This window comes from Sorex fumeus, unplaced genomic scaffold (assembly GCF_029834395.1).
Source record: "Sorex fumeus unplaced genomic scaffold, SorFum_2.1 ptg000006l, whole genome shotgun sequence".
Taxonomy (NCBI): domain Eukaryota; kingdom Metazoa; phylum Chordata; class Mammalia; order Eulipotyphla; family Soricidae; genus Sorex; species Sorex fumeus.
In genome coordinates, this window is record NW_026606063.1 from 63960106 (window position 1) to 64104284 (window position 144179).

The 144179-nt window shown below is 37.3% G+C and overlaps 1 long non-coding RNA gene and 1 pseudogene across 2 annotated transcripts; both read right to left on the bottom strand.

The window, feature by feature from the left end:
• Positions 1-6828: 6828 nt before the first annotated feature.
• LOC130038548 (uncharacterized) lies at positions 6829-6950 on the bottom strand (annotated as a pseudogene).
• Positions 6951-10971: 4021 nt separating this feature from the next.
• On the bottom strand, positions 10972-114829 carry LOC130036913 (uncharacterized). 2 transcript variants are annotated; one of them, XR_008794470.1, is made up of 3 exons: positions 114700-114829; positions 113649-113706; positions 10972-11023 (listed from the first exon to the last, which is right to left on the bottom strand). It is a non-coding gene; the product is annotated as an uncharacterized LOC130036913 (long non-coding RNA). The 2 variants fall into 2 exon arrangements; XR_008794471.1 differs by lacking the exon at positions 10972-11023 and adding an exon at positions 12561-12839.
• Between the last annotated feature and the right edge of the window lie 29350 nt (positions 114830-144179).

A 144179-nucleotide genomic window follows, 5' to 3' on the forward strand; every position in this document is an offset into this window, starting at 1 on the left:
TTCCAAAGTCTCACATACATACTTTGAAAATTCAGAGATTATCTTCTCATGAAAATAATTTAAAACTCTATTCATTGGTGGGGAAACAGCCATGCAACTTTCTTTCTGCTTTTAACCATGAGAGAAAAGATCCCTAACAGAAATGATAAACCAAGGCTTATACAATGAATGTATGTGAAGTGTCCAAATTGATATTATTTTCCTTGTGCTATGGGGGTCCCAAAATCAAAAACCAACAAGAAAATTTGATCTGTAATATTAAATTCCAATTCAGTGATTGATAATCACTGAATTTTTTAAATACTCTTTAGTATATCTTTCCCCCAAATTGGGGAAAATGGCAATATTTGATGAGAGAATTGCATAATTTTAAACAGAAAACTGATGAAAGTTTTGCTTTTATGAATCATTTTATAAGTACATACTTATATCCATATTTGCTAAACACTCAAAATGTGTCAGCATTATTGTAGGCACCTTGCTGCAATATCTAATTTAATATCACCAAACTGTATGGCACAGAAACTGAAATTATACTCCATTTGGGCATGAAATTTTGTGTGGTTGAGGAAAACTTTAGAATATAGAAACCTTGTCTCAAGTAATTTAATTAACAAGTCTTGGTATAGGATTTAAAACTAAATAATTGGTTTACCAGATAGATAATTGAAATGATGATGAAAAGTAGTAGTAGTTATAATAGCAGTGGTACTTCTACAAAGTGCAGTTTATATTTATAAATTGCAATTTTATTTGAGAAATTGTAAAGAACTTTATACATTTACTTATTCACAACATTACAACAATCTCATGAGGCAGTTATTGAACTAAGCAAAACAAAAAATGAGACAAGTTCCCAAAATGTCCAAAACTGAGGCAAAGCTAAAATTCACATAATTTTAATTCACATAACTGATAATGGTGAATTTGGGTTTTGAGCAGGGAGTTAAACTCTAGACCCTACCCTCATCTCTCATCCTCATTGTTGGGAAGGATGAAAGACTAGCAAGCTGTGTACTCTAATTGATCTCATAAAATAGTCAGGTTTGAATATGAAGTGTTAGGAGCAAGGATTGGTACTGAGACACCAATGAGGAAGCCATGTAGTAGTTAGAACATACTTCATGTGAGACCAGAAGAAGAAAAGATTATGAGTCAAGGGGACCACTGCATCATCTCTGTTGGTTTTGGTTTTATAGTGTCTTTGCCCAGAGTAAGACCGGCTGCTGTGATAGCACAGAGGGTAGGGCATTTGCCTTGCATTTGGCCAACCCAGCCGACCCAAGTTCGATTCCTCCGCCCCTCTTGGAGAGCATGGCAAACTACTGAGAGTGTCTCACCTGCACAGCAAAGCCTGGCAAACTACCCGTGACATCTTGGATATGCCAAACACAGTAACAACAAGCCTCACAATGGAGACGTTACTGGCCCTCTCAAGCAAATCGATGAACAATGGGAGGACAGTGCTACACTGCCCAGAGTAAGAATAAAAAGCATGGGGCTGGGGCGATAGCACAGCCGGTAGGGCATTTACCTTGCATGTGGCCAACCCAGATTCCATTTCCAGCATCCCATATGGTCTCCTGAGCACCATCAGGGGTAATTCCTGAGTGCACGAGCCAGGAGTAACCCATGTGCATCACTAGGTGTGATCCAAAATGCAAAAAAATAAAAATAAATAAACATGCATGAGGATGAAAAATGTTATTAACTATTTCAATCAAGGATTTATTAATTTTATAGTTTGGGACACTTGTGGTTGCTCTTTGTAAAAGAAGTTTTCTTCAAATTGAATGCTCACACTTCTATATGTAAATAATTATTTACATTTACTTGGAGAGAAAGGCAATTACTTAAGTGACAGACACCTCACCACTGTTTTGGCTAACATAGTATGTGATCGCATATTTTCCAGAGATGCGGATTTTAGTGACAACTTAACAAGTCATTAATAATATCTACAGACTATCCCACCTTTTGAGTCTTCTTTTAATAAAGGTGAGTTTTCTTGGTGTCCTCTTTAAAAAACGGTGAGTTTCCTCATCAACCCCTAGGAACCCACAGAATGGTTGATTTTTTAGTCGTGATATATATTTGCAACAATCTATCTAAACTCCTTTACATGTCTCCTCCTTCTGACTATAGACATACATTTTCAAGACAGGTGGTCTGTGTTGGGAGTAGTCTGGGGACATGAATGAGACAAAAGCTAAGTGGCCCACATGGGCACTGAACCCCTAACCTTCGCCTCATTAGCACGAAGCTCTGACCATCTGAGCTTACCCTCTGCAAACTAATGATGTGTGCATGGAGGAGCAGCCACATCAATCACAGTTTTCGAAGCAAAACTTACTATCCTGAAAGTAACCAGAATCATCCAAACAGATCAGATCACAGAGGGAACGCAAAACTTTCTAATGGATGGTGTACTCAACTATTAAGTGTTCTGTGCTAGGGTGGTGCTCAGAGGACCATGCATTGCCAAGAATTGAACCCTGACATTCTGCACACAAAATAGATTTATATGCACTTAGCCTATTGAGCTAGTCTCTGGACCTAAGGTATGAATTCTTAATCTGCCTTAGTCTTCAGAGTATCTTTAAGCTGCTGAAGTTGTGTGTTCAAAGTATATATGTGTGTTTGTGTGTGTGTAGGTGTGTGTGTATGCGTGTGCATGCTCATGTAAAAAATTTATGGAAATTTTTTTAGATAATATTTATATATATTTTATATTCCCAGGGGTACCTATGGTTCAAAGTTTATAATCCTAAATTAAAAAAGGAAACACCCTTATTTATTATAAAATCTATGCAAATAAGCTAATATTCAATTTTTTTTCAATTTTTAAGCTAGCAGATTTATTTTATTTTTCCCATTTTATATTCGGGCTGGAGCGATAGCACAGTGGTAGGGCGTTTGCCTTGCACGCAGCCAACATGGCCGACCCGAGTTCGATTCCTCCGCCCCTCTTGGAGAGCCTGGCAAGCTACCGAGAGTATCTTGCCCGCATGGCAGAGCCTGGCAAGCTCCCCGTGTCATATTCGATATGCCAAACACAGTAACAATTTATTTATTTATTTTAGTTTTTATTAGTGAGACACCATGAGGTACAGTTGTAGACTTACAAATTTTGTGCTTGGGTTTCAATTATACAATGATCAAATAAATATCCATCCCTCCACCAGTGCCCATTTCCCACCACCACGGATCACAGTATCCCTCACACCGCCCACCACTCCATCCCACCCTGCCTCTGTGGCAGGGCATTTCCCTTTATGAGGTCAATATTATAGAAAATATAATATGCAATCTGACTGCATGAGATTGAATGTATATATTTTTGCAGAATACCAAACGATATTACCTGTTAAATATATGAGCTATGATATCTATTATGAGCCAGTAGTGGGGAAAATAGGGCTGGAGTGATAGAACAGCTGGTAGGGCGTTTGCCTTGCAAGTGGCTGACCCGGCTAACCCAAGTTCGATTCCTCCACCCCTCTTGGAGAGACCGATAAGCTACCGAGAGTATCTCATCTGCATGGCAACGCCTGGCAAGCTCCCAGTGACATATACGATATGACAAAAACAGTAACAACAGGTCTCACAATGGGGACTTTACTGGTGCCCGCTCAAGCAAATCGATGAACAATGGGAGGACAGTGCAGTGCAGTGCAACTAAAATTCTAGCACCCAGAGTAAGCCATATTGAAGTGTTAGCAGATTTGTTTATTGAATATATTCTAGTTTAGTTACAGATATTTGTAATTTTTACTTAAAACTTTGTTGGGGCTGGACTAGACCAACAGGATGAGCTCTTGTAGACTGAACTGCACCTTGTAGACTGAACTGTAAACGAGCAGGAACACAGGGACCCATGAAAATGGATGAGATTACTCGTATGTCTAGATTGGTTTGGATTGAGGTTGAACATCTCTTTCTTTTTTTTTCTTTCATTTTATTTTTTTTCCTTAAATTTTTATTAGTGAAACATCATGAGGTACAGTTGTAGACTTACAAATTTTTGTGCTTGGGTTTCAGTTATACAATGATCGAATACCCATCCCTCCACCAGTGCCCATTGTTTAAACTACCTTCAGTAAATAGCATAAGTTTCAGTATACTGAAAGAGTCAGTCTTCCTTTTCTCACACAGCCCAGACCCAGCTTGTTTTCGATATACAGACCCCACGTGTTGGCCAGTGTTGTCTTTGATATGCAAACCCCGAGTGCTTATGGCCCCTGAATGCTCTTGGCTGCGCATTTCTTTCTGGGAGGTTGAAACTAACTGGTTTGGGGACATAACAATGTATCCCTCAATTCCTCAATGTTCTTCCTGCAACTTCTTTGTTTCTTTTAGAGGTGTGTATGGTAGGGTGGTAATAAAAGGAGATGTCAGGACGCTCTACCCTAGTCACAGGATCTGAGTGAATCTGTCTTTCGGTGGAAAATAACTTCTCTCCAGTTCCTTGTCTCAGGGCCTCCGACTGAAGGAATATTCGTATAACAAAAATTACAAGAAAAAAAGTAATTCACAGGCTTCAACCTTCCTCTGACAAAGATTATAAAAAAATTTTTAGAAGTGTTAAAGTGTTGGGATATGTAAACAACTGTATATGAATAAGAAAAAAGGTAATACAGGAAGAAAGTAAAGAAGTAAAATCAGAACAGTTACTTCTAGGAGTTTTGTACTTAGATGGTACTAGGTCCTTTCTATACATCCTCCCATTATCTATCTATCTATCTATCTATCTATCTATCTACTTATTTATTTATTGGTTTTGGGGTTACAGCTCGTGATGCTAAGAAGTTCTACTGGCTTTGCACTCAAACATTACTCCTGGGTGTGCTTGAGAGATCATGTGGGATGCCAGAGATTGAACTTGGCTCTGCCATGTGCAAGGCAAACACATTAACCACTGCACTATCTCTCTTGCCCTTTATATCCTCCCATTTAATTTTGAGTAGAGTCTTATGAAATATATTGAGGTTATTATTAGGCTTCAACAAATGACAGTAGGTAAAGTTAAGAGCAGTTTAAGTAAATGACCTAATCATAGGTCCTGAGTTTCTTAGAATACAGAATGCCTATTCTAAATCTAGTGCTTTTATCTAGAAGTGAATAAACTGTGATCCATTGGCTTAAATTCAGTATGTTGCCCTTTGATTTGATCAATAAAGTTTTATTGAAACATACACTCATTTATTTACATATATCTTATTTACATTTCTGTGGCAGACCTGAGTTGGTCTGTCACATCCGTGCTTGACTGAGGTCAGGAAACGAAACAAAAAATGCAGGCTCTCTAGTTCACCAGTGATTAAAGATTTTAAAATGGTGACAGTGGAGCATTAAACCCAGCACAGTGCCCATTTATGTGTGGGTTCTCTGTGCAATTACTCAGGTTTCACGCCCACATGAAGCCATTTCTTGTATCACAAAAGTCACGTTACAAGTTTACAGAGAAATTTCACTGATCTCCAGTGTTTCTTATTTCCAACCCGCACAGTGGGTAGGGCATTTGCCTTCCATGCGACTGACATGGCCGACCCAAGGTTGATTCCTCCACCCCTCTCAGAGAGCCCGGCAAGCTACTGAGAGTGTCTCCCCTGTACAGCAAAGCCTGGCAGGCTCCTGGTGATGTATTCGATATGCCAAACACAGTAACAAGTCTCACAATGTTATTGGGCCCGCTCAAGCAAATCGATGAACAACGGGAGGACAGAGACAGTGACAGTGACAGTGATGAATGTTTCACTTGTTTATAAATAAGAGAAGTGAGTTTCCTGTAAATTTAGTTGATGGAAATATATTAAACATTAAAGCTATCTTTTCATTTGAGAATCTGTCCTTTAGAATCTTTTGATGTGGAAAATACACTCTTCAGAGTCCAGAGAGATAGTACAGGGGTGAAGGTATTTGTCTTGGGACTGTAATGATACTACATATGCATGGCAGTTGCCATAGATGTAGCCAATCTGGGTTCGATTCCCAGTACCTCCTATGCTCCTCTGAGTATCACTAGGAATAAACACTGAGTGCAGAGCCAAGAATAAACCCTACACACTGTCAGTTGTGGCCCCCCAAACAAATAAAAAATAAAGTGCTTGTCTTATAGAGGCTGATCCATTTTTGATCTAGGAGTGACCTCTGAAGTCAGAAATTGCCTCCCCTTTCCACCCATTCCACAATATACTCTTTTGAAATAAGTCAGGTAAAAGAAAAATACAGGATGATCTTATTCAGATTGGTAGAGAAGGAAACAAAACAAAATATCCAATGAAAGCAAATCTTTGGACTCTGATTATAGAACTATGTTTATTCAGTGGGGGATTGGAAAGTTGGGAAGTGAGGGGCAGATGAGAAGACACCTTAAGGCTATTTTTAGAGGGATATAGGCACTTTGGTGGCATTTTGATGGCAGGTTGGTACAATGGTAACAGTCTAAACCTACAGAATAAATAGTGATACTATTGTAAATCATGTTATGTAATAGTATTAACAACAGCAGCAACATCAACAATAAAAAATTTTTCTCACAAAATAGTAGGAAAAATATATGTTTGCTCTTTTGTTATGTTCTCCATTGGAAAAATAAAATTTATGAAAGTATCAAAAATGTAATTAAGAATCAGTGAGAGCCACAGTGACAGTATCAGGTTTTAGGCACTTGCCTTGTGTGCAGTATACCCTGGCTCAATCGCCTACGTGTTGGTTCCCCCAACATGACCAGGAGTGACCCCAGAGTACAGAGAAGGGAATGATCCTGAGGTGTGGTCCCACTCCGCCCACAAACAAACAAACAAAAAAAACCCTCCAAATCACAATGCTGGATAAAATACAGAGTGAAAAAATTATATGCACATTCTACTTCAAATATGTATGCATATAAAGAATCTATATAAGTATCCATACCACACTTGATCTTAGCCAAAAGGCCGAGAAGCGATTTCTCCGCCCCTCTCAGAGAGCTCGGCAAGCTACCAAGAGTATCTCACCTGCACAGCAGAGTCTAGCAAGCTCCCTGTGATGTATTCAATATGCCAAACACAGTAACAAGTGTCACAATGGAGACGTTACTGGGCCCACTCGAGCAAATCGATGAACAACGGGAGGACTGTGACCGTGATAAATATCCTATCTATCTATCTATCTATCTATCTATCTATCTATCTATCATCTATCTACCAAGAGTTTTGGATGAGGGTAGTAAGGATGGAATTAAGAATGGAGTAAAAGAAAAAGATATGAGAAGAAAACAACCTGCACATATTGATATTCATCATGTGCTTTAATGGAGAATCCACTTAGCTGAACTCTCAAAATCCAAAATTAAAATTCCTAAATTCCAACTGGCGAAGTACAGCTACTTGTAATGAGTAACCTCTGCTATTTCTTACCACTTTTTGGGACATAAAATCAACAACACAAGAACACTTTGTTGTATGCAGAACAGCACATTCTTTGCTAGCACTCTGAATTTTCACAACACCCTATTGTTGATAATACTATTGTTTACAATTTGAAGCATTAAATTTGAAAATCAAAATGCTCAAGGTATTACCTAGTCAACAAAAACTTGGCAAAATCTAAACTCAGAACTATTGGACTTTCCTCATTATGCCCTTTTCAGTCTCTTCCCCCCAAGTTTTTCTATCCTATGGGATATGGTTCAGCCTACACTGGGTGACAATGAGTGATTTTTAATAAGTAGGACACCAGTTCTGAAGAATATTTGTAGGTTCTTTAGGAAACAAAAGCTAAGATAGTTCATAAATCTTGATCAAACAAAAGTTTAAGGGAATTGAATGACAATTAAAAAATATTTTAGGCATTGAAATTTACAATACTGTTAATGGTAGGGTATCACGCATAAAAATTTCAGTGATAATTTTTATTTATATATTTATTTATTTATTTATTTATTTATTTTTGGGTCATACCCAGCGATGCTCAGGGATTACTCCTGGCTCTGCACTCAGGAATTACTCTTGGCAGTGCTTGGGTGACCATATGGGATGCTGAGAATCGAACGTGGTTCGGCCACATGCAAGGCAAGTGCCCTACCTGCTGTGCTATCGCTCTAGCCCCCAGTGATAATATCTTTTTCTTTTTGGATCACACCTGGGGATGCTCAGGGGTTACTCCTGGCTCTGCACTCAAGAATTGCTCCTGGCGGTGCTCAGGGGACCATATGGGGTGCTGGGAATTGAACCTGTGTCGGTCATGTTGACTGCGTACAAGGCAAACGCCCTACCTGCTGTGCTATCGCTCCAGCCCCTAGTGATAATTTTTAAATTAAAAAATTAAAAAATATTTAATGAGAATGATGTAATATAAAATTTAGCATATATACTTTTAAGCAATATAAATTTAGCATACTTTTAAAATGTGCAGTTATGTTTAATATTCTTATATTGTTGTTCAAGCATCATCACATACCTCTACATCTTTCAAACTTGAAACCTTGTGTCCATTAAAAACTAAGTCTATAGGTTCTCCTACCCATATCCTTGGCTACCACTACTTTTTTTTCTTTGTGTCTATGAATCTGAATACGTTGTGTGTTTCACATAGTGGAATAATATAGTACTTATCTTTCTGTGACAAATTACTTTATTAAGAATAATTCCTCAAGACTAATTCAAGTTATAGTATGTAGCAAAAATCTTCTTTTTAGGATGAATAGTATTCATTTTTGTGTAGCTCATACATTTCATTTATCAATTTCTACAACAATTATCTCTTTATTGTTTTATTTTATAAGTAATTAACACTGATCTAAAAATGGATCTACAAAAAAACTGAACAACTTTTATGAATAGAAGTCTTCTTTGAGACAGAGAAAAGGTTTATACAGAAAATAATGCAGTCATGCTATATTTGAGTTAATTGTAACTAGTTAGCTTATAAAGACAAACGGATACAAAATCGTATGCCTCAGGAGAGATCAGGCATCAAAACAGAAATCTAAAAATTCTGAATAAAGAGGAAGTTTATAAAATTAGAAAGAAAGTGATTTTCATTAGAATAGGAGTGGATGGTTTATTACTGCTGATGTGAGGAGTGTGTATTTAATTTGCTAGATTTATTTTTAAGAAAAATGCCAGAAATTTAAGCTGAATGAAACTTCTTGATGGATAAGTGTATAATAATTTAGAGAGTACATATGCAATGAAGAAATCACCAAGAACTGTGTTTTATAAAGATAATCTATAAAAGAGCTAAGTTATTAGGATGAAGAAGATTGTTCATAAATAGAATGCAATTACTATTAGAGACATTGAAATACTGGAATTGAAATGTATTATTTGGAAGTTGAAGTCAGAAAAACTCTCCAGTAGTAAGAAAGAAAAAAAATCACTCATAAGGTCTTTACATCTTTTACAAATAATGTTTGTGACCCATGATCTTTGTGGCAGATCATGGCTTTTAAGAAAGATTGTGATGCTGTTTTCATACTCAAGCTCTTCTTGAACTTTATCACCTTCCCTCTAGGAAGCCATCTAATTCCTACTCTCTAGGATATGAGTAAGTTTGGGACTCACTTTGTAACAGAGAATGTGCTGGGCATGTTGCTGTGTGGCCCCAAGACTAGTTCCAAAAATTGTTCAGAGGTTCTCCTTTGTGATTGGAAAATTCTGTCCTGAAGTCTTTGTTTTTCACTGATGCAGTCCTCCTGCCACATGTTACTATACAGTAAGAATGCCCAGCAAGCCAGAAGAGATCACATTGAAGAGATCTGAAACTACATGAGGGAAAACGGTATTTAGGACATCTGTAGCTGTTACATCTCCAGTTGTAAGAACTCCTGGGCCCATGAGCCAGGAACCTACCCCTTCAGAGTTTCTTACTCATAACAAATAAGAGATGATAAGATAATTATTGGTCCTTTAAACTACTCCATTTTTGTAGTTCTTGTTACAGAGCCTTAAATAACCAGAGCATTCCTTCTTCTGAGTCACTATTTTATGATCCAATGACCTGAGGTTCAGTAGAACACATAACTAATCTTTGCTTTCATAAAAATTTACAGAATAACTGTCACTGTCTCTGTCACTGTCATCCCATTGTTCATCGATTTGCTCTAGCAGGCACCAGTAATGTCTCCATTCATCCCTGTCGCATGCTAGTGTAGCCCAATGGTGTCTGCTTGCTCCAGGAACACGAAGTGAGACTTGTTGTTACTGTTTTTGGCATATTGAATATGCCACAGGGAGCTTGCCAGTCTCTGCCGTGAGGGCGGGATACTCTCGGTAGCTTTCCGGGCTCTCTGAGAGGGTTGAAGGAATTGAACCCGGTTCCACCGCATGCAAGGCAAATGCCCTACCTGCTGTGCTGTTGCTCCAGCCCAGTGTTGCAGGATAGTGCTACAGAATAACTAGATGTATAAAATTAAAATCAATTGGAAAAAAACCTGCCCAGGAAATAGAATTACATGACTAAACATAATGCTAGAGGAAAAAACCACCAATTATCAGGTGTAACTAGAATTTTCTTGGCTTGCTGGGCAGAGAGGAAGGGCTCTATGCATAAAATAAACATTATTTCTCTTCCACCCTACCCCAGACTACTTACTGAAGAAAAGAAGTTGAGGGGTGATAAGTATCAAAGAGAACAATGTAACAGGAAGAATAAAGTTTAATGCCTCATACTGGACACATTTATGTTAAGTGAAGTAGAAGCATTTTAAACCAGTTACTAGAGATGGGCTAAATGCTGTTACAATAATCCCCTTTTGGGGGCACTCAGGGGTTATGTTTTCTTTTAGGTACTTATTCTTCAGCTGTGGGCAAGAAGCATCCCTAGCTGTGGGTACTTTGTGACTAGAACAAAGGGCATACTCCCTCCTACCCGACATATACTTTATGGTATTTTAATCTTCCTACTTGTCTCTGCTTATGAATTTCATATAGGATTATTTAATGAAGTGAGTTCAATGGGCAATTTAAAAATCTACTTAATTTACCATTTCTTCACTGATGTAGAGAGGTACAGCATACTATACTGCAGACGTAGCAGCCTGGATGTGGTGGAAGAAAAAAGCACTCAACGGCAGACAATTAAGACTTAAGCAGGTTCCAAAACTCTATCCCTGAATCTCAATAACCATGACTAGATGCTAAAGAGCATCACAGATCAAAGACAGAGAGAAACCCTTTAAAGAAACAGCATCAACTGTGTCTTATGCTCACTCAAGGCTTCCGCACAAGAAAGTGCATTAAAAACAAAGGAGGGGATGTAATCTGAAATTTTGTGTCTGGAAAAGGAGATATGAAAATATACCCAGTAGCACTGGAGAAACTTGGGAAAAACTTGTTACACTGGTACGCTTTGGAATTGCACGCACAGATCTTTGACATTAGTGAATATATATTAGTAAATTAGGAAGACTATGAATATTCAGGATTCTTTTGAATGGGTCAACCAGTATGCATGGCAGTAAGTGAGAAAAAAAAATGGATAGGAGGTATTAGGAATTTAAAAAAATGTGACTTTTTCCTATAGTTTTCATAAGAAATCTTTCTACCAAAGCATTGGCGAAGCTGATAGCTAGTAAGGTGAATCTCACCCTCATTGGAGATACTCCCTTTTTTTCCTGGCAAGTTAGAAACCATGTCTTAATCAGAGAATGCTTGTTTATATGGGAAAACCCGTATGCTCACATTACTTACTTATTTATTTATGTTTTGAAACAGTAGAAAAGTTTGTTGGGAAGTAGAAGAGAAAGGATAAAGAGTTCCCAATGTGGGATAGAACTTAGTAAAGGATTAAATTTTGTATGCTCATTTTAAATCTATGTCTGTAATAATTTAAGGACATTAACTTACCTGCAAGAAACTACAGAAGACCCTTGTAGAGGCTTTAAATTTTAGTTCAGTGACTAATAAATAGGCAAACGAACATATCTCCAACAGAAGGAAAAGTTAGTTATGCCAGCACTTACAGTTCTTAACTAGATGTCAATAGCTATGAAGAGAATGTCTCTGAGCAGTGGATAAGGATACAAAAACCTCAGACATCAAACTCATCAACTGAGCCTTACTTCAGCATGGACTTCAAGCAGGGGTCGTTGGGGAGAGAGGAGATTCAAATTAGTAACCAACAAGCCTCTGTTTCCTAATGATCATTCAGACAGAGGTTCAGTGACTGAAAATTATTGAAATGAGGCAGATGTCAAGGGGATGCGGAAATGCAGTTTCTTCCCAGCAGCAGTAATTGCATGTGTACATAGCTTCTCCAAATTTTGAGTAGCCCAGTATCTGATGGGGCAACTTTCCCTTTGTTGCCAACTTGAAAAAAGGTATGGCCTGAACTTAAGGGGCTGGAATTTCCTTGTAGGTGGATTGAAGCACTATTTTCCAATTGTTGGATGTAGAAAGGTCCCTGCTCCCATCATAACAATGCACATCATTTCAGAGTGTGATTCACTTTCTCATTCTGGTCATTGTTTTCACTCTGCTTCTTGTTCCTGGTCTCAAGTGGCTGACAAAGTGACTGGTCTCTATTTACATTGCACAAGAAGAGCAACAGTTTTGAAATATTAGGCTTCCTTTTGGTTCTCCACTGAATACAATTGAGAGTTTTGAATTTTTAAACCTACAGATGTAAAACATCTAAGAGCTGAGGAAATACTCAGGTTTTCCTGGAGATTTTTGTGGTTACATTTGCTTTTTGAAAAGGTGATCCAAGGCATTCTTTGTCTTGAGGGAAATAGTAGTTGGGGGAACATTAAATATAAGATTTAAAAAATCTGTAGCCTCTAAGATGCTTTGCAACCATTTTCTGATGCCAAAAACTACAGAAGAGGCAATAGGCAATCATTCAGAAGTGGCAAACTGAGGTAGAGAATAAAGCAAGAGTTTTCTTTTAATGGAAAAATCGTCTTTTTGTTCAGCAGGAAGAGGGGTGCAGGTGAGCTAAAGTTTAGGAGGAGGCAGCTCTTAGGGTTCTAAAATGCTACTGATAAAATCAAAGTTTGTTCTTCAACCTGAGGGGAACAGGTGCTCTCTGTACCTTGCTTGCTTCCCTGGTCCTCAGAGTCAGGAATAGGGCAGCTGACACTATCCTCTCAGTGAACACTAATGCCCTGTTGAAAAAGAATGCCCAATTCAACATCTGACCTTCGTTTATTTTAGAGCAAAGTTATAAAAGATAGCAGAATGACTCTTGAAAACTTACATTATCTTTTACTACATTGACTATTTGAGAATATTACTGAATATGAATTTTTTGTCTTTTTTTTATTAACACCAAACACCACCAACAAAAACGAAGTAAAATAATCTGCCATATGTTGCATAATATATAATTCAGGAGAACAGGTATTTTTATATGTAAAACATTTCAGTTCAATATGGAAAAAGTAGCTGAAGTTATACGTCTGTGTACATATGTTACACATATGTGCTTTTTATGACATACACACAAAATATACTTTAGAATTTACATACTACCTATTTGTGAGGAAATAACAACTTCACTGCTTTAAAATAATTTGTTTCTTCTTTATAGTTAAATATTCACTAAATATCCATCTGATTATGGATTTTTTCATTGATTTTTTTTAGCATTCTTAGACAGAAGTACACATTCTAAACTCAATGCACAAGCAATTTTATTGCACAATTTGTGGTGATTGGGAAAAGCCATAATTGATGTGTTAAATAACTTCTCAAAGCTAGTGTGGAAATTGGGTTTTGTATTTAAACACTGATGACTGAATACTCATGGATAGTTTACTAGAAACCTTTCATTAAAGTTAGTGAAATCCCTTTCCTTTCTTTAGAAAATTGTACCTAGAACTTTCAAACCATGTAGTCAGTTAAGACCTAGGTCTATGATTTTTTTAAATTATTACTATGTATCCATGTGAGCAAAGCAGTATCCAATGGCAGATAATCCTCAACAATAGAACTGCAACATGCTTTTCCTAAAAACTTTTTTCCACATAATAACGAAGTGCATTAATTGTTCACTTTACAAGTAATTTAAGTCCCATTTATCATTATTGCAGTTATAAACTTTGTCCATTCTCTGATTTGGTTTTATCTTATTTATTTATTTTTTGGTTTGGGAGCCATACCCAGCTATGCTCAAATATTACTCTTAGTTCTGTACTCAGGAATCAATTCTGTCATGCTTAGAGGATCATATAATGCTGGGAACTGAGAAGAGGTTGGCCATGTGCAGAGCCAGAGCCCTACCCACTGTACTATTTCTCTAGTCCCACTGACTTATATATTTCATATATGTAAAATAAGAATAGGTTTAAAATACTTGCTTTTGGAACAGATTGGACCATTTGGGTTTTAGTTATCAATAATGTGATAAACAACACTGGGCATTAATGTAGAAAACAGATTGAGCTTTTTAATGGGACATCAAGTAAGACTTTATTAGCATCTATTAGGTTCAACCCAAAGCTCAGGAAAAAGCATTAATGAGCATCATATATCAGTGAGTCTGTTATTATATAATAGTATCCCCTAAAACTGCAAGCCATATAATACTTTATACATTTTTTTTACCTTTATCTTTAGAATTAGCTGACATCTATCCTGTTACACTGGCCTTACTATTAGTAATAGTGAACCAATTTATAAACCCATTAGTGACACTTTTTCCAGAAGATAAAAACAGTCAAAATTATCTGGCAGCAATTAATCTTAATGGCTGTATGCAGTAAACAGCAATGGGCTAATTCCAGCTCTGTCAGCCCCATCAAACAATCCCGCATTAGGCAGCTTTTCAGTGATCCATTAAGCATATTCAGAACAACAACAAATTCAATGCTGAAGGCATATGCACTAAACATTACAACAGTGATCTTCTGAAGCCATCATTATCTCTTAAATAGTACTTCCCCCATGTATTATCATTATGCTGTACATTAGAAATACTTTGATTAAACTCCCTTAATTCATAACAGACAGCTGCAGACCATTTATGCAGTTAATCTCAACACAACAGCTATTGAGGAAATATAACAAATGAAGGCTGTAAACTGGAAGTCATTACTATGAAAGATACTGGTTTTCTAGCCCTCTTAGAGGAGAGTGAATCATAAAGATGGGCTGTGGGTCTACAGAAATGGGGATGAAACTGTTAATGACCTTTTACTTTCCCTGTAACATCTGTCCCTAATGCAGCTGTGCTGTGGGCAGGGTGTTGGACCAGATTAGGCAGGACCCTTCCACTGAGCATTGACCCATGAAAGTTCTCCAACACAGTGAACCAAAGCTTTTAACTTTTACTTCCAGTTTGAACATTAAAAAGTCAAGATTTTGGTGAAGGACTAACTATCACTTTGATTTCTCTTTATCATTACCACAAAGCACTGAAAAATGCTCTTCTCATTATATGTTTTCATTTAAAGTTTAATTTATAATCATTGTGTTCATATAATTAAAAAAGATTCATATTAATTTTCTATATAAAATTTCTTTTCCATGTGTAGTATTTTCATTAAACAATTCAGAAATCTTTGCATCCAAAAGAGCCTCTCCCTTTACCTCCTCTCTATTCAAGTAACTACTGCCCAAGCTCATATTCCACTCTACAAAATATTCACTGGCTTGATTTGATGAAAAAAAAACCTGTATAAATTCTCCCCAGAATCTTTCTTCACAAAATCTTTCCTTTTCACAGTTAGAGAGACCATAAACATATCTATGAATGGACCTATGTGTCTGGAACCACCCCCTCCCCCCCCACCATAGAGTTTATTTCAAAGCCCTAAACCACAGACACCGTGTCTGTCTTTTAACGAAATGGCCAACTAATTAAAACATAAATTTAGAGACCCTTCTTGCCAACTTGAACAGTACCTATTCCTCCAAGAGGTCCAGGAACACATGAATATTAATGCTGCCTTCTAGTTGCAGAGTAGATTCACTGAGCAGAAGGGCTCCTGTCTCAGTTACATCTGGTATTATAGAGCCTAGTTTCCTGAGTTGTAAGCTGTGACCTCATATGAGATCTAGTAACTGAATGAAGGAGAACACAAAAATTTGGCAAAGTTTCTGAATGTGGGATGACCAAAGATTAATTCAAAGTAAGCACATAATGAATATGAGGTTTCTATAAGTGCTAGCCAATGTTCAATTATCAGGCTAAAAGGAGTGACAAGTGGAAGAAGTTTAAGAAAGTCTGTCATAGACATCCCTTCTCCCTCCCATCCTTTACCACTCAACACTTTCTAGAACATTAGATTTTTATTTATTTTTATTTTTTTAAATTGAAATGTAATTATTTTGTTTGTACAAAGGCATTGTTTTTTACACAGTTATTCATAGTTCAGTTTCAATTCTACAGTGGTCCAACTTAAATACCATAAAAATGTCCTCCAAATGTCCTCAGTTTCCCTCCCAACCTCCACTCCTCCTCCTTGACATTTTAAAGCTCCTTGTACTTTATTTTTTAAGTTAATTTTTTGTTTTGTTTTTATTTTTTTTCCTTAAATTTTTATTAGTGAAATACCATGAGGTACAGTTGTAGACTTACAAATTTTTGTGCTCGGGTTTCAGTTATATAATGATCAAATACCCATCCCTCCCCCAGTGCCCATTCTCCACCTCCAATGCTCCCAGTATCCCTTCCACCCCCTCATCCCCCCCATCCCACCCTACCTCTGTGACAGGGCATTCCCTTTAGATTTTTGGAACATTAGATTTTTAAAGAATGGTAGAAGTGGGGACTTTTCATAATTTTTAATCCTTTATTTTACTGTAAAAAATATGGATAAATCTTGCTATGTCCCTTGTTTCTCAGACTTCCATTTGAGACAAAGTTGTGATGAGTCACTCCTGACACCTGGATATCTGGTCAACCTCAGACCTGAATGAAGCCTGAAGCCACTAGAGTTTTCAGCCAGTTTTAAAAGTCTTTTCACCCTGAGCTTTCCATCCAAAGCTCTACTCCCAATTCTCCCAATGGCTGAGCATAAAGAAGTTTGAGAAACAATGCCCCTCTTAAGAAATTCAAGACGTGTGGCAGCATGGCAATGCCTCTGAAAAGTTCTAGAGAAAAAATATCTTAGAAGAGAAAAGTGATTAACTGAGTATGCACAGACATATCCAAGTAAAAATAAATTTTTTTTGTAGAATAGCTATTAATAATTTATGGGGACCTTGTCTTTTACAAAATGTATTTGGGGCATGGTTTACCAAATTACTGCTTGTAATATTTATGCTTCAAGATTAATCAATGATAAGATAAAATTTTGCAACTTGATTAATTAGTTTTGTCTTAATATTTTTGTTTGTAACATTTCATTTATTTTAAGAACTTCACTGTAAACAAATGGTCATCAACAAATGATGTTTGGAATTCACATGCTTGTTTGACTTTTATAGATCTTGCCAATCTAGGTTCAGTGAACATTGTTCATATAAAAATTTTTGATTGAGATATAAGATTTTCTTCAAATAATGATAAGATTTATGTGAAATATATAGATAGGTCAGAAATTTGCTAACTTACCCTGCTGAGGAATATTATCTATAGCTATAATATGGTTATATCTTGCATCTAAAGTTCAATGTATATATTCTTACATCACGAATCACGAATCACGACCATCCTGTTATTCGTCGATTGCCTAGAGAAGGCCCCAGTAACGTCTCTTTCATCCTAGCCCTGAGATTTTTAGGAAAGTGCTATATTCAAGGCTTTTTAGGAGAATGAGACCCATCATTGTTACTGGTATTTGGCATATTGGGTACGCCACGGGGAGTTTGTCAGACTCTGCCATGTGGGTAGGTTACATTCGGTAGCCTGCCAGTTTGTCCAAAGTAGGAATGAGATAATAGGATGTCATAATAAGATGTCTAACCGGGAGCTGGTTTTTATAGTCTCTGGGTCTTGGCCATTGATGGGACTGCACGGTGCCAGGGGACCAGTTGGTGGGCGTGACCCCTGCCTACTGGAATTCAGAGGATCTGGGTGGAGGATGCTCAGCCCCGAGATGAGTAGGCTCGGAGATCTCGGCCCCTGGACCCGCTTGCCTTTGTTCTTCTGCCGGTACCTTCAGGTGTGCAGAGAGTGGTCTCAGCATGGTGGTGGCTGGGCCTGGAGGTCTTCGGCTGCTGGAGCCCTGGTCAGGACGGGGAGGAAAGCTCAACCCGCTCCCCTCCAAGGCGCCCCTTTAATTAGGAATCTACATTTATGAACAGGTAGCATATGCAAGTTAATTTGAATATGTTGCTTGGAATATCAGGATCCATTTTTTCCAAAAAAAATGTATCACAAAGAGTGATTATGTTCTAGCTCTAACCTATGAAAGTCCATTTAAATGGCTACAACTTCATGACTGAAAAACTACCTATTATAATAAGCCAAACAGTACATTTGTCATGTTGATAAATTAAAACCAAGTTGAATAATGGTAAGGTGATAAAATTTAAAAATAATTTGAAATTTTTGATCTGAAAGGCTAATGCTTAAAGGAACCATAGGTTCTGATATTAGGTTGCAAACAGATGTTGAAATGTATATGTGTGTATATATGTGTGTGTGTGTGTGTGTGAGAGAGAGAGAGAGAGAGAGAGAGAGAGAAAGAGAAAGGAAGGAAAAATGAGGAGGAAGTGGTGATGGAGTAGGAGGAGAAGTTGGAGGAGGAAGAGTAGGAGGAGCAGGAAAAGAAATAGACCAGTTTCAATGGAATTAGGTGAGTTATGCTGTAAAAGAGAGGAACAACACTTGTGCTGCAATTAGCCAGGTGTCCAATTTGTCTTGGATTATGCCTCAAACATATAAACCCATAAATAATTCTAGGTCCTTTAATATAATATCTAGGTAGGCTAGGCTCACGTCCAGATGTGTAGCTCAGTTTTTCTACTTGATTCACTGTCTAGTTCTCCACTGATCATAGAGCTTGGGTATCCCAAATCTAATTAAAAACATTATTTAAAGAACCATGATTTATAAAGTTACTGATAGTTGGGTTTTAATCATGAAATATTTCCACACCAATACCAAAACCAATCTCTTATTTCTTTTTGTCTGAAAGACTGGCTCCTGAACAGGTATCTCACCTGGTACCTTGGTACTGAGGCTGTTGCCCTTTTTTTTAAAAAATTTTTATTAGTGAAACACCATGAGGTACAGTTGTAGACTTACAAATTTTTGTGCTTGGATTTCAATTATACAATGATCAAATACCCATCCCTCCACCAGTGCCCATTTTCGACCACCATGGATCCCAGTATCCCTCCCACACCCATCCCCCCATCCCACCCTGCCTCTGTGGCAGGGCATTCCCTTTTGTTCTCGTTCTCCTTTTGGGTGTCGTGGTCTGCAAAAGAGGCATTGAGTGGCAATCATGTTCAGTCCATAGTCTACTTTCAACATGCATCTCCCCTCCTGGGAGGATCCTCCAAACACCCTTTATTTCGTGCTCCCTTCTCTATCTGAGCTGCCCTGTCCCCTAGAATGCCCGGCTGGCCTCTAAGCCATGGAGTGATCCTCCTGGTACTGATCTAGGCTATTCTTGGGTATTAATATCCTATTTGTTACTTTATGTCCCCCAGATGAATGCAATCTTTTTATGTCTATCCCTCTCTTTCTGACTCATTTTGCTTAGCATGATACTTTCTATGTAGTACCACTTGTATGTGAATTTCATGACTTCATCTTTTCTAACAGCTACATAGTACTCCATTGTATAGATGTACCAAAGTTTCTTTAACCAGTCATCTGTTCTTGGGCACTCAGGTTTTTTCCAGATTCTGGCTATTGTAAAGAGTGCTGCAATGAACAAACAAGTGCAGATGTCACTTTGAATATACATTTTTGCCCCTCTGTGATATATTCCCAGGAGTGGTATTGCTGGGTCAAATGGGAGCTCAATTTCTAATTTTTTGAGAATCGTCCATACTGTTTTCCAAAAGGGCTGAACCAGTTGGCATTCCTACCAACAGTGAAGGAGTGTCCCTTTCTTGCCAGCATTGGTAGCTTTTGTTCTTTTGGATGTGGGCCAGTCTCTGAGGTGTGAGATGGTATCTGATTGTGGTTTTAATCTGCATCTTCCTGATGAGTAATATGAGTAAAGCATATTCTCATGGGCTTTTTTGCCATTCGGATTTCTTCTTTGAGAAAGTGTCTGTTCATTTCTTTATCCCATTTTTTGATGGGGTTGGATGTTTTCTTCTTGTGGAGTTCAACCAGTTCTTTATATATCCTTGATATCAACCCCTTGTCAGATGTGTATACGGCGAATATCCTTTCCCATTCTGTAGACTGTCTTTGCATTTTGGTCACTGTTTCTTTTGAGGTGCAGAAGCTTCTTAGTTTAAGATAGTCCCATTTATCTATCTCTGTTTTCACTTGCTCGGCCAGTGGCGTGACATCTTTGAAGATACCATTAGCTTCAACGTCATGGAGAGTTTTGCCCTTTTTAACCTCTTTCTTTTCTTTGTTTCTTTCTGAGTGATTCCCTCCCTTCTGGTCCTATAGGAGACTCTTAGTTTTGGGGTTTGGTGATGTCCTACACTGTCGACCTTGCTTCCAGGTTCCCCTATCCACACTTTGTACTGCATTTAGTTTAATAAATGCTGATATGGGCTTGTGAGAGAGAAGTCACATGTCTAATCAAGTCTGTACTTTTGCGCATACATAATATTTGCCTCATTTGTTTACCACCTTTTGTGCTCCAGCATTTTTAACCTCCTGGTTGATCCTCAAATGCACGGTTTACTCTCCATGCTCAATCTTTGAAAATGCTCGGCCCCTCCCCCTAATTTCTTTTCTTATTAACTACCTCCTACTCATCAATACTAAGTTTATTTATAATGTTTTTTGAAAATCTCAGCCTCTACCTAAGCAAGATGCTCCTACTCACTGAATTATAATGCACTGAACTCTAATTACTTTTTTCTCACTTTGACCTGCTGGAAGACAAATATGGCGTCCTTTACTTTGTATCACAATCTTATGACACATTTTAAAAATATTGTCAGTACTTAAAAATGTCTATAGAATGACACTCAATGCCTCTTTTGCAGACCACAACACCCAAAAGGAGAGAGAGAACAAAAGGGAATACCCTGCCACAGAGGCAGGGTGGGAGGGGGGATGGGGGGGAATATTATCCATAGTGGTGGAAAATGGACACTGGTGGAGGGATGGGTATTTGATCATTGTATGACCGAAACCCAAGCACAAAGATTTGTAAATCTACAACTGCACCCCATGGTGCTTCACTAATAAAAAAAATGTCTATAGAATGAATAGATCAAGGAAAATAGAAATGCCAAGTGCAGTGATCACTGTTTTTTCTAGCATAACACAGAACAACATTCTTCAGTGCTTAACTATTATTAGTTATTGAAATAACCATTGTATATAGAAAATGCCCTTTAACACCCATTATAATATATTAACAAGTGCTGATTTATATGAAATGATATTGGTTACAAGTGGTTTTATGCCACTTATATGCACATATGTAAATTCCCTAAATTTTATTTTTAGAAATCATGGGTTATTTTTATCCAAATAAAAAGGGAGGAGCTCATTAAAAATAAATCATCAATGTGGGTCACAGCTTAACAACAACAAAAAATGTAAACATAGTCACTTACTATTGACCTGAGGATCTTTTTTGTCAGCATGTCCCAAATTTGTGGTGGAAGGAAAGTGAAGTTATGCAAAAAGGACTCATTTACTCCAGTACTTCTGGAGAAATATTTGTCCTTGAAGGAGAGACTCAGGGTGAGTCACATCATGCCAATTTTCTAAAAGGAGATAGTTTCAGTCAGACAAAAGAAATCCCAGCCAAACTTTCCATGCAAATTCTCCCCAATAGTGAAGTGTGTGATGGACATTCTTTTGGAAGAGTAAGGCAGCACTTCTGTCCACTGTGGGGCTAGGAGCAGAACCCACTTCATAAATGTTACTGATGAGCTAGACCTTCTGAGGTTAATTGAATGAGTCTTCCCCCCCCCCCCCATAAGAGTTAGCAAATGCTTTTAAGTAGAAATGCACTCTAGCACTGTAGCACTGTCCTCCCATTGTTCATAGATTTGCTCGAGCGGGCACCAGTAATGTCTCCATTGTGAGACTTGTTTCTGTTTTGGGCATATTGAATATGTTACTGGGAGCTTGCCAGGCTCTGCTGTGTGGGCGGGGTGCTCTAGGTAGCTTGCTGGGCTCTCCGAGAGGGACGGAGGAATCGAATCTGGGTCAGCTGCGTGCAAGGCAAATGCCCTACCTGTTGTGCTATCACCCCAGCCCCAAGTAGCAATGCAATATATGATAAACAGTGTTTGTTTATATACAAACATATTGAGCAGAATTGTTGATTTAGTCCAATGCTATTAAAGATGCTCAAGAAAAACCATGAAGACAAAACAAGCTAGCCTGTATTCATGACAACATCAGGTGACAAAAGTGTTCTGCTTTAATTAAGAAATGTATTGACATGTGAAAGTTTAATATGGGGTGCTTACCACATCTATGATACCATGCTAGGTGCTTTGAAGAATAAAGTAGAAAATCAGGCCTGTGGCCTTCATGGATTTCTAAAACCTAAATGTAAACTGCAACATGAGTCACTTTCTCTTGGATTGACGTTAATTCAAATAAACATCTTAATTCCATTTGTTGAATGATAGCTTTCTTCTTATCCACTCTCTGAAAATTTCAGTCACTTATAAACTACATTGTCTTTAAGTTTTTTGAAAGTTTTTATTTGTTCATTGATTGTTTCAACTATGTCTTCACTTCACAATTATCTATCTAATGCTTTTATGTTACAGGAATAACTTTAGTTATTTAGATATAGCGGTAAACAGGCATTATTACATACAAATGGGCATACAGACATGTTCTTGGATGTGCACACACTGATACACATGTGTACGCACATACATACATATAGGCATGTGCACATCAAGGCACACAGGGACACAGATAGAAACACACACACACACACACACACACACACACACACACACACACACACATTCCTTCCCAGGAATTAGTAATGACTGGAATGGAAAGTATGTAGAATGAGAAAGTTGAGAGGGTGAGGGACTTTTCTGAGACAGGATATGTTGGGATGCCTCTCTGAGAAGATGGCATATGAATGGCAACTTTCCAAAGTATAAGAAATACAGATTAAAGTATAGGAGGGTAAGGGTTAAAGGATAACAAGTATCATTGTATCACTGTCATCCTGTTGGTCATCGATTGCCTCGAGCATGCCTCAGTAATGTCTCCTTCGTCCTAGCCCTGAGATTTTAAAAAGTACCACATTCTAGGCTCTTTCAGGGTCAGGAGAATGAGACCCATCATTGTTACTGGGTTTTGGCATATTGAATACGCCACAGGGAGTTTGCCAGACTGCCGTGTGGGAAGGATACTTTTGGTAGCCTGCCAGGTTCACCAGAGTTAGAACTAGATAATAAAATGTGCTTCCTCTGGGTCTTGGCTGTTGATGAGATTATACATCGCCTGGGGCAGTTGGTGGGTGTAACGCCTGGAAGGTGGAGGATCTGGGTGGAGGAGGCCCCAGTCCCAATATGAGCAGACTTGGAGATCTACGCCCAGGGTCCGGCACACCTGGATTCCTCTGCTGGTCCCTTCATGCATGAGGCTCATCTGAATACGTGGAGAGTGGTCTTAAGCATGGCTGTGACTGGAACCAGAGGTCTTCAGCTGCCAAGGATCTGCTTGGGGTGGGGAGGGAAACTCAACCCACCCTCCTCCAAGGGGCCCCAGTGAGGTCAGCCAGGCACATTTTAGCACCATGCCTTCACCAAAGAGTCATCTTCTCTTCACCATTGTCCCAATGCTCTCCCTCTGCCTTCTGTAAACTTCCTACTGAAGATCAGTTCTCAAGTTCTGTTGCCTTTGGCATTTGTATTTTCCTACTACGTTTCTTTATAGTCCACATACGAGATAGATTATTCTATGTTTGTCCTCTCCTTCTGGCTGACTTTAATAAGCATGATACTCTCTAAATCCATCCATATGGCAGCAAATTGCATGATTTCATCTTTTCTTTTAGCTGAATAATATTCCACTGTGTATATGTACCATAGTTTTCTTTTATCCAGTCACCTGTTTGGAAGGCATTTGCTTTTTCAAAAATTAAAGTAACATTGGTTTGCAACACAATGTAGTTTCCAGGTATCTCATCTTTATAATTCAATACAATTACATCAATATTAACTACTAAACGCTAAATCCCATCTTTTCCATACAACTGATTTATTTTAGCTGATTTACCATCTTCCCTTATGCCAACCTTCTTACTTAAGAAGAGTTTACTTAGTTTCGTGGAGAAGAGATTATAGAATAATTTAAGGGGAGAAATTGACTCTTCTCCTAGATTTTTATACTGTTGTTCTAGAAGACTGATTTTCATCTAGAAGATTGGACTCAGTATAAGAAAAACCCATGTAACATCTCCCCAACAGTGTGTTCTTATGCCTAGAAATATCCACATGGAAATAGGTGATCCTCTTCTGTACTGAGGACATCCTCATCTTGGTTGTTTCTAGTCATTTTATCCTACTCTGAGAGATATAAATTCTTTAGATTAATTTAATTTACATTTAATATATACAAAGATGGTACTATATTCAAGTAGAAGATTATAAAATTATGGGAATATAATGAATATAATGCTATGTTTATCACTTCCTGCATACAGCCAGCTGGGCATGGTGACAGAAGATAGCCCTTAACTTCCAGTCATCCCTGAAATTCTCAGCTGGAGAGAGCACCCTTGTTCAAGGTTATACTTCTGTCCAGTATAGTCTATATTAGTAACTAGTTGATGCAGTGGTACAGAGATCTGACTTTCTCACTCTACTTTGTGGAAGATTTGGGGCCATTCCCACACTGGAGCTCCACTAGGTCAACTAGAAGGCTGCATGACATTTGATGACACAATGTGACAGTCTGCTTCTCCCCCTGCTTAGCTTCTTTATCCCTTTCAGTTCTAGTTGATTCCCACAAATTTCACCAGTAATTCCCTCACAGCAAAAGCTCCAGTTATGCATCTGTCTCCTGGGAATCCAAATAGAGACTTCAGTTCTATAAGAAAATCAGGTAGCCTTGTTAGAAATGATAAAATCATGCAATTCACAGCAACATGGATGGAGTTGGAAGACATCATGTTAAATGAAGTAATCTGGAAGAAGAAGAATAAACACAGGATGATATTATTCATATGTGGTATTTCAAATAACTGGCTGAGGGAATGCAATGTTTTAAAAGAGGGAGATCCTGATCAACCTTGGCCCTAGAATACAAGGGGGGAAAGGAAAGAAAAAGTGGAGGGGAAGGGGAGAAGAAAGAACTGAGAAGCAACACAAGACAAAAGAAGGGGGTCAGATACAGAGGTGGTGTTAAGGAATAACAGAGCTAGATATCCATACCACAGAGGAAAAAACACTGAAATCAAGAGACTCAACTTAACAAAACTCAAAGAAGGTGCCTGCCAAGTTGCCAGACTGTTGGAGGAGAGCGGTGCAATGTGGGAGGGAACCTGGGAACATTGGCAGAGGGACATTGACACTGGTGGTAGGATTGGTGCTGAAGTATTGTATGCCTAATACTCAACTATGAAGACTTTTGTAAATCACAGTGCTTTGATAAAAATGGTGGGAAAGAAGAAAGAATAAAGAAAATCAGTTAGCCTTAGTACAGTTTAGGGCTTCTGTTAGCTTTATTATTTGTTTTTATCTTTATTGTTGCTGGTATTTTGAGGTCACACCTAGTAGTGCTCAGAGCTTACTCCTGGCTCTGTGTTCAGGAATCACTCCTGGCAGGGCTTGGAGAACCATATGGGGTACAGGAGATTGAACCTGATTTGGCTTTGTGAAAGGCAAGTACCTGTTCTACCTTCTCTCCTACCCTATCCCGTTTGCTTCTGGGGGTGATATAACTTCAAATAAACCTTTGGAAAACTTAAGGTCAACTAGGGTTTATCAATACTTAGAAAGAGACCTTCTCTAATGCTTTTAAAGGAAGCTCCAGGGAGGGACATGGAGGTTCAGTCTTGGGTAACCAGTGCCAGCTTAGTAACTAGCCAGTGAAAGTAAGAGATATCTACTTTTTCCTGGGCATATGGGATAGATTCTACACTTGAGTTAGGAAGGTTCATACTGTCCTGTATTATGTATACAAACATCAAGGGGAAATCTGTACCATTTCCTACACCAAGAAACTATGTGCAAAGGTATTAGAGGAGTATGGCTTCCCTGGAGAAAGGACACAGCCCCATCTACAAACATTAATCGAAGAAATAGCAGTCCTATAATAAAATTTCAGAAACCATTCCAAGATGGAAAAGTCTATATTGTGAAATGTATAAAGCAGAGTTATACTTTATAAGAACATGAAAGAACTTCATGTCTTCTTCTGATAGTTTATGATGCTAAATATCAGTACTTTCATAAATATTTTAGAGAATAAAATGTTTGCAGGTATCTTTCACATAGATTGACCCATTGGCCTCGGAAAACCAGCACAAATTTAGGTACAGTACAGAGACACATGAAATAGGATAAATTGACTTGATAATTCTAACCAAATTTATATTTTATTATATTTCAGTCTGACAGTAGTAATGCTATTGTTATTAATTTGAATTCTATATATAAACATTACAAGAAAAATAAAAGTATGTAAAAATGTCCTACTGAAAGGAACAAATGATGAGGGCTGGAGCTACAGTGGGTAGAGTTCTTGCCTTACATGTTGCCAACCTGAGTTAAATCTCTGGCACTTCATATGGTCCCCTGAGCCCCTTAAGGAGTGATCCCTGAGCACAAAGCCAGAAATAAGCCCTGAGCACCATCAGGTGCAGCCAGAGAACAACAACAACAAAACCCAAATGCTTTAGTTAATTATAGTAATACTTTCATTGTTTATGACCTCTGATACTGTTTATGGCCCTACTGATAGTCAATGCTTTTGCAGAAGACAGGTTGGCTCAGACTTTGGGGAACACCGTGGGATTCAAATCCGGACCCTATTTTCTACAGCAACATGGCTTTTAGCAAACTACTTAATCTTAGAGGCCCAGTTTCCTCATCTATAAAATGAGCATGCAAATAATACTCCCTAACTTGCAGATAGTGTGGCTTTGAAAAATTCAAACACAGCAGCAAACATCTGAAACAGCGCCAGCTACATGGTACTTGCCTCTTATTATTCAGAGTTCTTCCTAAGATAAAATGCATCCAACGTATTTTCAGGCACTTTGTGTTCCATGCCCTTGGTCCCTCCACTCAAGGAAGTCTTTTAAAATGATCATAATTCCCAAACCTAGGACACCTATTTGAGAGCCAAGCATAGGAACGAAGGCATTGTCACAGCAATGGGAGTGTTTGTGAAATTCCTTCCTATTCTAGCCAGCAATCCATCTTTTATTGCCGTGGAGAAATATTTCATTCTTCTGGGGCTGGAGCGATAGCACAGCGGCAGGGCATTTGCCTTGCAAGCTGCAGACCCAAGTTCAATTCCCAGCATCCCATATGGTCCCCTGAGCACCGCCAGGAGTAATTTCTGAGTGCATGAGCCAGGAGCACCCCTGTGCATTGTCGAATGTGATCCAAAAAGAAAAAAAAAGAAATATTTCATTCTTTTAGTCTATAAGATGGACCCAAACTATATAGAACAGTGTGAAATACTTGCTGAATTGGATTATTTAAAGTCCAGTGTGAGCTGCTCACAGTGCCTCCATATGAATAGTTTTTCACCAAATACACAAAGGTGTCAGCAGAACAGAGACACCTGCTGCTGTTTGCCTCGCTGGACTACTTCCTTCTCAGCATGCAGTTCAAGCTCAACTTAGGTATTCACTGGTTTGCCTCACGTGATAGAACTCGCCCATGCTGTAAATAATTCTTGCTTTGGAAATCTCCAACCTGGGCTAGATGCAATCTGAGAATGTGGGAAAGTTGGGCAGCTTTCTGCAGGTCCAATACTCTATGTCCAGAGACAGTGAAAGAGAAGGCACCATCAAATAAGGCTTGGATAGTGGGTCATGGCATCCAGAAACTTATGGTTTCCTTGGTTTCTTCCACTTTCTTTTCATGCTCAACTGTGAGATTTAAAAAAGAAGTGTGGGGGGGTGGACTTGATGTTCGGTGGCCGAGATTCCCCTCCCCAGTCTAGCCCATGGAGACAGATGGACAAAGGACCGAGGAATGGATAAACTGGGGAACTGGGTCCCAGGCTGGTTGGTAGTTTAGTTCTCTCTCCTCCCTAACATAGTCCAATCTCTCCCCTTACTGCATGAGCATAGCTGTAGTTTTGGTTGTAGTGCCTGTCATCATACTTCCATTATTCTAGTCTCGTAGACCTCAAAGTCCTCTACCTCATTTCATTTTCTTCATCTTTTCGTAGACTCATAGTCCTCTACTTCCTGTCATTGACATTCCAGTCATCATCTAGTCTTCTTTCTAGTCCCCTCTTATCCCTTATTACAGCATAGTTATACTGAAATTATGAAGAGTGGGGCACTCATAGGTGGGGTTGAACATTGTCATAACAACAAACAGAGGTAAAGCCACTCCTTCAGCGGAAGTTCTAGGAGATTAACTCAAGGACAAAAATATCATCTGAGGGTTTAGCACTCCAGATTACTAGGAGATCTGCTCAAGGGCAGGATTCTGTCTTGGTGTATTGCTTTATCCTTTCCTCAGCTAGTAATCCATTTATACCATCATAATAAATTTATTTTTTATAATATTTCTAGTCATTTTGTATAAACAAAGTAAGAGATATATTAAGCTTAAAGGTTGGCTCTTTCTGGGGACTACTCGCTATAAATTCTTGACCATAATCCTCAGACCAGGTTAGTCTTTCCTAACCCCAGCAGGGTCATTGTTCAGTTAATTCTTTTTGGGTCATAATGGAGTTTGTTCCATGACTATGCTCTTAACTTATTATACTTGTGGCACTTAGCTTGTCCCTTTTTGATGCCAGGGTAGCTTATAGCTTGCCCTGGGTCCACCCAGTCCCTTCGTCAGGACCCTGATTTTGGAGTGCTAAGAACTAAGGGCAAGTGAGGCTTAAGCCAAGTTAATATGGATGCGCTGGAGTAAATATTATTTGGAGTCAATTAACTCCCACGTTACAAAGCACAGCATCAACTATCTTCCTCTGTCTACACAAAAAGGACATTGTTAAATAAACCATGCAAATGACATAAAGGAAAAAGAAAAACAATATAAGATTATTAGTGTTTGATGGAATTGGGTGTGCCTCAGGGGAACTCTTATTGGAGTAGCTCAATAAACCTTAAACTCTCTGTGAAAGGAGCAAGGACAACCCAGTGTTATCCAACATTCAAAGACAGTGCTATATTTGCAAAACTCTATGCTTGTTCATCACAGGGACTTGATCATTCACGCTTTGAATTTGAGGTGATTATTTCCACACTCTCATCTAGGTACTAACCTATGATATCTTTCAATAAGAGCTAAAGGGAATGGTTTTCCTGTATCAGGTAAATCTCCATTTCAGAAATCTTATCTTATCTAACTATCTTAATTCTGTGAAGGAAATAAGGCAAACTAAACAGAGGAGAGATTTATTTAATTTCCCATAAAATAAGAGTGACAATTCTCTAAAGGTTTCTGGTTGTATTTATTTCATTCCTCCTAATATTTAGGGGCTGGAGTGATAGCACAGTGGTAGGGCATTTGCCTTGCACGCAGACAACATGGCCGACCCAAGTTTGATTCCTCCGCCCCTCTCAGAGAGCCCGGCAAGCTACGGAGAGTATCTCGCCCGCATGGCAGAGCCTGGCAAGCTACCCATGACATATTAGATATGCCAAACACAGTAACAACAAAGTCTCCAATGGAGACGTTACTAGGCCCGCTCAAGCAAATCGACGAACAATGGGAGGGCCTTTACCTTTACCTTTACCTCCTAATATTAATCAATACGATTTAGCATTGATAATTGCATTTTGTACATTGTTTGAATTATATCATTCAAAGTCAAACTGATAAATTTTCACATCAGGAAATAAATGACTGTAAAAATTCAAACTGCATGTCTGTAAAGTGATGGTCTTTTGAGCTACAGGTGCATTATATCCAAAAGGATGGGCGGAAGGGGTACTGGGATCAGTGGTGGTGAAAAATGAGCACTGGTGGAGGGAGGGGTACTTGATCATTGTATAGTTGAAACCCAAGCACAAAAATTTTTAAGTCTACAACTGTACCTCATGGTGTTTCATTAATAAAAATTAAAAAAAAATTAATTAAAAAAATTTATTCTCCTTTTATAATGTTTTCACAGTCTTCCCCTTCTACCTCCACACACACTTTGGGGAACCATTTTACAAAATTCAGCAAAAAAGAAAAGGTTTACATGGTTATATCTAGATTGTTGTCTTTGTTATTAAGTCAAGTACATTTCTTTCTTCCTCTTTTTTAAAGCAGCAGAGCAGTAATTGTTCATTTTCTTGAGAAATATTTAAGCAATTTATAGCCAATTTATCAATGACCACACTGCTGCAGGCACCCCCGCCTAAAAAAATATACCAACTCACTGGTGTTTACACAGTCTCTAAAAGACTCTTGCAGGGGACTGAAAATCATAGGCATTGTTAAAAGGTATACTGGAGAGCCTGCCAGTGATGGTGGAGGGATGTTTGCCTTCTAGCCCAACACATCATTAAGGACACAATTGTTATTTAATGTGGCACAATCATCTTTCTACTCTTCATGAAATCCACTTAAGTAATTACCTTCTTAGCTCATTGGCTCTGTGAGCTGCCTGGTTAGAAAGGGTTATATCTAAAGAAATATTTTTTAAAAGGACTCAACAATTGCCCTCCTTAAGATGTCTTTTACTTATTAACATATTCAAAATGAAGATACCCCCTCCCCCCACCACCACTCTATCTCTGAAAGAGGGAGCAAATTCCAAGCTTAGTAAAAGCTCTGGTACCTTAGCAGGATTTCAAAAGAATAAGAACACATTAGCCAAAGTGTCTTCTTCTGTCAGCCATTCTTAAGAAACGGCTGATCGCTGCAAAATTCCAGGCTCTTTGTATTTTCACTTTGACATCTGTTTTAGCCAATCAATTTTTCATTAAAGTAAAAAAGCTGCTTTAAAATTTGCCCTGGCTTTCTCTTTTTTAAAAAAGAAAATTTATGAAGGAAAACATTCTTTTACCAAACTCAATGTAAGCTTACCAGGCTGTATTTTAGTAAGTGGCATCATTTTTAAATACTCATTTTGAATAATATAGATATTAAGACAGAAGATTTAAAGAAACCAGAGAAGTTACTTTCAGAGCACATTTGCACATCTTTCAAACAGATTTTTTTTTTATTATGACGTGTCCAAGATGAGCTTGCAGGGAGACTTAGCATGCATTAAAAAGAGCATTATTGAAGTGCAGAATCAAAATTACTTGAAAACACACATCTGCGTTTCCAACTTTAAGCTTGCTTTCAAAAGGCACTGTACAATCAATGTTTACTATAAATACAGCGAGGTAAGTCTGAAATACCTCTGTCTTATTTAGTATCTCTGTGTTTGAGCCTCTTTGTTTGAACAGAAGTGTCAGCTGTATTTTACTTTATTATATAAAAAAGTTTCAGAATTTAATTAAGGGTCAAGTACCAGCAGTAGATAAATGCAACAGCTAAAGCATATTTCTGATCACTCTGAAGTCTGCAATCATGAAAATTATTATCATTGAGTAAAACTGGTCTCAATGATGGTTTCTGGTCTCAATGATGGGAGATGGATTCTGTGTTACTCAGCCATTATTTACATAATAATGGGTTCCAGTTTTCATCAGCACCTTTTGTTTGTACAGTGCTTACTGCTACAGTAAATTGTCAAAATGTCATTCCTCTCCAATCAGCTAGAAAATATCAACAGTAAACAAGGCACAGGAAGAAATTCTCTGATTAGAAGTGAGGCAGAGGAAGAGCAGAGCTGACATCTCTGAGCTCACGGGAAACATTTTATTCTGGTTTCTCTAAGAATACAACCATACAATTTAGGAAAATGGGTTCTCTCTCCAGTCCCCTCCACCAGCCCCTTTAATGATCATTTAACCACTTCGCAATAAGGTCCCTCTAAAACCTGAGAGCTGTCACTCCGGATTAACAGATTTCCATACAGATTTTCTATTTCTTCTCACCAGTCTGTTCTCTCTTCCTAGGGATGAGCTTCATCTTTTTCTCTTTTTCTCTTTTTCCTCCCTGGTACAGAGGATTAAACAAGCCCTTCTTGTGCTTCCCGCTCAGTGATAAGTCCGTGACCACATACAAGGCAGAGGCAGAGACAAGTAAAGTGAAGGAAGTAAAAGTTTATTAGTGGGGAGTGGGGGGGGGGGGGGCGCTTCTAGCTGGGGTAGAGCTACACTCTGGGAGAGACTAAGGGGGATTTTTAAGTCATCTTGGGTGGGAAAAGGGAACCAAGAGTAGTGAAACTGCTGTGCTTGGTCTGGCTCCTCTTATCTATAGGGGGTGGGGTGAGTCTATGGTGAGGAAGCATGGAATGCAACCTGGTGACCTACTGGCTATAGATGGACCATGTATTTGGTGCTGGGGGCATGGTGATCTCTGGTTCCAGGAATGTTTCTATCTCATCAGGGGTTTCCATTTTGTCCCAGTCGCCATTTTGTCCAAACAGATCTTACACTCAGTTCTCTGACTACTGGCTACTGAAGTTTCTAAGAATAAAGAAGGCAAGGAGGGGAACTTGGCCTCTGCCCACATGGTCATCTACTCAGGTGGTCATCAGTTGACTTGAGTCGGGAACTACCCTTGTTCCAGATTCTAGAGAGGCAAGTCCAGGAGCACTAACCAGAAGTTAAGGACTGGGGACAATGGACTTTCACTCTAGATCTATACAGCTTGCCTTAGCTTTCTCATTGGTCATTCCTTCAACTTTGAATCCAGGAATGTGGATAGATTCTCTGGAAAAGCTAATAACAGAATCAAGGGCATGGAATCCTAAGTACCCAACTCTAAATTCCCTCCATCTTCTTGATCTGCAACTCTATCCCACACATCCAATTTAAATGTATATAAGATCTGTGAAGTTACTGTTCCTTCTCCTCAATGAAAACTGCCCAGGACCAGAAAAAAGGATGAGGACAAATTAATGTGGTATATACCTTATAACCATTATAGTTACAAAGTGTATTAAAATTAAAGATTTCACATTGTGTTTGAAATAAAAATGAATATAGTGGCATTCTGCCAAGAGTCCCAGAAACCAGTCTTGTGTGGAATTGAAACATTTGGCTCATATAATACTTAATTTATTTTTATGAAATGGCAAGTTATATAAATGTATGTTTAAAACAGAAGGGCACAATGTTTGGGGGGTAACTTACTTTGTATTCTGGCTTATATAGCTACATACAGTCAGGAAATATCTAAATAGAACCCAAACCAATAAACTTTCCCAAAATGATTTTTTTTTCTCTTAAAAGCTATACTTTCTCTGAGTCTTTCAAAGAGTGAACATGTAGCTAGCTTGCTCCCAGAAAGGCTGATTGTACCTTCTTATGGAAATGAATAGGTGTGTGTGTGTGTGTGTGTGTGTGTGTGTGTGTGTGTGTTTAATCAATTGAAATGAAATGTTGACATCACCGAATATTTTATACAGCTTTCAAGTATCTTACTGTTCACCTTATTTTGCTTGACTACTTTAATCCCCCCCCCCCCCAAACACACACTTCTTCTCTTTGAAAATACATTGTCCAAACCCTTTCACTTAAGAAGCGTGGCTGAATACTTGACGCTCTGATACTGAGATGGTGCATCTGTAAACAGAGAAACGAAGACACTGGGCAGCACCAGAAAAATAGGGTTGATCAGCAGTAATTACACGGACACTTCATGCAGTACAGGGAATTAATTCCTAGGACTTTGGACCGAATGAAGAAGTTGATGTTTTAGGTGGTGAATGCATCAGTGCCTGAGCCCATTACCAGTTTAAACGGAGAAGGGAATTTACTGTATATATATTTGGTTGGGAATGTGGAGCAGTGTGCAGAAAATGAGAAAGTAATTCAGGATGCTAAAGTAGCTATGATTCGGATTTTGATGAAGGCTTTATACCTTCCCATTGTAAATCACATCTCTAATCTAGAAATAAAAGCACAGGTTTAGGCAATCACTGGCTTGAAAAGAGGAAGTCTTACTGAGGTCAGTGCACTACTCATGTGGGGGATGGGTTTCCTGGCAAGATGTGGAGGAAGGGAAGTGCAGAGAAACATAGAGCAGGAGATGTTGGGTAGGGGTTGGAGAAACAGCTAAAAAGGCAACTAGTTAGCAGCTGGCACTATGACCTTTAACTGCATCCATGGTAACTGGGCTAAAGATGGAGTTCCATTTTATTATTCTCACACCCACAACGTTAAGCCTGTGAATCCCATTGCAATGTAATAGCTGAAATCAGAAGGCAGATCTGTGTTCATTGGACTAGTGCCGATACCCTCTTAGCTAATGAGCACAATAAACATTTTCAAGCCAGGAAACTATTGCAAGTGGAAATATAATACCATACAGAAATAAATACCCGAACATAAGGGATGGCCAGTAAAGCCAATCTATGTGTATTTTTTATATTTTAACATTCAAAGCAATTGTCTTTTAAGAAAAGAATGCAAAAAAATCCCTACACTATAAAAGTTGCTGCATATATACAAAGCTTATTTGAATGAATGAGAAATATGAAGTTATGGATTCTAGAGGTAATGACTATTACTGCATCCTCTATTATTTTCCTTAATGAATCTTATTTTTTTGTAAATGTGTGATTTATTGGATATGACTCGAATGCACTTTGTGCTTTTCTCCTGACTAGATATGCACTGTTTTTTTCAGCTAAGTCAAAAAAGTGCAAACGCAACCCCCGTTTTTGTGCAAACACAGATGAGATTTTTATTATAACATTGCCTCCACTGCCGTTCAGTCCAAAGTTTCTTAAGAACTGATGAGAAGCAGAGCTGTTGTCACAGACCATACAGTGAGCAAGGAGGCATAGATCACACTTGTTTGTTTTGAAGTTCCAGAAAAGCAACAAGGAAGGGAGTAAGTGCCTTAAATGAACACTGCTTTCTCTGAATGAGCACCCAGAGACTCTGAAGGAAAACATAGAGATTTGACTTTAGATGAAGATAGCAACTGATTCTGAATTCTTCCATGTCAAAAGCAGTTAATTTCCAACTTAAACACATGGTTAAAACATTACATAAATCTTTAACTCTATGTAAGTTTTGGTTCCTGTTCACCCAATGATTCTTTCTATAAATTATTCTTTTCATAAAAGTTTCAACATGTGGAACTTTAGCTGCAAGAATGTGGTTCTGATATGAAAAATCTCCATGAATGATTCTTGAAACTTATATTATTTGTTTCAATAGGCACAAATTTATAAAACTATGGAAGTATTTGAAGTTCCATAGGAATACCTATGATCTCCCTCTACCTCCCAATTTCCATAACATTTTTTCCCTAGGCAATCCAAAAATACTTATTTTGGTTGAATGGCTTTTTGAGCAAAGATGAGTGCTTAATGACTTTCCCTATCAGGAACAATAAATGTTTTTCTAATGGAGCAATGCCAGGTATTCTTTGTAAGAAAAATTCTGAACTATCTTGCTAAAAGAAACTGCTTGTTCTGGGTGTTGTAAAGGTCAGAGAGAAAATAATTTGGGTGCTTCTTATTTTTTAAAACAATGTCACTTTTATCATTATCAGAGAATTTTCGGGGTTTGAAAAAAATGCAAGACAAAGGAAGTAAGAACTCTGAGCCCTGAATAGTCAAACCTGTTTATTTGACTTTTATAAAAGGGCAGGATGTGTCTCTATCTGTTTAATAAAAGATGTTCTATCAATTTAGACAATTATACCAAAGATTAAGAATGTCATGAAGCTGATGAAATCTCCTAGGTAACATTAAAAAATAATATGCTTTTAGATCACATCATATATTAAATGACAACTGCCAATTTTTTTAAAGGAGTACTCAAAATTCTTTCCTGAATGACAATTTGAAGCTAAAATACTTTGTTCTTAACAGTTAACTACATTGACATGACACTTTTACTTCTTACTGAAGAAACTTGAAGATAAGAGCTTTTTGTTTATTCAGAAAAAGGTAGAGAGCAAGATATAGTATTTTATGGTCTCATTACACTTTTGATTAGGTAAAAAGAAAAAGATATATATTTTGTTAGTAAATCAATGGGTTTAAAACACAGAAGGACCAGAGAGATAGTGCAGTGGGTAAGGTGATTGCCTTGCATGCATCTAACCCTAATTAGATTTCCCAGTCTAGCAATGGGTTCCCTGAGCACAAAGCCAGGAATAAGCCCTGCATTATTTGGCTCAAACTGCCCCTCTTTACCTCCCCAAATCTAGATGTGAATTACATTCAAATATTTATATTAAATATTTAAATACTGATGGTAAAGATTTCAACCTTTCTTATATTGGTGCTTGTGATTTTTTCTCATTAGCATAGGAAAATTATATTAATCTTTATTTTTTTAAAAAAAGCAATAACATTCCCATGGCACAGTTAAGAAGATGAGCTTATCATGATTTTTTCTGGACCTAGCTCTGTGCAGGGACAGCTGTAAGACCAAAGATAGATGATTGAATGCAACTCTTTTTCATGAGACTGTTTGCTTAGTGTACATAGCACCATCCATTCCTTCTTGAACACTGCTGTATAGAGGATCAGAGCCAAGAGCAATATGGGAGCTATAGAAATATCTAAAATCAATAAATCACTTTAAATAAACCATCTGTTGTAGTCTGAGTATAGGACAGGTCAGAGGTCCCGTAAGAACCTGACCGCTCATAAGAGTCAATTTCTCTCTCTCTCTCTCTCTCTCTCTCTCCTCTTTTGGCATCAATGGTGATCAGCTCCACTGATCATCAAGTAACCAAGAATTCATGCATGCTAGTAAGTTCCAGAGGACCAGGAAAGAAGAGCCGTGCAACTCTCTCCCTCTCGCCACCCACATTCAGTGGGCTTGGGCTGCTTGCACATAGGGGAAGCCCAGGTCATGGGCGAAGGAAGAAGGAAGCGAGGGCCACCAGGCTGGTTGATGATCAGTTGCCATTTATTCCATTCTCCCCGTGCACCTGTTCCAGTCTCACTAAGCTTCCCATTCTAGTCTCACACTGCTCCTCATTCCCACCTCCTCCTGTCTCTTCCGCTCATCTCTTCGCTCTCCCTTTTGCAGCTGCATCTCTCCTCTCATTATGAGTGTGTTCCTGCATTCTTCTGCTACATTTTTCTCCCTTGGTCACCCTTGCTAGTCTCCTGGTCTCTCTCTCTGTCTCTCTCTGTCTCTCTCTCTCTGTCTGTCTCTCTGTCTGTCTCTCTGTCTCTCTGACTCTGTCTCTCTGTCTCTGTCTCTGTCTCTCTCTCTCTCTCTCTCTCTCTCTCTCTCTCTCCAATTCCCCAGCATTGGGAGTAACACATAAACATATCAAAAGCCTTCCTGATCACCAATAAGGCTCAAGGGTAGAAATAGGGCTGTTCCTCCTCTCTTTAGTCCAAGGAATTAATTAGCATCTTAATTAACATATTAATTCTGCTTCTTTCTTTCTTTCTTTCTTTCTTTCTTTTTTTTCTTTTATTGCGTCACACCTAGCAATGCTCAGGGGTTACTCCTGACTCTGCACTCAGGAATTACTCCTGGCAGTGCTGGGGAAATCATAGGGAATGCCGGAGATCGAACCCTGGTCAGCCATATGCAAGGCAAATGCCCTAACCACTGTACTATCTCTCCAGCCCCTTAATTCTACTTCTTAATATTAGTTATTTTGTATGGGCAAAGTAAGAGATACCTTGAGCTTGTAGGGTGGCTCTCCTCAGGACATCTCACCAAGACTCAGACTACAGTGCTCAGGCCAGATTAATCTTTCCCAACCCTAGCAGGGTCTGAATCTGGTTATTACTTTTTGGATCATGACAGAATTTGTCCATGACCATGCTCTTAACTTATAGTGAAGTATTAGGCACTTTGACTAGGCCCATTTCGATACCAGCGTAACTCACTGCTTTCCCTGGGTCCTTCCAGTCCCTCATCGGGCCGATGCTTTTGAGGTGCTAGGAAGTAAGGACAACTGAGGCTTAGGTAGAGAGAGCAGATGTCCAGGAGTTAATATTATCTGGAGTCAATTAACTCCCAAGTTACACAAGCATAGCATTAACATACTTTGTCCATACAAAAAGGCATTGTTCTGAATTAACTATGCAAAGGACTTAAGGAGAAGGGGAAAAAAACATTCACAAGTCAACAGAGCACAAAGAAAGAGATTAAAAATAAACAAACCTGTTGTTTATCAATTTCCTCGAGCAGGCACCAGTAACATCTCCATTCGTCCTAGCCCTGAGATTTTAGCAGGTGCCATATTGGAGGCTCCTTCATGGTCAAGGGAATGAGACCCATCATTGTTACTGGGTTTTGACATATCGAATATGCCACAGGGAGCTTGCCAGACTCTGCCATGTGGGCAGGATACACTCGGTAGCCTGTTGGGTTTTCCAAGTATGAGAACTAGACAATAAGAGGTTGTGCAGCTGCGAATGTGGCCGCGTGCTTCTGGGAGCTGGGTTTTATAGTCCCTGAGTTTTGGCCATTAATGGGATAACACGGCACCGGGGCCAGTTGGTGGGTGTAACGTCTAGCTACTGGAAGATGGGTGATCTGTTGGAAGAGGCCCAGTCCAGATCCGAGCAGGCTCGGAGATCTCAGTCCCGGGTCCTGCACTCCTGGGTTCCTCTACCGTTTCCTTCATGTGTGAGGCTCTTCCGAATGTGTGGAGAGTGGTCTTAAGCATGGCTGTGTCTTGTTCCGGATGTCTTCAGCTGCCAGGGCTCTGTTTGGGTCGGGGAGGGAAACTCAACAAATACCAAGAGGTTTTTATGTTTGGTCCTTTATCTACTTTCAGCACATGTCCCCCATTCTGATTGATCTCTCAACCATCATTGTCTTAGTGATTCCTTCTCTATTCCAGTTGCCTTCTCCCCCAGCTCTTGAGGCAGGCTTACAGCTATAGAGCAATCTTCCTGGCCCTCATGTCTACTGTCCTTGGGTGTCAGTCTCATCTTATGTTTTTTTTATATTCCACAAATGAGTGCAGTCCTTCTATGTCTGTCCTCTTTTTCTGACTCATTTCACTTAGCATGATACTCTCCATGTCTATCCACTTATAAGCAAATTTCATGACTTCATTTCTCCTAATAGCTGCATAGTATTCCACTGTGTAGATGTACCAAAGTTTCTTTAACCAGTCATCTGTTCTTGGTTACTTGGATTGTTTCCAGATTCTGGCTATTATGAACAGTGCTTCTGCTCTAAGTTTTATTATTTATTTCCTCCTGCCTAGTTTGGGCTCTTTTATTGATCATTTTCTAAGATCTTAAGCTATGACATCAAGTTATTTATGTGGGCCCTTTTTTTCCTTCCTGAGAAATGCTTGCAGCACTGTAAAAATTTCCCTTAGCACTGCTTTAACTGTCTTCACAAGTTCTGATAGCTTGTGTCTTCATTCTCATTTGTTTTCAGGAATCTTTTTATTTCTTCCTTGGTTTTCTCTCTAACTCACTGCTTTTACAGCATTGAGCTATTTAATTTCCAGGTGTTTGATTTGACTCTCCATTTCTGTGTGTGATTAATTTCTATCTTCAGTGCATCGTGGTTTGAAAAGATAGTTGTTACAATTTCTATCTTCCTGATTCTACTGAGGTTTTGTTTGTGGCCCAGCAATGGTCTATCTTGGAAAATGTTCCATGTGCACTGGAAAAGAATGTACATTCAGTTTTTGGGGAATTAAAAGTCCTGTATACATCTATTAGTCCTCTCTCTTCCATTTCTTCCTTCAAAGCCAGTACTTACTTGCTGAGGTTTAGTCTTTTGATCTATCAAGAGGTGATCTATCAAGATCTATAAGGTGGTATTGAAGTTTCCGACTACTCTTGTTACCAATGTCCTCCTTGAAGTCTCCCCGCAGTTGTTTCAAATATTCTCTGTCCCCTCATTGGGGCATGTATGTTTAGGAGTATAATTTCTTCCTAATGTAAATATCCCTTGATTATTAAAAAGTGACCTTTGCTGTTCCTTCTAATTTTTTTCAGCCTAAAATTTGTGTTGTTGGATACTAGTATGGCCATCCCAGCTCTGTTGAGGTAGTTGTTTGCTTGAACGATTTTTTTCCCATACTTTGAGTCTGTGTTTGCCTTGACTGTTCAGATGTGTTTCTCGTAGGCTGCAGAATGTTGGATTTAGTTTTTTAAACCATTTGGCCACTCTGGCTCTTATTTGGTGTATCTAGACCATTGACATTGAGAGAGATTATTGTCATGGGGTTATTTGCCATCTTTCTGTAGAGGTTTCTTGTGTGTGTGTGTTAGGGTTTGTCTTGTCTTACAGTAGCTCCTTCAATCCCTCTTTTAAGGTTGGTTATGAGACCATGAAGTTCCTGACATGTTGTTTATCCATGAAGTAGTATATTTTTCCTTTGGGTCTGACTGAGCGTATAGCCGGATAAAGTATTCTTGGTGAGGTGTTCATTTCATTGAGTTTTATTTTATTTTATTTTTTTAGTGTATCTTCGGACTCAGACAGTTTCCTATGATAGTCAGTCACAGTCACAGTCCTCCCATTGTTCATCAATTTGCTCGAGTGGGCCCAGTAACATCTCCATTGTGAGACTTGTTGTTACTGTGTTTGGCATATCGAATACGTCACGGGGAGCTTGCCAGGCTCTGCCGTGCTGGCGAGATACTCTCAGTAGCTTGCCTGGCTCTCCGAGAGGGGCGGAGGAATCTAACTCGGGTCGGCCATGTTGACGAACGCCCAACTGCTGTGCTATCGCTCCAGCCCTATGATAAGTTCCTATGATAAGTCCAGTTCCTATGAGAAGTCTACTGTAAATCTAAGGGATGCTCCTCTGTATGTGATTTCCTCCTTTAGCCTTGCTGCTTGCAGTATTGTGTCTCTATCTGTGGTATTCGATGCTCTGATTATATGTCTTAAAGATTTTTTATTAGGGTCTCTGTTAGCTGGCACCCTCTGTGCTTCTTGGATCTGGATGCCTGTATTCTCCAGATCTGGGAACTTCTCAGCAATGATATATTTAACTGTTGTTATTTTACTGAGGTTGCCTCCCTGTTCTTCTGGTGCTCATTCTGTAGGTCTTCAACTTGCCCTAGAGCTATTCTGAGGTCTTTTTCCATTGTCTGTTGTTGCCTGTATGGTTTCTGCAGTTCAACTTCAAGCTCACTTGATTCTCTCTTCAGCTCTTGTCATTTTATTGTTGAGGGCACCCACTGAATTTTTAATTTCATCTACCGAATCTTTTATTAGTGACATTTCTGCGTGTAACTTTCTTATTTCTGCTCTCATTTCTTCCTGTATTTTATTGGCTGTCCATTCCACTCTTTCTTTCATATACTCCTCTAATTTACTGGATGTTCGTTCCACCATTTCTTTGAACTCATTGAACATCCTCAACATTTCATCTCTGAATACTTTATCAGAGAGATTGTATATGTGAGTATTCCCTGTTGAGGCTTCAGGGCTCTTTCCTTCATCCTCTCCTCATGGTGGGAATTTGAGCTGTTTCCCCATGTTGCTGTAGTACTATGGAGAATAGTCCTTCCAGTTTACTATCAGTGTCCCCCTCTCACTGGCAGGGAAGATTCTGGATGAACTCAGATGAGGGTGGTCTCCATTTCCCCTTCAAGAATTCTACCTTCCTCTTTGGTGCTCCTGTGTGACTTATGTTGGAGTCTCTAGTGCAACTTCAGGGGATGTGTTTTTTTACACTATGCTTGTTCAGATTCTGGTCTTCACCCTGATTTTGAAAATCTTGCCTCTAAGTAAACTATAATTTTATCTTGTATACATAGTAATAATACTTACTACACAAAAGTTTTATCCTAACTTGCACCCATAAATTGTTATATAATCTATATAAAAGTTTTAATTACTGTCGCTGTCCTCTCGTTGTTCATCAGCTTGCTCAAGTGGGCCCAGTAATGTCTCCATTGTGACACTTGGACATGGGTAGCTTGGCAGGCTTTGTTGTGAGGGTGAGATACTCTAGGTAGCTTGCCAGGCTTTCCAAGAGGGGTGGAGGAATTGAACCTGGGTTGGCCTGGTTGGCCATGTGCAAGGCAAACACCCTACCCACTGTGCTATCCTGCAGTTCATTTGATCATTTTTTGTTGTTGCTTGTCATGCGTTTCATTTCTATGATTACCATTTAGAAAGAGTAGAGCATCGATGCCAACTGATTTTGGGGATGGGGAATGGTCTATTGAAGAACAATTAAATAACTTTTTTAACTTTCTAAAGTCTCTGATATTTTAGTTTTTTATTTACTAAATTATATCAAAATAACTCTATTTATTCTGACAAAATTCGCTGTTGATTTCCTTTTCTTGATATTAGTGTGTCTATGTTATCTGGTATAGGAGGCACCAGTGTCATGTGGCTATTTACTTTTAAAGTTTTTTTTAAGAAGTATAATAAAAAATACATTGTTTTAGTGAATTTGTCACATTTAAAATGATCAATTGCAGTCTGTGGCTAAGGCTATTGTTTTAGAAGATATGGATAAAACATTTCCGTCATTATTGGACTGAACTGCACTAGAATCTTAATTTGAAAAGTGGATGGATACATTTTATATTTTAATTAAGTTATTAACTTATTTTCCCTCTGGAGTTAGAATACTTTATTGCTATTAATTACTAGTTAGGCACTGCATTTCTACCAGTATAGATTAAAATAATAAATGGCATTATTAACTTTCAATAATGCTGATGTCTTGGGGTTTTGTTTTTGCTTTCACTTCATTGATCTCTATAATTTTTTGATCTCAATACTGATGTTTGAGATCTTTAAATATAAGTTAAGCATGGTAGAATTTGAAATTGCAGTTTAATTAAGCAGACACATCCACATGAGATAAATGGTAAAACAGTTTGATATATTAGCAAATCTATGAATAGCAACATAAATGCAGAAAAAAAGAAATCACAAAAAATTTCCAACAATTTTTTTTATTGTGTTTGGGGGTCACACCTGGCTGTGTTCAGAGTTTACTTCTGGCTCTTTGCTCAGGGATCATTCCTAATATGCTCTGGGGACCATATGCAGTGCTGGGGATTAAACTCTGGTCAATTGATGAAAATTTTTAAACTAAAGAATCTCTGAGAATTATTTCCAACAGAAGTGAATTACAAGGAATGGTGCAGAATATTCCCTAGGCTAAAGGAAAATGAAAACAGAATAACCTCAGATCACAATATATACATATTTATTTTCATCTCTTAATTTATTTTAAAAGAGGAACTACTTGAAGCAAATGCAATTAATATGATGAGGTCCTGCTTGTGGTTTTATAATGAGTATTATAACAAAAAAGGAGGCAAACGAATTCATACTTTCACAAGTTTCTCTTTGGGAGAAGGGGCACATCTGAAGGTGCTTAGGGCTTACTTCTGACTCAGTGTTCAGGGGTCATTCTTGGAAGTACTTGGTGGACCCATTGTGGTGCCAGTGATTGAATAAGGGACATCTGCATATAAGAAAGTGCCTCACTCCCTGTACTGTCTCTGCCCCCTTTAATAAGATTTTTGTATTTTATTTAAATAAGCATAATATTAATTTAAGATAAATTGTTAAAAGCACATGGGACACATTGTCATTTCTAAAGCATCTGCTATAAAAAGCAAGGAAACATACATAATATCCTAATGTAAGAACAAAAATGAGATACTAAAACTATTTGATATTTTTAAAATAATGTTACAAAGGAAAAGGAGAGAATCAAAATGAGAGAAGATAAATATAAAACGAATAACATGGCAAAATTATACAACCATATTTATGACTTCAGTAAGTACAAGTGCATAAAACAATATAATAAAATATTCAAGATTGTAGTATTGGATAAAAAGATCAATGTCTAGTTAATATTGTTTATAAGAGATACACTTTAAATGTAAAGACCCAAATAGACTTAAAGTGAAAAAAATGTAACAAAGATGTTCTATACAATCAATAATCATTAAAAAACGCTGCACTTTCTATATTAATATCAAAGAGGCTAAGAAAAGTTGAATTACTTGAGATATAGGAACATTTCACCACCATAAGCGAGGGTTCAATAAATCTAGATGATATAATTATTATGTACCTATTACTAACATATTCATGACTACAATGTATATATTATTAATATACATATAATAATTTTATATACCTAATAGAATTTAAAAATAAAACCTTCAGGAGAGAATTATGTATTCACAATAGAAGATATAGCATTTCTTTCATAATAAACAATAGAACAATGAAAACAATCAGTTGTTTGAAAAACTAGAAATTTTTTCTTTTTTATTGAATCACTGTGAGGTATAATTACAAAGCTTTCATGTTTGAGTTTCAGTATAATAATGATCAAACACCAACCCCTCCTTAAGTGCATATCTTCTACCACCAATATCCCCAGTATGTCCCTTTTCACTTCTTCCCCTGCTTCTATGGCAGACAATTTCCCCCATACTCTCTCTTGGGCATTCTGGTTTGCAATGTAGATACTGAAAGGCTATCACATTTGATTCTTTATGTACTTTCAGCACACATCTCCCAAGCCAAATTATTCCTCTAACCATCATTGATTTAGTGATCCCTTCTCTATTCCAGCTGCCTTCTCCCCCAGCCCATGAGGCAGGCTTCCAACTGTGGAGCAATATTTATGGCTCTGTCTCATATTATGTTATTTTATATTCCACAAATGAGTGCAGTCCTTCTATGTATGTCCCTCTCTTTCTGACTCATTTCACTTAGCGTGATGCATGACCATCTACTTATAAGCAATTTCATGACTTCATCTTTCCTAACAGCTGCATAGTATTCCATTGTGTAGATGTACCAAAGTTTCTTTAACCAGTTGTCTGTTCTCAGGCACTTGGGTTGTTTCCAGATTCTGGCTATTGTGAACAGTCTGCAATGAACATACAGGTGCAGAGGTTACTTCTACTGTGTTTTTTTCTCACCGTTGGGATATATTCCCAGAAGTGGTATTATTGGGTCATATGGAAGCCCAATTTCTAGTTTTTGAAGGATTGTCTATGTTGTTTTCCAAAACGGCTGGATCAGTCGCCATTCCTACCAACAATGAAAGAGAGTCCCTTTCTCCCCACATCCATGCCAGGTTAGAACTAAAAATTTTGGTTATAAAAGATGCTAAATGGACCATCAACAAACTTTACTTAATTGTCTGACCATAAATACTCAAAATTTCAGAATCCATGGTTTGTTTCATATTCAGATAGATTTCACCAAAGTTCCTATCTTGGACCAAAAAGGAATATAAAATCTCAATAATGTGATATCTTACAGATATTTTAACTGAAAAGAAATGAAATGAAATTCATTCTTCTACAAATCACACTTTACAATTTTTATAGGATTTTACATTTAGGATTCACTAAAGCATTTTAACACTTCTATACATAAATTTACAATGACTTGAACTTGGGTCTTCAACATAGAAATATTAGAAGCATAAGATTATGTTATATACACTAACACTGAAATGCAAGGTATCAGTAGACAAAAATGTTTAATGTAGATTCACTGAATAGAAGAGTGCAGTATTGAAATTATGTACACAGGAAACCATAATTAACACTACTGTAAATCACAGAACCTCAATCAATATAAAAGTTAAAATTAACCGAAAAAGAAAATAATGTTTGAAGGTGTTATGATCAAGTTGTGTCAAATTACTCCTGTTTATACTTGTGTGTGTTTAGTTGTGTAGATTCAGTGTGTATCTTTACATGTATAGATATCTATCTATGTGTATGTATATATATGTATATATATATATCTGATACGCCTACATTTGGATAAGAATATAAAGTTTCAAATTTTAAAGATAACTTGCTAGTATGCTTCATAAATCTTGGCATAGATTTTACGATGTTCTTTACAAAAGAATATTGCTTGAAAGTACTGATTTCTACAACAAAAATGTATCCTGCACAGTTTTATTCATAACAGTGACTAAAACTTTGTTAGTCTATTATGTCACTGTCACTGTCCTCCTGTTGTTCATCAATTTGCTTGAGCGGGCCCAGTAACATCTCCATTGCAACACTTGTTACTGTGTTTGGCATATCGAATATGTCACAGGTAGCTTGCCAGGCTTTGTCGGGTGGGCAAGATACTCTAGGTAGCTTGCCTGGCTCTCTGAAGGGGCAGAGGAATCGAACTCAGATTGGCCATGTTGGCTGCTTGCAAGGCAAACACCCTCCCCGCTGTGCTATCACTCCAGCCGGTTAGTCTATTATATAGTATAATTTTTATGAGAATAAGCTCATAATATATGACTTAACAACATATTAAAATTATAAAATAACCTATAGGTTTTTCTCATTTCATAAAAATTATGTGTGTGAGTGCATTTGAAAAAATAAAATATTAATAGCAGAAAATAATTACATTTTCTATACTAATTGTTCTTTTCATTTTTAATAGTTTTTAAAGCCCATAATATGATACTTTCTTTTCAAGACTGTGACCTAATTATTTTTTAAATATGAAAACTAGGACTCAAGGACTATTTTTATGTTTTACTGTTTTCATATAGAGTCTCTCATTTATTTCTTGCAACAGTAAATATTCTCATTGTATAGGTGAGGAAAGAGACCTACTGAGTGATTTGCTCAAGTGAAACTTGATGGCTTGTGTCTTAGTTGGGATTAGATCCTATGAAAAATGGCTCGAAAATGGCTATTTTTTGTCTATATGCCACTTAGTCACCCAAAAACATTTCTATCAGTGAAAGGGAAAATCAAACAAGAAAAAAATTGCTCAGTAAAAAGATCAACCTTTCAGTAGAGCCCCGAAGTAAAGTAAATGCAAAGTACTGAGTCTAGCAGAGATATCTATTGGGTATCAGTTCTTTAAGTTTGTGAGAACTGATAAATGTTTTCTTCTGTGTCTAAGAGACCCAGAGATATTTCAGACAAGTGAAGAGTAGAGACTCCAGATTGGTGAAGTTCTGGAATTCTATGTGAATTTTTGGCTAGAAAGGGGAAAGACAGCACTGTCTTAAGATAAGGCATTCCCTAAATAGTTTTTCTTTGTGTCACTAGCCTCCTAGCTACAATGTCCCTAAAGATATGGAAGGCTAAGAAAGGGTTCTTCTTGAAAGATAAGGACAGAGAGGTAAAGACACAGAGCAAAATCAAGTATTTCAGAGATGAGCCTGCAAGTCAAAATTCGAAGGGCATTGAAGAACTCTAGGATAGAGGCAGGCTAAAGACACATAAGGATAGTGGTAGAGATTTTGCTGCACTCACTAGATATTAATATTATAATTGAAATTTTTCTTATACACATTTCGATGTGGATTCATATTTAGATCTATATGTTTTCTCCTCCTTCCTCAAATTTCCCTCCCAGATCTTTCCAGAAGTACCCTGCAGGAGGTAATGCCTGTAGATTGGAGGATGGTAGCCCACTGGAAGTGAGTGAAACACCTTTATTATTCATGTTGCTATAGGTATCTTTACTTCCCTATGCCCAGTAAAAATATTTCCTTTACTAAGACAACCCTCCGGAGTAAGAAGAAACCAAAGGAGTTTGAATTTCTCAAATTTTGTTTGAAATAGTCTTATATTTCTGCCAACCCACGAAAATGTTTTTGATGGTGTCACTATCAATTATTATATATTTAATAAAGTAAAATGTGTGCTCTTTAAAAAGCCTTGCTACCTCTGGAAAATATTTTGTTAGCTAAAAGTCCTTATAACTTCTAACAATTAGTGGCATGTTTGGCTAATGTAAAAAGATACAGTTTAATGTTTCTTCTCTTTTAAGTAAAATAACTCCATATTATAGATAATTTTTACATACTATTTTTGAGGAATAGGAAGAGGTTTGTTCTCACTTGGAACCAAATGGAGACATTGAAAATACATGCTGTAAAATTAATTAATATGAACAAAAAAACAAATAAAAAATTATCTGAAGGCAGAAAAAAATCCCAAACTGAAAAACCAAAAATTGAAAACAATAAATGACTCGAGCTTTGTCATATATGTACATATAGATAGATAGACAGACAGACAGACAGACAGGTAGAAAGATAGTAGGTAGAGTCTGTGGGGAATATTTTAAGTAGTTAATGAATATTAACTGGAGCGATAGCACAGCGGGTAGGGTGTCTGCCTTGCACGCAGCCAAAATGGCCGACCCGAGTTCGATTCCTCCGCCCCTCTCGGAGAGCCCGGCAAGCTACCGAGAGTATTCAATATGCCAGACACAGTAACAACAAAGTCTCCAATGGAGACGTTACTGGGCCCGCTCGAGCAAATCGATGATCAACGGGAGGGCCTTTACTTACTTACTTACTTTTAATGAATATTTGTACTTTGACCTTGTGTCCAATTCCCCAACCTTACCAGATGTTTTACTGTTACTTTTTTGAGGAAGCCTCCTCAGAATAACCCGTTTTGTACCACTTAATACTCTACAGAATCTATAAATAACTTTTTAACTTAGGAATGAGATAGCCTGATGGTGCCCTACATGATTAATGTTGAATTTTGAATAAAAAGTAGTAAAGTAGCATTTTTGGTTTCAGTTGTAAAATGGAAACCAAGAGACAAATCACAGAAGAGGGACAAGCAGATGTTTCTCTGTTAATCGGATTCCTTAGAAAATTGACTATAAATTCAGGAAGATAATTGTTAACACTGGATTATATAATCAACATGATTTAGCTGATTATCTACAAAGTCATTAAAAAGTGTTAGAAGAATCAAATATATATTGTATACCAAGCAGGAATTGCTGTAGCTCTTCATTGAAATCCCTTCCACATATCTTTTTGTATAACTTAATTAGCAAAGTTAAAATTAAGAAGAGACTCCTGTGTGTTTAGATAAAACAATTTTTTATGAGGATGCTTCAATAAAACATTAATAATGAAGTAAAATCATTGCTATTAAAGGTATTGCTTTAAAATATTTTCCATGAAGAATACATTTAGTCATTCAATGCAAAATATTTCTGCTGTTCAAGAAAAATATTGAATACTGTTTCTGTCATACTTATATATGCTAATCACCTATTGTACACTTATAATCATTGCTTTGTAGTCATGTAATATTATCTTGCTAGAAAAACTAAAGTATATTCTACATACGTTTGTTAACCATCTACCATAGTCGGACATTTTTCTAGGTTTTATGGGAGGAGCAATGAATCTATTTCCATGAAGCTCATATTCTCAGGCATACAGGCAATAAACACAAAAATGACTACATAATTCAGATCTATGATATTAATAGCTATGCAATAATCATTGCAATCAATTTTAGAACATTTTACCCCTCCACCTCCTAAAGCTCTTTGTTCCTAAGCAGACATTCCTCTGTCCTCACCCCAATATCTTCATTTCTACCACTGGCAAACTCTAGTTTAATTTCAGCCTCCATAGATTTACCAGTCCTGAGCATTTCCTAAAAATGGAGTGATAGACTCTGAACTTTTGTGACTGCTTTCTTTCACTTATGGCATTTTAAAAGTATATTTATGTTGTAGTATGCATTGATGCTTTTTTGTTGTTGTTGCTGTTGTTGTTGTTGTTGTTGTTGTTGCTGAAAACATATCCCATTACATAGATTTTATCTATGCACTAACAGACATTTGTATTATTTCCAGTTTGGGACTGTTAGGAATAATTCTCTGAATTCTATGTCCAGTTTTCATGTGGCCAGGGCTTTAATTTTCTTTGCATCTTGGAATGGAATTTCTAAATCATTTAGTACTTGTTTTTTTAATCTTTTGAGGAACTGCCAAACTCTTTCCAAAGTTTCTAGATTGTATTATGTTTTTCACCTTTAATATATGAATGTTTCCATTTCTCCACATTCTCTCCAGCACAATTATCTATCTCTATAGTCATACTCCTTAGCTTGAAGTAGTATTTCACTGTGGTTTCTTTTTGCATTTCTGATGACAATATAGTTGAACATTTTATCATGTACTTATTAAATATTTATATAACTTCTCTGGAGAGACTTTAAATCAGATTCTTTGCCCATTTGTTGGGGCAGAATGGGGACAGTAGTTGAGACTTACCCACGGATGCTCATAGTTTATTCCTAGCTTTGTTCTCTGTGGATCACATGTGGTTCCAGAAATTAAATTGGGTCCGCACCATTATAGACAAGTGTCTTAACCCCTGTAATATCTTTTAGAAAGCTTCTTTTATTTTTTAAATAGAGGACACACTCATTAGTACAAGGGACAGGGAGGGAAAGGGTCACTGGCAGTTTGGGGTTGGGCTGGAGGTGCTTGTGAAGACGAGGTGATGAGGATCAGATTGAAAGGCATCACATCTGTAAAGCATGTACTCTATCAATTGAGTTATCTTCCTGGACGCCTTTTACAGTTTTTCAATTTTTGTTTGTCTTTTGTTACTGAATGATAAGAATTACTTATATTATTTGGATATTAGATGTCTTTTGCTGTAGGATAACACCGTTTTGTCCTTCCTGCATAGCTTCAGGTAGTTTAGGTATATTGGGTTGCTCCCATCACAGTGTTCCCTGTGTTTATTTGTAACTTCTTTCTTTGTGCTCTGTTGACTTGTAAATATTGTTTTTCTCTTCCTAAGTCCTTTGCATAGTTTATTCAGAGCAATGTCCTTTTTGTATGGACACAAGAAGACATGCTTTTGTAATTTGACTCTCAGTGATATTTTCCTCCTGGGCATCTGTTCTCTCACCTAAGCCTCAGCTGCCTTTACTTCCTAGCACCCCCAAAAGCAGGGTCTCGATGAGGGACTGGATGGAACCAGGGCAAGCGGTAAGCTATGTGCTATCCTGGCTTCGAAATGGGCCTGGCAAAAGCGCCATAATGCTTAACTATAAGTTAAGAGCTTGGGCATGGACAAGTACTGTCGTGATCCAAAAAGTAATAATTAGATTTGGACCCTGCTAGGGTTAGGAACGATTAATCCAGCCTGAGCTCTGTAGTTTGAGTCTGTGGCAAGATATTCCCAGGAGAGCTGCCCTTCAATTCTCAATGTTATCTCTTACTGTGTCCATACAAAAATAGCTAGTATTGATATGTTGATAGTTATTGGACTGAGGAAAAGAGAAAAACACCTTAGGAGGTATTTTGCCCTTGGGCAATCAGGATGGACTTTAGAATATCTTTTAGGTGGGCCCTCAGGAAGGGCTTTCTTGTGTTGATTTTGCTACCTGACTGGATGCAGTGTCAGCCCAGAGTGCTGCAGAGTTGGAGGCAAGAGAGCTGGGAAGAGAGAAAAGAGAGCAGGTGTGGCAAGATGGACCTTGGAGAGGCTAGCAAGGGGGAACATGTGCTTGAGAGAACCTGGCCCCTCCATAACATAAATTTCTTCTATGGGGTAAACTTCCTTGTAATAAACTGCTACTAAGACCAACCAGCCTGGCCCTTATCTCTTCCTTCATCTTCCCTTGGTCAACAGCCATCCCAATCCGGGCCACACACAGCGGCTCAAGAGCACCGAATGCATGCAGTGATACAGAGCCATCTAGAGAGCCCGCGAACACACAATCTTCAGCGTGCATTTTTTTTTACATTTTACTATATATATATATATGTATATATATATACATATATATACACACACACATATATATATATAGCTTGCAAATATTTTCTTCCATTTAGTATTTAGTGTGCACTTTTTACTATCTTGATGGTATCCATGAAACAAAGGTCTTTTAAATTCAAGAAGATCAATTTCTCTCTCTCTCTCTTTTTTTTGCCTGTGTTCTCAGTGTCTTATGCTAGAAATCATTGCCAAATCTAATGCCACAAAGATTTACCCTTTATGTTTCTTCTCATTTTGGTATTGACCCACTCTCCCTATTTTTTCAGTGAAGGAAAATAGTTTTTATTAAACAAAATTTACTTTGAATGTCACAAGTGGAGAGAAAAAGAGGAAGTATGCATTCAAAAGGAAACAATAGCTTCTCCAAAGTGAAAAAAGCAAGCGGAGACATAAATACAAGCAAGTAAGATATGTGTTCAAGGGAGAACATGGACTTGAAGAGCAAGCCAGTTTTGACCCATTTTGAATAAATTTATGCACATGGTGTGTGTCAGGGATAACATGTGATTTTAATAGAACATTTGTTACTCAGGAAGAGATAACTTTTTTTGACAAACATGACTTAAGAAAAATAGTTTTAATTTATTAAAACTATTCTTCATTCAGGAGTAATCACAAGCAATGATATTGACCAATCACAAATAAGAATATTGAAAAAATAATTACCCCCCATCGCAAGAAAACAAAGGCCTTGGTCTGGATGGGTTTACCAATGAGTTCAATTAAACTCCAAAGAAACCATAGAAGTTATACCTTTAAAGTTCTTTGAAAACATTGAAGGAGCAGGAATCTTTCTAAATAACTTTGATGAAACAACATTGCCTTAGTTCCAAATGTAGAGTTCTACCCCCAAATAATTAGTCTTATTTCTGGTGAACATGATGCAAAAACCATCTGATTTAGGCAGGTAGACAGGGAAGGCCCCCTCTCAAGGCAATGGCAAAAACCAGCCCTGCAGAAAATAGGAAAAACAGGAACTAAGGTCTGATAAGACACTCACCTATCTACAGCAACAGACCCAGGGAAGCTCCTGCAGAAACAAAAGGCCAGGAAAGGAATTTCAAAGAAGAATTTCACCTTTCCCAACTCTGCTGGTAACCTCCTTAGCAATGGGACCATGGGGCAGGTTGGAGAAACCCTATAAAGGCCACCTTGAATAAAGGAAGGGCATACATATGCTGCCTGAGCCCATGTGCTGCTTGCGCCCACATGGCGGAGCACATGTGGTGCCCAAGCACATGTGTCGCCCGCATCTCTCCTCTTGAGATGTGTACTTTCATGCTTTCGTGTCTAACGTTAGGATGTGTGTAGGGCCTCTCTCCACCCTTGTAGAAGTCCACGTTCTCTCTGAGCGCGTTACTCTGTTTCTCTTACTGTCTATTCCCCCACTTATTCGCTTATCTCTTTCTCTTTCTCTCCAAAAAACCTCCAAATAAAATCTGTTACTTCACTGCTTGTCTACCCCTGAAATTGTTTTTTGCAAGCGAGACAAGAACCCTGGAAACCCTGGGTAAGGCCTGGGACTGGCCTCTCCTTTCCTGCAAAAAGCAAATCCTCGCCCAACTTGAGTTTGTGGCTTCCCGAGCAATCGGGTGGTGGGGATCAACTCCAGTGCTGAGAAGATCAAGCGGACTTCAGGTGTGGCCTGACAGCCACCTTGTTGGGCAGGTGGGGCTCAGGCCCATGCTGAGCAGGTGCTCACTGCAGACTTTACTGGTCCTAGTCTTCCCAGTGACTCCTGGGTGGCAGAAGCAGAGTGAGAGAAGGTGACCATCTTTCTCTCCTCCTGACTTGTGGTAGCCACCTGTGGGGTCCACTGACATCACATCAACAAAATTCTTAACAACCTGAACCCAGTGACATCAAAAGGATTATACGCCATGATCAAGTTGGATTCATTCCAGGAATGCATGGATGCTTCAACAAATAGAAATAAATTAATACGAAATGCCACATAAATAAACAGAAAATATTTTAAAAATCCTGCATTTTCGGAGAGCCCGGCAAGCTACCGAGAGTATTCGATATGCCAGACACAGTAACAACAAAGTCTCCAATGGAGACGTTACTGGGCCCACTCGAGCAAATTGACGATCAACGGGAGGGCCTTTACCTTTACCTTTACACATTAATTTATTCAGAGAAGGCTTTTGGTAAAATTAAACAACAATTCATAGCAAACACCCTCAACAAAATTGAAAAAGATAGAACATTCCTCAAAATAATTTATTTTTATTTTTTTATTGAATCACTGTGAGATATGGTTACAAAGCTTTCATGTTTATTAGTCACACAATGACTGAACTCCTACCCCTCCACCAGTGCACAATCTCCATCACCAATGTGCCCAGTATACTCCCCCCACCCCCGCCCAATTCTCCTTATGCCTCTATGGCAGACAATTTCCCCCATACTCTCCCTCCACTTTGGGCCATTATGGTTTGCAATATAGATACTGGGAGGCTATCATGTTTTGTCCTTTATCTACTTTCAGCACACATCTCCCATCCCAAATGATTCCTTCAACCATCATTGATTTAGTGTTCCCTTCTCTATTCCAGCTGTCTTCTCTCCAAGCTCATAAGACAGGCTTCCAACTATGGAGCAATATTCCCGGCCCTTGTGTCTGCTGTCCTTAGGTATCAGTCTCATATTATGTTATTTTATATTTCACAAATGAGTACAGTTCTTCTATGTCTACCCCTCTCTTTCTGACTCATTTCACTTAGCATGACAATATGCACAACCATCCACTTATAAGCAATTTTCATGACTTAATCTCTCCTAACAGTTGTACAGTATTCCATTGTGTAGATGTACCAAAGTTTCTTTAACCAGTAGACTGTTCTTGGGCATTTGGGTTGTTTCTAGATTCTGGCTATTGTGAATAGTGCTGAAATGAACATGCAAGTGCAGAGGTCACTTCTACTGCGCTTTTTTGCATCCTCGGGATATATTCCAAAAGTGATATTGTGGGGTCATATGGAAGCTCAATTTCTAGTTTTGGAAGGAATGACCATATTGCTTTCCAAAATGCTCAACTGTTCGCCGTTCACACCAACAGTGAAAAAGCACACACAAGCAAAAAAAATCAAATCAAACACCTGGAAATTAAACGGTTCACTACTGAACAATGAGTGGCTTAGAAAGGAAATAAAAGAGGAAATCAAAAAATTTCTGGGAAAAAATGAAAATGAAGATGTGAGTTACTAGAACTTATGGGATATGGCAAAAACTGTGTTAAGCAAAATAGGAGATTAATACCCAAGAATAGCTGAGATCAGCACCAGGAGGTTTACTCCGTAGCTTAGTGGACAATTGGGCATTCTAGAGGAAAGGGCAGCTCAGATAGAGAAGGGAACACCAAATAAAGGGTGTTTGGTGGTCCCTCCCAGGAGGGAGGGGAGATGCATGTCGAAAGTGGACTATGGACTGAACATATTTGCCACTCAATGCCTCTTTTGCAGACCACAACACCCAAAAGGAGAGAGAGAACACAGGGGATTGCCCTGCCACAGAGGCAGGGGGGGATGCGGGGATGGGGGTGGGGGGGACATTATCCATGGTGGTGGAAAATGGGCACTGGTGGAGGGATAGGTATCTGATCATTGTATAATTGAAACCTAAGCACAAAAATTGTAAATCTACAACTGTACCTCATGGTGTTTCACTAATAAAAAAAAAAATTAAAAAAAAATTAAAAAAAAAAACTGTGTTAAGAGGAAAGTTTATAGCTCTACAAGCTTTCCTCAGGAAGGAAGAGCAAGCCCATATAAGTAACCTAACCTCATAACTTAAGAACTTAAAAAAATGACCAAAAAAGGAGCCCAACACAGGCAGGAGGACGAAAATAATAAAACTTAGAGCAGAAACTAACGAGGTGGAAGACCCAAAAATAACCCAAAAGGTCAATAAAATGAAGAGCTGATTCTTTGGGAAAATAAACAAGATTGATAAACCTTTAACAAGACTCACAAACATAGGGAGAGAGAAAACTCTAATAAACCGAATCAGAAATGAAAATGGGGGCATCACAACAGAAACTACAGATATTCAAAAGATCCACAGAGATTACTTTGAGAATCTTTATGCCACAAAACAAAAAAAAACTTAAGAAAATGAATAATTGCCTGGATTACTATAGCCTCCCAGGGCTGAATCAAGAAGACCTGGAGTACCTGAACAGATCTATCACCATCAAAGAAATTGAAATGGTAATAAAAAGTGTCCTCCAAAACAAAAATCCTGGCCCAGATGGAGTCACTAGTGAATTCTTCCAAATATTTAAAGAGGACTTACTCCCAATCCTTTTTAAGCTTTTCCAGGAAATTGAAAAACCAAAAAAAAATTTGACAATTACAGCAAACCAACAGCCCACATATTACACAATGGCAAGAGTGCTGATCATAACCTGGTGTCAGGGAAACACAAATCAAAAACATAAGTGAGATATCACCTCATAACAATGACACATATTACAACAAAAAAAAAAACACACACACAAACACAAGGTGATTTAACTGGTGTTTAACTGGTGTTTTCAGGAGTTTGGTGAAAAATGAATCCTTTTTCACTGTTGGTGGGAATGTTGTCTAGTCCACTCTCTGTAGAAACCAATATGGAGATTTCTCCAAAAAGCAAAACAGAGCATCTTTGTGATCAACTGTAGGCATCTATTCACAAAACACAAAAATTTCTAGTTCAAAACATACAAGCACACCTATGTTCATTATAGCACAAGGGTGAGGATATGAAAACTATTGAAATGTTCAACAACAGATGAGTGAATAAATAAGTTTTTAGATACACATGATGGAAAATTATACAGTCATGAAAAACTACAGTTCTCTGCACCTTGCATGGAACAGAAGGGTTTCATGCTGAGTAAAGTAAGGCAGAAGCAGGGAAAATGTTATGTGATATCACTGTCTGTGGTATATAGAGAAACAAACCAAAATATTTGGATACTATTAATTGATATTAAAAATGGGATCTGGATTATAAAACAGACTTCCACATTGCAGAGTAGGAAACAATAGAAATAATTTAAAGAAATAGGTGGAGGTTTAGGGAATGTTGATGGTGGTAAAGTGAGGTAACAGTATCCACCAAAACTGTCAGCCAATACACAGTTTGGGGTGGGGAAGAAAAAGATATCAGAGGTGATATAAAGACTGGGATGAAGAGTCATGGGCAGTTCAGTGGTGATGGGATACAGTAACTTTATCCATCAGTTAATAATCTTTAACATTATTATAACCATATGCTAAAAATATAATAAAACAATATTAAGCTATTCTTGCAACATTCCATTGCTGTAAATAAAGTAAAAATATCTCTAGCTTTTAAGAAAGCTATATTACAAACTGACTCATATATGGAAATAAATATAGCAAATTTAAACAGGATAAGGATGATGAAATACAATATAAAAAATACAAGGTGATAAATGGAGAGAGAAACTGAGCCTTTTTTTTAATCCTTTTTCTCTTTTTATTTTTTTTTTGGGGGGGGGTGGGTGCACACCTAGACTTATTCTTGACTGCGTTCAGAGATCACTCCTGGCAGACTTGGATGACCATATGAGGTTCTGGGGACTGAACCCCAGTCAGCCACATACAAGGCAAGCACCACAATTGAACTGTACTATCTTTCCAGACCCCAAGGTATTATTTCTATACTGAATCATCAAAAAGTTGGTAGTTTGAGAGAGACCTAAGAAAAGTATGAAAGCAAATCTTTATGTGCCTGTTAGAAGAGCATTCCTAGGGAGAAAATCAAGGGCACACCTAAGCCCTTTGAGGTGAGACTGTGTCAGGTCTATCTGAGGGACAGCAAGGAAAATGCCACTACAGCTGTGAGACAAGGGATGCACTTAGAGAATTGAGAGGCACTGAGGACCTTGGGCACTAGAAAGGGCTTATGGACCAACGCAGAAACTTTGGTTTTAACATTGCTTGAGATGAGAAGACTGTAGAGGATTATGAATAGAGGGATGGGGTAACCAGATTTCTATGTTAGTAGCAGCACCCTGGTGCAGTGTTGGGAATAGTAGAAAATCAATTTAAAAGCAATTTGGTCTAGAGAACATGAAGGCTTGATTCATGGTGGTAGGTAGTGTTGGAGACAGTCTGAGTCATATTTAAAAGATAGAACCATTAGACAATAAATGGATTAAAAATAGAAAAGCTAAATATCTTTCGAGGTATTTGGGTCAGGACAATTGGAAGAACAAATTATCATTGACTATGTATGGTGGAGAATATAAATTTTGTTTATTTTATGGAAAAGGTAGAGTTCAGCCTGGTACATATTGTGATTCAGAAGGTTTTTAGATAGCCATCTGAAAATGGGCCAATGTGGCTCAATTCCAAACCTATGAGGGAACTGACCTAGAGTCAGGGATCAGGCATTTGAGATGCTCAGCACAAAGCTGATATTTTCAATCTTAGATCTAAATGAAGTCACTTACGGAGTGAGGGGAAAAGTGAGAAGGAGCATGATTTCTTATGTTTTTTCACATGAGAAAAAATGTGGTGGGCCCACTTCGAAGAAAAACTAAAGAGAATTGGAGAAGGAGCCAGTTGGAAAAAATGTGACCAGTAAACTAGCAGAATGTATTGAAAGTGAAACTAAATTATTTAGTATCAATAAATAATTTACTGAATAAGGCATCCCCATTTTCCAACAGTTTCTTTAGGGTTAAGTCAGTGAAGAACAGAGAGCTAAGTCTAGATTTGTAAGGACAACTGAAAAATAGCAGAGGCTGATTATAAATGATGGGCATCTATCATTGCTGAGGGCTGGACAGTAATTCCTGCATTGGAAAGTAAGTAACTAAGTAGTGTAATAAAGAGAAGTCCAATTACAGGAGTGATAGCACAGTGGGAAGGGCATTTGCCTTGCATGCAGCCAACATGGCTGACCCGAGTTCGATTCCTCTGCCCCTTTGGAGAGCCCGGTAACTACCAAGAGTATCTCGCCTGCACGGCAAAGCCTGGCAAGCTGCCTGGCAAGCTACCTGTGACGTATTCGATATGCCAAACACAGTTACAAGTCTCACAATGTTACTGGACCTGCTCGAGCAAATCGATGAACAACGGGAGGATAGTGATAGTGATAGTGATGTTTAACCAAACTAAACTGTATACTTTTGATCTCCTTATGAGTTTTGGAGAATATGAGTGATCCAGATTGTGCAGTGTAGGGAGAGGGAGAAGTGGGTTTGGGGGTGCATAGAGTTCACATATTTTTTTTGTTTATTCACTGACTTTAAAAGGCTGATGGAATTAGATTTCAAGGAATTTTCATTTAGTCAAATATACATAGTTCTTACAGTGTACTAAACTCAGTCTCTTTTAAATGTTTTTTAATACTTTTCAAAATGCTAATATTTTTGTTTATTTAATTTAATTTCTTTGTGTGTTTGGGTCACACCGGATGTTTTCAAGACTTATTCTAGGCTGGTCTTCTTCCTCCCCCGGGTCAGTCAGTACTTGAACCCGGGACTAGGCTTTCTCTGCATATGCGCCCCAGGTGTCCTCTAGGACCCTGGGATGCTCGCCATCTCTGAACCTCTTCCTGTTCATCCCCAACACTGTGCCCGGTCTTCTTCCTCCCCCAGGTTGTACCCCCCCACACCAGGTACCTATAGGGGCGTGCCCTCTTCAGAAATGGGAATGACTTCTGTAGAAGTGGGCATGGCCTAATTTTGGGTGACAGGTAATTTACTCATACCCAGCAATCTCATGTAACATCTCAGTCTCCATACCTCCACAACAACATGAAGAAACAATGAAAATCCCCACCACTAAATTATTTAGTATCAATAATACCACAAGGGGAGGACTATGAAAAGAGTCCAGAAGCCTTAGTAGGTGCTACTTACCTAAGGGACCTCTCTGATAAAGAATTCAGATATTAAGTAATGAAGATGTTCAGTGAACTCAATAAAACAGTGAGACAGATATCCAGTCAATTAAAGGAGGACATGAAAGAAACAATCGAGAAAATACAGGAAGAAATGAGAGCAGAAGTTGGAAAGTTTTGCACAGAAATGTCTTGAATAAAAGATTCGGTAGATGAAATAAAAAACTCAGTCTGTGCCCTCAACAGAAGAATGACCACAGCCAAAGACAGAATAAGTGAGCTGCACAAAGCCAGCAGGCAACAACAAACAATGGCAAGAGACTTCAAAATAGCTCAAGAGCAAATTAGGGTCCTAGGAGATGATTCCAAGAGGAACAACATTAGAATCATTGGAGCTCAGGGAAACAATCCCAATGAAAAAGCCACGGTTAAACAAATCATTGCTGAAAAGTTCCCAGAGCTGGACAATGCAACCATTCAGATTCAAGGAGCCCAAAGGGTGCCAGCTAAAAGAGACCCTAACAAAAACACTCCAAGACATATCATAGTTAGAATGATGGATGCGGCAGTAAGAGACACAACACTGCAAGCAGCAAGGTAAAAGAAGGAAATCTCATACAAAGGAGCACCCCTTAGATTCACAGCAGACCTAAAAGAGGAAACCCTCCAAGCCTGAAGGCAATGTTGTGATATAGTGAAAAAAACTCTCTGAAATGAATGCTTCACCAAGAATAATCTATCCGACTAACCTATCACTCAAAATCGAAGGAACGGTACACTATTTCCTAGATAAACAGCAGCTTAGGAACTTCATAGACTCAAAACCAAACCTAAAAGAAGGGTGAAAAGGGGTACTATAGGACAAGACAAACCCTACAAGCACAACAGACCCTTACAGAAATATGACACAAAACCCCATAACAATAATCTCTCTCAATGTCAATGGTCTAAATTCACCAATTAAGAGACACAGAGTGGCAAAATGGATTCAGAGACAGAACCCAACATTCTGCTGCCTACAAAAACTAATCTGGTCAGAGCAAACACAGACTCAAAGTTAAAGGATGGAAAACAATCCTTCAAGAAAACAGCTCCCTAAAAGAGGTGGGGTGGGCATACTAGTATCTGACAGCATAAATTTCAGGTTGAAAAAAGATTAGAAGGGACAGCGAAGACCATTTTCTATTTATCAAGGGATACATATAACAGGAAGAAAACACTCTCTTAAATGTATACGCACCTAATGAGTGAACAGCTAAATATTTAAAACAACTGCTAACAAATTTTATGGAGGACATTGCTAGCAACACAATAGTAGCCAGAGATTTCAACATCGCCTTATTGCCTCTGGATAGATCAACAAGAACAAAACTCAGCAAGGAAACATTGGCTTTGAATGAAGAAATAGAAGAGAGAGGGCTTATAGACCTATTCAGAGCTTTACACCCCCAAAAGGAAGAATACACATTCTTCTCCACTGCACACGGAATATTTTCCAAAATAGACCATGTGCTAGGCCACAAAACATACCTCAATAGAAGCAGGAAGATAGAAATTGTATCAACAATCTTTTTAGACCATGATGCACTGAAGATAGAAGTGAATCACACACAGACATGGAGAACTAAATCAAACACCTGGAAATTAAACAACTCAATGTTGAACAATGAGTGGGTCTGGAAGGAAGTTAAGAACAAAATCAAAAGATACCTGGAAACAAATGAGAATGAAGACATGAGCTACCAGAACCTAAGAGATGCAGTGAAAGCTGTGTTAATGGGAAATTTTATAGCTCTGTAAGCATTTCTCAGGAAGGAAGAAAGGGACCACATAAAGAAATTGACTCACAGCTCAAGAACTTAGAGAAGGACCAACAAAAGGAGCCCAAACCAGGCAGAAGGAAAGTGATCATAAAACTTAGAGCAGATATCTACGACATAGATTCAAAAAAAAAAACAATTCAAAAGATCCAATGAAACCAAGAGCTGGTTCTTCGAGAAAATAAACAAAATATAAACCACTGGCAAGATTCTCAAAGAGAGAGAGAGAGAGAGAGAGAGAGAGAGAGAGAGAGAGAGAGAGAGAACCCTAATAAACCGAATCAGAAATGAGAAGGGAGATATCACAACAGAAACTGAAGAAATTCAAAAGATCATCAGAGAGAAATTTGAGAGTCTGTATGCCACAAAACAAGAGAACCTAGAAGACATGGATAAATTCCTGGATTCCTATAATCTCCCAAGGCTGAATCAAGAAGATCTAAAGTACCTGAATAGTCCTATTAACATCAAGGAAATTGAAATTGTAATCAAAAGTCTTCCCAAAAACAAAAGCTCAGATCCAGATGGATTCATTAACGAATTTTTCCAAACATTTAAAGAGGAATTTTTCCAGTCCTTCTCAAGCTTCTCCAGGAAATTGAAGAAACAGAAACTCTCCCAAACAATTTCTATGGAGCTCATATCTCTCTATTACCAAAAGCAAACAAAGACACCACAAGAAAAACTACAGGCTTATATCCCTGATGAACACGGATGTGAAGATTCTCAACGAAAAGTAGCAAATAGAATTCAACAACTCATCAAAAAGATCAAACACCATGACCAAGTTGGATTCATCCTGGGGATGCAAGGATGGTTTAACATTCAGAAATCAATCAACATAATCCATTTTATCAACAAAAGAAAAGATAAAATCCATACAATCATATCAATAGATGCAGAGTAAGTATTTGACAAGATCCAGCACCCTTTTATGATGAAAACCCTCACCAAAATGGGAATAGAGGGGACTTTCCTCAATATAGTTAAAGTCATCTACCACAAGCCTACAACAAGCATCATCCTTAATAGGAAGAAACTGAGAGCCTTCCCTCTAAGATCAGGGACGAGACAAGGATGCCCACTCTCTCCACTGCAATACAGCACTAGAGGACTTGCAATAGTGGTTAGGCAAGAAAAAGATATTAAGAAAATTCAGGTAGGAAAGAAAGAAATCAAGCTCTCACTATTCGCAGATGATATGATACTATACTTAAGAGAACCATAAAACGTCTATGAAGAAACTCCTAGAAAGAATAGACTTGTTTAGTAAAGTTGAAGGCTATAAAATCAATTCACAAAAGTTCATGGCTTTCCTATATGCAAATAGTGAGAGAACAAAAAGTGACATTGAAAAAACAATCCTGTTCACAATTGTGCCCCAGAAAATTAAGTACCTAGGAATCAACTTAACTAAGGAAGTAAAAGACTTGTACAAAGAAAACTACAAAATGCTACTTCAAAAATAAAAGAGGACACGAGAAAATGGAAAGATATCCCCTGCTCAGATAGTTAAGGGAGCCCCAAATAAAGGGTGTTGGGAGGGTCCTCCCAGGATGGGAGATGCATGCTGAAAGTAGACTATAGACCGCACATGACTGCCACTCAATGCCTCTTTTGGAAACCACAGCACCCTAAAGGAGAGAGAGAACAAAAGGGAAAATCCTGCCACAGAGGTGGGGTTGGATGGGGGGAGTGGGAGGGATACTGGGATCATTGGTGGTGGAAAATGGGCACTGGTGGAGGGATGGGTACTTGATCATTGTATAATTGAAACCCAAGCACAAAAAATTATAAGTCTACAAAGTACATCATGGTGTTTCACTAATAAAAATTTTAAAAAAAGACTTATTCTAGGCTTTGAACTCAGATAGCCTCTGGGGACCAAATGGGATCATGGGGATTCAACCCAGGTAACTGTATTATATCACCCCCAAATCCTAAGATTTTTCATGTTAATGTGGCATTGTTGTAATTCTATGACAAACTATAAAGATTTTCATATTAATGACACACACTTGACATTAGCTGGCCAGTATTTCCTATAAAAGAAGTTGCAGAATATGATCTAATTGCTATGTTTTAGGGGCTCTCAATTTGAATTAGAAATAAACTGGTTTCTATTGTGTATTGGTTACTCATGCTTGTGAATGATTAATGTTCCTAGAAAGCAAATATATTTGGTTGATAAAATAGATTTTATAAATTCTAAAGCTACATTGTTCTATTAAATATAAAATTTGTACAATAGAATTTTTTTCTGTGATGTTTTCTGCATATAACATGATCACTTGATCCCGTTATTCATTGATTTACTTGAGCGGGTGCCAGTAACGTCTCCATTCATCTCTGTTGTGTGCTAGCATAGCCCACTGGCATCTGTTAATTCCAGGAACATGCAGAGCCTCAAACCAATCATTTAGGGTCTTGACGAAGAAGTCTGACCATCTTGTAAGTGGGCGTCCATGCGATCTTTTGATGTCCCGTGGAATCCAGTCAGTAATGGCTCTAGTCCAGCGGTTGTCTGTAAACCTCATTACATGTCCAGCCCATCTGATTTTTGATGCCTTGGCAAATGAGACAGCGTCCCTGATTCTTGAGCATTGATGGAGATCAGAACTCCGGATTCTCTCTCATTTGAGTGAAGCGTGATATTCCAAGCATAGCTCTTTCAATTCCTCTTTGAGAGACCCGAATAGCGTTCTCATCCTGTTTTCGTGGGGCCCAGGTCTCTGAGGCATATGTTAATGCAGGAAGAACAGTGGAATCAAAGAGATGTGCTCGGAGCTGGAGCTTCTTTGTCCTCTTAGTTATTTCTTCAACGCTCTTGAAGGCATTCCAAGCCGCTTTCTTCCTCCTGCGTAACTCAGGTGCCAGGTCATTCATCATGTTGATTTCTCGACCTAGGTATATATAACTGTTGCATTCGGAGATGGTCGTTCCATTGAGAGCAAATGGTGCATCAGGAACGAGGTTGTTTCTCATAAACATTGTCTTCGTAAGTTTCAGCTGTAGTCCGACCTTTCCACACTCTTGGTCGAAGTTGGTCAGCATTTGTGCCGCTTGGCTGATGTTTGGTGTTATTAGAACAATGTCATCAGCAAAGCGGAGGTGGTGTAGTTGCAGACCATCTATCTTCACTCCCATTCTTTCCCATTCCAGTCGTCGCATGATGTTCTCGAGGGTGGCACTGAAGAGTTTTGGTGAAATGGTATCACCCTGCCGAACCCTTCTCTTGACATGGATGATTACTTCTTTGTAGAATGGTGAGACCCTGGTAGTGAATCCATAAAAAAGCTCATGGAGGATCCTGATGTATTGCATTTGTACACCCTGATTGGCTAGGGCTTCTATGACCGCTTCCATCTCAACAGAATCAAAGGCCTTCTTTAAATCAATGAACGTTAGACAAAGCGGCATCTTGAACTCCTGAGAAACCTCAATGAGCTTAGTAATCATGTGGATATGGTCGATGGTACTGAATCCTTTTTGGAACCCGGCTTGTTCACATGGTTGTCCTTCAACTAGTGTTCTGCTAATCCTACTCAGGATGACTCAAGTGAACAGTTTGTAGATGACAGACAGTAGGCACATTGGGTGATAGTTGCCAATGTCGTGGATGTCTCCCTTCTTGTATAGTAGTACAGTCTTGCTGTTTTTCCATTGGCATGGAACCTTGCATTCAGACAGGTAGTGTGTGAAGGGCCATGCCAGTGTATTGATGAGTACTGATTGTAAGTTCTTCAGGTGTTCAGGTCTGATCTTGTCTGGGCCAGGTGCTCTTTGTTTCTTTACCGACGAGATGGCATGTTGGATTTCGGAAGGGAGAACATTGGGAACGACATATCCATCATGTGGTATGTGGTATGTGGGCAAGTGGACGTGGCTATTAAAGAGATCTGAGTAGAAGTCATGAATAATCTTCTCCATTGCCCTTCTGGAAGATGTGATAGATCCATCAGGATGTCTGAGGGCAGTCATCTTGGTCTTGTAGTTGGTGAAGGACAGGCAGGAATTATGAATGCTTTTCCCGGTTTCTGCCGCATCTACCAGCACCACTGTTTCCCTCTCCTTGAGGTCATCCTTGATGGCTTCTCTGCATTGTTTTGCCAGCTCAGACATTTGCTTGCGGTTGCCTGAGTCATGTGCCAAGCCACGTAGGCAAATAAGTTCACGAGTGTTCGAAGAAAGGCGGTTTTTTGTGGTTATCTCTCTCTTGGCATTTCTCATACAATCATGGAGGTGCTGAATCGTTTGATCGTATTCCTCATCAATGTTGTCAATGACAGCATCTTCCCATGTTGCCACAACAGAGCCAAAGAGCTCCCAGTTGGTGGTTGTTCTGGGAGTTCTCTTCTTAACTTTGCATTCTTTTCTCCCCGTTCTGTGAGGTAGAATTTTGCACGAAGGAGATGGTGGTCTGATCCCGTTTGGAATTTTGGGACAACAGCAACATCAGTTAGGCAAAACCGCCGATTGAATATGATGTGGTCTATTTCATTGTGGAACCGTCCACCAGGAGACTCCCATGTTCAACGTTTAGATTCAGCCTTTTGGAACTGTGAGTTACCATGGAAGGTCTTGGTTGACATGATGAACTCAGACGGTCTGTCACCCTGTTTGTTCCATTCTAGGCCATGGGTCCCGATGTGGAGTTCATCAGCTGATCTTCTCGGTCCTATCTTGGGATTAAAATCACCCACAATGATCTTGTAGAAAGTGTGATCTTTTTTATAGAACTTCTCCAGCTCCATGTAGAACTTCTCAATTTTTCTCTCACCATTATTGGATGTTGGTGCATAGACAACAAAGACAGAAACTGTCTGCAGTGAGCCACATCTATTCAAGTGTAATCGTCTGATTCAAGTTGTTAGGCATTCAAATGAATCAATGCTCATGGGTAAGTTTGTGTTGACAAGGATACCAACACCACCGACGCCTCTTTTTCACATGTTCCAAGGAACAGTTCTTCTCCAGTGTCGAAAACGGCATGATGTGATTGATGTCTTCTCCTTTCGGTCAGACCAATGATGTCGTACTTGATCTTTCGTGCTTATACCATCAGGTCCTCGATGGATGCATCAGATGCCAGCATATGTGCATTGAAAGTACAGACAATCATCTTTGTCTTTCTTCGTTTTGGCAGCCTATTTCTGCCTTGGGATTTTATCAGACTCTCCTTCCACATCCTTCTCGACTCTGCTGTATTCAGGGTCAGGGGAATGAGATCCATGTGTTTTACTGGATTTGGCATATTGAATAGACCACAGATAGCTTGCCAGGCTCTGCCGTGTGGGTGGGATATTTAAGGTACCCTGAAAAATTAAATGAATGTAAATAAAAAGTCGTGCTTTAAAATTAAATTAAAATTAAATATAACATGATTGTATGATATATATTGATTATTATATATGCATGCATTTTTCTATGAAAATAAAACCAATTTTCAGTACCTTTCATTTTGAACCAAAGTAAAACTATATGTGAGAAACATTTGGTGTGCAACTCTAGTGAAACATAACCTAATTCCTAAAAGGTTGGGTGCATTCTGAACTATCCCAACATCATAATTGGTATATCTCAGCTATAAGCATCATCACATTTTATTTAAATAAATGTTTACAAGTCTATCCTTTCGTGTTGTTGAACTTCTTCCTAAAGCTGGGTGCCAATAAGTTCCCTTTTCACAGTCCCTAGAGTTTTAATGATTTGGGGGACATGGGAAACATATTCAATAGATACCAACTAAAGACCGTGTGTTACCATACACTTTTAGCATATAGGAATGCTTTAACTGAATGTCCTCTTGAAGAATTAGAACAATTATAATAACAATAAAAAGCCCAGATTCTCTCCTGAACTTCAATAATGAAAAATTTCATACTTCAAGGTCCATCTGGTTCCATCTTCCATTGTCTATATGGGATCCTAAGAAACTTAATAAAGAGACTAGGCTAAGTTACCAGAATCCAGATAAAGAATGAACAAATCTCGAGTTCTTTTTACAAATTTAAAATAATTTTCCTAAAAGAGCCAAATTTTCTTTTCTGATTTTAAGGTGAAAGTGCTAATTTTATAAAGTAATGTGATTCATTTCTAGACACTCTATACAAGTCCATACACTTTATACAAATCTAAACACTCTAACACTCTATAAAAGTCAATACATACAGATGAGTATTTTATTTCCCCAACCATTTTAGGTCCTTCAAACATTCTGGGTGGTGGCCTTAAGTTGTAAAACTCCCTTGTACTATAAAGGACAAATAGGTAGGTCTTCACAGACTATACCTACTACTTATAGACATAGACATAGTTTCCTATGATGCCACTCACATCATCAGCATTTTAGATTGCCCTTTCAGGGTAAGAGAAAATACTTTAGCAAACATTATAAATGAATCACATGGCTAGTAAAATATACCACTGGCCTTGGATTTCTCCATTGCTTTTAGGGAATTAGGGAATTCTCTAGCAGCTAGAGTCAAGGGTGACTTTAGCAATTGGAAACAATGAGCAAGCAGCAAATTGTTGTCAGGGGAAATCTACACAGAAGGTAGCTGAAATTGATGACTTCTGTGAAGGTCATGGGAATTTCAACCCAAAATTGCTTGTGATTTTGCTTGACCATCTACATTTATGGAAGAACTATGATGTCCAAAGAATGTCTATACCCCACATCAGAGTTAGAATGTTGGAATCAAGAAATCCTACAACAATAATTGCTTCAGAGGAATAATAAAAATAAAATAAAAAGTGTGTGTAAGGGGCTTCTGGATTCAGTGATCTATTCTTGGACACTTGGTGAAAAGGTTAAATCATGTAATTTGTCACTATGTGGATTGATCTGGAGAGCATCATGTTGAAAGAAGTCAGTTGGAAGAATAGGAATGGATACAGAATCATCTCTCTTATGTGTGGGATATAAATAAACAAATGGTCAAAGACAACAGCACCTGTCAAGCTCTCTATAAAACTGAGCTTAGTATGGCAGAGAGATGGTGGGATGTTTGAGTTCAGGACCCTGAGACAATTTGGAGGGAAGCTGACACTCTGGGATGGGTGTAGTGTTGTATGCATGAAACATTATATACATGGAATCCTATCACTGATATTGCTATGAATTACTGTGATTAAAATAAAACTTAGAATATAAAAGGCTACTCCAGGGATCCTGCATGCACCTGGAATTTGATCTCTGCCACTGTGTGGCCAACCAGAACTTCTGGGTGTGGCCTTAGTGGTCTCTGAGCTTCAAGCAAGTCCTTGATTCCACAGAGACTGAGCAACACTGAGCCATGAGTGGGACCAAAATTTTAACTTTAAAATGTAAAGTTTTCACTTCAAAATGCTCATTTTCTAGTAGCAACACATTCAATAACTCTGTAGAAAGCATTTAAGCATTTAAGAACAAGACAACTAATTTGGAGCCATCTCAATGGGATTCATTCCACTGAATATTCTTATTTTGAAGTGAAGTAAGAAATTGGTTTAAGAATCCATAAGGTACATTGATGAAAAGCTCAGAAAAACCCTCCACGACATTGAAGCTAAAGGTATCTTCAAGGGTGAAACACCATTAACCAAGCAAGTGGAAGCAGAGATAAACAAAAGGGACTATCTTAAACTAAGAAGTTTCTGCACCTCAAAAGAAACTGACTAGAATACAAAGACAGTCTACAGAATGAGAAAGGATTTCACCCTATACCTCTTTGATAAGGAGTTACTATCAAGGATATACAAGGCACTGGTTGAACTCTATAAGAAGAAAACATTCAACCCAATCAGAAAATGGGGTGATGAAATTAACAGAAACTTTCTCAAAGAAGAAATCTTAATGGTCAAAACGCGCATGAAAAATGCTCTTCATCACTAATCATTAGGGAGATGCAGGTCAAAAAAACAATGAGATCATCTCACAGCACAGAGACTGCCACACATCCAAAAGAACAAAAGCAACTGTTCGGGAGAAAGGGACTCTCCTTCACTGCTGGTAGGAATGCTGACTAGTCCATCTTTTTGGACAACAATATGGACGTTTCTCAAATACCTAGAAATTGAGGTCCCATTTGACCCAGCAATACCACTTCTGGGAATTTATCCTGGAGATGCAAAAAATACAGTAGAAATGACACCTGCACCTCACCTCCACTTGTGTGTTTATTGAAGAACTATTTACAATACAGACAGAATCTGGAAAAAACCCGATTACCCTAGAACAGATGACTGGTTAAAGAAACTTTGGTATATCTACACAATGGAATACGATGCAGTGTTGGAAAAGATGAAACTATGAAATTTGCATATAAGTGGATCAACATGGAGAATATCATGCTAAGTGAAATGAGTCAGAAAGAGAGGACAGACATAGAATGACTGAACTCATTTGTGGAATATAAAGTGACATAATAGGAGAATAACACTTTAGGATAGTAGAGATAAGGACTAGAAGGATCACTCACAGCCTGGAAGCTGATCTCAAGTGCTGGGGGAAAGGGCAGGTGGGATGGAGAAGAGAACACTGCAAGTGGTGGTTGGAGGGATTACTTGGGATGGGAGATGCGTGCTGAAAGTAGACTATGGACCAAACATGATGGCTGCTTCCTACCTAGATTGCAAATACCCAAAAGGAGAGAGAGAGAGTAAGAGGGAGTATGTCTGCCACAGAGTCAGTTGGTGGGAGGGGGTGGAGATGGCAGGAGGGACACTGGGAACATTGGTGGTGGAGAATGGGCACTGGTGGAGGGATGGGTACTTGAACATTGTTTGATTGAAACGTAATCACAAAAGCTTATAAGTCAGTAACTGTGTCTCATGGTGATTCATTAAAATTAAAAAATAATAATAATAAAGAAATTAGTTTCATATGGTCATTACTAAAGCTTTCTTTATGAATTTAAGTACATGAATATCCTCACAAAACAAAACAAAATTTTCATTTACAAAACACATATTGTTCTCAAGGGAGAGACTTTGTTAATATAATCCTATCATAACCTTCTAATCTGTATCTCACTTGTATTTATCCAAAAGCTGATATTGGCTTTTCTTATAATTTTAAAGTGGAATTTGCTAACTACCTGTGAAATAAATATATTCAGATCATACAGAGAAACTCAGTTACGCATTAGGGTGGGTAAACATAAAACATATAGGGAATATCAATTTCTCCCAGCTCTGAAACACACCCAAAGTTTCTCAAAGTTCCTCAAACATGTAAAAATTTACATGTTTGGGGCCGGAGTGATAGTACATCGGTTAGAGTGTTTGCCTTGCTTGTGGCTGATCGGGGTTCGATCTCTGGCATCACATGTGGTCCCCCAAGCGTTTCTAGGAGTAATCCCTGAGTGCAGAGCCAGGAGGAAGGAGGAAGCTCCAAGCATCACTGGGTGTGACCCAAAAAAGAAAAAAATTACATGTTTATCTTCACATCTTTTAGAAAGCAACAGCACAGCAATATATGGATGATTTGATTGCTTTTATTGGCTCCTCAGTTTTTCTGAGATAAAATAAGAGGAATCCAAAATGAAGTAAGTCAACTGGACTCATGTTTCCTGATGATAAAACACTGCATAATATCTCCCCTTTCACTATGAGACTATCAAAGATCAGGTCAGAGATCACAAGGAAAAATCTTTGGGAAGTAAATTTTTCTATGCAGTAGTGAAAAATACCACTCAGTGGAGTCAAAGAGATAGCCCTCTCACCCCAAAGTAAATAGGAATTCAAGTCCTTAACCATCATTATTGGCAAAGTTCCAGGATGATTGACATAATCTGTTCCCTTGGAAGAACTATAAAGAAACGTCATTTCCAAAACTAAATACTCAAATCTCCCTGGTTAAAGAATGGATGGCAGAAGGAATGTGATGAACAGCAAGGGATCCTGATTGAGCACAGCAGCAGGGTGGTTGCCTTGCACGCAGCCAACATGGCCGACCCGAGTTCGATTCCTCTGCCCCTCTCGGAGAGCCTGGCAAGCTACTGAGAGTATCTTGCCTGCACGGCAGAGCCTGGCAAGCTACCTGTGATGTATTCGATATACCAAACACAGTAACAACAAAGTCTCCAATGGAGACGTTATTGGGCCCACTCGAGCAAATCGATGAACAACGGGAGGACAGTGACAGTGACAGTGATTCCCTTGAGATATATTTCATTTAATTTTGCATCGTTGTAACAGATTTTAAGACATTCAGGGCAGTCAGTAAGTCATATGTTAATATAAGGTTTGTCCTGGGCTCTAGCAGTAAAAGCAGTATACAACTGTAGCACTGTAGCACTGTCCTCCCATTATTCATCGATTTGTTCAAGCGGGCACCAGTAAAGTCTCACAACAAATTGTGAGACTTGTTGTTACTGTTTTTGGCATATTGAATACGCCACAGGGAGCTTGCCAGGCTCTGTCATGCAGGCGAAATACTTTTAGTAGTTTGCTGGGCTCTCCAAGAGGGACAGAAGAATCGAACCCAGATTGGCCATGTGCAAAGCAAATGCCCTACCTGCTGTGCTATCGCTCCAGTCCATTAATACAACTGTAGTAGAGAAATTTAGAAATGTAAAGAACTATATTGCTGGAAAAGGCTTACTAGCTATCGAGCAGTTCCAAAGTCCTAATTTCAATACACCTTCTCATTTACATTTACACTCTTCGAAATGTCAGGTGAATTTGCTTGTGATCCACAGATACATAGTAAATTGTTCTAAAACTTAATCTTTAAAATAATTTTATTATACTCATAGTTTTTGTAGTTCAGGAAATGAGACAAGCCTACTTGTCTCTACTTCATGATCGTTAGGTATCAGTTGGAAGGACTTAAAAACGATTTGGTTGTAATTCCTTATATTATATTTTATGTTGTATGAGGAGGGGCCAGGGAGTAAGTGGTGCTCAGGAAGGCCCCAGCAGCCCCAGAAGTGATTCTCAGACAACTGGGCATATGGTCAGAGGGATGAGACCTGTTATTGTTACTGTCTTTGGCATATCGAATATGTGTCACAGGTAGCTTACCAGGCTTTGCCGTGCCGGCAAGATACTCTCGGTAGTTTGCCAGGCTCTACAAGGTCTAGAGTGATAGCACAGTGGTAGGGTGTTTGCCTTGCACGCGGCCGACTTGGCTGACTGGGTTCGATTCCTCCGCCCCTCTCAGAGAGCCCGGCAAGCTACAGAGAGTATCTCACCCACACAGCAAAGCCTGGCAAGCTATCTGTGACGCATATTCGATATGCCAAAAATAGTAGCAACAGGTCTCACAATGGAGACGTTCCTGGACCCACTGGAGCAAAACAATGAACAATGGGAGGACAGTGCTATATACATATATATATATATATATATATATATATATATATATATATGCCTCTTGGAGAACTGGCAAGCTATCAAGAATATCCCACCTGCATGGCAGAGACTGGCAAGCTACCCCTGGCTTTTTTTTTATTCGATATGCCAAAAACAGTAACAATAACGGGTCTCATTCCTCTGACCCTGAAAGAGCCTCCAATATGGCAGCGTTGGGAAAGATGAGTAAGGAGAGACTGCTAAAATCTCAGGCTGGGACGAATGGCTCCCACTCGAGTAAATCAATGAACAATGGGATGACAGTCATACAGTGATACAGTGATTTTACATACAAAAATAGGTAAATATATATATATATATATATATATATATATATATATATATATAGGCCGCATTGTGCTTCTTTCAATGTGAAAGTTAAAGAAAAAACTACTGAAATATGAAAATGAAGTATTATGGGGTTTTATTATTTATGGAGAATTTACCATTATTTCCTGATTTTAAAATGGAGTTGTTAAACACTTAGTTGAATTGCCATTGCTTTGGGGGATGCAAACATGGAGAGGCTGAGGCAGAGTTCTGACTTAGAAGCATGAAACTAGAAAAACCCAATGGCAATTAGGGGCAGGAATGTGCAATCTTCCATCTTTGAACTTTTATATTCTTTCTGTGCAGCTACTAATACCATTGGGGCTTCTAAATTTTTTTTAAGGACTGAAAAAGATATAATTTGAAAAGACTATAGCAATTCCCAGAAAGAAGAGAGGAATGCAGAGAATTTTTAGAGCAATAGAACTATTCTATATGATGCTATGAGAGTTTGTTGCACGTTTAGCAAAACTATTGGATGCATATAAAAAATAAATCCTAATGCAAACTATGAACTTTGGGTAATTATGATGCATCAGACCAGAGTATTACTGATGGCAAAAGAGTAATAATCTGGGTGGGGGACCTTGACGGTGAAGGTGGCTATGCACGTGGAGCAGAGAACCTAAATGTTGTCTCCTTGTCATCTGTTCAAGTACCCTAAAACTTAGGGTTATTTTTCATAAAAGAAAAATCAGGTAAATTTACTTAAAGGTATAATTTAGAAAACAATAGCTTGTACCCAACCCAAAAGATTTCTTTGAAGAAATATATTTCTTATCAGTCTCTTTATATGAGGATCTGTGAATAGTTTCTGCATATATATCCCTGTTAAGAAGAGTCTGAAGATTCAGCCATATGAGCAATGACCATAGTTTTTCTGTCAGGTCAACAGTTTCAGAGAAGGAGTTGGCAGTAGAAATGATTGGCCGTCAAGAAAAGTCAGAGCGGTGTGCAATGTAAAGAGATGCTCATGTTTAAAGGAAACTTGGTCATTCCTCAGTTTGACTTGAGCTGCAAAGTCTCCATGTGGAAGCCTGGTTTGGGGTATCCCATTTTTTGCAGATGGAACAAATTAGGCTAAGTTCTGAAGAGAGCATCAGAAATGATAAAAGGTTTAGAAAATGTGACCCAGGAGGAAAAGTTAAGAGAACTGGACATATTCAATCTAAAAAAAAGAAGACCTGAGGGAGACATAATGACTATTTTACTCCTACATAAAGGGATATTATAAAGAGGACGGGGACCAATTATTCTCATTAGTCGATGGGGACAAAACAGGAAGTAATAGGCTTATACTGCAGTGGGGCAGATTTAGGTTAAATATCAGGATGAGCTTTAATACTATCAAAAGTTAGAGATGATGAGGGAAGGTTTATGTAGGATTGCCTTCCTTAGAGATTGCTGAAATTGAATTTAATGTGTGATTAATTGGGATGGGTTTGGAATTTTTAAATCAAGTGCTCTCAAATGTATGTAGTTTTGCATGTCTTTTAAAATTCTTTTCCCACTTGGAAAAAGGATTTGGGGATCAATTTGAATGGGAATAGATACATATATGTCTAAAGATTTTCTGTTCTACTTCTTTACATCATAGTGTCAAGAGAAGAAACACTATTCTTAAATGAGCGTCAAAATACGTTTATTACATCTGTTATTAGAGAGTGCACAGTGTACTATTTCATAATTCGTGAAATGTACAACTTCCATCAAACTTTGAAATGTTTTACAGAAACATAACATTCAATAATGTCTAAACAAGTATGTGACAAGAACATTGAAACATGCTTTATGTAAGGAATAAAATCATATTACTGGTAGGTTCTCAAAGTCTCCTTCCTCTGTTTCTCTCCCTCTGTCTCTCTCTCACTCTTTTTTTCTCTCTCTCCCTTTCTCTCTCTATCTTTCTCTCTCCCTCTCTCTCCCCACACCTCTCTCTCTCACTCTCTCATTTCCTGGTTTCAATCAGGCTTTAGAAAACCCTTGGCACTGGAACCAAGGAATGCACAACCCCAAATACTCACCCCCTACTGTGGCTTATTGGAATTTTATCTGCCTAAAGATTGGGCAAGTTTACCTCATTATTTCTCCACTCTCTTATTGGTCACAAAGTTTGTAGCCCTTGATACATCTTTTCATGGAACCATTAAGTGAAACAGCCAGTAATGAGAGTCTTCATAATGACTCATTTAGTTCCTTCCACTGGAAGCGATGCATATTACTTCTGCAACACTTCACCTACTCCATTCAAGAATCCAGCAGCCCTGGTTAGCTGCGATTACAAACTTTAACTTCTCTTGAAACCACTAGTGCTACAAAATTTCCTTTATACTTCCCATAATCTTGATTTTTTAAAATAAAATTCAACATATTGTTTTTTTGTGAAAGCAGGGAATGGTTTTAGAAATTTCTATTGGTCTTTATATATTTATACCAAAGTCTTTAAACTGCCAGTCATGACTAAAATAAAACAAATGATCAAAACTTACAAAATTTAAGTACTTGACGATTTCACCATGTTGGTCTTATGAAAATATCTTGGTGATAATATAACATTTCAAAATGATTTAGATTTTCACAACCAATTGTTTAAATAAAGCTTCTGTGCATAATATGATACTACATATTAAGGTTTGTGTGACCCATTTAACAGCATAAATCATCACTCAGGCCTTTTCTTAGGTGACGAATAGCATCGCAGCACCACTAAGAAGAGGTGCCTCATCCAAAGATGTGCTTTTGTAGGAACATAATCCAGGAGACAATCTTTAAATATTTTGTAGTTGTGTAGCATTGTTTATATTTTGCATTGTTTTAATATATATTTGTAAAATTAATTAACTAATAAATAGAATTAAATCCTTAAGCATAAGTTGGGAGCCAGGATTTTTTAGATACTCTTTGAAATTCTTTTTCTCCCAGAGTGATCCAATTTCTTTTATCACCCAGAGTTCATCTTTCTCATTTTAGGCTTCATCACTACCCAGAGCTGCTTCCCTCAACCTCAAAGGCAAACCTCTGGGAGTTGAAGGGAATAAACCCCCCAATCAGAATTCTTGGGGAAAGACAAAGTTGTGTGTCTCCAACAAGAACACAAACTGCAAGCAGTGTGTGCAGTGAGTAGGAAATGGGCTGTGTTTCCAGAAGGACGATTTTAGACATCGATCTTTAGACTTCTTGAGATAGCTCATCATGGAGAAGGAAAACAAAAAACAGTGCAGAAGGCACTTGCCTCTCACTCAGCCAAGCTTTTTTGAGCCTCAGTATTGCATATGGTCACCCCTGGATTCTGCCACCAATGATCCTTGAACACAGAGCCTGGAATAAGTCCCAAGTAGAGCTGAGCATGACCCCCTAAAAGCCAACAAAATAAAACACTGCATCTTAGGTTAGGAAGACAATAGGCTGACTTCAGGTTTATTAGATTATGGGGCCAACCCTATGGCATGAAGGGATCCAGCAGACTGAAGATGGGTAGTGACCATCTGGATTAGTATCCTGATGATCTTGACAAAGCGATGGCTCTATAGCTTTGACCTCATCCTCCATCCTCCACCTCATGAAAGAAAAGCTCCTGAAACACTGAATATAATGCAACAGCACAGTTATCTGACACTGAGGTTCCAACTGAAGTGTCAGAACGCAAGGGTTGCTCTGGCAGCATCTTCTGCCACTGAGTTGTACCTGCTGCTAAGTATAGCTGTTCAGGGTTATTTTTTCCTGAATGGGGTGGACATGCTGAGTGACAGGGGCTTTTTCACTCTTAATTCATGTCTAGCAGACTAGCACCAGCTTTGGGCACTGCCATATTGCTGCTCAGCTCTTCTCAGCTTTACTAAATTAATCATTCAATATTCTGCCTGCAATATACTAGAAAGTTTGAGATGGCCTCCAGAACATTATTTTGGCAACACGGTCACGGTCACGGTCCTCCCGTTATTCATCGATTTGCTCGAGCGGGCCCAGTAACGTCTCCATTTTGAGACTTGTTGTTACTGTGTTTGGCATATTGAATACATCACGGGTAGCTTGCCAAACTCTGCCGTGCGGGCGAGACACTCTCGGTAGCTTGCCAGGCTCTCCGAGAGGGGTGGAGGAATTGAACTTGGGTCGGCCATGTTGGCTGCGTGCAAGGCAAACGCCCTACCGCTGTGCTATCGCTCCAGAACAAGTAAAATTATATGGGGCCAGAGAGACAGTATAGGAGTTAAAGGCACTTACCTTGCCTCTGAAGGTCCCAGTTATATCCCTGACACCACATAAAATTTTCCCAGCATTCCAGGGGTGATCCCTTAGTTCAGAACCAAAAGAAATCCCTTAGCACCACAGGATGTGGTTCCCAAACAGACGAAAACAAACTCCCCCAAAGTAAATTCAATGTTTCTGAATTTCTGCTTCATAAATTTGACCAAATCCCAAATCCAAATGTTACCTAGGAACTAGAACTTTTGTCAGTCCCTTGTTCTTAGGATGTCAAGTTAACTTTCTAAAAAGCAAACTGAAATGGGACCAGAGCAATAGTACAGTGGGTAGGGCATTTGCCTTGCATAGAAACAGGTGTTAGCCCTGAGCATCATTGGGTGTGCCACCAAAGCCCAAAAGATAAAAAAAAAAAAGCAAACTGAAGTTACAAGGTCTCTGTTACTAGAACCTCATAAACTCTAGGGGCTGGAACCGTATAGTATAGAGGGTAGGTTAGAGTGCTTGATTTGAAGGTCACTTCTCCAGCATCCCATAATCTCTGACTCTAAATTATCTATAAAGTCCAAATTCCTTCAGATTTTCCTCTTGATTTTATTTTCACCTTTGAAGACTTAAACCTTTATTTTTTATATACAATCAAAGTTTAACCCACAGCCATTTGTAAAATAAAAGCATACAGATTAAAATAAAAGGCAATCACAATTTCTTAAGAAACATTAAATTTGCCAAATGTGTCTAGGATTTTCAAGCTTGGTGCACTTTATTTGTAACAGTTTCTGCCTGAATTGTATTTTTCCCCCTCAGTCATCTCCAGAGTGACTTAAACATTACAGAGTTAGGTGCCATCTTCTTCATGTTTTCTGTGGTGCTTGATCAGTGGACATAGCATTTCGATATGTTGTGAACATTTGTTTGACATGCTATCACTCTCCACCAGAGAATGTCAAGCTGTTTCAAGTTAAGGACTGACTTACATATGTTATATCCTTGGCACTTAGCTTCGTGCTTTCTCATCAATTGTATTCAAACATTTTTGTTTGTTGACTTGTTTGGGGATATTTGTGGGCCACACTAAGTGCTCAGGATTTATTCCTGGCTCGGTGCTCAGGGATCACTGCTGTCAGTGATCAAGGTATCATATATGGTTCTGGGAATCAAACTGGGGTTAGACACAGGCAAGGCAAGTGACTTAATCTCTATCCATAACACTCATAATTTTTCTGATACATGACTAATGAATCATTTTCTTAGTCACTACAGAGAAAGTTCGACTCACATCCATTCTTTTCCTATGAATTCTTGTGGTACATGGAAAAATTTTTCACTAAATAGTTCTGGGTGAAGAGAAACGATATTTTGGAGGCTGAAACTTTTGCTTCTATTCAGCCCTTCTTTTGGTCTTATTTAAGTTAGTTTTCTTCAACATGGAGTTTTCAGTATATAATACTCAGTTCATTATCACTTTAATTGTAAATTATTTTTCTTTATTTTTTTCTGTCCAGAGTTTAGTTAATCATTATCCAGTGCTGATTTCTTTCCATTATCTCATGTTTTTAACATTTAGAGAAGGGATTGTGCATATGTGTATAATGGGATGGTTGGAGAATGGATTAAAGAGTGCTGCTAAGTTATGGAAGCTTCAGTCTTTTTATGGTCTTTGAATCTCTGAGAACTTTGCAGACAAAATTTTGATCTTCTATGTTGCTCTACATCCAGGTTTATATAATATTTTCATCTTTATTATTGAAGCTCTTTTTTAGCTATCCTTACTCTCAAGATAATTTCACATCTTTCTGTGCATGGGTTTCACGGTCACGATCCTCCCATTGTTCATCGATTTGCTCTAGCGAGCCCAGTAACATTGTGAGACTTGTTACTGTGTCTGGCATATCGAATACATCACGGAGAGCTTGCCAGACCTTGCCGTGCGGGCGAGATACTCTCAGTAGCTTGCCGGGCTCTCCGAGAGGGGCAGAGGAATCGAACTCAGGCCGGCCATGTTGGCTGCGTGCAAGGCAAACGCCCTACCAGCTGTGCTATCACTCTAGCCCTTGCATGGGTTTCAGTATTTGAAAACACTCATTGATGCCTACAACTGTGGCTTAAACATTTGGACCACCTTGGTTTAAGTCATCTTAGCTTGCTAACTAAAGCACATGATTTGATTCCTCAATAAGAAAAGAAAGAGAAAAAGGAGTTCGTGGCTCTTGATGCTCAGATTTTGCCCACAATATTGCTTCCTTCAGGGAAGCACTGCTTCCATGGGCCCTATTTGTTGATTATGAATTGCACAGAGGTTCAAGAGGGCAGGCATAAGGTGCATGAGTTAGTTTTAGGTGCAGAAGTGCGTGTGCCTTCAACACAAATATTCGGAGCCCTTGGATATACAACTTTTGAAAGAGACAAAGACTATTGTGTACTTATGGCTTATTTCCCTCTAAGAGAAAATCTTAGTAAGCATTTTGACACATGGACTAAGTGTCTGTGAAGCAGCTGGAACCACACAATGGACCCTAATAGCTTTTTCAGGTTTTTTCATATTACTTGCACACTGTAATTCCTCTTTTCCCCAAAAGATTTGCTTACAAGTACCCGGGGAAATGCTCAGATATGGACATTTATTAAGAAAAATACAAAAACCAGAAAATTTTAAAGATCTATCCTGTAAAGGAGATATTTTGTTCTTCATACATGTTCTTCCCTCTGAAAATTCAAATGCTACATATATGAGGTTACTTTCAAATTTCAATAATGAAAATACCTATGGCACAAAGTTATCAGCTCAGAAGTCTATTTTCTGCTGTCTGATCTGCTTGTTCTCCCTGTGAGGATTGCAGAGAGTGGCTACATGAATGTGAGTATGTGTGAATTAACACATCAGCATATGAAGCTCAGAGAAAAATACACTCCCCAGATGTGCTTTTGTGGTTTGTAAGTTTGTAAATGTAATAGATAAAAACAATGACTCCCTCAATTCTTCTTGAGATTTTATTGGTTTATTTGACATGTTTTGGGGCCAAGTATATGAGAAACAGGTAAGGAAATGTGCATTAGTGTTTATTGTTTATAAATAGATTGTAAATTGAGCATGCCATTTCTGCATCAGCCATGATACAAATGCTTGATGTTAAAACAAGTGATTGTCTTTGTCGCTTTGTTTGTACCATTTCTTTGCTTTCAGTGCCGGGAGTAGGAGATATGGAGGGTGAGAGGAAAATGCCTCACGTGAAATTAGAGAACTGCAATGTTTGGATGACAACTTTCTTCTCCAGCACATTCTTGTAAGAAGCCAGAGGAACATGACTTTAAATAGATCCATAAAAAAGAATTTTAAAAAATAAGTCTTTTTTTTTGTTCTTCTATGGCAAAAAAACAACTTCAGTTTGTATTTCAAGATGCATATTTGCTATGTTCGTTGTAAAAGACTTAAAAGTGAAGTTGAAATCAATTTCAGATGGATTATCTGTGTGATATAAACATGTGGGCATGAAATGTATAGAGAATACATATGGCAGGCCCCATCTGATATAAACAAGTGGGGCTGAGAAATATACATACATGTCGTGATTGATTTGTTAACTGTGATGGAAATGGAGCTGAAAGCCCGTTTTCAGGCCTGACCTACAATAAGCAAACGCATATAAATACACAATAAAACAAGATAACACAAGAATAACACAAATTAAAACAATTATGACAACTTCTAGTCATCATGAGGTATTGTTTCAGTTCCATCTTAAAACAGGCACGGGGCTCCCAATTGTTCTTAAATTGACTGGTAACTGATTCCACATTTGTGGAGCCTTGACACAAAGGGGTTTTTGTCCCTCCTTTGTATGCATTGAGGACATGTGAATTCCAGAGCCTCAGAAGGGAAGTAATATGTGACTCTTTGTTTGACTAGAGCAGGTTGAAGTGGTGCCTACTAACAAGATGTTCTCTTGATTTTATTATTGAAAATATGCATTTCATACACTTCTTCCAAATTCAAAAGGCAAAAGTCCATCATATACTTGATTATCATTCTAAATTACTGTGTTGAAGTCTTTAGGCCAGTAAACCTCAAACAGTTTTTCCTTTTGAAAGCACTTTCCCTAATTTGGTGGTAGAATTGAATTGAACAGAATGTATACTATCATATCTATATTCTCTAAAACAGAAGATGATCAGAGGTCCATATTCCTGTGACACAAAATTATTTTGCTCAAGTGCATGAGTACCCACTTAGTCTTAAGAAATTTTACTGTCACATAGCGAAGGCGCCAAAACTTTCTACTTAATGTATTTTCGTGTGGGTTTTTGTATGCACATTCCTGCTCTCTGAATTAGTTCCATTTTCACTATTATTTAAGACATGGTTATTTATTAACCTCTGCTCTATAAAGTCCCACAAACACTCCCAGGCATGGAGCATTGTTTTCTCTCCTCTTCTTTCCCCAATAGCACAGTCTTCTACCTTGATCTTCAATTCTTTGACCTTACTACCCCAGTTTACTTAAGGAATTTTTCATGGATTCATTTTCTTCCACCAGACTATGGATTTTGGTAGGAACAGCATCTATGAGTTAAGCTGACAATTTATTTCAGAAGCAGATTGGTATCTGCCAGAAATTTTCTCTACCATATAATGAAAAGTGCATGCTATGTTAGAATCTACACATCTTTGCTTAGATGGAGATCTTGAATTCCAATATTTCTTAGGTGCCAAGAGATCATCATCATAGTAAAGTGAAAATCACCACTCAGCAGCTCTAATTTTATATTATTAAATATCAAATAAACTTGTGTTAGAATTTGCATATTGTTTCTGACTTGGCGTAAACCAGTAAAAACATGATCTCTAGGAGAGCATGTCTGATATAACGTTCAAGTGATATTTTTCTCTTCAAAGTCTTCCTGTCCCTGTGATTTCTTGGTTACCTCCCATTGCTTTCTGGCATCTGTGTACCTCTCTCCCCAAGAGAAAATAAGTCTACACTTTTTTGATCCATTTTTAATTCAAGTTATCTGAGTGGTTGTTTTGGATTTTCCATTTGAGAAACTTTGATTGGATGTTAATGTCAAAGAAGTCTTGAGTGTAACTTCTCTTAATCGTGACTTTAGCTCATTTTTGACTCAAAGAGAATTTGTATTTTAATTTAACTTTAATTTCAGACAAGGCTCAATCATTTCTTTTGAAACTCACAGCATTCCAATATAGCCATACAGGAAAACACTTTTTCTGACTTGTAACTCAAAGTCAGACTGATCAGTCCTTTGATTTATCTCTGCTTATCCATAATGCAGGAATGAGGACTGTATTGGCCTGACTATCAAATAAAGTCCTCAAAATCACATAGCCTAGCCCTGGGACCAGATATACAGCAAAATCATCCTATCAGTTGGCCGTGGCCTATCTATATTGTATGGCCCACAAATGAGGAAATCCAATTAGTCCTTGCCAGAAAAAAAGAGTTCCTACCTTTGCCATAGTATATATTGATCACATGGTCAACTAGTAAGAAAAGTTATGGCAGTCTTTTCTCTACTATGTATGTGTGGGTGTGTGTTTCTCAATGCCTCAATTCAACATATATCATAAAAAAATAACATTTACCTCAAGATTCCCATGTATTCCCTGAAACTGTTTTCCTCTTGTCTAGCCAATCAAGGGATTATACAAGTGATGATTATAAATTTTCCTCTGATACAGGTCTTTATATGCAATTTATATCTAAGCATGGATAATAGCAAAACCCCACAGATTCTGATTGAGTGAATATGATTCTCACATTGAGAATCTCACATTTACTTCCAAGATGGGGGATTATATATTAGTGTAAGAGACCATAGGTGCCAAACTATATATAGGTTAAAGACGGTCAGATTAATAGGCAATATGCACAACAATTGCATTAATTATCTCCCAACTGACTGGCCAATTTTATTAATTTTTATTTTTTAATTGAATTAAAGTAAGATATAGAGTTACAAAGTTGTTAATAATTGGATTTCAGTCATACCATGCTATAACACCCTTCCCTTCACAGTGTACATTTGCCCCAACCAATGTCCCCAACTTCCCTCCCACCTACCCCGCTTCCCACCTTGGTTTCTTCTTTATCCTAACAGTCCTCTGCCCCTGAACACCTGTGGCAGCTTCCAAACATTGACCAGTCTTCCTGCGCCCTGTTTTCCCTAGCCTTGGATATTAGCCTCATACTATTTTTTTGATATCACACAAATAAATGCAGTCATTCTATATCTGTTTCATTTCTTCTTACTCATTTCACTCAGCAATATACTCTCCAGGTCCATTCATTTATAAGAAATTTCATGACTTAATTTTTCCTAACATGGCAATGCTCCCCAAAGCTTTATACAGATTCAATGCAGTCCTTATAAGGATATCCATGAAATTTTTCAAAGAAATAGACAAAACACTCTGGAAATTTGTATGGGACAATAAATCTCACGAATAGATAATGAAATACTTGGGAAAAAGAAGATGGGAGACATTACCTTCTCCAATTTCAAACTGTACTACAAAGCAGTAGTAATTAAAACAGCATGGTATTGGAACACTGACTGGCCAATTTTAAATGGCACATTCTGAAAGCATTTTTTGCCTCCCTAAATTCTACCAGGAGGGAAGATGCATTTAATGTGAAGTTCTGGAAAAATAAATAAATTAATCTCTATGAGGATCAACTGTGCCTAGACCCAACTGGAATTAATTCTCTGACTATAAGCAGATGTACTGACAAGTTGAATCAGGGGAACTGCAGACAAATTTCTCAGAACATATATTTGCCATAAGGCAGGCAATGTAGAAGTGGAAACTAGACATTCAGAGTTAGGACTGAAGACAGCATAATTTATCAAGCTGAGTAAACATGCTCCTCTCCCAGAGGTTGGATTATTTTGAAGGTGTGGTAAGCAGAGAGGATCATGATCAGGTTTCCTAGGGCCGTGAAAGTGGATTGACACACACTGCCACACACCTGGTCAAAACGTTGATTACTTCAGACTACTTCAACACACTAAAGAAAGTTGAAGGATTAAACATTTTACTTTGCAGTAAGGGTAAAATATTAATCATTTCTTTGAAAACTTTTATCATCATGTATTCTAAGGAATACCTTAAAGACAGTATTCTAAGGAAAGTATAATGTCTTCTCAAATTCTTCCTTTACTTTGATATCCAATGGGGGAGCAAGACGCAGGAATTAAAACAAAGGAAATGTGAAATATTTTCCAACAGTATTTACATCTTTAAATAAAAGCATCTTAGATCTTTAGAAGAAGATAGCAAGGGAATCAAATGTAAATGATGGGGGGAAGTTGACACTGGTGGTGGGATCGGTAATGGAACATTGTATCTCTAAAACCCTACTATAAATAGTTTTATAAATCATTGTGCTCTAATAGACAAAATTTGGGGAAAAATCTGTAAATGATGGTCAAGAAAGTGTCTCCAGAAGAAACAGAAGATAATGATGTAAGTCAAGCAGAGGAGGAGGGCAGGTGAGGATGTCATTTTAGAGGGTGAAAGAAAGACTCAGACAGAGCCCAGGAAGAGCTCCAGAGTTTCAAATTAATGTCAGGAGGATTCCTAACTTTAGGCAAAGGAGACATTTGACATTGTTCAGTGATGTCAGAAGCCCAAACTCAGTTTTCTAAAAGGTGTGGGATGCAAGAATGATCATCAAAGCATACAAATGAAAGGTTGGGATTTAGATCAAGCATAACATAAGAGACCAGGGAATCTCACTGAGGCAGGAGAAAAATTTCTCCACAAACTTCTAACCAATGAACATTTGCATGTAACTTAGTGTAAGTTTGGAGTCAGATGTATGCACTTTCCTGACTCTGAATTCTTTACCACTCTATGTAGAAACTTGAGGAAAGGGACTTATAAGTGTTCACATGTTAAAATCTCAATTTTTATATTTGCAAATTGGGAATGTTGGCTATTTCTCTTGTGAGATAGATTTCATATGGAGCATGCATAATGTTCAGCTCAGTATCTGCAAACAATTAGTGATCAATGGATATACACTACTATGACAGTTGAAAATTTTATGCTTAAATAGTAATTATTAGAAAGAATCAATAATACCAATTTAAGAAAAAATACAAATAAAATATAGCAGAAAATTTTATAACATTGAATTTAGAAGAATCGTCAATGATTAAATAACTCTGAACAAACAAATAGAAGTAAAGACAAAAAAAATGGGACTACATTAAAGCAAAAAGTTTAGCATAGCAAAAGGAAATAGTGACCAAAATAAGAAGATGCTTGTAAAGTGGGGAAAAAATATTTACCCACCACTTATATGATGGGGGTTAATATTCTATATAAATATATATATATACATATATGCATATGCATAGCACTGTTCTCCCATTGTTCATCAATTTGCTCGAGCGGGCTCAGTAATGTCTCCATCGTGAGACTTGTTACTGTGTTTGGCATATCGAATACGCCACGGGGAGCTTGCCAGACTTTACTGTGCGGGCAAGATAGTCTCAGTAGCTTGCCAGGCTCTCCTAGAGGAAGGAGGACATGAACCTGGCTCAGCCAAGCCGGGTGCACGCAAGGCAAACACCCTACCACTGTGCTATCACTCCAGCCCATACATATGCATATTACCTGTAAAACTTAAGAAAAAAAATTAACCTCATCAATTATTACACAGATGTGATCATCTTATATATACTCAAAGATATATAGATGATCAATAAGTATAGTAAAAAATGCTCTGCATCACTTGTCATCAGGAAAAAGCATCCTGATACTTGAGAGCAAACAGATAATTTGGCATATTGAATTTAAATACCTCAGACTTTTTAAAATCTTAATGACTCAGGGAACCAATTTAACTTTCTGCCTTAGTCTTGTTTTGTTTGGAAAATACAAATGCTACTAACATTATGATTCTTTCATTTTACAAATCACAGAACTTCTCTGGGCCAAGGTTTCTCATCTATAAATAAGATGCTTTGACAAAACAATCTCTGAGTTTCCTTCCAAAGTTTACTATGCTTCTATTACTTTGCATATGCTATTTTAGAATGAATTAATCATAGAAAAAATAAACTTTGTGTTATACTGATGGCTTCAAACTTCTCACCCTTACAATTCAGAAAAATTAAACTGAAACAATAAATTAAATTTCACTTAGAACTCAGAAGATAGGAACACAAACTAATCTGTTAAGCTTTTTAAAACATACATTTTGATTGCAATGTGTGAGATAAGACAAGAGCTTTCTTTAAAGAGATAAAAAAAGGGGGTAGAGGGAGAAAGAGACAAAAATATTTAACCACCTCTGACGACAATCTGTAGACCAGTACACACACTATTTATGTACATAAATAGTGTATGCTACTTATGCCAGCACTATGGAGAAAACTGGCAGAATGATAAAACTATTTACAACAGATATATTGCAAACACTTAATTATTGAAAGTTTTTGAGATATCAGAGACACTGCTTTTGTAAAAATATATAGGCAAATTACTCAGACCAAGATCCTTTTAAACTAAAAAGCAAACCAGAAAATGATATCTGATCATTTAAAATATTCTAAAAAATTGGTGGGCTGATGATAGCGCAGGGGCTAATGTGTCTGTCTTGCACAAGCTGACTCTTGTTAGATCACCAGAGCTACATAGAGTACCCTGAGCATCACCAGGAGCTATTGCTGATCTCAGAATTAGAAGAAAGCCCTGAGCATCACTAGGTGTGAGTCCCTCCAAAAACATTTTTGAGGAAACATGCTGAATTACATATAACAATTGTTTCTATTATAAAGCTCAGTATTTTAAATGGCAGTTCATTTAAAAATTCTTGAAAGTATATGAAATTAATAATAAATTCTTCAATGCTTTATATCCTAGTCTTAAGAGTATAAAGATTAGGGTCAGAGTACTTTCAGTACTCTGAAGGGCTGGGTTCAATCCTCAGAGCCACATATGGAGCTCCTTAGGAATAATTCTGGAGTGCAGAGCTAGGAATAAACCTCGAGCACTTCCAAGTGTGTCCCAAAAACAATCTATCTACATTAAGAGTAGTAATTACATTTTATAGGTTGTTCTTAATTTTATTGATGACAAGAAATAAATTTTAAATAATAAATTTCTGAACTTGAAATGAACAGGAGCACAAAAATGGAAGGGCATTTTTATATATTCTTTCATAGTTTTCCTTCTACCAAATGAATTTCACAATCTCAAGGACCAGTTATATAGTAAAGGAATCTCTCTGAGCATGAACGTTGGTTTCTACCACATATCTCTTAAAAATGAAAAGAAATACAAAAACAAGAATATTATGGGAAAGAATAAAGCCTTTTGGGACACCTGGCTTCACTCAGAGAACTTTCAAACCTTGAGTTGAAGTTGCGCCCCTAACCATTGTTTATTTCCCTGGCCCTCATAGTAGTATCTTCAACGGAGATCAGACATTGCTTCATTTAGTAACAGAGCAGTAGGTTTGATTGAGTTCCCTTGGTGCTTGATACAGGACCTCTTTCCCCACCACAGGATCAGAAATGTGTCTTAAGGTCATCTGTCGATATAATTGAAATAGAATATCTGGCTTCACAATTTCTAAAATAAACATGATCAAATAAATCATAGTTTACACTGCCATGAAGAGTAGAATGAAAATGAAACAGAAAATATTACAGCAAAAGACACTCAAGTATAGCACTGAAAAATAATTGGCAAAATGAGTTATTAGAGCACTTTTATGGGCAAAAAAAATTGTTAGCACTGTTAGCACTGTTCTCCCGCTGTTCATCAATTTGTTCGAGCAGACCCCAGTAACGTCCCCATTGTGAGACTTGTTACTGTTTTTGGCATATCGAATACATCACAGGGAGCTTGCCAGGCTCTGCCATGCGGGTGGGATATTCTCGGCAGCTTGACCTTCTATCTAGTCTTTTTAAGAAAAAAAAATGTAGGTGCAGGTGAGATCCATCAATGCTACAGTGTGTGATGAGTACACAGAAGACCCTCAGCTCTATCTCTGGCACCTCTCAAACACCATGAAAAAGCTCACTCACTGCAGAGTTGCTCCAGGATCTCTGGACACCACCCACCTAAGCAGTGCTGTATTGTCAGACAGGTATAGAATCATTAGGCCTGGGGCCAGAGAGATAATGTCAGGGATAACCCTAGTTTGATTCCCAGCACCCCTTGGGTCCACCAAATCCCAAAGTGACCTCTGAGGTTTTAATCAGAAGCAAGCCTGAGCACCAGTGGGTGTGCCCCCAGCCCCCACAAAAAATAACCCTCAAACAAACAGAAAAACCGAAACTAGAAACTAATCATTAGGCCTGCACCTCTGAACAGAGAAGTGATTATAGTGGATCTGGAACTTCCCAAACTCTACTGGGAATTGTCCCTATTTAAAAAAAGAAAAAAGAAAAGATAAAGAAAAGAATTTAGGAACATCTTGTAGTTTAGGTTGGAAGTAAACTATAATGATGAAAAATACTGCATGCCAGTTTGCATTGCTTTGCATTTAATTAAATCGTTAATTCTCCTACTGTTTCAGAATAGAACTTTTGTGAAATGCCTCGGTAGATCAGGACTTCTTTCACTATTTTACTATTTCTAAATTTTCTTAGCTATTCTTGTCCATGATTGTTTGTTTGTTTTGAGGACACACCTGGCAGTTTTTATGGCCTACTCTGGTATCTAGATACTCCTGTATCTAGCTCAGGGATTACTCATGGTGAGCTTGGCTAACCCCTGAGGATCATTCCAGGGGTACCAGGAATTGAACCCTTGTTGGCTGTCTGCAAGGTAAGTGCTCTTCCTGCTATACTATTTCTCCAGACTCTTTTTATTGTTCATTTTTAAAAAATTATATAAGGTAAAGGTAAAAGGTAAAGGCCCTCCCGTTGATCGTCGATTTGCTCGAGCGGGCCCAGTAACGTCTCCATTGGAGACTTTGTTGTTACTGTGTTTGGCATATCGAATACTCTCGGTAGCTTGCCGGGCTTTCCGAGAGGGGCGGAGGAATCGAACTTGGGTCGGCCATGTTGGCTGCTTGTAAGGCGAACGCCCTACCCCCTGTGCTATCGCTCCAGCCCGGTATAGTTAAAAACTTCATTATAATTTTAGTAACTGTGATTTGATTTGGGGAGTATTAAGTTAATTGCAAATATTTACTCTGTTAATTAAAATCATAGTATATCCCACCTCCCCCTTGCTCTGTAGTATTTTCAGTACTGGGGATTAAACTCAAGACCACAATATACAATTTTTTTTATTTTTATAGCTTTCTCTTATTAGCTAAAAATTTCAGGAAAGATTTAATATCAATGCTAAAGTATGCAAAGTATGCTGCTTTTTATATTTTGCTGTGATGACTGATTTTAATACCATTTTAAGGGTTTTTTTGACAGAAGAGTGGCATATAATTTGACTTTACTAAGAGATTTAAAAAATTGAGCTCTAATAGAGCAACCACTGAGATACAGAGTGATATATTTACAAATTCTATAAATAAGTCAAGATATATCCTATAAAATGTTCTAGTAGCCCACAGGAAGATATGCAAAGAGAAAAAATGGGGAAGACATACCAGAGAATTTCAGGATTAGGTCTAAGTTCTCAGTAACTATCATACACATAAACTGTCTGCATGTAAAATGCTTGAGTTGATAAAATATATTTATAAAGGTCCCAACTGTAACAGTCTCAACTGGGAAGATAGTTGAGTGGTCCAGAGTATATATACACTTAGCATGTGGAGGGACACACATAGAATCCTAGCACCACAAGGTCTCTGAGCACTAACAAGTATAAACCTGGAGGCTCCTGAGCACTGTTAGGTGGTTGAGCAGTACAGGACTAGAGTAGTTCCATATCCTCTAGCCCCAATATTGAACAAATATCACCATGAATGGTGCCCAGGTACCCTGAGTCTGCTTGCGAGGCATCCCACCAAACAAAAACAGAATGGAAGAAAAGGTTGGTTCACAGCATATTTAAACTGAAAGCAAAGGGAAGAAAAAACATTGCTAAGTCAACAATATTTAAAAACACATGAATGGCATATTAATTAACCATAAAATAGACTTTAGAGCAAAGGTATTTTTCTAGAAATGAAGAGCATAAACTTGTGATGCAAAGACCAATACATAAAAAAAATACTCCCAAAGAAGACAATGTTCCTAAAATGTGTATGTACTAATTATATGAAGGCTCAAAATACATGAAGCTAAACTGACAGAGTTGAACGGGAAAACAGCCAAATCAACAATTACAGTTGCAGACTTCAACACCTTACTCTCATTAACTGAAGAACCTCTAGACAGAAAGCATTAACTTTATTATTTATAGAGAAAATTATTGAGGAAACAGAAACACATAGCCTAGAACTAATACATAATTTTAGAAAGATTTAGGATACAAGATCAATGTAAAATAAATTTTAGTTCTACAAACTAGTGAAAGACAAAGCATAATACAATTTATAATTTTACCACATAAAAAGAAAATAGTTTTAGATCTAACATACTATATATAAAATTTTAATGTGAAATTTATAAAGTGCTAATGAGGTGAATTTAAAAATATCTAGCTAAAATGAAGAGGTAATTAATCAAGCAATTTGACATAGTAAAAATATTAATTCTCCCCCAAATTGATCTTGTGTTTTTTTTCTTATTTTAATGAATCACCGTGAGATACAGTTACAGACTCACAAACTTTCATGATTACATTTCAGTAATACAATGATTGAGTACCCATCTATCCACCAGTGCCCATTATCCACCAACAATGTTCCCAATATCTCTCCCCTAGCTGCTAGGAATATTGCCCCATTGTTGGCAGCCTGTCTCATGAGCTAGGGGAGAAGGCAGCTGGAATGGAGAAGGGATCACTAAGTCAATGATGGTTGGAGGGATAGTTCGGTATGGGAGATGTGTGCTGAAATTAGATGAGGGATCAAACATGATAGCCTCTTAGTATTGGTATTGCAAACCATAATGCCCCAAAGTTAAATATGAGGGAAATTGTCTGCCATAGAGGTAGGGGGAAGGGTGGGATCTGGGGGGATACTGGGTACATTGGTGGTGGAAAATGTACACTGGTGGAGGGACAGATGTTTGATCATTGTATGACTGAAACTCAAACATGAAAACTTTGTAATTGTATCTCATGGTGATTCAATAAAATAAAATCTCTGCAAAATATTTTGTAACATAGAAAAATGCATTAAGATGTAAAAAGCACTGACCTCAAAATGATTAAAAACAATTCTAACAATAAATAAACTGTGATGTGACATGCTGTCTGAGTTTCAGTTTCTCTATATAATATTTCTAGACTTTAGTATTGGTGGTATGGGGTAATAGTATAGAGGGATGTGAGGGGTGGTAGGTTGTATAGTCACGCAAGAGTGGAATAGAACAGAAAACTCAGAACTAGTCTATACAAATAGCTTAATTAATATTTTTCAAAGGTGAAAAAGCAATTCAAAGAGAAAAAATAGTTTTTTCTATAAATGACCTTGAGACAATTGGATATCAAAAAGCAAAAAAGGTGAAGCTTTACCTAACTTTCCACCTTATATGAAAATTAACTTCAAATAAAGAACAAATTTAAACATAGTAAAAGCTTAATGCTTTTTAAAAGCAACTAAAGAGAAAATCTTCTGGGTCAATGACATAACAAAGAGTTCTCTTATAGTATATCAAAAGTACAGATCATAGAAAGGAAAATTGGATAAATTGGACTTTGTCAAAAATGAAACTTTTTCTCTGCATAAACTATTTTAAGATAATGAAAAGACAAGCTACAGACTGATAGAAAATATTTGCAAACAAACAATCCAATTAGAAAATGGGCAAAAGACATGAATAGACATTTCACTGAAGATACACAGATGGCAAATAAGCACATGAAAAGATGTTCAATATCATTAGCCATTAGGGAAATGCAAATTGAAACCACAAGAAGATATAACTATACACCTAAAAGAATGGCTAAAATAAAAAATAGTAATATTGCCAAATGCCAGTGAGGATGCAGAGAAACTGGAAAACATATAATGCTAGTGGAAATGTAAAATGAAAGTGAGCATGACAATTGATTACAAAACTGAACATATGCATACCATATGACCCAATGATCACATTCCTTTTTTCTTTCTTTCTTTTTTTTTCATTTTAGGTTATATTGGTTATATTGTGCCTCTTACCCTGGAGAAATGAAAACTTTGGCTTCAGAAAAACATGTACAAAAATCTTCAGAGCACTTTTATTCATAATAACCCTAACTAACAGCAACCTGTACAGTCTTTAACAAATGAATGGCTAAAACAAAAAAAAACCAAAATAATATAAGATTATAGTTTTTCCAAACCATGGCATACTTCTCAGCAATAAATTAAAACAAATCATACATATAGAATAAGTGACTTGTGTCAATCCTAAGGGAATTACATTAAGATAAAATAAGTCTCAGAACAGTTCCATATTATATGATTCTATTTACTTATAATTTTTTTAAATGAAAGAACAACAACAACACAGGAAAACAAAATGACAAATTCAATGAAAAAGAGAGCAGGTTATAGTACTAAGTGATGGTGTCTGTAACAAGTAGCCAAAGATAGCCTAATGTAGAATAGTTCTATATCTTGAGTGTGGTGAAGTTATATGAATCTATATTCTTGTTAAAATTAAATATACACACATGATTAAATATAAAACTGGTGAAATATGAATTAGGGCAATAGGTTTTCATCAACATAATTTCTTGAATGTGATATTGTAATTTAGTTATGCAGGACATTATGCTGAAAAAATTGGATATATTATTTTGTACTGTGCTTTCATATTTTCTCAAAATAAAAACAGTTTAAAATAGATCTTTGGGGTTATTTCTGGTAATCAAATAGCTTTTTTTCTGTTGATTTAATATTAATAGATTTCCCATAATGAATCATCCATGACATCCTAAAGAAAGTCCAATTGGGTATGACATATTAATTTTTCTCTGTACTTCTAGACTTGACTGATGTGATCTTCTATTAAGATTTATGATTTTATGTCGATATTCACAACTGATGTTAAAGTGAAGTTTTATTTTTGAGTAGTGTATGAGCTTTGCAAATTAAGTCAGACGCTTTCTGTCTTTCTTAATGCTGTATTTTATTTTATGTGTCATGGAACTTTTTTGGATTTTTTGGATAGAATTCACCTATTAACATTATCTGGACCTACAGTATTTCATGGAGCTAATTCTTTGGAAATAATTTTAATATACTCTATGATTTTTGTTTTATTTAGTTTTTTAACTTCTACAATTTTGTCAATTTTGTATATTCTCTTATATTCTCCAATATTTTCAATTTTGTTAATTTTATACTTTGGTTAAATTCGCCATTATTTTCAGATGAATAAGCATTGAACTTGCATTTGATAGTAAATTATAATTTTTATACCTTAATATACTTTCTCACTTTCATCTAATCTTTAACCAACACTTATGTGTCTTGTTTTTGCAGTTTCAGTTTTTGCATGCAGTTTTTAAAACTTACTTGAATCACTTTGATGTAGGTAATAATTTAAGATTTTAATTAGTTAGAAATTTAATACAACTACTGCTACTAGCAATACTACTAATATACGTAAAGTCTCACTGTTTGCTACAACAAATTATGATTGAATTAAAATATGGAATAAAATAAAAGTAATTATGAATAATAAATATAAACCTTTCTGGAGAAAATAAAATTTATTTGATTTCTGACTGAATAAGACACTTTCTAGAGCACAAAGAAAAAGAGAAAACAATAAATACAGATACATTGTGCTAAATAAAAAAATTAAAATTCTCACTATTAAAATTATTTGGTCATTTTAACAAATGGTTCTGTGGCAATTAGATGTCCATACACAAAAATGTGAGTTCATTAAATAATTCCATCATGTGACAAAACTAACTCAAAAAATATCATCGACCTAAAGGTTGAACTTTAAACATTCGGTCTCTAGAAGAAAACACGAGAGAAAAAATATGCAAATTTTCCCTAGTCAAAGATTTTTAGACACATCAAAATCACTACTTAAAATATAAAAGTAGAAAAATAAACCTTGATGAACTGAACGTCATCAAAATTTAAAAACTCTTTTTAAGACACTATTATTAGTAAACAAGACAGTCTACATGGTGGAGAACGAATATCTAGAAATTGTTTTATGACTGAAGTATAATATACATGTCACTAAAACACATACATGAAACATATCATTTTACATATCTGAAGTATATTTCACACATCTGAAATATATATTAAATATATTATTCAACATAAAGGTATTGTTTAAAAATAGTATAAAGAAGACTTAGTCTTTGAAAGTCTCTTTTAAAGACTACAAATGAAAACACTATTCTCATAATGTTCTCTTATCTGATATGGAAACTGGCTGAATTATATTAAGAGGATTCTTTTCTTCTTTGAAAAATATTAAAGTAGATTAGATACCTCTGCTATCAATATCAAAATATGTATAAATTAGTGACTATTTTAAATGAGTAACTGGTCTCTAAAGTGGGAAGTCCTGGTGCTGTAGAGATAGTGCAGGGGCTAAGGTGCTTGTCTTGCATGTGGTATATGTGGATTTGGTCTTCAGGACTGCATGTAGTGTTCTCAAGCACCACCACGAGAGATCCTGGAGCAGAGAGCTAGAAATAAACCTTGAACACCACTGGGTATGGCCTAAACCACCCAATCCCCAAATGATAAAATAAAATTATAAAGTGAAAAGTTCTCAGTTATTAGATATGTAGAAAACAATGAAATACTACCTCAGGTGGACTGAGCAAATATAACTAAATTTTCGACAGAGAATGCTAGATACAAATAAAAAATAATCTGAAATTAGGACCAAATATGGAAAATTTCAAAGATTCAGTAATAATTCATATATGTCATTGAAAAACCTACTTCAGAAATAAAAAAAGTTAAACCCTAATACAAGTAGAAAAACCATGAAGACCAAAGAAATATATTCATAGAATACAGTGAAAATAAAAGAGATATTAAAATTGATTATAAAGCCATAGAGACTAAATTGTGTTTCCTACATCTGGGTAAATAAATCGAACATAAATATAATCAGGAGATCAAGAACAAGTGTGTGTGTGTGTGTGTGTGTGTGTGTGTGTGTGTGTTGGGCACATGGTGGGGGGTTAGTATAGCTCAATATAAAACTAAGATGACAAATAAGGGAAGAAGTGATAGATTTGTCAAACAATGCTTCAGAGACAACAGAGGAAGAAAATTTGTAAAGACAAATTAGACCCTTACCTCATAATATTTTCAAAAATATGTTCCCCACACATAAGTTTCTTTGGAGGGCAGGAGGGACTTCCCTGGTACTCTGGAGGGTTGAGGCTTCTCCTGGCAGTTCTCAATCAAGCAGTGGTCATGTATAGGAGATCATGTAGTGCTGGAGATTGAACTGAAATTGGTCTCATTTAACTCAAGCACTTGACCTCTGGATAAGTTCCTTAAGTATAAAAAATGAAATGCTTTAGGACAAAATATGAGAACATATTTTTTATTTTTGAATCTAAATTTTTAAGTGACACAAAACCCCATAATATGACAATGTTGATTTCTTTATAAAAGTTTCCTTAAAATAAAATTAGATTTAAAAAGTTTTAATCAAATTGTATAATCATTAAGTAATTAACATCCATAACATATAATGAAAACCTTGAATTTTGAAAATCCTTAAAATAATGCCAGTATTCAAAGATAATTTATTTACAAGATAAATTAAGAAAGTGTGGTGATATAATTTAGTAGTTTAGGCTGAAATTAATTGCCATGCTGTCGTCTAGTTGGGATGGAATACATCTAAGGTTCATCTAAGCCTGGATTATGGTCATTGTGTTGAGTACACCAGATTCTTGTAAGTAGAAATATCATCTCAGAGATATTTTATTCATAAACCAACATGTAGGTTTTACCATGAGACAGAGGCAAAGGTTCTGTTTTTTTTTTCTAATTTAAGAGATAACTATACTAAGACACAAGAAAACTAAAAAAATTGTTTAAGAACTTTCAATCTGTATAGAATAAGAATTAGGACTCAAACCCAAACTGTTGCTTTATACTCTAGAATTGTGGCCCTCTCATACTGTCTCCAAACGAAAATATACATATTTAGGCAGATATATATTTATACGTGTTTATAGTATATATATATGCATGCTTATTCATACGTGCATATTTATATATGTATATACAGTGAGTTCATACAGAACTAAATGTACATGTGCATAAATGCACATATCTAGTTCCATGTATATTCTATAAAAAGTAGTTTAAATTTTAAAAATAATTAGGACTCTTTCCAAGTTAAGACACATGCCCTTTGAAAATGCTATGCATTTTTAATTTGTAAAATGACTTAAAGTAACGAAGGGTTTTGTTCCAACAATCTAAAATGAATCTTTCAAAAATATATCTATTATTTCAAAAGTGTTATTATTAAACAGGAATTAATAAGAGTTTTGTTCTTAAAAGTAGATTTTGAATCTCAATAATCAAAAAGATATTCTCTTTGTTAAGTAAGAGATAAAATATTTGAAGGTTTTCTCTCACATATGCATTAGTATACACAAACGATCTTGTATACTACACTGAAAATGTTCATATACACATAAAAGCCATTTCTTATATAGCATCATTCATTTTTTTGCCCTTCTATCTAAAGGTAGCTCAGTGCCCAGTCCTACCTTCCAGATCATGGAAGTCTTGATCTCTGAATTTCTCTTCTTCCCTACCTTCTTCAACTTGAGAAAGGATTGTCAAGTTCATCCTTGTCCAGAATTTAAATGCAGCTTTTACTTTGTTAAAGCTCACATATATTTGAATTCTAATAGTCTTGCCTCTTATTTGTAGGATGAACGTCCTTTCTCCCTTTCTCCAAGACATATAGGCCATTTAGGGACCTGAAATATGGCGTTTCTCTTCAATTCTGAAACAAGATGTGTGTGTGTGTGTGTGTGTGTGTGTGTGTGTGTGTGTGTGTGTGTGCGCGGCTCCTGCATGCGTGCACGCGCGCATGCACACGCGTCTGTCTATCTGTCTGTGAATGATGTCCTTGGAAAATTTAAAAAAAAAATACCTGGGCCAGTATTTCCCTCTGGTAAACCGAAAGTCTGTATTTTTGGTCCAGGAGACTCGAATCTTGAAATCTAGTGAGCATGTCTCCGATGTCACATCCATATGCATTTCTCCATACCCACAGCTCCAAAAATTAGCATCTTTACTTTTGTAGCTTTGGGATAGACTCAACGTAAACTAGAACTACTTCCTGCCACAAGTTCAGAGGAAGAGGTGGGAGGAAGCTCCTGTTGTAAGGCTGGCTAAAGATATTGGGAGCTTTCAAAGTAAAGAAACAAGCCAAACACTCATCCTTTAGCTCTAAGTGTGAAAAGCTTTCTTTCTTTTCAAGCTCTTGGAACACAATCTTGATTACATATTCTGCAGTTCGGGGGCGTTCTATTTGTGTACTCTAGAAAACAAAGCATGGAAAATAGCTAGGTGTCATTTCCATTCTACCCACCCCACCCATGTGTAGAAAAACAGCAAAACATTGTAAGAATCTTGAACAATGGGCGGGCACTTGCCTTGCATGTGGCCAACCCAGATTCAATCCCCAGCACCACATAAATGAGTGGTAAGCCCTGAGATCCACCAGGTTTAGCCCCCAAAATCAAACAAAAAATGAGTGATATAACATGTTATTAAGAAAGGGCTCTACGGTCAGAAAGAGGTAGATGTATATGCCATTTCATTTTTAAATGTTATACACACTGGAAATTTAATCCAACTTTATTTTTCCTGTGAAATTATATGTTATGAGCTACCTCAAAGTATAGTTGGGATAATTCATTGGGTCAGGGTATGTTGAGTGCTTTGTGCATAGTAAATTCTCAATAGTAGTAGATGATGTTAACAAAATCAGAAAAGCTCCCTTTCCATTATAAAAGGAGTAAAAAAATCATTTTATATTTAATTATATCTTCAGAAACCCTAGAAATGGAATATTATTAAACTATAATCTACTTTTAACCATCTTGTGACTAAAAAGAATTGGAAATCTCTAGGGGATTAAAACTGATCTATATATAGGGTCATATAAATATTCTAGATTTATAAAAGTGAATTTTCTCAAACCATTAAAAATACTAAAGATGTTGCTAGCAATGAAGAATAGAATAGATTTTTATTCAAAAACAGCATCTTCTTAAATTAAGTCAATTTTAGCATTATAATCTGTATTAATTTATATTTTATAAGAAATTGATATTTATTGTATCTCCTGTCTTTTCCCCTCCACTTCAAAAAAACTGAGATTTGCAAAATAAGAAATGTTCATTGGGGAGAAAAACAGTATGAAAATGCCAAGGATCTGAATAATTAACCAATTAGTTAAATGAGTTTACTCACATTCCCAGATGAAGTATACCCTGGTTAAAGAAACTGTTATTCATGAGAATGTATTGAACAAAGTTTTGGTCATTCAAATTCCTTTATAACTGACAAGTGTGAACCACTACGCCAATCTCGTCCCTAAAAAAATAATCACATAAAAGGTGTACGGAGAAAAGACAGGTAAAGGTGAAATTGATGTTCAACTAACAATTTTTTTTAAGTGGAACTAAAAGAGATTTCTGTAGCTTGTTTGAAAAGCTACAACTTTCAGCTCTCTCTGCCAACAACCACAGCTGAAACTGACAAGGTCTGACATCTCCCCCTGCTTTCCCTGCTCCCATTTTCTATGAAAATACTGTAGACATTGGATCAGAAAAGACAGTGGAGCCTTAAAATAATCACTCTTTCAATTTGCCCCTTGTTAGTTTCCATAGGAAACAAAAGTGGGAACTGTAGCCGGCAGCAACTGTCTTGTTAGAACCCTCTCTTGTCGATTCAGCTGTGGCTGTTGGCTGAAATCTGAAAGTGGCATTTTTCAAAAGGGCCTTTGGCTTCTGAGTCTGTAGAGTTTTCACTTTGGAAAGCAATAAAAACGAACGGAAAAACGTGAAAATTACTTCCAACACCTAGTTTTCATAAACCTTAGAATACTATTTCTCATGCCAAGAACTTTTCATTTCTCTGCCTAGTAGTTTATGTATGAGAACTGAACCCCATTTTATAAAAGCAAAAAGATACATCAAAGATGAAACCGTGCATCTTTGGAAGGTTAAATCCTTACCCTTGGATGTGTGCTACCTGAACTGTCAACTTTATTATGTCGAATTGCTTACATAAACATTCCATTTAGGTAGGAAGCTAGGTTTCCATCGAAATACCATCCTCAGTTCCTTCATATTTTATAAAGATTTCCCAAGTTGCAAGTGCTGGGCAGATTTCCACAGAAGAAAGGTAGAGAGGAGTTATAGAAAACAGTCCACCACAGAATATATTTTGTTTTTAAATAGGTTTACTTGGTGGAAAATACGATTCAAAACTCTATAATTGAACAGAACTTCAAGTTTTAAAATAAAGAAGCCTCACAATAATCATCAGCATGTGTAGGATGATTTCACTGGGGAGAGACAGCATTTTGCAAACATTCACTTCTATGCATTAGAGTCGAGTAGTTGTAATTCTATCTTAGATAAAAGTTCCATGAAACCGGGTGAGGTTTGATGACTGTCACACAAACAAATGTAACTCTAACACTTTTCTGCTTTGGTCATCAAATCTCTATTATGTTCCTGTATAAGGGGGTGTGGGGTGGAATTTCATTTTATTGAATAAAGGAGAAAGAGTGGAAAATATAAGGGAAATAATTCACTCCACATATTTACACAGTTTAAGTAGAGAGTTGTCCATCAGCTACTCGGCTAAACCAGAGTTTTCCAATGTTGTGAAGCCTGTGCACTTTCGCTTTCTCTTTCATTTTCAACTGCAACGTCAACAGCAAGAACCTCAGCTAATGGATGTGGTTCTGATACATATTTTTACATTTTTGACATAGAAGCACCTTAAAATTCATGTTTTACTTTATTGTTAACTTTTGAATATTTGGATCTAAAAAATCAGGTTCTTTAACTTATTTCCCACTCCCATCACCTGGGGGCATTAGTGCTCACAAATCTTGCCTCTGAAAAAATAGTCAAATAAACCATGTTTTCATATCCTTTCAGATAGTTCTCTGTTAGATTTAAAGTTTTTGAGAAAAGAAAGCACATTCAAAGCTCAGTGTTGGAGCAAAACTACTATTAGGATGGACATTTTAAAAAATCCCATAATAATAATTGTAGATAAAAAAAAACAAGAAAAATTTCTCTTCTAAAAGATGTCAGGAGTCAGGTTCATTTCAAGTAGTTACTAAGTAATTTGTGTAAAAGTCAGATTGTAATAATGAAAACACTGTTCAGTTTGTCTGCTCTTCCTTCAGAGCTCATTATTGCCCTTGCCATAGGTTCTCTATGGTGTATCCATTAGGTGTGTACAATAATAGTAGTTTAATCCCACTACACTCAATTATGTATCTCCCTTTAACAATGTCTGTCTCCTTTCATTTCTTTCCCTCAAAATTATGTCTAATGAAATAGAATTTGCTAGCAGTGAGGATAAAAAGAAAATAAACATCCTCTTTCTCAATATTAAAAATAGCAAATAGTAACTCGAATGCCAAGCGCACGCACACACACACACACACACACACACACACACACACACACAACAGTGAGTGGGCCGAAATGGATAATGATGTACAGAGGGGAGTACTAGCCCTCGGCCCTTCTCCTATCATTAATAACAACACACCTGACAAAGGAAAAGAAACTGACCATTAGAACAAAGCTACATCAACACACAATATTTTATAAACAACCCATTTTAGAACCTGAATCATTAAGCTGCATCTCTGTGGCCTCTTCAGAAAGACTGTCTTAGAAAATAATGGATTGTCTGCAAACTTTTATCTCAACTACTGCCTCTAGAGTTGTGCTACTTAATGATTAAAATTTGCTATTAATGGAACATGTGCTTCTGGAAAGAAAACTACTTTGGACATTGCACATGAAAATCAAGCATTTAATATACTGAATATACTGTATACACATTACAAATGTATTTGCATCCACCTTCCAAATAGCAAGCTCCCCAACCCTCCCCTCCCCTCCTTTCCAGCTGCTCAATCTGCAAGAATGTGCAGAAGTAATTTATCTGAAATGGCCACTATTGTTCTTGATTCTGATTTGATTCCAAAAAAGCCAAATAATAGAAACGATTTTGAACATCTATTTCGTGCACCTGTTGTGCTGCATTATGATACTCTGTGATTTCCATTTACGTCACATCTCTTGACATGCCATTGATACACCATGTTGCTTTGCTCAACAAAAATCCAGGATGCTAGAAACTAATGTCATTCTTATTTTACTATCAAATGGCGATGGAAATGCTCCTGAATGATTGCTTTGGAAGGAAACCGGAGCACATTCACGTAACTACTAGCCAGAGTATATTTAAAAGTTAAATAGATTTCAAGTAGCTGAACAGTCTGGGGTGATGCAATAAAAACACAAGATGTTTATGTTTTCCCATTGCTAAAAACAATAGGATTTAAGGATTTTCGTTTTTTTCTTTGTTACTTTCCCAACATTTACAAAAAGTAATGTTTGCATTGAGAACTCAAATAGATTTCCTGCTCCACTCTATATGTGAACTAGTTTCTTTGTTGATCCACCTAAGAAAGTATAGTGTTTTTCATTTTCAGCTCCTCAAATGTGCAGTATCATTTTTGTTTTCATTTCAATATATTGGCCCGCAAACTTTCCAATGTCTATAATAGCATCTTAGATTCTCATATAAAGACAATACACTTATATAGTTACACAGTAACCAAAAATGAGTCTGTTGTAATGCAGTGAGGTTTAGAGGACGCTATATTTTGTATTGCCCCAATGGGCATATTTGTTTTGAAGTAATGAACTATTCTAAAGTGTAACTGGAGTCAAATGATCATAATGCCATAATTTTATGGCACTGAGATTTCATTGTACCTATTTAAAGTATCAAGGAGTTTGGTTTGCTCCTTAAGTAGTACTAAAGAATTACAAAATGGTTCCTTTAATATATCCGAAGAAGTTGAAAATTGTTTGAGTCACAAAATTGTAGCAAGATTAAAATCATTTAAGGCCCTCTATAGATCAGCACTAAGGCAGGACTCAATCTTTCCCTTAAAATCCTTGATAGACTCCTAAGCTCCGAGTGAACTTTCCATTAAAGAATAAACCTAAACTTAGCAAAGTATTAGCTTTATTTGTAAACAGTCTCACGTTTTTTTTAATATAGTTTGATTTTTAATTGAGTTGAAATTTAGGCTTTGGATGTAGAGCTAGATAGCAGGCAGAGAAGTTAATCCATGATCCTCTTTATGGGTACGGGACCTGGGTAATTGCATTGAGACCCATGAATGACATAATAGTATGATGTCATCTTTGAATTCTGACTCATCTTTGAACAACGGGTCCCACATGTTCATACAGACTTTGAAAATGACACAGTTAGTCTTGAAGCTGTCTCTGATTTAAGATGAGGGCCATATACAAACTCTTACACAGCACTCTTGTTGAGGTGTTCTGTGTTACATCACTTTATCATATACTTACTGCATCAAAAGAAACATATAATAATTATTGGACTTGTTTGAAAGACAAGTTTCTGACTTTTGGATTTTTTTTCCATTTTCATGTGCTTTCTCCCTCACTTCTGCCTTCAACTCTCTAAATTAAAAGGGGTTCCAGAAAAGAGTAGTAATACAGAACTTGACTAAGGGAGTCTCTAGTGTTATTCATCTTTTTGCTCTTCTGGTTTTGAAATAGTAACCCATTCCTATCCTGTCAATCAAAGGAGTACATATTTTGGCTAAGTAAAGCAGGGTGCGTGTTTACAAGTAGCATAAAGTGAGAACAATTCACGATTATAACTGATTTTATGACTTTGAAAATGACACTACCTTGAACGCCTTTCTTTGCTTATCTCACCTGGCTACTCTTCCTTAACCACAGCAAACTGAGTGTAATGGAATTCTGAGGAAATCCCGGGACTTCACTAAACATGAATGCAGTCTTTCTCAAAGCATCTCTGTAATTCTATCCTGTTTCAGAGTCTACAATGACACATCTTGGGATATCCTCTCCCCCTTACCCCTGGAGAAATGAACATGCCAATGGACATTTTGAGAGCCAATCACTGCATCAATCCTTGTATTTAAATCTCTGTTTTCCCAGCTGCTCCTAAGATATCCTGTACCATATTTTGGAAATTCAGAGTTTCAAGGCATGAATAAAAACTGATGGAAGCAAGTGAGACCTGAGTATGTTCAAACATAGACTAGTCATTCAAAACATTTTTTAAAGTTTGGGAATGAGGAGTGTGGGAGAAAGAGTGTGGCAGAGGGCAGAGAGAGAGGGAGAGAGAGACAGAACGACAGAGACAGAAAGAGAGAATAGTTATTTTTCTAACATGGATATGAGGATCACAAATAAAATAACAGAGAAACCAAAACTCCAAGAGATTTACTGGAACATAAATTATGTCTTGAAAATCAGATTCTAAACACTCTTACCAATCTACGAGTGTGGGCAGAAAAAATAGAAAACAATAGGGTATTTCTAACTTCTACTCCCAAAGAGAACTTACAATTCTTATGAGATATCAATAATCTACCCATTTTTGAAAGTATACTTCAGTAAATATGTTGTAAGAACACTTAACTGGTCACAACTTGTGACAATCTATTATTAGGACCACTTACTATAATGTGTGCATTTTTATGCAGTTTCAACTTTTCTTCCACTAGTCATCTAAATAAAACGAATATACAATTAAATTGTTTTAGTAATATAAACAAAAATTTTCTTTAAAACAAAAGGAAATAATGCACATGACATTGCTTTGAAATAATATTTATATAAGGTATTATTTTGTTAAAAGTACAAATTCGGATATTTTAATTTTGTCTATATTAATTTTTAAAGAAAATTTTATTGACTCTAAAGTTTTTTGAAAGTGTTGCTTTTATTTTTACCAAAGGTAAAAACCTCTTGGTATTTCTGACAAATAAGATTGCTCAAATTCCATATTTTTATTGCAAGATGCACTAATTGCTGATTTTGTGTTCAGCTGTTAACATATTTTGTGACATTGATCAAGAATAGAAGGAAGAAATGGTCATGGTGTTTCTAGACTTCCTTTCTCAATTAGTACCTTTCTTTCGAAAATGATGTCAATACTGCATTGCAGGTTCTGGCACACCAGTCAGCGGTCACATCCACAATACTCTCTCTGGTGTTGGGTGTGCCTAGTGGTTAGAACACATTTGTCAGGTGCTCAGAAGCCTGACTTCATGACAGAACCAGTTCTCTGCAAATACTACTCTGATTAGATAAGCATCACACAAATCTGTTTTAAGTCATAAGTTAAAGCTGTAGAATGGAAGTATTTAAACTTTGAACTACATAGTTCCTCCACATAATTACAAGGTTTGGAAGACATTTTTCTCCCATAAGAGAAAAAATATACACATATATACATTTTTTTCCCTTGGGAAATGTTTATATCATGTGTGAAAGCAGTTGGTAGGAGTGAAATGTTTTTATTGACTGATTTTGACTACAGATATTTTGTAATCAGCAAAACATGAAACGCATAAAAACAGAAATAATTCACTATGAGGAAGAAATGGGAAATTAAACAACTCAGAAAATATTTAAGATTCAATTTTGAATTTTTTCTCTTAAAAGTATCACTTTCTGCAATATACTTATTGAAAGATAAATGGAAAACATACAATATATTTGTTTTCTCTCACCCTACATTATCTTCTCTTAAAACCATGAATTATCTTTATAATCATTGGCTACTTGAAGGAAAAAATTAAAAATGAAGGAATAGTGGGTCTTTGAATATTATCTATGGATTAAGAGATCAAGTTAATAGCCCTCTCTATCTTCTATTTCCATTTAGATTTATCTTCTCTTTATCATCACCACAAATGGGAAAATATTAGGTTCAATGGCTGATTTTCATCATTTACATCTCTAACTACCAAAGTTCACTCATTTCATATAATATAATATATACAGTACAATATATACAATATATACATATACATTGTATATAACATTATATATCACACATATACAATATAAAATATATAATTCATATAATTCACATATAATATCATATAAATATTAAATAGAAATATATTTTATAAATTTAAACGTTTATAATATATTTATATGTAATGTACAGAATTTATATATATATATATAAAACTCATGTCTCTCTTCTTCCTGGCATGTGTGAGACAGGGCATGTTTACTTAAACCAGAATAGTGAGTTATTCTAATAAGGAGCTGATTTAATACTACATGGATAAACATTCTTTCTTATCCTATTATGATTTATAAGACACTATATCTAAGAGTGTTAAATAACATTTCATTAGCATTAAAATATGACTGCATTTTTTCTAATGTTAATTTTCAGTAATGTTAACATTTGGAAAAGATCCTTTCTAAAGCTAACCTCAGGTATGAGATAAACCCCCAGTGAAGAAAAAGATATACCCATATTTTTTTCTCATAGGATAACATTCCATTTATAATACTGTAGAGCATGGTGGAATGATTATCAGTTTCTAATCAGATCTGTTTTTCCAATCTCTAGCTATCCTTTTCATTTTCTGTTCCCTCATCTCTTTGTCTTGCAAAAATGAGAGGACATAGTCATGATAGTGTCATTTTATAAATGTCATTTGTCTGATGGCTCCAATTTTTGGTTTGCCTTTTGTTTGTTAGCTTAGTTGGTTGTTTTGGTACTAGGTCCAGTGGGGCTCAGGAATTACTCCCAATAAGGTGCTCAGGAGTGGCTTCTGAAAGTGATTGGGTAATCTTGCAGTACTGCAGATGAAACTGAGCTCTGGCATGCCACATGTATGCCCAATCCCCTGAGCTACCATTTCAGCCCCAGGATCCAATAGTTACTTTATTGAAAAGTAGAGTGCCATACAATACAAAAAACTAGTTTCCAGAACTGCCAGAAAGCTTTCTCAGCTTCTCAGGCAGAAAATGAGTATGTTGGAAATGGCTTTGTTGTCAATGGAAATGACTTTGAGTTTCTATCATAACACTAGGAAGACTGCTCTGTATGAAGAGTAGAGATATTCAAGAGTTATTTCCCAATCACACGGGCAAAGGTAGATCTGTGTGGGACAGATTGGGATAATTTTTCTTCCCCTTTTCCCCCCAGGTCATGTGTAAGTTTGAATCTATAAAGGCAACCAAGGTAAACTCGCATATTCCACACAACAGGGTGGATCATTCACCACAGGGTATTTTTGATAGTGTTCTGTCCACCCTAATTTTAAACATCTAAGCAATGGGAGGCCAACCACTTCCCTTAGAAGATTACCCTACAGTCTAATAGACCTCAACATTAAGAAGATTTTCAATTGGTAATTGGTAATCAACCTAAATTTCCTTTTTCTTAATTTCATTCCATTACTCCAAACTCTCTCCCCTTGTTCCACCTAGCTTTTCACCCTCATTAGAGTTTGCGCTTTCCAAATTTGCAGATAGCTAGTAAAAAACAAAACAAAATTCCCTCAGTCATCATTTAGTTCTTTGAATGATATGTAAATTGCCATATATACTTTTATCCTTAAAATATTCTTTAATGGTAAACGATTCAGGTACCATTTTAATAAGAAAAAAGTCTATAAGTGAAAAGCACAGCAGTATGTAATGTACTGAAGGAGAATAAATACATTCTTAATGTGGGTGGACGGTAATGGTATCACTAAATTCACCTTCCTTTGCCCTTTACACAGACACAGAAGAAGTCATTAAGGCAATTCTACCAAACCTTCCCTTCCAAAGTTATTTATTTTTATTTTTTTAATCTATTCTTGCATGTTGTGAAAATATTTATTAATAGAATGTTTTCTATCAATAATTTTAGAAAACTGACTGTAGTATGAATACTTTGTGTTAGTGTATCTTTTTATAAAATATTACAAGGTAGTAGTTATGTTAAAACCAAGGTTCAATTAGTGAAACTAGTTGCTCTTTTTTATATTTAGACCATATCACTGATTTGATTTACTGGTAAAGTCAAAAAACTTTTTAAGTAGCCAACCTTCAAAATAATACTATTTCTAAACTAAGATTTCTAGTCATTTTCCTCCAATGTTTAAAATTCCCTCTCTGGTCCCTGTTAAAGAAATAATTAGATCCTTATTGTATCTAGAGTCCTACAGTAGTGACTTGGCTTTGCCTCTGTCCTTGAATATTATGATTCTTCTTGGTTCCTTGACTTCTACCTTAAATTTTAATCTAGTTTTCTGCTAACATTCCTGATCCTTAATACATGAATAAACAAGTCAGTAAAGTTTTGCATTACTTCCAAATAACTTGGAAAGTTATTCTATTAACCACATCCTGCTAATCTCACAATATAAATTATTGATGTTTCTGAAGATAATTATATGTATTTATAGAAAAATTCTAGTTGGAATCATAAACATTTGTAGTCGTAAAATTCAGTTAACTTTCAGTTTTAGTGTGTGAATCAAAGTACAAAACAAAATGAAAATTTGCGTCTCTAGAGAAGATTGTTTATACTCCAGAATTGATCCTGGGAGGCCTTATATTGATTTGGGGACAATTGTCACGCCTGTGGTGCTCAGAGCTTTTTCCTGGGTCTGTGCTTAGCAATCATTCCCTCATCCCTGATGTGATACTTAGGGAACTAACTGTATGCAAACCTGGGGCAAAACCAGGGTTTGCCATATGCAAGATAATATTTAACTTCAAGTATTTCTCTGGTCCTTACATGGATATTTTTAAGATTTATTTTTCATATATATATTTTTGATAACAAAAAATTTCAATATTTCTGTGCACGAAATATAAGGAGTCAATCAGTTTTGTAGAGGAAGAAAGGTAACAACCTTTGGGTTACTCTAGAATGAGTTAGAAAATCTGTGTCTTCAACCATGCCTGTGTCAGAGTCACTCTGAGTCTCAACAAATGAGTTTCTCTGCTTTAAGTTTCAAGTTGCCAGGAAAGAAAATCTAGCTTGAGCCCTTGTTGATCTTGGCTTATTGCACTAAATCAGAAAATTGGACTCAAGATATTTACAGTATTGCTGGAAATTACTATGACAAATCTATACATAAGAAATGGCTAATCGTTTGGAGCTAAGTTAAAGGGCTAATTATAGGAGTTGAAGATAAATCTGATGTTATAACCAATACTTGTTACTTCCCTTCATTTTCTGAGATTGGCACATGAACTACTTACCGGTAATTTTGTTTTGTTTGGGGGCAACATCTGGTGATGCTCAGGAGTTACTCCTGGCTCTGCACTCAGGAGTTACTGCTGCAGGTACACAGAGGATCATGTGGGATTCTGGGGATAGAATATGGGTTAGCCTTGTGTAAGGTAAGCACACTACTCACTGCACTATCGTTCAGGTCCCTATCAACTATTTTTTTGAGCATTCATTTGGAGCATCTTGTGAAAATCTAGAATATTTTTTTCCCTTTGATGGAGGTGAGGGAGGAGGGCGCACCTATAAGTGCTGAGGGCTTATTCCTGGCTCTGTGCTTAGGAATCACTTCTGACACTGATTGGGGACCTTATGTTGTGCTAGACATCAAATGGGAGCTGGCTGCATGCAAGGCAAGCTCATTACCTGCTGTATTATTCCTCTGGCAATGAAAATGTAAGATCTTTCAAATGTAGGTAGATGCAAATTTTTAGTTACAGTACAACTTGTGTTTTAAAAAAATATTTATTTAGTTGCAGTTTATGGGTACTTTCTGTATCCTCAGTCAGTAGTAGGTGAGAGTAAGGGAGAGGAAATAATTCAATTCCCAATCAGTTTGAGCTATCAGGACAGAAAGCTTAAGCCATGTTTTTCTCATTGACATTCATTCTTTCATTTGTATAAAATACCTACTCTATGATGTATTTATTTCTTCCAACTTCTTTCTCTAAAATGAGAATCTGGTAAATGAGGAGGGCTTGGTAAAAATCATGATTTCTACTGGAATTAATAATAACGTGGGAATTTTAAAATTTATATAGTACAGTTTATTATTTTATGATTCTCTTTTCTCCTCTCCCAAAAACACTGTTGCTTTGGATTTTAAATGTCTACTTGCATTGCTGGAAGCAGTTTGAAGCTACTGAACCCATGTTCTTCATTTTATTTGGATAGAAATACAGAAAAAATAACATATAGAAACATAGAGTTTCAGTCCAGCTCTCTCATCTGTAGACTAAGAGTACTTGCCATTTTCTTAAGCTGCCTCAGTACCCAGATCATTTCCATTTTTTGTTGTCAGACCTTTTAAATTTTAAGATACAACATCTATCTTCATGAATGATCAAGAACATCCAGCAAAGTCCAACCACAGGGCCCCCTGCAAAATCACATGAAAAGGTGTGGCCATTGTAATGTAGAGAAAGTCTATCTCAATTATTCATTATTGTTGAGGTCAAACACAATAATTGTATGAGCAATAATTGTATGGAGAATACCTAGTGTTGTATTTTAATACTCAAATTTTATTCTGGGTATTAAAATTTGCTGGATACTTTCATGAGATTAAATAATAAAGGTCTATATTCATTGTTATTTAAATGAATGTCACATTTTCATGGTTTCTATGACCATTCTTTTGATTTGAATGAGTAAAGCAATCATTTTCTTTCCAGATATAGTAATTGATATCAAAAGGTGCAAGAACTAAACTTCCCTGAACCTCTATGCAAAATATTGTTCTATAGAGTATTTTCTAAATTTTCTAAATCTTAGCCAAAATTATAAATTTCCACAGTTACTGATGCAATTTCTAGATTTATAATGTCCTTTATTATTATATATCCATCTAATGTAACTTTTATATTCATATTTATATTAATACAGTAACTGGAACTGGCTTTCTATTAAATCAACATAATAAGTTGTTGCGTTTTTATTTTTCCAAATCCAACGTAAGGCAGAAACTCTCTGATGACATTTTTTTAAGTAGTAGCCCACCAGAATCTTGTATATATTTTGAACTAAGTTATAGTTATTATGTTTTTTATTACTATACATTCAGAAAGGTGAAAAAATTTTCCATATAAATGTCATTCGAGTTTTTTTCTTCTTTGAATCTGTGCTTTATATATATATATATATATATATATATAAATGTATATGTTAGTATATGCATATTAATGTAACCAGAAAGTATAAAGAGTAAAATAAATTAGCTCCCTTCTTTTTAATGCCCATGCTGACCTTTTCAAAGATTGTTTTGATTTTCTTTTCTCTGCCTCTTGTGGTTCTTCTCTGCCAAGATTTTCTTAGAAATACTGGATCTTTAACATTGGGGGATTCTATATTGACTTCTTCAACATATCATGGAAGTCACTACTTTTGTATTTTGAATAATGCATGTGATATGGATTCACAAGTCTGGGAAATGTGCACCACAAGTTGAGAACCTGAGGCCTAACTCTCTTTCCTTCCTTCCAGGTGATAACCACAATGGGTACATTCTACATAGGCTTCTCAGGGGAAGAACTTCCAGTTCTTTCCCACTGCACTCAACTAGATCATGTATTTTCCCATTCACTTATCAAGAAATATTTCCTGAATGTTTATTTTCCTATGAATTAAGAATCAGTTAGAGACAGAAATTTCAACTTTGACCACAATATATTTAATGTGTCATTGTTCTGTTTCTCCATTATAGAAGACACTGGATGTGACATATGGAAAGCCAACATTGAGGTTAGCACAAACATTACTAAATAACAATATACATGTAAACTAAATTAATGCCAAGAGCTACCACTGTAGACATTGTCATCAATATGTCCTTCAATTTATTTTCCCAAGTGCTTGCAGGTACATAGACCTATTCTGTTTATGAAGCATATGAACCAAAACATGGAGGACATCAAGAATGGCAACCACAGAGAGGATGTACAGGCCCATGTTAATGTAAAAACTTTATCTTCATTAAAGTCATCTCCCCAAACCAGATAATAGGATGGCTCATGCAACAATAATATTCCTGCAGGTAGTTTCATAAAACTCATAAATTAATAGAATATCATAGGTTTCATATTTGTATTGGCAGTCTTTGGTGCATAGCACATGTATATAGCAAATTAAAACTGTAGAATTTTGTCTGTTAGATACATTAATTGCTTTTTATCATCAATAAAAGGTTTGAGAATATTTTTGATGATATAATAAGTTTATTTTCTCTACATGTACATTCACAGTAATAATATAAACATATATGCCATCATATAATAATTATTTTTGTTTTTTGAGGGGAGCTATACCTGGCAGTACTTAGGACTCTTGACTCTGCACTTAGGGATCACTACGATTATGCTCAGAGGATCAGATGTGGTGTTGGAGATTGAAATGGGGTTGGTTACTTTCAAGGTAAGTGCCTTAACCCCTGTGCTATCTCTGAGGCCCCCATGTCTTCTTATTTAATGCACAAATAAATCCTTTATAGTATAGTGCCTTGTCTTTTAAAAACAGGACATTTGCGTGAAGTTTTTAAAAATTTGTTTCTTCCCTGCTAAATTACTGTATTTTAGAAAAAGAAACATTATTCAGCAGCATAGTAAAGCTTACTTTTTAAAACATTCACGTAGTAATCATAAAGTCTCTATCATGCCAATCAGTGGATCCTACAAGAAATTCTACAAATTACATAAAAACCAAATGTGAGTATTTTATTATTATCAGTTAAGTCATAAAACAACTAAGTGGCTCTCACAGCAAGGGCAGAGCAAAACAACTTACTCTTGGTCAATACTATAAATTATCCATCTGATAATCCAACCCGGCCTGTTCTTTCTAACATTGCCCTTTTCCTCTTTCTTGCATAGGGCTGTTCTTTCATTATCAAATATTTTATGAGGCATTCATGCTACTGTTTTTATATCATCTTCTTTAACTTTTACTTTGTTCTTTAACCTGTTGTCCCTGACCAATACATGGGGGAGGAGAGAGTTAGTAAATGAGTAGAGCTTTTGAGGAAGCTTCCTTCCCATGTCTCTTGGCTAGCAGATGTAAAATAGTGAATAGCTCTCATCTACTGGTGTCTGGGATGGTTCCACCATTTGGGATTTATAAAAATGAATTTCTCACCCTCCACAATGTTATGCTTATATATTTATTGTTTCAACTTCTGGGTGAATGGGTGGGTGGATGGGTGGGTGGGTGGGTGGGATTCCTGTGAAACTGATTCATATTTTTTCCCCTATTCATTTATATCCTAGGTAGACTAACTTATGCTGGACCTAGAGAGAATTCTCTTAAGTGTTCTTTCCATAAGCAATTTATTTTTCATTTATATTATATCCATCTTTAATGGTTTGCTTTGCTGTCATCTAATTTAGATTAATGATATGCTAATATGTAAACCAGGGGAAAAATTCTTTCCCTCATGCTACCATATGAATGGGTCAGTGGCAATGCCAATTGCAAGAATAAATTTGGCTTGAAAACTTAGTCCTCATCACTGTCAGCCTCCCTAGCATTTCCCCATTGTATCTGAGGCTTCTTCTGAGAACATCACAGCAGGTCTTCCTCTGATTGCTAAGACATTCTCCAAAGGTGGAACAAGTGTATGAAGCACAATTGACATAATCTAGTCTTTAATGAGATGACTGCAGAGGAAGGTCAAAATTTAAAATGGAATCTTACTTAGCAGCTCTTCAGAACAACAACACAATACATGTTATAATATATACCAAGGTGGCAAAAACAGTTCAGTCCCAAAGAGAATCTTTATCTTTTCCCCCCTCTCACCTAAAATGGGCAATTGCTTTTCTGCCAAAGAGACTCAAAAGGGCCATGAAAACTAAAGTCCTTCAAAGCTGTTAAATGCATCTTCAAATTTATAATAAAATTCAGCATGACAAATCTTCCAGGAAAATCTCTGGAGCCTCCTAGCAGCACTAACACAATTTTTCTTTAAGTCAGTGTTTAAGTATTCAACACCTTGAGAGACAGGGAGAGCAAATGTGGGCCAGGAAAGCAAAGCCAAACAAAAACCAAAATAGAAAGGAAAAGCAACCACAACAAAGACAGTAGGGGGAAAAATGCAAACAGCCACGCAAGCTATTAAACATATGCCAAAGTAAACAATCGGTATGGGCTTGCCCTGCTTTGCCCTGCAGGTAGACACAGGCAGCATGGGAGCAAATGGAAAGGAGAGAGAAAGCAGAGTGGAGGAGCTGCAAAGCTTGAGAGCGGGACAGGCTGATTGTGAGCCTCAAGATACACCATCAGCCATGCAAAACAGGACATACCTTTCTGGCTTGCTGGTTCTGTCAGTTGAGACAAAGCAGTCCCATTCGCAGCGGGAGGCTAAATCAAAATGAAATTTTATTTAGTCTGCACTGTCCCCAGATTGGGTTTCAGAACGACTGCTTTAGGAGATAGCATGGATGTGGCTGATGCATGCTTTGCATATGAAACTGCAGTAGGAAAAGAAAATCTACATAATCAAAAAAATCTGTGCTCTCTGTGTGTGACAAAAACCCTGGCCTCCAGTGATTTTACTGCAGTGTATGTTTTCAGGCGGGCCTTTTTGGGTGAAATGCATGTTTCAAATGTCTTATCTAGTAGTATCTACAAATAGTTAAAAAAAATAATCCTCTGGTTAATAGAAATATATAGGTTCCTGGTTACAACTCCGAAAATTAATTGTGATTTGTTAAAGGTATTTATAGCACATCAAAAATTGCGTGAGAAAGCAAATTGAATTTTAAAACATAAAGGGTTATTATTTTTCTGGTCAGGGGAAGCTTGTTTTGACCATTATTATACTTTGAAATCTCCATCTAATAAATGGGAGGCTCTATTCTGATGCAATATCTGAGAACTGAGAGTCCCTCACTTTCTTTGCAAGACCCTTAATTCATTCATATTTAGAGGAAATTTGTTTTAAATTAGAAGGGAAAAATTCAAACTACACTTTAAATGTTGACGATATTTTAGAAAAAAATTTTTAAGTCCCAGAAAACTCTAGAAAGGGATTGTAAGAAGCAGAGAAAGCATATGAGGGAATTCTTGAAAAATACATAAAATGTATCTACTGTCACTCTGACCATGTTCTTTTCTTCCCACAGGTTTCTCATTGGCCTAGCCCAGGAAGAAGTGACAGGCAAGGGTTAAGAAAACAAGGGGCAGAATAGAACCTGTTGGTAAATCTATATTATTTCTCAGAGAAATACTTATCCCAGCTTGATTTTGATAGATCAATTCCCTGAGGTCAAATGCTGCCAATCATTTGCTTTAGAGATTAAAAAAAAAGGAAAAAGTTAAGAAATGGGGGTGGAGGGAAATACCCAAACCTACCTGTATAAAATGGTAGCAAAAAAGGCCAGAGAGCCTATCCCTCTGCAGAATGCTCTGCAAAATATAGACAGTCACCATGCTGTTCTGTGAAGTATTCCTAAGGACTGGAGGAACTTGGGATCTGTCCGGTTCAGCTCTGAGTAGGTAGTCTCCACTCCACAACCCAGAGCAGCAGAAAAACTTCTCTCAAGAATAAGCCCCAAAGAGCTCAAACAAACAATGTGCTTGCACACGGTCTCGGCAGCGATTGCCAACTAGGAAACCATGGGCTGATGCCCCTTAGAGAAACAGGCAAGGCTGCTTCTGGGGTTTAGTTGGGGACATAATATTCTTAGAAAAGCTTCCCTCGCCTCTAGTTTGGGTTGGCGACCTGTCAGTCATAATATATACAAATGCAAAGGTCCCCTTAAATTGATCATTTTGCATTCACTATGATGGCATCGTGTTCCACTGTGCACGCCATCAGCATAATTAAAACCTAAAATCCAAAGAGAGCCTGCCTTTATTTCCTTTCCCCTCCAGAGCCTCTGCTTCCAGGTCTCCCTAGAACAAGGGCAGTGCCTTGGCTTCTCTGCTGCTTTCAGCCACCCCCCCCCCGTTTTTTTTTTTTGTTGTTGCCTGGGCTTTCTGTTATATCTTAATTATTCAGCTAGTTATTAAGCAGGCATTTTGATGCATATTATTTTTAGAGACAGGACACCCCTTTTCCAAGGAATGGAAAGATGTGAATTCTTAGCAAATCCTATATCCCCCAAATTCAGTGCACCTGGCATTCACTTTCTACCTAATAAGCATCCGTGAATATGCAAATGTTCAGTGTCTCAGTAACCTCATTAATTTATTCCTCAGGCAATCATAGAATGTGAACCAGTTCTGTGCCTCTAGTGCTAGAAATGGTGCCGATCGGGGCTATGAGAATCTGCTGAAAGCCTCGGCTGCATATTGAAATACTGTTTCATCTTTACTCTGTCCTTTGGCTCGCTAATTCAAACAAAGACCCTTGACAGCAAAAAGCAAAAGTTAAAAAAAAAGAAAAGAAAAGAAATGCTGGGAGATAATAATAAAGTCTGCCCCTTCAAGACCAAAAACAAACCAGAGGTGATTCCTGGTTTGAATAAAATCACGACAAAACACTTTTCACACTGCCCATCTTATCTTATTTTGTTACTATTGCCATGTGTGTATGTGTGTGTCAGAAGGAGGCAGGGGGAGCAGAGAACGACCTCCTTTCCATACTGCTATGTAGTCAAGTCTTCTTTCTCTTTGCCCACATTAAAAGCCCTGAATAATGTTTATAAAATGTTAGGGAATCCCGGTAGGTTTCCTATTTAACAAGCCATGTATGACAAATCACAGTGTAATGTACTACGTTCTTAATCTTTAATTAGAATGTGAATATCTGCTAGAGAACGCAGTTAACTTTGACACGTTAAATCTTCTGGTTAAAGTGCCTTACAGGAAGAGCAAAGATGAAGCACTGGAACAATCTCCTGCTTCTCTCCATTCACCCAGACAGTTGGGGGAAGGATGATAACATCTTGTAATACCTGCTCTGTAGTAATTAATCGCTGTGGTATTTAGGACCATTCAAGTAGACAAATATGACAGAGACAGGGACAATTAGGAACCTTGTTCAAGCTACATTAACTTTTCCAGCTATTACAACACGGCAGCTCAAGTTTGCTTGTAAAAGCTGCAGAGGGATTGCTATGCATTAGCCGTGCGATTATTAATGAAAGAAAGGGAGAATTGTGTTTATTGTAGTTTGAAAATTGCAAATAAATTTCAATTATCTGCTATGTCATTTTGTTAAACATGCATTCTGGAAATGACTTTGTACTCTAAATCATGAACTACTTAGAGCAAACTAATACCAGAAACCTTTAGGGAGATAGGAAGTCAATATTTTTGTTTAACTGAATTTTTTTTTGTAAGTGAAATGGGAGATGGGAGAAATACTTGAATGAATTTTAGGTAGCAAGCTCGGGGCATCCTGGCATTCATTCAGCCCGTCATTTGCCAACAGTTCTTGAGTCAGATGTCCCATGCAGACATCAGGACAATCAGAAACACCCAGTTCTAAGAAATCAGAGAGCCTCTCCTTCCATTGAGACCACCCTCAAAAGATGTATAAGAAATCAATTATGATGAATGAATCACGTCTAACTTTTTGCCATAGCTGTTCTTTCCAAATAACAAAGCAATTGGAATGGGGTTGGGAGGAAAACCCTAATAAAGTATTTTCTCAGCTGAAGAGGTGATGGAGTCAAGGTTTCTGGAGAATGGCTCATGTCTATTTCCTTTCAGGAGGACAACTGCCAATCATTTTGAATGGCAAGCTAGACCTGAAATAAAATAAAACAGCAAAATACACTGGGAGAGAAGAAACAAGCACACTCGTTTTTCTACTTCTGTGTCTGCAAGTATTCATTTCTCAAAACAAGCCCAGTATGGATCCAGAACAAAACTGGTCCTCAGCGTGCTTACACAAACCTTGAGTTCAGGTGTACTGTCAAGGGCTGATGAGAGGCACATCTTGGAGCCCCCCAAAATTCCAGTTGAAACTTCCCATAGGTCCAACTAGCACTTTACTGGGGACCCTCCTAGGGCACAGTCCTCTCCATTAATTATTCAGTTGCACTGATCTTCAAGAACTAAATCTGCAAAAATAATTCTGGTGGATCCTGGAGTTAGGAGCCCTTTGCAATTGTCATCTGTAAATTAAAGAAAGACCAGTTTAGCATGACACAAATCTGCATCCCCACCCCAGAATCTGTTGTCACACACACACACAAAAAAGCCGCTCAGTGCTCAGGAACAATCTCCCCTCTCAGCCGAGCTGCGATGATGTCAGCTTTCTGATTACAAACTGCTTATTTATGCTTCAACAGCTGCCAAGAGCAGCAAATAAGTGGCTAAAAGAGTGTCTAGACCAGGCTTTCAGGCCTCTATTGTCTGGAGGTTGTTACCTGGTTGACAGCGATGGGTCCAGCTGCGTGGCGTGAAAGGGAGCAGAGATGGCCAGCCGGTGATTGACAGAAGTGCCCGCTGGGTCAGCCCCAGTGCCCCAGTGTCATTATACCCCGGCTCCGAAGGGAAAGCCAGGGCCCTGCCTTGAGGTTGGAGGTGAAAGGAAATGTTGGAGGGCAATGAAAAAATCTTTTGGCCAAATTTGTGATCATGAGCACTTCCCTAGGGGAAGCAAAGTGGGCGCAGAGTGGCCCTGAGTGGGCATCACCGGCAAAGGGAGAAGCCTGGCCATTTCTGAGACCTTGCAGTCCCTGGAGGCAGCGTGTTTGGGCAATGTTCACTCTCCCTCCTTCTCTTTCTTTCCATCTCCTCTGCAGTGGGACAGTTCATCCCAAGCAAATGCATTTGCAGCGACCTTTTACATTCACCTCTCTGGTAGTCTGATGAGGGTTTTCTAACCCTTCCTTGCAGTATTTACAGTTGTAGACCTACAGAACATGAACATTCCAGCAAGGGGGGGGGGGTGGGGTGGGCTGGGGGGACAAGAGGCTTTTCAAACTGACATCATTACCTAATTAGAATTTTCTACCGCTAGTTGCAACCTTGGAGTCTTCCTTATTTGTTTCCAGTCACAGCCTCCGTCTTAACACTTTTCAGAGCAGATTCGGAAGTACCAAATCACTCCCCTGATTCCTGCATCTCTTGATTCTTTGCAGTTGATTGGCACCAAACGTTCTTGGCTTTCATTTTGCTCCTCTTCTGTTCCCTATTGTACAGTTTGGAGTTCTTGAGAAGAAAATACTTCTATATATTGATCACTGAGAGGCATTCATTTGAATATTAGAATTTGAATGAAACATTCCCTTATGATGTCCAGGCCCTTGTTACGCCTTTCAACTTCACTGCACCTTCTTAGGAGTTGTAGTGTTGTTATTCAGATGCCATTGATCCAAGACGGGCAGTTAAAAAGTACAGCAAAAACATCTTTATACCTTCACGGACTTATTTTTATTTAAAAAAAAGTAGTGATTTTTTCCCCAAGTGTTGACCATGGTCTATAATAAAAATAATAGGAGCCTACCATAGTCTTAAAAATGGTAGCATAAAAAGATTTAGAAAGAAGAAGAGAAAGCATTCCACTATGTGTAAAATGACATCCATTTAAAATCATGGTAATCCTCAGGAGCTGCCAGACTTGAATGAAAAGCAGGAGGGCACCTGAGGAGTCAAAGCTTAATTTGTGTATACAGTTGGCTTTCTCCATAATATCTGATTCAGACTCTGTAACGGAAATGAAATCACGTTAAATTAACTGTAAGAAATAAGTTGATTTAATTAAGCACAGAAAGACTTAATAGATATAATAAAATGTTAAAAAGTCGAATGATGTGCAGTTACATTTCAGTTAACACTGCTCAACAAATGTACTAAATTTATTCCTTTCAATAATGATGTGTTTTGAACATTTAATTAGATAAATAATGTCTAATCACTTCAGCAAATCTGAACTAGAAGAATCCTTGTCATTAAAGGTGACTCAGGCTTGTTATATCTACCTTTACAGGGAAGGAAAGTGGGCAAACTTCAGCTTTTTTCAAGGAGATGAGCAGAAACTAAGGTAAAGTATGTCTTTCAAGTCTCATTAAAATTCAGGGTTTGCTAAACAAACTACTATTTACAGTAAGATGAGTGTTATTCGAAATAGACTTCTACTTGTTTGCTTTTTTGAAAACATCAGAAACTATAAGCAGCTGATAAGAAAAGGTTTTCAGTGTTAGATGTCCTGTAATTCATCATAAGACTGTTTCCTTTAATAACTACTTTGCTCAAGTGATTGGCATGATTACGAGAAAATTACTTCAAATTATTCATCTCTTATCTTTCCTCTAAGATGTCCTAAGTTGGATGATAGTTAGCATAATGGGACCCTATTAATTACTAATATAGAAAATCCTTCACAATTTGGATAGACTTTGTAGCCCAAATAAAGAAAATCATGCCAAATGTAACCTTACATCATCTCCTTAAGATGGTGCCACCCACCGTCTATTAAATGGAATGTCAAGGACATTTATTTCTTCACTTAAAATCTGCTAAGAAGCCAGTCTATATATAAATAGCAGACTCATTATTAACATCATTCTACGTATACACACAGCTACGTAGGTATATACATATGCGCGCCTGCACACATGCACATACAACCAGCACACCTGTGAACTGATACACTCTATATTGTAGAAGATGATTAACATAAAATCACTATTTTAAGCTATGGTGTTACTTCATATGTATCTTTGTGGGAGAAAATTTTTAACACAGAATCTTCCATTTAAGATACCATTTTGAATGATTTATTTTGGCAAATTTATCTTTAAATCTTCGTTTCATGCCATAATATAGTATGAAATACTGTTAAATTCTAAGAATATTGTGATTTTATAAATCGATCAGTATTGAAAACAACTTTCTTTTCTTGCCTTACTTTGATTGAGAAGAGCTGGGCCAATAGAACCCTAACTAAGCATATGCAGAGTAAACGCACAAACATTATGTATATTCACCTGGTGTTAAGTTATATTTTTCCCCCAATACAATTCTATGTGGAATATTTGTCTTAGTCTCACTATTTCCCTATTTTTAAAATCTTTTTTTTTTCTGCTCTGTTCGTATGACTTTTATACACCAATGCAGAGAGGTCAGGATCATGTGGTTGAAACTAAGAAACTTAGAAATAAAAATTTAAAGATTATTTTGTATGTCCATGAAAAGTGATACTTACTGTTTGAAAATTACTGTATTGCTTGATATTAGAATTCTTTAATATTCTTGCCATTTTTTAATGTAAACTTAAATATTCATGTTTTTTTCTTTGTATTCATAATATATATTCAGACAAACTCAAATGTGCATGGAATTTAAAATCATAGTAGAGAAAATAATATAACCAGTATTTATGGAAAACTTTAAAGAAAAAGTAACGTCACTGGTTATTTGTATTGGATATAGTGCCTTACTATAGATATCACTTCTCTAAATTTGATTTCATCTCTAGCTGGGGTTCAAGTATCCTCTGTCCATCTCCAAATTCTGTTTACTGCCAATGGTTCATGACTTCTTAGGAAAGAATACAGATGGGGACTATAGGCAATAGTATGTGACCTAGGAAATGTTTTTTTTTTTTTTTGAGACAGAGAGAGACTTCTTTTTATTTATTTATTTATTTGCTTTTTGGGTCACACCCAAAATTACACAGGGGTTATTCCTGGCTCATGCATTACTCAGTAATTACTCCTGGCAGTGCTCGGGGGACCATGTGGGATGCTGGGAATCGAAGCTGGGTTGGCCGTGTGCAAGACAAATATCCTACCCACTGTGCTATCATTCCAGTCCTAAGAGCCTTCTTTTTAATGCTGTATTCCTCTCCACTCACTTTGATGGAACCTGTGACTTTCTAGGCTTTTGTTATATTTTCTTGTGCATTTTAATTTATATTTATCCAATTATTGTTTACTAAAGTACTGTGAGTTGCAAACTTATATATACTTGGGTTTTGAACATACAATCTTCCACATTTAGTCCTACCTCCAGTGTCAATCTCCTTCCCTAGTGTTCCCAGTTCCTCTCTCTTCCCTTCCCTTCCCATTTCCCATCCCCCTATTCCCCACCCAACAGCCCCAGTCCCAGCCTGCCATCTTCACAGGCATCTTTTACATTTATTAAAGTTTGAGTCTCATGTTTTCATAGTTAACTCTGCCATAGTTTTCATAGTTTGAGCAGACTTCTTGACTATTTTTTCTGCTTTGCACTTCTATGAATCACTGAGTCTTCAAGTTCTGAGGCCACTTTAGGTATTTTACTATCCAATGGACATAGTTTGACTTGAAAATGTGAAATGTAAGATGAACTCCAGTGTTAAGATAATGATCAAATATCAGACAAAAATAGTCTACAAACTATGCTATATAATACAAATGTAAGTTTTCATTTTGAGTAGTTTATTCAGAAGTCCATCACATAGGCACCCATTTTTTATTTCATAGGAAATTAGAAAATTAAAATAAAAATGTTTTTGATTAAACTTAAGAAATATTTTTAAAGAATATAATTTTATATTAATTATCAATTGATAATGCAGAACATAAAATCTATATGCAAGTACTTTTATTTCTTATATAAAAATAATTTTGTCGTATAATTTTAATGTTTAAAAGTGGTTTTTATTCTCATTCCATTCATTTTGTGACTTATTTATCCATCTCTGTGACTATACTGTAGACTTCTGCACAATAAAACTTAAAAATTTGTGCTTATTTGTCAATAATTTAAGTCTTCTACTTAAAATTCAGGAAAATAGTCTTGCTCGGGTTGCCTTTTTATATATAAGTTGCATGGTCTGGAACTTGGCCCTTCTCTGTAATAAATTAAGTCCCCAAATCCAAGTGGTCTTTTGCTTAGTCATGACTGGCTCCAAAAAAAAATCACTTGCTCACTCTCTACCTCAGTTTCTTCATTTTAAAAATGGCTGTATCTGACCAATATTTCTTGGAAATTCTATTTATTCAAACTTACATTTATGGGAGTTGAATAAATACATAGTATATACTGCTAAAGCTCAACATCTTAGAAGATAAGATTTGAAAAAATATATATATATAAAAGGCAAGAAAACTGAATTTTCTTTATTCTTTGAGTGAGTTGTTCTATATTTCTATTTTCTTCATTAATTAAAAAGAAAAGGAAGAACTGGAGGAATTAAGAAGACATTGTGGATGGCATTGATTTAGGACAAAAAAAGAAAAGCTGACAATCAAACGCTTGAAATTAGAATTGGTGTAGCTCTTGAAGGTATTTTGGGGAGGGTGGAGCTTACTACAAAGAGACCCCCTATTTTTCCTCTCTTAAAATTCTGCTCCAGGAGGGATATAGCTGGTAACCGAGTTTAAATTGGTAGCAATGCCTAAAGCAGAGAAGAGACATAAATTGCAGAAATTTTAACGAATGCGATTGCTTAAATTATTATTAGTGGTATTACCATTTCACAGGTGTATAAACTTAAGCAAGGCCAAAGAAAAATATTTGTGCTGCCCAAATCAAAAATATAGAAAGTTGAATAAACATAGAAATACTTATGATTCTCCACAGAATCTACTTACACTACTTTGAAATATTCATTTCAATTTCATGGAATGAGGAGACCCTCTGACAGAATTTCACTGAATTGGGCCCTCATTCATCTACTTTTACCTCACTTTGGACTATGTCTACAATTCACAGCTATTATTCCACTAACACTTGTCTTTGAGTGGAACTTTATCCAGTAAGGTACTGAGTCTCTGGAAAACAAACACTCACAGAATATTCCTTTTGCTAAAGATCCTTCAGCACTACTTTCCTTTGCCAGTGACACCAAAGTAGAAACATGAAATAAATAAAATATATTGCAAGTTTTTAATGATAAGTTTTTAAACGGATTATGAAATTGGTGCAAAACTTTATCTTAATGTTCTTCCCAGAATCATGAAAACAAATTTCCTCTAAGGACTTGCAAAGATTTTAATAATGGTCTCTCTGCATTAAGAGGAGTCCACTTATCTAATATCTTAGATCAAAACATGCATGCACACCAAATACTATAGTGATTTTGAATCTGTACATTTCATTATTATACTACATCTTATATTAATGTATTAATTAGCTTTCTGGATAATCATATCACAGGTGATCATAAGGTAAAGGTAAAGGTAAAGGCCCTCCCGTTGATCGTCGATTTGCTCGAGCGGGCCCAGTAACGTCTCCATTGGAGACTTTGTTGTTACTGTGTCTGGCATATGTAATAGAATTTCCAAATACCTTTATCTGTTAAGGTCTACATCATCATTTAACATGATTAAGTTTAAAATTGAGTGAAATTTTAAAAGAATGTAATGATTACTTTTTTCTAATACCAGTAGAAAACAAAGAATGAAGGAATTAGTATGTAAAACTTATTTATATATCTATTTTAAATAGTTTACATTGCTGTTAACTGGTAGGGTATCATGCACATCGTTATATTTCCTTTTGGCACCAAGTACTGGCTCAGAGTGACCACTTCCCTTTATCATTGTTGTAGTGATCCCTTCCCTTATTTATCCTACCCCCATCCTCAATGAACCAAATATTTTTGTTATTATTTGTTTTAGGATCACACCAGCAGTATTCAGAAGCTACTCCCAGCTCTTGCTCAAGGGTCAGTCCAGTGTTGCTAGGGGAACCATGTGGTCTGGAGGATAGAATCTGGGCCACCTTCATGTGAAGCCTGTGTTCAGGCCTGTGAGCAATCTCTTGGGCCCAGGATCCAAACCTTGATGGCCATTATTTCAAGAAAAACAGACTATATCCTGAAACTGATGGTTTTGTGTGTATGTGTGTGTGTGTGTGTGTGTGTGTGTGTTTATTTGTTTGGGGGCCACAAGCTTTGCTCAGAGCTTACTCCTGACTCTGTACTTGGGGATCACTTCAAGTGACACTCAAAGGACCCCATGCTGTGATGGGGCTCAAATTCTGGGCAGCCACATGCGAGGAAAGCACCGTACCTTTATACTCCAGTCCTTGAAACTAATGATATTTTTAAATTAGTGAGATACACAGTCATATAATGTTTTAACACCCACTACTCTACCAGTTCACCTTTTTGACCACCAATGCTCCAGTTCCCCTACTGCCATCTTGTCCCCAGCCTGGCATTAAAGTTTGCAGTACAGTTACTGAGAGGTTATCATGTTCCTTTACCTACTAACAGCACATAGTTCTTATTCAGTGATCATTTCAAATATCTTTGTCATAGTGATTCCTTCTCTATCCCAAATGACTTTTCATGCAGCACTTGAACTGGGCTTTCAATTGTGGACCAATCCTCCTAGATTTAATGAGGAAAAATCCTCACTTTCATGGTTATGAGAACAAAGAAGAAAGTCCTAAGGTGTCCACCCCCCCACTTTTTTTAATGGAAGATACAGGTTATCTGAAAATTTAGTGCTTGGATCCTGATGGTGCTCAGTGCCATTAGAACTATATCCTGGCTATTCTCAGGGAGTCAGAAGGGTGTGAGAGATTGAGCTCAGGACTTCATACAAGCTAGGAATGAGCTGCTCTCCAGCCTCAAATCTTAGAGCTCAAATTCCTTAATGACAGACTCCTGTAGGTAATGGGAGAGATGGCACTGGGGAAAAAAGATAAATTCAGAGAATCTGGTTATCAAAAAGATAAATAGCCTGGCTTAGCATACACATCAAAAAACAAACAAGCAAATAACCTCCCCTTCCAAATTCAGAGTATGTCTAGGATGTTTAATTTCAGATCATAATCTTGTTTAAGAAAGTGGCTTTCAAAGATTGAGCACAGTTGAGGGTTTTGCAATTATAAATGAGAAATTAATCCAGGTATTGAGCTATCAAGTAGCTAAAATATGGCCAACAAGATGAGATCATGGATGCAGAGGTACTAACAAGAAGAATGCAGTTTGATAAACACTAAGAAATTTTGTATATCACCCTCAAACCTTTCTTTGTGAAAGGTCTGCTTTGAAAATATTTGTTGAAGCTAGAACTTGTTTAGTATATCTAAAATCTGGCCCGGAATCATGATCAAGTCAAAAAAGTTGATCTTGTTTCAATACAAATATAATTGTATAAGCAAGACTAGATATTTGGTTGTCTCTCCTCCCCTTCCCTAATGCAAATAGCATCATTGAAGCCATAGTGAGGTGATTGATGTTAACTAAACTTACTGTAGTAATTGTTTCACAATAAATGTATATATTAAGCTATCACGTCGCACACATTAACATACAATATTTTATGTCAATTGTTTCTTAGAGCAAATACAGCTCTTATGAACAAATAAGAAAAAGAAAGACTACTGGTAGTATATTGTGTACTTAAAATGATTTGAAATAAAGTATTTTTCTTCCAGTTCAAGCTAAATTACTTAAAAATGACCATACTCTATGTATCTTTGCATGTGTGTGAGAAGTGTGTGTGTGTGTGTGTGTGTGTATGTGTTGTGTAGTGAAGAGGAAGGTTATTAAGATTTACTTTTGTAATATTGGCCCTATTATCATATATTAATGAAAATAATATAGCATGTTACCTATTAGAAATCAACATCATAGTGAATATTACATTAAATAGAAAAGGTATATATATAAACTGAATCACTGAATCACTGTCCTCCTGTCGTTCATCGATTTTCTAGAGCGAGCCCAGTAATGTCCCCATTGGAGACTTTGTTGTTACTGTGTTTGGCATATCGAATACGTCACGGGGAGCTTGCCAGGCTTTGCTGTGCGGGCGAGATACTCATGGTAGCTTGCCAGGCTCTCCGAGAGGGGCGGAGGAATCGAACTCGGGTTGGCCATATTGGCTGTGTGCAAAGCAAACGCCCTACCCGCTGTGCTATTGCTCCAGCCATATATAAACTAATAATGCTAAGTGTTGAAAGGAAGAACAGGGAACAGGACCCGCTAGTTTTTAGTTTTGCTTGTGTCTTAGCAGTTCTACGTGATTAACTTTGTTACTGACTTGTAAAATTTAAAAAGATAAATTAAAAAACAGTTTTAATCTTCTTACTCTATTGGAATGTTGTAGCCTTCTAGGCCCATAATAATGTAGACTGACCAAAGAATAGACTACTAAGTAAGATCTTTGAAATACTCTGATGCTCTGATGTCACCTTCTGCTGGTAATACCTTGTAGGGTCCTGGGAATGTTGGTAATGAAGATGGGAAGTCTCTAGGAGAAGAAACTTCTGGAGCTCTTTTCCCAACTTGTGTTCTTTTATAGATTTTTCAATTTATGATGAACATAATTGTTTGGAATGGATTAACTGGCACTTGGAACTTGTTGCAGAGTCAGAAATAGTGATGTCTTTCAAATCATCACTGTCAAATGGAGGTGAAAACTGGTCTTATTCAAACCAAATTCCATTGCTCATATCTTTGTGTTTTCATTTAGTTTCTCATAATATTTTAAAATCAGAAGAAAGCAAGCAAAGCAAAATCAGCCTTTGCTTCTTTTCCTTCCTAGAGTACTCTTGCATCGTGGGCTGACATATGTATAATCTAATTTGGAAATAAAATTCATGTCACACCAAAATGTTCAGCGTCCTTCATAATGACTTATAACACCTTGACTCAACCCCTATCCTAAAACCCAATGCCCATAAGGTTCTTGCTCAGGACTGCATGTGCACAGTGTTCAGCAAAGGCTGGGCTATTAGGGAGGGAGGCATATTGCACTTAAAATCCAACCCTATTCCACCCTTCAAACTGTACGCTCTGTCCCTGGTAAAAGGTTATATGGAGGCTCCACAGAACCAAGGGTTCCCTTGTGTGGGTTGACATGGTACTCTATTTTGGAATTAAAATGCATTTTAAGACAATTTGGTTATATAAAAATTTCTCTCTGGGAGCTAGAGGGATACTGTCAATGATAGGGCATTTGCCTTATATGTGATCTACCCAAGTTTGATCCTGGCATTGCACATGGTCCTTTGAACCCCACCAGGAATGATCCCTGAGTGCAGTCAAGAATATGTCTTAAGCTCTGTGGAAGGGAACTTTTTCTAAAAATCTACACTCTATAAAATATCAAAATTTCTCATAGATAAGTTTTTAGTTTTAAGATAGCTTTGTATCAACTCTGATTAGACAAATAATTAATTATGTAAATATATTTCTTCCTTTAGGTTACATTAAAAATAACTCAGATATGGCTATAATCAGAGTAATTAGTTAGAAATAATGAGACTGTGTCAATACAGTGTATTGCAGAATGTTTTAGGTCTATAAGATTTATCATTGATCCTCAGATTCTTGAATTGGGATTAATACCCTTCTTAGATTGGGATGAATACCCTTCTGATAGTAAGATGAGGACAAAGTGTCTCAGAGTGATACAGGGGTTATCCGGGTCCATTGCCAGATGAACATAGACAAGAAAGGTAGATGGGATTGTATTTTGTAAAATCCAATCACTAATTAGAGCAGTTCTGGATCCATTTGAGAACATAACTGCTGTGAACTTATTTTTCTTTGATGAGATATACGCCAAATGTTTTCCTAAGAGGAAGTAAGTCTAGGTGGTCTTAAAATTTTCTAAATGACAATGGTCAGAGGTGATTCCAGTACACACAAAGGTGGTTGAATTACCAGGTCACACTTTTTTTTAATACTTTATTTAAACATTATGAATTACAAAGTTGTTTGTAATACTGTTGTTATGAGCTTTTGATGATCCAACACCAATCCCACCATTTGAGTGGTCTTCCCTCCACCACTGACCCCATTTCTCCAACCACCCTCCAAGCCTTCCCCTTTAGCAGTCATGCAACAATTTATTTTATATTGCTTGTTACAACTAAATAACTAAAGGAATAATCAAAAATACTTCAGTAAAAGAAAATTTGTGAAAATGGTTATATCTCATTGTGAGTTTGTTAAATCCTTGTCTGAAGATTTACTAAGCTTTTTGTTGTGAGTTGAGCCTTCTGTGTTACTGTTTTGGTTTGCTGAGTTTAGTTGGATTCTCATTTGTTTTCCCACCTAATTTGGTTGCTGCTACTAGGATGGCAATGTAATGGAATTTAGACTGCATATGCACCCATGTAGTCCAGAATCTTTAGGATCAGCAGAACTGGACCAATGAGTTGACATGGCAGTGGCTGTTGACAGGGAGGTAGGTGTGACTTCTGGGGCTTTTGGAAGTACTGAGGTTTGTGGGACTCAACTTACCCCCATCCTGAGAAGCCCCAGAGTCTGAGAACCTGGAATTTTTATGCTAACTCTGGGGTCTTTTTGGAGTGGGGCCAGGTAGATGCTCTCACCCCATGTACTTCTGGAATCCCTGGCATCCACTCCCACTTCCCACGGTCACTGTTATTTGACTTATCCACCAGCCCTGCTCTTCAGATTCACAAACAAATCTCTAAGGAGATTAAAGCCAAGCTCTATAATTAATGAACTCACCAGTCTTCCAGCTGAAAACTTTGGGGTGCCCTCAGGAAGGTGGCAGGCTGAGTCCATAGGATGCTGAAACCCTGGATACCTCACCCACTCCCCTGTGCTGGTGCAACAGCAAGAGCCCAACTCTACTAATAATCTCTGCTGAGACATCAAACCATGAAAATTCCAAGTCACACTTTTGAGACAAGGCCTGGTGCTGTCCAGAGGTTATGGGATTCAAAAAGGTTAAAAAGTGGGTGTGGATAGTGAAATGTCTACCTTCAGGATAGTGAAATTCCTGAAGGAGAAAATAAGGGGAAATGTCCTGAAGGAGAAAATAAGGAGGAGAAATGTCTACCTTCAGGATAGTGAAATTCCTGAAGGAGAAAATATAAAGATAAACAAAACAGAGTTTACTTCATTATATTTCTGTTGTCTTATCCAAAATTACTATCCAAAAATTATTGTAATTTGTGTGACATAGAATTTGTTCCCAGTTTTCTGTGGACTATGAATCAAAACTTAGTTTCTGTATGTTTGAAGCAGGGCCTGGAGAAATACTACAGCAGGTAAGTTGCTTCCCTTGCACATGGCAGACCGGTTTTCGATTCCCCGCACCCCGTATGGTCCCCTGAATCCCACCAGGTGTTATCCTTGAGCATAGAACTAGGAATAAGCCCCGAGCACAGCCAGGAGTGGCCCCCAAACAAAAACAACCCCCCCAAAACAAACAAAATGAGAAAGAATATTTGAAGCAGACAGGCCACCTTGTGTTCTGTTTTGCCATAAACCTAAATGCTTCAGCTAAATCTACAGAGTTCAGAGACCAGTCTGAGTCTTATACTGGACACTGGAAGTTTCACAGTTGTAGCATGAAGGAAGCAAGGTATATGGTAAATTAAGTCCTTTCATGTTTAATTGACTCCCACCTATACAGCACACGATGCAAAAGTTCCTTAGAGAACATAAAACACACTCTTTCCAGAGGAGGAAACTAGGCCAGAATGGTTACAGTGTCAAAGTCATAGATGTATGAGCAGAAGTCATACCTTCAGCTCCATTTTCTCTCACCAAGCATCTTCCTGTACTCCGTGTCCAAGTTGAAGACTTGGAGACAGCCAGTCTGAAAGTGTAAGTTCCCAAACAGTAACTGTGGCATGTACACTGATACCTGAAATCCATAGTGTGGCCCCAGGCATGCTAGTGCACCTAACTTTTGGAGTGTCCTAGCTTCTTCCCCCAGGAGGAGACCCTATGGCTGTCCTGGTCTCTCAGATGCTTCTGCTGTGAGCTTCTGGCTAAGGGTGGCACCTGGTATAGCTAACTCAGGCAGAAAAGTGCTCTGAGATTCTTCTGGATGCGTGTAAGGCTGAGTTGTCTTGTGTACCCCAGAGTGGGGCAGGTAAGCCCAGAAAAATGATTAGATTGACCTAGAACCCTGAATTTTATTTCAATTGTATTTCTATAGAAATAGAATTCTATAATGTAATATATAGAAATAGAATTCACTAGAAATAGAATTCTATTTCAATCCACCTAAAATGATTCCATAAACTTTTACAGAGGATTTTGAATTATCAATGATCAAGATCACAATGTTTATTTCCCAACAACTCATCTTTGAAAAAAGCATTTTGGATATTGTGCTCTATTATATAAGACTATTATTATTTATTTATTATTCACAATGTAGCACAGTGGTAGGGCGTTCGCCTTACAAGCGGCCAACATGGCCGACCCGAGTTCGATTCCTCCGCCCCTCTCGGAGAGCCCGGCAAGCTACCGAGAGTATTCGATATGCCAGACACAGTAACAACAAAGTCTCCAATGGAGACGTTACTGGGCCCGCTCGAGCAAATCGACGATCAACGGGAGGGCCTTTACCTTTACCACAATGAGAATACAATTCAGTGGCTTTGTTAAGGCATTAATTTTTGCTGCTCAAAATATCTATTTTCTCTCTTTTGCATTTTCTTTCTTGTTTGTTTCTGGGTCACATGTCATGGTGCCCAGGGCTCACTCCTGGCTCTGTGCTCAGGGATCACTCCTAGTTGGGACCAAGGAACCCTGTGGGATGCCAGGGATCGAACCCAAGTCTGTGGCCAGGAAGAGAGAGGCTTTACCTGTTTCATTATCTCTCAGGCCATTTTTGCACATTCTTTAGAACAATAGAGTTAGTAGCAATTTAAAAAAGAATAAATAATTAGGTGAAAAACAAAACTGCAGAGGGGCTGGAATGATAGCAGAGCAGGTAGGGCATTTGCCTTGCACGCAGCCGACCCAGGTATGATTCCCAGCATCCCATATTATCCCCTGAACACTTCCAGGAGTAATTCCTGAGTGCAGAACCAGGAGTAAGCCCTGTGCATCACTGAGTGTAACCCCAAAAAGCAAAATAAATAAATAAATAAATAAATAAATAAGACTGCAGAGCAAACACTGGTCACCAAGTTTTGCAAAACATTGAACTTTCCACCTTTTGCCTCTCTGATGTGGAATGAGAGGGGTCTGTGTCCTTTCTACATTAAATCTTGGGGACACATAAGTGGGCTTCCTAATTTGGTTTTATTCCCAGTAATACAGTAATATCACATTTTCTTTACTATTGTTGCATCAAATGAATACTGGCCTTAGGAGACTCATAAGCAATTTAAAAAAATGAATCAAAAGTTAGTAAAACAGATATTGTTTTTATTTAAAAAAACAGTTTTGTCCAGTAGCACCTTTTTCCAGCCCCACCCTGCCCCTTGTTAGCAATAAAGCCTAGGGCCCATGTCACGGCAGTGAGCAGGCAGCTGAGAGAGAAAGCATGCCTGGAGCCTCCACCAAGGATGATAAGCCCGCATGAATTTTACGACTCTCAGTATCAAGGTTGCCCTCCCCCAAGGGATTTAAGAATAAGGGCGGGAGGATGGGGGGATGGGGGGGAGAAGAGAAGGCAGATGTATGAATAACTGGCATTGTAAATCTTCACCGTGGCAACCTACAGCTAGAAAGTCTGTGATGGGTTCATGACTTGAGAAGAAAGCAACACAGCAGAATGTGAATGGATTTTCCTCAGCTACTTAATACACTGCTTAGAGAAGCTTAAGGGTGGGGGGGGGCGTTCATGTAAGTATGTGTGTATGTGTATGTGCTTGTGGTGTGAGAGAGAGAGAGAGAGAGAGAGAGAGAGAGAGAGAGAGAGAGAAAGAGAGAGAGAGAAAGAGAGAGAGAGTGAGAGAGAGAAAGGGAAGAGAGTGTGAGAGGGGAAGCTCTCTCTGGAGATTCGTTAGAAGGAATTACCAGTGTTAGACAGCTTGCCAGCTTTGGGGGCAAAAAAGAATACCGTTTAGCCTCAGAATATAAATGACTGGATTTTGCTTGGGGGAGAAAGGCTATGGGGGAGGGGCAGAGGATTATGAAGCCAGTAACAATGAGCAAATTGGACCCTCCACAACACAGCACAAGGTCACTGGGAAAGTCACAGTGTTGGTTGGTGGAGGTGGTTGATAGGAGAAAATGGCTCATGATAAATCACTTTCCATTTTGCAAAATCTGGCACTTAATGAAAATAAGATGCATTCGAGTAGTGTACATGAACACCTGATTTCTCTCCCTTTTTCTCCCTCTCTCCACACACACACACACACACACACACACACACGTGCGCGCACACACACACATATGCACGCAGGGTCTGCTGATGTATGAAAGCAAAGCACTGGCTCTAATTGTGCAATTATAAAACGGAAATGATGCAGGTTTGGCAACACAGGGAAAGAGGGCAGCTCAATAACATTGTTTAATAACAAGCAAATAAAGCTCAGAGGGGAAAGAGGTGACTATTTCTGCTTTAGACTCATTAAGGAGCCTGAAACATATTGTAAAAGAGTGATATTTAATTATGGGCTGGACTGATAACAGAGAGCAGGGCCTCACTGGGAGAAAGAGACCCGGTGCTCCTAGGAGCCCACAGCTCCAAACATCAATTACCATGATTATCTACCCGGTGCTTACAAAATGCACTGTCTCCGTGTTCCATCAGCGACCCGTAAACAGGCATTGCATAGGCAAATTTATGGGCACAGGCAGCCAGGGCCAGGTGGGAAAGAAAGCCTCCCATTGGTCCTTCCTAGTAAAGGAGGAAAGAAGCAAAGGGAAGAAAAATCTGTCTCCAGCTCTGCAGAAAGAACAATTTATTACAGAGCATTTGCAGAAGCTAGCATGTGTGGCCCTGCTGCTTTTAAAATTTAATTTAATTTTATTTTTTGCCTCTGTTGCCTCTCTGAGTATGGAACTATGTTAACAGGGCCTGTGATGTGGTCCCGTCAAACTTTTAGAGGACATGGGCTCACACCAGGAGGAAAGAGTCCAGAATATTTATCTCTTCCTTTAAATTCAGCTTCCAGGAATAGAGAGCACAACCTGTTCAGTTGCTTGTGTAAAATTAGAATTGCACCGAATTAAAAGTGTGGAAAGGAGGATAGTGTACAAACAGAGCTTGGATACTTTAGGAAATGTCTTCTTGTTGTGTTCCGCTTGCTTTGTTGTGTACTTTCGTTGGCCTTTTGGACTGTGGAGTTCAAGGATTAAAGATTGGCTTGAAGATCGGAGATCGCTATGCTAGACAATCCATTCTTGAAAGCATCTTGAAATGTGAAAACTAATACCCATTTACTAATTCAACTAAAAAGTCACTCTCTTTATGCAAAGATCCTCCCAGCAAGAGTCAGAGCTGAGAAAATCACTCAGAATTGGCACGCTCTGGATTTCAATTGAAAACAAGAGTGTCTTCTGATTTTCACCTCTAGTGAACTTTTCTGATGGCTGTCCTTGCCACATTCCAGATGAAAGCACCATTTGGAACTCAGAGCAGCACTTTTGTCACCACGTTCTTCAACAAAGTTTCTTCCCTTACATTTCATGCTGAATGGGGGCATAGGCATCTAGTTGGTCCACAGGTCAATTCCAGCCTGATCCAGCCCTACCTCTTACTATCTGCATTACAAATCGAAAAGACTTGAGTAGGAGGGCTACTGTCTGCAAATGTTCTTGTCAGCCCTATCCAGAAGAACAAAGGAAATTTGGGCTACTTTTTAATTCTACCCTCTCAGCTCATCAACACTTGGTTTGCATTAAAATGTAAGAACATTACACTCCACATTCTGCTAATAAACAGAAAGTACTGCTTTGAAGTTTCCTTATTTCTCAGCTACTACCCATGACAGATGTTTGCCAGAGAAAAACTCAGGGGGCATTTTCTTGCAAGCATTTTGGCTGAGAACGGTAACCATTGTGCCATTTAATATTTCAACAATCTCTGGAGTGATCAGGAAATAGAAGTGGCTTATTTATCTCACTTCTTCCTCTTGCTAACTTCCTACCACCACCAGCATGACCTCTGAAGACATATTAATTTCACCTCAGTATTTCTATAGCATCAATTAATAAAAACTGACTACATTTTCAACAAATGCACATGTCCTGATAGATGAGGGTCCTGACTTAATTGCTCTGTAAATTAAGAGCTCATAGTAGTGACAATAAAGAAGAGTTTAATATTTAAAAACTCATTAAATTTGTGTACTTTTGGAATAATTAAAGTCACAGGACCCCTTTATGGAGTTAATTTAAGCTTCATTTTTTGAATGTATATCACAGATGAAGACAATTCATCTGGTCAAAAAAAAAGAGAATAAAAAAGCTGGGCAATTTTCTGAATTACAAAACCAGGTTACTTTTTGTCTTGATTGGTACTAGTCTCTGTTTTACTCATCTTTTTTATTTTTTAACCCTGGTGACAATAGCTAAATTAAAAACAGCAGGTTGAATACTTTAAAACCAGTTAACTCTTTGTCCAAAGAGAAAGATTCCCAAAGCAAAAAGCAAATTATTGTTCTCTTATTTTTCCTTTAGCAAAACTGAATCTATTCGTTTGTATTTGATTATTTTCGTTTGAAGTATGTTCAAATTTTTAGGTCTAAATATTTTTTTTTAGGGGAACAAGTTCTGTTGTTTTTGTTTATGACTTACAGCTGTGTAAAGAGCTAACTGACTAAGTGTGCGTGATGATGACAAGGCTTGAAAGAGTCTGTAAAAAAACGCATATCCTGATGATTTCAAAAGGAGGCTCCCTAAGGAGTTTGCATCTCAACTCCTGAATAATCACTCTGTACAATGAGTAGAGGCTTTTTTCCTCCTTACACCAGAAGTTTGGCTTTACAAGTGATGATTTGTTTTAAGAAAGATTGCCCCAAATGAACAGCTGATAAAGCATCTAATGCTCAATTGACAAGGCTTCTGTGTCATCTTTGCACATTTCACATGCTATATCTTTCCTGGTCAAGGGTCAGAGTTAGCATTGTCATCAATATTTAGTTCGTGATGAAGCATATACTTGTCTGCTCCATTCTAGGAGATAACTGGACATACCGGAGTGTGATTTCTGCAGAAGGCAAGCATAAGGAACCTTGTCTGGCATTTGTATTTAGAAACGTCTAAAACATTTTTTGGGAGTTCTGAAAATAAGAATGGCAAAAGCTGGGGTGGGGAGCTTTTGATTAGCCTAGAATATTGATTAGGCTTCAAGTAAAACTTACCATGGGAAAGAGCTATGCATATAAGAAGAAATACTCGTCATAAAGCTTTGTTTCATTCTCATATCAGAGAAAACAAAGCAGTCTTTCTAGATAGGATATAGGATGTGAAAGACTTGCTATTCTTTAAATGAGTACTGTTTTCCACGTGTTCTTTCTGAATGACTATATGAACCCAGTGTCTGTGATTCTTTGCCATGCTAATAGAAAAAAAATTGAAAAAAAATGCAGTAGAGTAGGTAAGGATTCACACATAGGACACAGATAAAGTTTTAAAAAGGCCGTTTTTTGGGGTGCTATCAATTTATTACCTGAACCCTGCTTTATGTTTTTCTGTTTTAGACTAAGGACTATTCTAGAGTTCTCAACTCTAAAAAAAAAACTATTATATTAAAATGCTCTCACAATGACTCCCATGAGATTGAGGATAGCTATGTTGCAAATGGGATTTTGCACTGTGTGAATTGCCAATCCCAAAAGATTGTGAAATCCTGTGGCTAGACACAGGTTCTACAATATGTGCATTTGTGAAAAGGGAATGTCATCACTACAAATTATTTTTACGTTTGGCAAGAGTTTTATAAAATTTCAAAGCAGATCACAGTCAAAACTACTTCTATACGTGAAAAATTGAAATGCAATCTCTCTGGGGAGCATCTTGCATTTATTAATTTGTACTAATATTGTTTTTATGTTTCAATCTTACCGAAATTGAAAAATAAGTGAAAAATATAAATTGCAAGACCTTTAAAATCATTCATCATTTGAAGGTAGTAGTGTGTCAAATACTATCCTGGTCATCAGAGGAAAGATAAGTTAAAAGCAGTCATTTTTAAAAGGACAGTCCCAGAAAGGACTCAGATGAGAAAATAATGAGTGATCAAAAGTATTCTTCCCTTGCTTAGCTTCTATTTTGAATAAAAGCAGATAAGAAAGGAAAATGAATGGATATAGTGAAACACATGGTAAAAAAATTCCAAGACCAGAAAGTACATAGTCACTTGCCCCAATAAAAATGTCATTTCATATATTCAGATGAAGCACAGAATTGCCCATATTAAATGGTTACTTTGTTACAAAGCATCCACTAAAAATAAAACTGGTTTTATTTTTAAAACCACATGATACTTCACTTTTTTCAGATTTTTTTTTTTAATTCCTGAAGTTCTCATTTTATAACTAAAATAATGGACATGTGGAAATGAGTCTCCACCCACCAGGGGGCAAAAGGAATACTTTGATTGGTCAGAGTTCTTTGGACCTCAACTTTAATTTTGAGTAGCTGTAATTTGCAGCATTAGGGCATTTGCCCTGCACGCAGCCAGCCTGGCAGAGCTGGGTTCGACTCCTCTGCCCCTCTTGGAAAGCCTGGCAAGCTACTGAGAGTATTCAATATGCCAAACACAGTAACAAAAAGTATCACAATGAAGATGTTACTGGGCCTGCTCATGCAAATGAATGAACGGGAGGACAGTGCTTGTTTGTAATTTGCATAGCCTTTTGGTCAATTATCACACACTAGGGTCATAGCTATAGACACTTCTTGAAGAAATTCTATCATTCTTTGCTAAGCTCTGAACTTTAACCTATAAACATTTTTACTTTCAAGAGATATAGTGGAGGCAAAAGGTGTTATATTTAATGGTTTTCAATTTTTTCTTTTCAGTTTTATGATAAATAATCTTTCAGTATATATAAGATTTGTTTGTGTGTTAACTGTACTACAAGACCAGCAAAACAGGGCTATTAGTAATTTTAAAGTCTGTCAACTTTTATAGCTTTTTTTCCCTGAAACTCTAAAAGTCAAATTCTTAGTCTCTTCTTACTCCTTAAGGTTTTTGTGGCTGAATTTGTTGATGCTGGTGTCTTTGCTATGCTTTTGTTTGGGATGTGAACAGCTTCTTTGAAAGAAGGAGCAAGCCACCAATATATAATGACGTATAATGCTATCTTGTGCTATTTCTCTACTCTGTCTAATATTGAGTATTCAGCAGTCTTTGTTCTTTGTCAATGGCCGAATCAAAGCAAGAGCTGTCATTTCAAGGAGAAAAACAAAGTGTTGAAAATATGTAATAGATATTATTTGATAGGCACTCAGGGGAGTTATAAGAGTTTTCTCTGTTGATATCAAATATCCAGACTAATTGAAATATAATCAAGCGTAGGAATAAGGAAAAAATAAAGAAGAATGAAGAGAAGTAAAAGAAGAAAGAAGGAGAAGGAGAAGGGGAAGTAGGATGGGAAAGGGAGGAGGACGGGGAAGGAATGGAGGGAGGGGAAGGGGGTGGGGAAGAAGTGGAGGCAGGTGGAAGAGGAAGAAGAGGAAGAAGAGGAGGAGGAGGAGGAGGAGAAGAAGAAGAAGAAGAAGAAGAAGAAGAAGAAGAAGAAGAAGAAGAAGAAGAAGAAGAAGAAGAAGAAGAAGAAGAAGAAGAAGAAGAGGAGGAGGAGGAGGAGGAGGAGGAGGAGGAGGAAGAGGAGGAGGAGGAGGGAGAGGAGGAGGAGGAGAAGGAGGAAAGAGGAAGAGGAAAAGGAAGAAGAAGAAAAAGAAGAAAGAAGAAGAAGAAGAAAGAGAAGAAGAAGAAAAAGAAGAAGAAGAAGAAGAAGAGAAGAACAACAAGAAGAACAAGAACAAGAAGAGGGAGGAGGAGTAGGAGAAGAGGAAAGAAGAAAAAGAAGAAGAAAGAAGAAAAGAGAAATATGACTCAGAAATGGTCATTGGAATTGATTATCATATTTCTGAACACTTTACATCTGTTGACCAGCCCTAAATCCTATTTAACATAAGAAAGATGATGAGAGATCACAGTATGAATTAATAGATCTGAAATGGATTGAGTTTAATTAACACATCTTTAAGATCCCATGCTGAGAATTTGTTGTTTAAAGGAAACGAGAGCAATATTTAATAGCACAAACACTGTAATACATAGATTTAAAAAGAAGTCATAATCAGAAACATAATGCTCCACCAAAAGAAAATAAATTACATGGAAGTAGCCTGTCAAAAAGTACAACTCCTGGAATTTAGTCTAAAAATCTTCCAGTACAATCATGTCTCCATTTCTCAATACCAAAGACATCACTGTGATATTTCTGGATGAAATTGACTATTAAATTTAATCTAGGTAATTGCAGAGCACTTTTTCTTTCCTTTAAAGCAGTACATAGCACATGTTCCTTAAAATGTTGGTGGGATTACCAGGTAGAGCCAGTCTTTTGGTCCCTAATTCTGAGTTGTCATCGACCCCATGGACCCCATGCAGGTGCCTCTCCTTTCTCTGTCTGGTTCATTCATTGTCTATCCCATGGAGGTTCATAACTTCTAATAAGACACACACACATACATACATACACACATACTCCTCACTATCGATCTATATAGACAGAAGAATGATGGTAAGATTCATTTTTCAAAAATCATATGTACCAAGTAACAATTCACATTATTTGGGGCTTTTCTATTTATCATCCTTATGTTCAATATTTTAGTCCTATAAATGTATTTGTTTACACTCCCAGAGTCTCCAGGTTTTCATTACTAATAGTCTTGGTTCTCTTTTATAAATACTAAAAGGGATACTCCAAGACTCTCTGCAATTTAGGTAATACAACTAGTAGACATTAGTAGGCAATATGCTTTAAGCTAACTTTATAATAGTCATTTTCTTTTTTTAAAAACAAAAACATTGTTTTCTTGGGTAGAATGAGTTCCTAGTGGTACTCAAAACTTTCACCTGGCTTTGCTCAGGGATCACTTCTGGTAGTACTCAGGGGACCATCTGTGGTACCTGGTATCGAACTAGGACTGACTGCATGCAAGGTCTATGCTTTAACTCCTGCACCTTCTCTTTCTGGTCCTAAATTGATCACTTGTTTTACCTATATACTCTTTCATTTTTTCAGTGTTAATATATACTATGATTGTCATTAGTACAATGACAATGTTCAATTACATATGTACATATATACATATGTACACATGTATATATCTTATTATTATCAAGAATTGTAAAATACTGAAATTTATGAACTACTTCGGTGAAATTGTTCAAAAATTATAACTTAGAAGCTCAGTTCTCTAATGACCAAGTCACATGCATCATATACCAAATATCTTCCAAAATACTACAATTCCATTTAGAAATGGCAGAATTATGAAACATCACATTTTTGAATGTGTGGTATATGGTTGAAAGTTTAGCCATAGATTCTGATGACTGAACTGAGGTTACCACCAGACTGAAAACATTCGATGAACTCTGGTGGGCTGACATGGCACTTCGGTAGTGGGGGTGGTGTGGTATGGTGTGGTAATGCTGCATTCTTAAAACATATAAATATTTATACACTTGAAAACCAGTGTTTCAATAATAATAAAACTACAAAATATTTTAAAAAATCATCCATGGATTTTCTTAAGGATTTTTTTCCCCTTTGGAAGAACAAAATGGGCATGTCAAACCAATTATCTGTACAGCTGTCTAATTGCTTGCACATTGAGGCCACTCTGAACTGTCACTGAAAGAGAATGAAGTAAATCCGACCCTTGGTGTCTTGTGTCTAGCATGAACTCCCTGCTCTTTGGGAGACTAACTCAGTCAGCCTTACAGTTTCAGAGGGCTTTATATTTATTATGGGGTGCTGATGGATTCTTGGTGTTGAACTTTTCAGAAGTTTAAATATTATCTCAATGAGAAAAATGGAAAAGTCTCAGCAAAAGAAATGCTTCCTTGATCTGAAACCTAGATCAAACTTAAATATAGTTCAAGTACACAAGAATGAACCCATGTTTAGATTTATAGTTTAGATAATAACAATAGGTTAGGTAATAACAATAATAATTCTATAGAACCCACTATTGTTAAGATGAATTTCATGCAGATGCTTCTCGGGGTAGGATATTCTGTATCTAGGGGGCAGATTTCAACAAAATCTTGGAGCTTTGAGGGAGAATATGTAATGCAGCTATATTTTTCTGTTTTCTGAAATTTTGGTTTCCTCAGCTGATTATTTTCCGTCAAATGCCCCTCACTAAAGAACTGTGCTGAAATAACACCATATTACCTAAGTGTGATTATTGAAACTTCACATTATCTCTGATCCCCATCTTTGTTTGCTTCTCACTGTTCTCATCTTTCAGATTCTACTGTATCGTCCTTCAGCAAAAAATTTCTAGAGAAAGATCTTTCAGATTATTATTGGTAATTGATTTAAATTCAATAATTTGAGTATTTATTTTAATTTCTTTTGGTAAATTGATCAGTGAATTTATTAGTAACCAATATATTTAATATGTGTGTGCATACTTGCTATCACAAATAGCACTCAAAACAATGTATCATGTAACTCATGCAGTTTCAATTTTTGATTAACCAGAAGCAGATTTCACTTCTGTAGATCTTTACAAAGATTTTCAACATCTTCTGTCCCCAAGATAAAAATAAGAAGAAAGATAATTATTTGATTTTCATCCAACATGTGCATCTTCCTGGCCTTAATAATGTCCCTCTTTTTATTTCCCATTAAAATAGAGGTGCTTGTAGAATGTAAAATGAATATTCGTAAAAATTCAGAACTTAGTGTTTGCTACTTGCTACTTTTTGCTTTTAATCCATTCAGATCTTAGCATTATTTATGATGCAATTTGCTATTAGTTTGGTTTAATTCTGAAGCTAAGACATGAACGTATCAGTTTGTTAGCATTCCTTTCCAGTTGGGAATTTACTTTCAAGATGCAGTGATAAAATGTTGACTGCTTAGAAAACAAAGTTGCAATATTCACCACTTTGTGAGCACCATGACAAATTACAGAGCATTGTTGTTTAAATTAAATGTTAGAGTAGGTTAGTCCAGACATTTATAATGGTGTATGTAATTAGCCCAAACACCAATGAAATATCAACAAATTAACTGTTTTTGAAGAAAAAAAAGTAATATTCAAAATACTCCAGTATGAGCACTGGGGCCTTTAAACAAATGATGTCACACAGTCTGGGAGGCTTTGTCATGTTCGGTAAATTAGCATGGCCTAACCACAGCAGAAAATTTCCTTGAGCTGCAATAAAGACTAAACGCTTTCAGACTCCCATGATCCTTTGTAGTCATCATTTTAAAGCACTGCCTTAGTGAGCTAAACCTGTAAAGTTTTCTTTTGAGCGGCTGTGAGTTGATTAGATCTATTTCAGCCTAGTAGTGGTAATAGGCTCCTCTCTGCGAAACTGCTTACCCTCTGCACCCCTGGCAGCTGGAGAGACTGGAATTAATCAGGTCTGCTGGGGACTTCCTCTGCGTCTCTGCAGGCCAGCGACTCTGGAATCATTTACCACAGAATCTGACTGTCAACTCTTTGTCATTTAGGCTTTTGATTATGCTTTCTTTCTTTCTCTCATTTTTTTTTCATTTTTTTCCCCCAGGAACAAAAAAAGGAAATGGATGACAGATTATCCTAATGCAGAATTTTACCTGTGACTTTTCTAGGTATCTGTTATCACTTTTGATCTGTCCTTTAAAAAACGGATGCGTGTTCTAACATATAAGGTCCTGCTATTAAAATGAACTTTCCCCCTCTTTTAAAGATAGATGCACTCAGTTTTAAATAAAGAAAGACACTCACAGGTGCATTGTCTTTTGATATGGAAAAGGATATATTTGTACATCTCAGTTTTGAAGGACCTCTATGATTTTCTTTAGCAGCATTTCACAATATACTTTGTCTGTCTTCAGCTGAAATTTGTAGGTGTTTAAACATGTGCAGAATCACTACTTAAATCACAAAGTATATTAGCATTCATGGCAAAACAGTTCCAAAAACCTATTGAAATTACAAAGAGACAGATTCAAGTCCACATAAAAACCTATGAGTCTAATTTCAGTATTTGATTTTCTCAGATGCAAATATCTTGATAATTGAGTTGCATGATTTTATGCTTAAAATTCAAAGAAAAATTTCCTATAATGTCATAACAAAATTGAACCACCCAAATCAAAGCACAATTTTACATTAAGGATTTTTATCTTGGGGCAACTTTTTCTTCAATTTAGCAACCAAGAATATTTTCTCTTATTTCAATTCTCTAATTGTGTGATGGGGTTCTCCTTCCCAGGAAAATATATACCCAATAGAAAGGGTAAAGACATTTAAATATCTTCTCTAGGGTATAAGCAAATAATTATATGTAAATGCTAGGACTTAATGTTTCTAAAATTGTGATACATAATATTCTAGGATAAATGTAATCCCCCTAAAAGTATATTTGCAAACAATATTTTCTTTTCCCTAATTGGTATGGATTGTAATGAGTCAACTAGAGAAATACTGTATATTGTAAATGCTGGGATGTAATGAATACATCAGTATCACATAGCACATACCAACAAAGTGTTGCTAAAACAGACAACAGACTAGATGTGTTTACCTCACGACATGAATGTCCTGCTGTCTGTATGAATTTTCAGAGCATTACCCCAACTTGCAACTAAGGAACGGGGAATTATGTAGGACTTGTGGACTCATTTAAGAATGTAAAGTTCTCATTTGTCCTCCTGACACTGTTTATGTCTGGTTGAGCCACACAGAGACATAAATAGAGTGTACATTTGAGAGATCCCTTTCTGTGTTTGGTGACAATGTTACCTAAACCTTTTCTCAGGAGCAGAGAAATAAGAGCTTACCAGGAAACCCAGAAAGAGTGGTTTCCAAGACACACAGCTAATATATATTGTATTGCCTTTTTTTGGCTTATACAGTATTTTTCGAAAAAGGGATCCATGTCTTAGAACAATTCAGCTCAAATGAATCAACAGAAGCTTTGGTTTAATTTGGCCTGAACTGTTTTTCCTCTTCTCCTTCTCTCTGTCCCATGCTCTGGGCTCTGGTCCTGGACTCTGACTAGCTGCATCTCTTTGCTCTTTTCTATTTGGGTGGGCAGAATGCCCAGGTGCTTCCTGAGGGTCTTCACCTACATTGCTCATTAGCCTCTCACTACTCAGAAAAAAATATGCTGCCAAGATGCTCTCAATGCTCTTTGCTGCCTCCTGGTCCCCACAGGACCTTGATTGGGGATTTTTTTTGGTTGCACTGAGGTTTCCCTGACATCAAGGTTCTATAGGGATGTTGCTAGGATAATTTGGCATTGCCCCTTCCAATACAACAGGCACTTGGCAAAATTCAGTGAGGGAGATAAAGGGAGGTAGGATGGAGAGAAAGACTGACAGTGAGAAGGAGGAGGGGGAAAGGGGGAAAGAGAGAGAAAGAGAGAGAGAGAAAAAGAGAGAGAGAGAAAGAGAGAAAGAGTGCTGTTCGCTAATTGAGCTATTTAACAGACTGCAGAGCTACTTGGAAAGCAGCCAATCATTACTCAGTGTCTTAATAGTATAGAGACTCTTGAATCATTCCAAGTAAGAAGTTTCACATATTTGTTTGTTTGTTTTATTTTTGTTTGTCATTTGGGGTGGTGTGCAAAAGAAGAGCGGGTGGGAATAAGAGCACAGAAAGTGAGGGAAGGTACCAAAGAGGGCAACAGTGGAGCATATGTATATCTCCAAATTTAAGAAGGGTAAGCCAGTATGTGTGTTCTCAGACTGGCAAGTAGATAATTTGTAATGGAAAAAAAGAAAGGCAGGTGGTAAAGGGAATTCATACAATTATATTTTTATAAGTTTGATTTTCTGCTTTGAGCACAGAACCTTCCCTAGGTTGGACAGATGAGTGCCTTAGATTGTCCAGAGTCCTTTTTGGAGTGGCGAGTGATTTGTCTCCTGGGATCTCTATGGGATAGTTGCAGACCCAAACTCTGCATGCAGCCCATGGTGGTTCACTTTGAGAACTGCCCAAATAGACAGGATTTGTTAATTGGCAAGATGGCTGGTGTGCCAAGCCACTGCCAACCCATAACCCTCTTTTCTTCCTAAACTTGGCAATAAATCTCCCTTTTCCTATAAACTCCTTG